Raw genomic sequence first — 144,179 nt, 5'->3', positions numbered from 1 at the left:
CATTGAAGGAAAATATTTTGAGTTAGTTTGAATATTTTGAATATTTGATTAAGCATCTTTGAAACTTTGATTGAACATTGAGACTTGATATTAACTTGTTTCAAAGATATAACTTGTTTTGAACACTCTTGAACATTTTGGTGACAATATCTTGTTGAGTGTTGTTTGCACAAATATTCACATCACTAAGCTTACATATTCTATAATGTTAATGACCTTGTGATTGATTACATTGGTACATAATCTGCTTAGTTGAGAAGCATATCTGTTGTACGCAAATTTGACTAATAAATATTGTTGTATTCCAAGCATGGCCTAAGGAGGCGGTAATCCAGCCTGGTAAGGATTTTTTGTAAAGGTTGAGGTCAGCCCTGTGTTAATTGACCTGATTGTTTATGTGCCGCTCCACCCGTTAAGTGAGTCTTATAGTGCTAATTCTTGCGCTTGTTAGCCAAGGTGGGGACATAGGTAGTTTGCCGAACCTCGATAACATTTCTGGGTATTATCTTTATTTACAGCTTTCTCGTGCATGATTGGTTAATTTAATTGTGCTATTCAATTTTCGTTATATGTTTAAATTGAATTAACTTACTTGCACTAGATTGACCTTAAAGTTGTGTAATACTGTTATTAGGGCATGGACCTAGGATATAAATTTTTGAGAATACCAATTCATCCCCTCCCTCTTGGGATTACAGTAAAGCTAAAAGGGGGCTTGTATATTGGGCTTATCTGGAAGATTTTCCTGTAGGGGATCGATATAGATGTAGTTTAGATATACTAGAACACTTATGTATGCATTGGATTCATACCTAAACAATATTGTAACCCAAAGATTGTAGCTTTGACATTGATCATAGTGGAAACCTAAGTGCTGCTCACGTGGACGTAGGCTATTGCCGAACCATGTAAATCTTGTGCGTTCTAGTTATGTTTTTTATTCTTCTTATTATTGTGTGTAACAACCAGCTTAATTTCTATATATTTTTTTCCATGATAGTAGAACCAATATAATAAACCAAGTAAATCATAATCCACCTATACCCATGGGTGCCGGGGATACATCAGACACATATAACAGAAGCCTATGCAGCAGGAAATCATAAAACCATGTACATACCTTTATATCATTTAGTACAATACCAGAGTTTACTATATCCATAATACATATCCCAAAATAAACTAAAAACCAACCCTAGGGTCGATACCCAAAAACCCACCATCGAACCCTAGTAAACGACTTACCCTTTAGAAAGAGCAGGTCAACTGTATCCACCTCAGCGGAGCTTTATCAGCTCTCCTATCCGGGGTTCCTAAAAAGTTCATGAAATTTTGGAGTAAGACACCTCTTAGTATGGGAAATAAACTAATACTAGTATATAGCAACATGAGCATTTTTGTGTTATACATATAATCATAAACATAAACATAACTAGTAAAACTATATGTATCATATCTAGGAAAACATATATACTCATTCAAAAGCAGAACATAACGGATTTCTGATGGTATAGATCATCTCATATAATAATAATAACACAAAAACAACCCTGATAGGTTAGATGGGTGTTGTCATATATTACCCTCACATGACTAGATTGTGTGGCCCAAAGGCGAGACCTAACAATGGTTGGCCGACCACTACCAAGTCAAAAGTATAGTCTGTAAGTCCGATGGGTCTTCCAGACCTGATTCGTACACCAGGGCTGCTCACACTTCTTAAAACCACATTGACCATCTAATCTCACACCACTCCGTACAATGGCGTTAACACAAATATTATGATGAATCATGAACATATAGCATCGGTACCGTACAAGTGCTAACCTAAACCAAGCTAACCAGGTTCTGATAACATATAACATATAATGAAATTGTGATACATGGATATTTCATACTATTAATTGCCAAATCAATATCATCATGTCATTTTGCATATATACATATATCATGAAAATCATCGCTCGTATGCCGACAAATCTTATCCATAGCTCAGCCTATATGCCGGTAAATTATACACATAGCTTGGCCCGTACACCGGCAAACATATCCATAGCTTTGCCCGTACGCCGGCAAATCATATCCATAGCTCGGCCCGTACATCGAAAAATAATATAAAAATCTAGGCCCATACGCCGATTTTTCATTATAAAAATCCATATATTTATCATATTCTCAGAAAACAGTATTTCATTATAAATTCTACTCATGCCACACGAAATAAGTTTTTCGTATATTTAACATACCATTATTTTCAGCAGTATTTTCAAATATAAAACATATATAAATATATTTATTTTCCTGAAACCAGATGCTGTAATAACATACATATATTTTCATAAGCTAATTAGTTTAGTTTATCACCTTACTTGATTCCTAAAAAGCCCCTAAGAGAAATACTCTTACACCCACAGGGTTTCTCGCTCAACACCCTGAAAACGACTTTCCCCATAACTGAACTTCAGTATTTTTACGCATACTACGCTTTCTACAACTGACAAGAAGTCAAATAATGAGTAGAAAGTCTTACCCTGGATCTAGGATGAATTCCGAACTCGACCCACTGACGATCCACTCTAGCAGATATGCAGAAAACTTCCCCAGGAGTGTCGTGGTGGCTTCGGATCATCGAAATGGCAAGAATTCGGCCCGAGATCTTAGAGAGAAGGAAGGAGGGACAAAAATCTAGAGAGAGGAGTTTCTCGCGTAATTTATGCTGAAAAACCCAATTTTTGCATACTTATACAATGGCCTTCGTCGACGAGCCACATCACCTCGTCGATGAGGCCTGAAGACAATTCATTGATGAACTCTTCCCTCGTCGACAAAATTCAAAGATGCTCAAATCATCCTCTCAGTATTTTTTCGTCGACGAAACGTACCCTCGTCGACGAGTACAATTGTAATTTCGTTGGTGAACGCAAGGCCTGCTGCCCCATTTCTTCTCTTTTACAATTTCTGTTTCCTTCCTTTCTATTATTATTTAAATATTATAATTATTCAGGTCACTACATTCTCCCCTCCTTATAAAATTTTGTCCTCAAAATTTACTGTTCTAGTAACTCATCATCCTTTAAAAGAGAAAATGTCTACTTATTTTATTACTTATCCTCACTTATGGCGGAGGAATACCGTGGTTATATTCCAAGTCCTGGGAGATTACATATATAAAAGAAAATTCTTCCAAAACTAAAAGACTACTTACCAACTAAACTTTACATGTACCTGCAAAAGAAATATTACATATTTACTTACATTTTACTAGTCAAATTCTTTAGAATAAATGCGGATACTTTTGCTTCATCTACTCAGATTCCCAAGAAGCTTCCTCCACTATATGATTCCTCCACAAAAAAATTTACTAAAGGAATCTTCTTATTACGTAACTCTTGTACTTTCCTATCTAGAATCTGTATTGGCACCTTCTCGTACACAAGTGAATCACTGAGCTCTAATTCACCATAACTGATAATATGAGAAGGATTTGAGACATATTTCCTCAACACGGAAATGTGAAATATGTCTGGATTCTGGACAACATAGGCGGTAAAGCTAGCCTATAGGCAATTAGCCCCACTTTATCTAGAATCTCAAATGGACCGATAAACCTATGGCTAAGTTTACCCTTCTTTCCAAATCGCATAACCCCTTTTAACGGAGCTATTTTCAAAAATACATGATCGCTAACTTCAAATTCTAAATTCCTACGGCGATTATCAGCATAACACTTCTATCGGCTCTGAGCTGCACTTATTCTCTCTCTGATGAGTCGAACTTTATCACATGGTTGTTATACCAGCTATGGTCCCACAACTCGCCGCTCACCCATTTCATCCCAAAACAAAGGAGAACGACGTTTCCTACCATATAGTGCTTCAAATGGTGTCATGCCAATACTGGTCTGATAACTGTTATTATACGCAAACTCTACTAGCAGCATAAACTGAGTCCAATTACCTCCAAAATCTAATACACACACTCAGAGCATATCCTCTAATGTCTGTATCGTTCTCTCAGTCTGCCAATCAGACTGAGGATGGAATGTCGTGCTAAATGATAACCGAGACCCTAGAACTTCTTGTAAGCTCCTTCAAAAATGTGATGTAAAACACGGGTCTCGATTTGACACAATCAACACTGGTACCCCATGAGAACGAACTATCTCCTGAATGTAGATCTCCACCAAATAGTTAAGGGAGTAGCTGATCTTGATAGGTAAAAAGTGGGCGGTCTTAGTTAAACAGTCAACAATCACCTAGATGGCATTCTGGCCATGTAACGCTGTCAGCAACCCTGACACGAAATCCATGGATATATGATCTCACTTACACTCTCGGATAAATAACGACTGCAACTGACCTACCGACCTCTGGTGCTCAGCTTTTACCTGCTGGCACGTCAAACACTGCACTACATACTCGGCGATCTCTTTCTTCATACCACTCCACCAAAACGACTCTCGCAGATCCCTATACATCTTTGTACTACCAGGATGAACTATATATAAAGATCTGTGAGCCTCCTCTAGAATAGTCTTCCTAATATCCACATTGGTAGGAACACATAATCTAGAATGGAACCGCAAAGCCCCATCATCTACAATACTGAATTCCTCCCCCTGACCACTCTATACTCTGTCCATCACTTCTGTTAATTCTGGGTCTTCTTTCTGAACAACTTTAATTCTTTCCTACAGAGTAGGTTGCACCACTAAACTGGCAATGTGAGCCTAAGAACCACTCTCCACTAATTCAATGCTCAGTCTCTCTAGATCCATCATGATTGGATACTGGATCTCCATAGTCGCCAATACTGATTCCCTAGATTTCCTGCTTAATGCATTAGCTACCACGTTTGCTTTCCCTGAATGATAACTGATGGAACAATCGAAATCCTTAATTAGCTCCAACCACCTTCTCTGCCTTATATCTAGTTTTTTTTGCATGAAAAAGTATTTCAAACTCTTGTAATCGGAAAAGATCTCACACCGCTCGTCATACAGGTAATGCCTCCAAATCTTCAATGCGTGTACAAATGCAGTCAACTCAAAATCATGGGTGGGGTAGTTCTTTTCATATTATTTTAACTGACTGGACACATACGCCACTACCCTGCCATGCTGCATCAATACACAGCCAAGTCCCTTCAAGGACGCATCACTGTAAATGACATAACCCTCACCCCCTAACGGGATGACCAATACTGGTGTTGTGACTAATCTTTGCTTCAATTCCTGGAAGCTCTACTCACAACTGTTGTCCCACTCAAATCTAACATTCTTCATAGTCAGTCATGTCAAAGGCCCTGATAACGCTGAGAATCCCTCAACGAAACGACGGTAATACCCAGCTAACCTTAAGAAACTCCTGATCTCCTGGATGTTCCTCGGTCTAGTCCAATTCACTACTGCCTCAATCTTACTAGGATCCAAAGAAATACCATCTCCAGAAATAACATGCCCCAAAAACACGACCTTCTCAAGCCAGAAGTCACATTTATCGAACTTAGCGTACAACTTCCTTTCCCATAACGTTTGTAGAACCTGCCTCAAGTATGTCTCATGCTCCTCGTAGCTATTCGAATAAACCAGTATATCATCAATAAAAAAAACAACAAACTAGTCTAAATATAGATGAAAAATCCTATTCATCAAATCCATAAATATAATAAGAGTATTCGTCAGACCAAATGGCATAACAAGGAACTCGTAGCCCGTACCTTATCCTAAAGGTCGTCTTCGAGACGTCTTCTGCTTTCACTTTCACTTGATGATAACCTGATCTGAGGTCAATCTTCAAATACACCCGTGTACCTTGGAGCTGGCCAAACAAATCATCTATACGGGGTAGAGGATACTTGTTCTTGATTGTCACTTTATTAATTTCTCTATAATCTATACACATCCTCATAGACTCATCTTTCTTCTTCACAAATAGAATTGGACCTCCCCACGGAGATACATACCGTATAAAACCTTTATCAAGCAAATCTTGCAGTTGATCCTTCAATTCTACCAATTCTACTGGCGTCATTTGGTAAGGTACTTTAGAAATCGGCACTGTACCTAGAAGTAGATCAATAAAGAAATCTACCTCACGATTAGGTGGCAAGTTCAGTAACTCATCTGGGAAAACATCTATAAACTCTTTTACCACTGACATGCTAGCAAGTTTCAATTCATTCTCTCACACCTCCTTTACAACAGTCACAAACCCCCGGCAACCACTCATCACTAATCTCCTCGCCTAAATAGCTAAAACTAGTTGAGGCGGGGATTGCACTCGCGACCCTACAAACCTGAATTCTGATTTCCCCGGAGGTTTGAATATCACTTCTCGTGTTTGGCAATCTATGCTAGAAAAATTAGCTGCTAGTCAATCCATATCGAAGATCACATCGAATCCATGTATATCTAGCACTATTAGATCAACAGACAGAATTTCCCCTTGAATATCAACTGAACAACCCCGGAGCACCTTACTACACCTCACTGCCGACCCAGTCGGTGTAGATACCAACAGTTCAGTATTCAACAACTGTATTTCTACCCCACATAGTCTAATGCACCCCAAAGACACAAACGAGTGTGTGACTCCAGAATCAAACAATGCAATAACTTTAAAAGAAAGCATACTAATCATACCTGTCACCAAGTCACCCGTCATCTCAGCATCACCCGGCGTTAGAGCGAACACTCTAACTGGAGTCGTATTCCTCTGAAGGCCCCCACGTGACGCCTGATAACCTCCCCGGTATGGTCTGGGAGCTGGAGCTACATTCGGTAATGTAGGGCAGTCTCGCACCATATGACCCAGTTTACCACAGTGATAGCAGCCAACTCTGCCTGCACGACACTCTCCCCAATGTCTCCTCCCACAAGTCTGGCAGACTGGAGGACCCTGCACTACCCAAGCCTCATGGCCTCCAATCTCTTGTCTTTGTACTCTGCTACAGTTTCTCTCCTCCACTGATTCTGTCTAGGACCCTGCTAATAGCCCAAAGATGCAGATCTCTTCTCCTTTCCCTGCTCCTCTGCATCCATACGCTCACCAACCTCTGCCAAGGCTGCCCTGTCGACTAACTCAGTAAAGTCCTAGATCCGTAGTACCACCACCTGTTTGAAGATACCTCGCCTCAAGCTTCTTTCAAACTACCTCGCCATTTTCGCCTCATCAGGGACAATGTACGAAGCGAAACGAGAAAACTCGATAAAACACGCTGCATACTACTGGACTAATAATTGTCCCTACTTCAGACTCAAGAACTCTTCTACTTTAGCATTCCTGACAGTAACTGAAAAATATCTATCAAAGAACAATTCCCTAAACCGTTCCCAAGTCATGGCTATCAACATAGTCCTCTGCTGCTCCAAAAGCCTCACAATAGTCTACCACCTCTCAGCCTCCCTTGTCAGTCTATAGGTGGCGAAGAGGACCCTCTGCTCTTTCGTGCACTACAACACGGCCAGGACCTTCTCGATCTCCTGCATCCAGTTCTCAGCGGCTACAGGATCGACTCCTCCTAAAAAGGCCAGAGGATTCATCTTCGTAAACTTCTCGATAGTGCACCCATGGCTAACCGACGGACCACTATGCTCCCTCGAGCTCCTAGCGATCTCAGTCATAACTTGCTAAGCCACGCCATGTAATACTGCATCAAAGTCAGTCCCACCTGCACCTGATGGCCCTGCTCCATCACTGCCACTCACATGGGCACTACCTCTTCCTAAATCTATCCTGAAAAATAACCAATGCAACTCAGTAATCATATCCTTATAATTTACCAGCTTAACCTAGCCTCTTATCTCGATACTCTCAACTTATTTCTAACCTCAGTCCTACATTCTAAAAACATAACCCGACAATAGTTTACTATGGTCTTCCTGAAATCGTCAACTCAGGAAAAACACAGAAACCACCACGGAAGTCCTACCTCTAGACTGTAGAACAAAACCTTAAATCATTTCCTATACTCTGGTATCGTTTCTGCTACACTCTAAAGTCTACAGAGCTTAGCAACCTAGGCTTTGATACCAAACTATAACGACCTGCTTAATTTCTATATATTTTTTTCCATGATAGTAGAACCAATATAATAAACCAAGTATATCACAATCCACCTGTACCCGTGGGTACCAGGGATACATCAGACACATATAACAGAAGACTATGCAGCAAGAAATCATAAAACCATGTACATACTTTTATATCATTTAGTACAATACCAGAGTTTACAATATCCATAATACATATCCCAAAATAAACCAAAAACCAACCCTAGGGTCGATACCGAAAAACCCACCATCGAACCATAGCAAACGACTTACCCTTTAGAAAGAGCAGGTCAACTGTATCTACCTCAGCGGAGCTTTATCCACTCTCCTATTCGGGACTCCTGAAAAGTTCATGAAATTTTGGGGTGAGACACCTCTCAATAAGGGAAATAAACTAATACTAATGTGTGGCAACATGAGCATTTCTGTGTTATACATATAATCATATACATAAACATAATCAGTAAAATTATATGTATCATATATGGGAAAACATATATACTCATTCAAAAGCAAAACATAAAGGATTTCTAATGGCATAGATCATATCATATAATAATAATAATACAAAAACCACCCTAGAAGGTTAGCTGGCTGTTGTCATGTATTACTCCCACATGACTGGATTGTGTAGCCCGAAGGCAGGACCTGACAATGGTTGGCCGATCACTGCCAAGTCAAAAGTACAGTTTGTAAGTCCGATGGGTTTTCCAGACCTAATCCATACACCAGCGGCGCTCACACTTCTTAAAACCACATCGACCATACAATCTCACACCACTCCGTACAGCGGCATTAATACAAATATCATGATGAATCATGAACACATAGCATCGGTACTGTGCAAGTGTTAACCTAAACCAAGTCAACCGGGTTCTAATAACATATAACATATAATGAAACTGTGATACATGAATATTTCATACTATTAATTGTCAAATCAATATCATCATGTTGTTTTGCATATATATGTATATCATAAAAATCATCGGCCCGTACGCCGGTATTTCATATTTTACCATAGCTCGGCTCGTACGCTGTCAAATCATATCCATAACTTGGCCCATACGCCGGCAAATCATACACATAGCTCAGCCCGTATGCCGGCAAATCATATCCATAGCTCGGCTCGTATGCCGGCAAATCATATCCATAACTTGGCTCGTATGCCGACAAATTGTATCCATAACTCGGCCCGTAAGCCGGAAAATCATATAAAAATCTTGGCCCGTACGCCAATTTTTCATTATAAAAATCCATATCTTTATCATATTCCTAAAAAATAGTATTTCATTGTAAATTCTACTTATACCACACGAAATAGGTTTTTCATTTATTTAACATACCATCATTTTCAGTAGTATTTCCCAAATATAAAACATATATAAATATATTTATTTTCCTGAAACCGGATGCTGTAATAACATACATATATTTTTATAAAATAACTAGCTTAGTTTATCCCCTTACCTGATTCCTGAAAAGCCCCTAAGAGAAATACTTCTGCACCCACAGGGTTCCTCGCTCAACGCCCTGAAAACGACATTCCTCAGAAATAAACCTCAGTATTTATGCGCGTACTACGCTTTCTACAACTGACAAGAAGTCAAATAATGAGTATAAAGTCTTACCCTGAATCTGAGATGAATTCCAAACTCGACCCACTGACGATCCAATCCAACAGATATGCAGAAAACTTCCCCAAGAGTGTCGTGGTGGCTTCGGATCGTCGAATCGGTAAGAATCTGGCCCGAGATCTTAGAGAGAAGGAAGGAGGGATGAAAATCTAGAGAGAGGAGTTTATCGCGTAATTTATGTTGAAAAATCTAATTTTTGCATACTTATACACTGGCCTTTGTCGACGAGCCACGTCACCTCGTTGACGAGGCCTGAAGACAATTCGTCAATGAACTCTTCCCTCGTCGACGAAATTCAAAGATGCTCAAATCATCCTATCGGTATTTTCTCGTCGACAAAACGTACCCTCGTTGACGAGCATAATTGTAACTTCGTCGACGAACGCGAGGCCTGCTGCCCCATTTCTTCTCCTTTCCAATTTCTATTTCCTTCCTTTTTATTATTATTTAAATATTATAATTATTCGGGCCACTACAGTTTGATTGCTTCGTAAGTATATTTTTATCATTGAGTGATTGCATTAGTGGTTTTGATTGTTTCCGTGATTGATTGTGTGCTTCCTCTACGCATGTTCAAGTTGAACGAACATCAACAAGTGGTGTCAGAGCTATTGGTTCTACAATGGCTAGGGTCTCTTCGATTAAGTTTGATGTTAAAAAGTTCGATGGAACTGGTAATTTTGGGCTTTGGCAACGAAGGGTAAAGGACTGGCTAGTGCAGCAAAGGATGGTGAAGGTGTTATACGGAAAGAAGCTGGACAACATGAACGATGCAGTTGGAAGGATCTTGAAGCAAAGGCAGTCTCCACGATCAAGTTATGTCTGGGTGATGACGTGTTGTATCACGTCATAAATGGGGAATCATCAACTGCGGTTTAGCTAAAACAAGAGCGTCGATACATGTCCAAGTCGATTTCGAACAAGCTATATCTTAAGCAAAAGCTTTATTGGCTTAAGATGGTTGATGTAAAACAGGATGGGCCAACCTAGTTGGACAATTCAACCTTAACACAAGCACATACACTTGAAACACTTTAAATTAAGAATTTGATTAACCAAAAATAAACATCATAAACTATGCAATATTTCACATATTCTTCAATTTTTGAAAGGGTGTATGATGCTATCTAGAAATAAGTCCCAATGGTTACTGATTTAAGGAATCAAACTTTACGCATATAGATGTTACGTTCAAAGTTAAGATGGCAAGTTCTAAATTAACAATCTATCATTCAAACGATTGATTTTAAGCTAGCAAGTACCAATGTTGCAATCTACGGATTCAAAAGGGTTATTCAAGTATGGAATTTCAGGCTTTTCAAGCTATGGCATACACAAGATTAATTAGGGTTTGAAACAAATATTGAGTTTACCAAAAATACGTTGGATGGCTTGACAATGTCCTTCACGAGTTAGACCATGCCTTAAGTTCCTTTCGTACAAGCTTTTAGTCACCGAAATGAACGCAACAATGCAGTGAAATGATGGTAGCTGTGTGGGTGTTTGTAAAGGAGGTCGTGAGGGTGAGGGAGGAAGGATATGGTAATGGAGTCGCTAGATAGATAGTGGTATCTCACCACTTGATCTCTAGAGAGAACGTGTAGCTTCACACAACTCAATCAAAGTGATTAGACAAAGTTAACAAGCTTTAGCAGAGAGAATTCTTCTCAATATTCAATATATCAACTTACCTGAATTTTCAGGTTTTACAATGGAGATATATAAGCTAAAATGGGGGGGGAGACAAGACATTAACTTAGCTAATAATTCCCACACAAGCATGGGAGACATAACTAATTAATACACACAACTTACTAACTAATTAAATACTAACACACCTTACTAAACTCGCACATTAAACACTCTCACATGCAAGCTAAGCTTAAGTATCTTGCAATATTACAAATTAAATACAAACATATGCTAAAGAAAGTCAAATCTATCTGGAGCCCATTAGAGCCTACATGATCGTGTGGGGCTCACATGGTTCTTGAACTTGAACTTACTTCAAAATATAAACAATCTTCTCGCACCCGAAAGTCTTTAAGATAATCCATATGTACCTACAAAATAGTTACAAACCAAAGTGGATATCTGGAGGTCGTCCACATGTCACCGTGTCAGCGAAAGAGATAGTCAAGGTCGGTTGATCCCAATCAATAATGGAGGGTTCGGACTTGACTCAGCACATCAACACATTTATTCATATCATTAGTGATCCGGGGCAAGTTGATGTGAATTTCAAGGAGGACAAAGCATTGATGTTGCTAAATTCCCTACCTATGTCGCCTAGATCTAAGAATCTGGTTACAACGCTGACTTGAGGAAAAGAAACCCTAGAGTCGAAGGACATCACGAGTGCATTGCTGAGGTTCCATCAAAGGAAGAAGAACAACGATGAGGGTTCACATAGTGAAAGGCTCGTGACGAAGGATAATGAGGATCGTGAGAAAGGCAAATCCTAGAGTGGACCGAGTGGCAATAAAACGTAGTCCATGAGGAAGAAGGATGTTTGTTATTTCACTACAAAAAATAAGGTTATTAATGAAGGATCAAAATGGTCACTAATAATCACAAAACCGTCATTAATACTATTCGTGACGGTTTTGTGATTATTAGTGACGGTTTTGAATAAGTCTCTATAACTGCGATTACTAATACTTATTATTGACGAATCCTAAAAGCGTCACTAATAACAAAGTATTAGTAACGGATTATAACAATCACTAAAATCCTAATACCATCACTATAAATTCTACGTTAGTTCAACTCAAAATCGTCACTAATAGTAGAATATTAGTGACGAATATAAAACCGTCACTAATAGTATAGTATTGTGACGAATTTCAAAACCATCACTAATAATTTAAAACTAATAATTTTTTTTAATCATTAGTTCCTATAAAATTCTGTAATTACATTTTCGCATACATAACATTAAACCATAATTACTAAAAAATTCATAAATTATTCAAAATTCTAATTCAAATTCAAATACAAATACATTATACAAATTCAATTAAAATACAAAAAAATTATCTGTTCAAATAACAAAAAAAATACAAAAAATTCAAAATTCAAATTCAAATTAAAATACAAATACATTATACAAATTAAAATACAAAAATTTCATATGTTCAGATAACAAAAAAAATATTAAAAAAAATAATTAAAAGCTACATCCCGACTGTAGTGCATGATATCGTACTAATGTTGTGACAGCTACAAACCTTACAAATTAAGAATTATAAAAAAAAAAATTAGTATACGATTTTTGAACATATATGTATACGTACCATAAGTATCAATAATTTGATAGCAAAATAATCGGATATTCGGACACTAATATGAAAGAAAAAACTAGAAAAAAAAAAAAAAACTTGAGAGAAGTATAATAATTAAGTGCAGTTATGGGAAACGTACATCGGAGGAATTACTGATGAATTCGCAAAAAGATTTAGTACTCGTTTAACTTTCACTCATCATTTCAAAAATATTTTAACACATTCATTTTATCATAATTATCTTTGTACATGATTTTATTTTGAGAAAATTTTAATGAAATTTCAACAATATATCGCCTGTAAATTGGACATTTTCCCATAAAACCTTGACCTGAAACCTAATTGTTTTCAACAAATAAATCATTTCAAGCATGCAACAATCTAAATTCACTACCAGCATGCAATTTACAATATACTGCATCAGCCATGCAATTGGCATTCAACACAAGCATATATTCCGGTAGTAGTAAACAAAGTTCCTGGTTTTTTAAATTACCGCCAAGGGTGGTGGGGTCAAGAATTTTTTTATGAAGCAATAACTGCCAAGAGTTTCAAAGATGAAAACCGATAGTTTGTAAGCTATGAGTTCCAAGAACCAACATCAGCAATGTAGAGAATTCATCTTCATAGTCCAACAACCTATGCAGGAATGATCTTAATGCCAATAACTAAAAGATCACATTTATCCTTAATTTCAACAACATAAAGGGAAAGTAAGCAAGATCAAAAATAGGAACAGTCAAACATTTAGAATAAGTTAACTGTGTGTGTTTTAAAAGCAATCAATTCTACATTTTCTTTTTATTTATTATACCCCCTTCCCCCCAAAAAAAAAAAAAAAAAAAAACAAACTACATGGAAAAGAACAATAGTGATAACATAAAAAACAACAAGATACAACAACAACATAAGTATTGATCAGAGGTCCAATTAAAATTTAATCAGTTCAGTATATTTCACAATGTATTCGAACAACAAGATGGATCAGTAGCGCAAAGAATTACAGAAAATTATTAAAACTATAACAATATTAAAATATGATCACGTTCTCAAATACTCTGCCAATACACTAATACCAGAAAAATAAATTAACCCAATTAAACAATCAAAAACACATTTTACTAATGACAAAACAACCAATTTTCGCAGGCTGATAGGCCCTACAAGCACCAAATTATTGTTTTTACCCTGTGATTATGCTTTCAAAGAGAAATTTTATAATTATTCAAATGGGTTCACTTATTCTTATTACTTTTATACCATCAAAAATTCATCTTTCTTGGGTCATCAACAATTATCCAAGTCAACCAAAATACCATATTCTAGTCAGTGCATAAAGTCCCTTAGCCTAAATTTTGTTTGCCAAAATAAACAATCTCTTCTACTATAATAGTGCAACCCAGGTCCACTCCAAAGCATGGCTGAGTGTTCACTTCAGGCTCCAACCCCAAAATCCCCATCCATCCTCTCCTTCCTCCTGCAGTAAACTAGAGACACCTCACATCCACTGCACCATTTCCAGGCCCCCACCACTTTGCACATCCGGAATGCAACACAAACAAGGTTTTAAGTTTTGATTTACACTAAAACTTCAAGCCTCCAAATATTAAGAAATTATCATTTTTAATTTTTGCTTTTTGTTTTTTTAAAAATAACAAAACCAGTAGTAAAATGTGGGCCAAAACCTTTTGAAACTTCACTGTTGATAGACATAATAGAGAATATTTTAGGATCAAAACATTGTAAAAAAAATGCATAATGTGACGAAAAAGGTGCAATAAGTGTAGAATGATATCAACGATCTTCAATCAATTTAAAAGCAATTCACAAAACCAAATACTACATTTATATTCAAATACAACCCATTAGTGTTTTGTAAAAAGCACCACGTCAGGTTTCAATATTGGATTTTTTGTAACTTTCAACTTTCTGTACTTTTGATCCAAAATCAATTTTTTTTAATGATTTGTGGAAATTTCAATGGAAATAGCTCTTTTTTTCCAATTTCGAGGTTGTGAAAAGTGGAAATGTCAACAGTGATGTGGAAATTTAAAGCAACAGACAAAATTATGTAAATGTAATAATAATAATAATAATAATAATAATAATAATAATATAAACACAAACCACATATATGAACCAAAATGAGTACTGTTCAAAATGAACTTAAAATTCAGAATCTGGTACAATCTAACATTGATTAATTAGTTTATCCAAAATTCCCAACAATCTACAGTGGTAACATGACCCCTATGTCCCCTGGAATGGTAGTAACACAGAGGAATCAATGCATGAAATAGACTCATATTTCATACAAAATTCAATCATTTCATAACCAGCATTCCTCACTTGAACATCATCACTTGCAGCACCAATGGGAGAAGCAAGAAAGACTGCAACACAAATACATTATTATAATGAAATGCAAACAAATTGTCCAACACATACATGATCAAGTGGAGACATAGCAACAGCATTCACTAGGCGTTCAGTCACATATGTCTTGATAAATGTCAACGATCTGATGTCCCAAAGCTGAAAGATTCATGTAAAGAAAATAATAAGAACTGGAGAAAATGAAAATATAAAGATTTCAAAACTACAAAAGCTATGGCAATTACCTTTGCAGATTTATCAAGGGAACCGGTGAGGAAATGTGAACCATCTGCAGATTTTGAAAGTGATGTAATTGTTTTCTTATGGCCAGTTTCTTTGTCTGCCTCTTTAAGCAGTTTTCCAGTCTGCATGTTCAGAGTGATGTTCAACACAACTTAAATTTCAGGACAGTCAATAATGTTCCAGTAATGAATAGCGAAGAGATTACCAATAAAAAAAACAATGAAAATTGGTAAACAAGCCTGTATAAACGTCTCAATAATGACACATGTGGGCAGAGATGGCATGATTATGTCTCATATGCAGTTCAGTGGTAAAAAGATTCTTTTCTAGTGGGATGATAGCAGGTCGTGAGCCAGTTTCAGGGCTTAAGATAAATTTCAGTGTGTGGGGCCATGCTGCTATAAATTTGAGGCCTGAAGTGACTTCTATATTGGTTGCACTTGTTGCATTCATAATTTTGCAGTGGCCTTTCTCATACCTAGGAGTCCCTCTAGGTGGGATCATGGAAACCCTCAGTCTTCCAGGTTTTGGGACCCGACAATCACCACAATAGCAACATCTTGACAGATGGAAGGATACGCTCTTTTACCAAAGTAGACCCATTACTTCAACCCAGGAGTGTCTTCCTCCAACCTCTTTGTTTTTTCTTTCTTTGTCTAAGATTCCCATGGGAGTAACTTCTGCACTTGAAAGGATTATGAGGGACTTTTTAGTCAGAGGTGGATGAAAAGAGGGATCATCTAGTGAGGTGGGGATTAGTTAGTAGGCCTAAGGTGGGAGGCTAGGGTCTCAGCAATTAGGTATTTAAAAACATAGCTTTGATGGGCAAATTGATCAACAGCTTCCTTTGGAAACTTATTTGGCATAGGGTTATTACAAGTAAGTTTGGTTTGCAGGAAAATGGGTGGAATCACCTAAAAGAATACAAAAGAAGGAAAACAAGATGTCCAATCCTCCAAGGGACAAAACAAAAGAAACAGAAAACAATACTGCTGCCTTCCAATCCCTCACAACATCAGGCAGTGGCACACCCCAGAAAAGACCAAAGAAATGGGCCCAGAAAGATGCCAAGAGGATCTTCCCATAGTGAATAGGGCAAAGTTGCGCAATCCTTGAAAGTTCTCACATCCCTCTTAATCCATAAGGTCTGCAAAATAGCAAAAACCACATTGCACCATAAAACTTTTCGCTTCCTACTCTTTCCGAAACCACTGAAATTCACCAACAAGAAATAGCCAACCACCCAAGGCTGCACCCAAGCTTTGCTGAAACAAGAGAAGAGACCATTGCAAAGATGGGTTGCCATCTTGCAATGGAGGAAGAGGAAAAGAAAGCTCTATTACCTATTGGACTCCCATAGTTATCATCATCTAGCTAGAAGGTGAAAAAACTCTATCACCTATTAGACTCCCATAGTAATCATCATCTAGCTAGAAGGTGAAAATTCAAGTATCCATATTAAAAAGAACTGAACCCACCCCACCCACACACACACACACACAAACAATTAAGAAAAAATCAAAAAACAAAAAACAAAACTCCTCCAACAACTAGACAACCATAGTGAAGGGGATGGAGTGGGACAAAGTTGATGTAAATAAGACCCCTTTGGCAGCCCTTGAAATTTGAAGTTGAAACGAAATATCATATAGTAAGCCAATGATGCAAAAGTTGTAACGATAATCCATATTATGAACCACCAAGAACAGAAATCCTGTGCCAATATATGTTGTTGTATAGGTTACACACAAATTTTAAACCTTGCAATTGCTATATTGTGAGACCTGTGGACTTGAAGAACCCTTTAATACCAAGTGAAATTAGAAATATGAAACCCAATGAACCAGCTTGGCAGAATCATAAACAAAATTTCTGCAGTATTGAATGAACACAGAACATACTGACACATAAACCAAGTATAAACATACACAGCACACTTTATTTATTTATTTTTTCCAACATAACCTCAACAAACTTTAGCAAAACTCATCTGCAGCTGGGATTTTAATTTAAAATTTATTCTATTACTAGAGCATAGTCTCTTACACACGAATTAAAAATCTATATAAATAAATGTTCCGAGCATAAAGGTTTCAGCAGAATTAATTTTCATCTAACAGTTTCTAAAGGAACAATTTCAATCCTAGAACCTGATCATAAAAGTTGATGGACTCTGTACAGAGCCAATAGATCCAATTCAAACCAGACGTAGATTGAGATTCAATCCTATAATCTGACCAAACACATAGACTTCAGCAGCTGATACAGATTGTGATTCAAACCAATAATTTTAATATGTACAGAGCAAGATCGATGAACAAGGGGACTTACCCTAGATTTGATTTTGGATAAAACCACTAGATACGATTCATGGCTAGCTTGATTTGGTGTTCCCCTTGTTCCTTCCTCTTGGTTTGAGAAGTCACAAGTCGAGAGAGTCAAGGAGAGAAATCACAAGCGAGAGAGAGAGAATGATACCGGACAAACAAGTTTTTGATGAGCATGGCAGAGCTCATTCAATACAGATTGAACCAATTGGTATTTTCTACAAAAAAAAAAATAAAAAAAATAAAAAAAAATAAAAAAAAAACTCTTCCAAAATTAATATCTTAATGTACAAGTCAACAGAGCTTTGCTTCACTGCCTTGGAATCCTTTCTGTTTTGGGTTCTGCAGTATTATCAAGACATTAATACATAAATAAACGAAAAAGAAACATTTAGGATATGAAGCCATCATAAAAATGATATTCAAAATGTAACTACCATTTCATTTACACAAGACATCCAATTTTCCCATTCTATATTTTTTAAATTCTATAGTGAGCAATGATTGCTTCATAGCTGTAGGGAGTGGTGGCATTTTCTGAGGGAATAACAATTGAAGGTTCTAAGTAGAATATTGGTTTATCTGAAGAAGAAGAAGAAGAAGAAGAAGAAGAAAAAGAAGAAGATATATTCCATGCAAATAAATCAGAAATTAAATACACCAGCACAGTAATGAATAACACAATACCTATAAATCCTGTTGTGATCAATTCTAGTGCTAGCTTTTACAATATGTGGGTGAATTTTGGCTGTGGAGGTAGAACATAGCAAGAATCATCAGCGTATTAACACTCATCCTTTTACCAAGAATCACCAGGATCAGTACACGCAAAAGTAAACCAGAGGCATAAAGATCAAAATATCAAACAACCAAATTATGTAGCCTAGCAAAAAAAATGGGGAAGAGAGAAAAAAAACACTGAATTTAGTTATTTTACTTATTAAATAAAATGGTCATGAGGTTCCAATAATCTAAGTTTTGGCTGTGAAGATGAGTAGGAATTCATCGCATTTTATTATTGATATGTATACAGAATTTTCTTGCCAACTCAATGATGCCATTTCATCAAAGATAATATCTCGAGAAATTATGAGATCATTAGAACCACAGTTAATATTCTACTATATTTTCATTCTTGGATCTCCGTATGAAATTAATGTGAAGTGTCTGTCTGTCATTGTTGGAAGCCTCAAGTTTTCCATGGTTAAAGTTCATTTCTTCCTAATGAAATAGCTTGAATGGTATTGTTTTTTTGGAAAATAATTTCCGAAACTCCAGCAATAATTTTTTTGGAAAATTACGTAGCCCAGCCAAAAATAAAAGGAAAAAGAAGACTCAATAGCATGTGATACTGCAAAACAAAATTGGGATTCATTTGGCATCATGTTGATCCTTCATGAGTTTAATTAATTAAAGTTTAATTTGAAGTCATCAACAAGAATGCTTACTTCTTGCTCCAGACCCTCTTCGACTTCATGCTTAAACACTGACATGTTTGAAATCTTAATGTGCATTTCACACCTCTAATAGAGTGGACGGGCAAGCCTGTCAAGAAATGCAGCTAATAAAACCCAACTGGCAATAATAAATGTTAGCATGACCAATTTTTTGTGCCATCTGAAATTCCCAAAAGTCCTGTTAAGCCATATGTTGTTTCTCGACTTAGTTCCCAAACTTCTTTCCACGGGAAAAAACATTCTTGTTTGGTATACACAATCTTTTGCAGGTTTTGCTTAAACAAAAGCCAGATTTTCTTACCCTAAAAAATTTGGGATGAATGTATATTTCTTGCTCCACATCTTCTCTTCATTCTTAAATGGTAACAAATAAAATCTTGGACTCAAATGCTTAAAATGCAAATATGTTGAAATCCTTCCATTGTAGATGGAGCCATTCTTATCATAGAATTGTCCTCCAAAAATATGCATAGCAACCAACTCTTTCATACAAACATAATGTTTTTCCTTTTTTTTCAAACAATCAGCCATGGGGATTTTATTGTACTAGCAAGAAAAGATTTACATAGGGATTTTTCTGTAATACCAAATGGTTTAATCTGACCAACTGAAGAGAGGATTGCAGTTAATTCATGGTTGTTTCTTCTTCTTCACACGTCGCAGGCAGGCTCTCTCCTCCAAGAGAGCATCCTATCTCCTGCATCAGATAGTGTGTGTCGCGGATGGAAACCCAGTTAGGAAAGTGCCTGAATTGGTCCTGTGGGTCTTTATCTAGTTAAGTCGCTAATCTCGAGACTTTTGTAGAGAAAGAGAAACAACAGAAACAAAGCGTGACCTTAGAGAAAAACGGAGAGTACGGAGAGCGAGAGAGAGAGAGAGAGAGAGAGAGAGAGAGAGAGAGAGAGCCCAGGGACGGGGAGGGTTGGTACTTGGCACTTGATTTGGGAGCAGGAAGCTACAGCGGCGGCGGAAAGAAACGGCAGCGGCGAGAAGACGTTGGCGGCAACAACGGCAGCGGCGAGAAGACGTTGGCGGCAACAACGGCCGCGGGAAAGGCTGGAGAGGACGCACACAGGCCAGAAGAAGAAATGTGGGAGGAGGAAAGAAGGGAGGAGGGAAAGGATGGATCGTCGTGGAGCGGGAAAGGAGGGAAAAAGGACGATTGGGAAAAGAGAGCAGATTGCGGAAATCGTGCGCGGACAGCTCTTCTTTTTTCTTTTTTTCTTTTTTTATCAAAATAGGTAAATATATTGATCAACTGGGCAACCCTAGATATATGCAGGACCTATGGATTACAATAAGATCACTCACTGTGTAATTCCAACAATACATCAAACCCAGGCATACCCCGGGGCCATGGATAGCCACTCCTAATAGCCTACTTACATATCATGAAATATCGAACTAAGTATATGTCAAATTTATCAAAAATTGTCTTATAAGTGTGTTTCTAGATCACTTTAACTAATTCTATAGGGGGGATTACAATACTTTCGAATTTTTTTTGTTCCTAAAATGCCAAATACAGTACGCGGTAGCAGCAAGTCCAATTCTTTTTCCTGCAAAATGCGCACCATCCCCCTTAGCCTTTTTATGTAGCCATTTCACAGCAGCCTTGATTGTGGACATGGCTCTCCTAATTCCCAACCATTTCCTTATTCTACTCCAAATTTTAGTCGAGTACTTACATTTGAAGAAGAGGTGGTCAAGTGTTTCCCTGCTTTCATCACAAAACGTACATCCCTGATCAATCCCTTCAACTTGAATTTTTTGTTAATGTTAAGAGTATTAGGGGTGAATCCCTTCTGGACTCAAAATCGAACCGATTAGGATGACAAGGGGGAAAGGAAAATTAATTAATAAAAGAATATTACCGTACCTTGATTTTCTTCTCTCAACCCTGTACGAAGTTGTATCAAGTAGTTCGTCGCTTCCCTATTATGCTTGGTGCCTTCTTGGAACCTCTGCAAGCCTACGAGCTTCTTGGGGCTTCCTTTAGGACTTCAACCCTCACACAATAGTGTTTGACAATGGAAAGAAACAACTCGAAAGAGAGAGATATTTTTGGACTAAATATGCTTCTATTAATGGTTCTTAATTTTTCCTCCCCGAACATAAGGGTCGGAGTTCCCTTATATAGGCAAGCAACTGCGAAAAGGATAAGCACAACTTGCTTTCTCAAAAGCAAATGCCCATCAAACAAGACATAAAGAAAAAGTATAAAGTAAAAGCTACTTTAAAAAAAAAAAAAAAAAAGGGGGGGACAGCACATGCTTTTGCTGACTCACCTTTTAAAACAAAAACTGACATCTTTATTTAAAGTAACTTTTGACTTAAACATATAATTACAAAATATATGACCCGTTGAATCGTCCTTTCAGCGAGGCCTAGGATATGACACGACTCTAGACAGGTGTCTAATATGACCTTCTTGAGTAACCCGCTCAGTCTGGCCTGGGATATGATGATATCTGGGTTATCATCTAAGTTGTACATCTGTCAACAAATCTTATCCTTCTTCAGAGATCTCTCAAGGTACTAATGATTTCTTCATCGTGCTCCTTTCTTGCTAGTTCTGTAAGTACTATCTGAAGATCGCTCTTCATGGCCTAGGTTGAAGGAAGATGATGCTCCCAATCTTTAATTTGATTAATAACTTTTCTAGCTTCAATAGCAAATTCTACTAAAGATGCTTCTTCAAATTTTTGGAGAAATTTTCCTTCAATAGCAATCAAATTTTCATGATCCACGAAGAAAATACAATCTAAAGCTATTCTAGCTTCGAGAAGATAAATCCTCCATAAGGGCTGAACAAAATCAAAAAACTTCCTATGTTTCTAGACATCTTCCCAACCTGGTTCCTCTTCATGAAAATCTGAGACCGCTCCATCTTTCCAATCTTTTGGAAAAAGATTCCAAAACAAAACCTTTCTTGATTTCAACTCAATGGGTTCGATGTAGCCAATCCACCATAACCGTCCTAGATAAGTGAAATTTAGCACATGTTTTACCATTGATGGAAGAAATTCAAAAGCTTGTCTTGTTTTGCTGAATCCAAAGAATTGGACTTCTCCCGTCCTTAAGGCCTTCTGTATTGCTATTAGCAACTCAGGGTTAATATTTCTAGGTATGTGTAATTTTGGAATACACAAACTATTTCTCATCCAAAACTTCTTCAACTCAGGATATTCTGAAATACCTACTATCGCTCTGGTAGTAAAATTATATTTCTTTAACTGAATATCCATTTCAACTTTGAGTTTAATATGCTGATGAATGAGTTCGGATTTATTTTCCCTGTTCATAGATATGAAGTTTTCTGAAATAATGGACTCAAATTCTTCCATTATTTCTACCACTTCTCTTAAATTAACTGAAAAAGATGTATTTGCTGGGACTGTTGGATTATTAATTATCCCTTCTAGCAAATCTCTTTTTCTCTTCGTAATTTCTAGAATCCTTCCCAGAAAATCTTTAATAGCAAAATCAACTTCAGTTGTTTCTCTATCCATCCTGGATTTTGAAACATTTCTATTGATTGTAGCTAAGTCATTTCTCTGTCTGCCTTCTCCTTTTACCTTCCTGGATCTAGGGTTTTGAACACACTAGGTGTTGTAGTGTCCATATTGGTTGCAGACGAAACACTGAATATGACTTTTGTCGTTGGGCTTGTCATCCTTTCTGGACGAGGTTCCCTTCTTCATTTGGTTTTGTTCCAGGACTGGAACTGGTCATTCTCTTTTCTAAGAAACACTTCCTCTTTCTTTACTATTTCCTCCTCCTTTTCTGGAGTTAAAAGTTATCTGCCTCTATCTGTCAACAAATCTGGCAACTAGGCAATCTGCCACAAGCCTTTCTTTACAAATTGGACATTTGAACTGGCTGCTATTGCTCGCCATTTGATCTAACCAATCTTTCTTGAATGCATCGTTTTAATTTGATTCCCATGAAATGCTTTACATAGGAATTATCTATTCTAACGATGAACAGTTTACCCAAGATAAGTACATTAGCCCTAATTCCTTTAAGGACTGCTAATAACTCTTTTTCATGAACTGGGTAATTCAATTATGCTCCATTAAAACACCTACACCAATATCTACTGAGGTGTTCTGTTTTATCAATCTTCCTGATTTTTAAAACACATCTCCATGCAATATCTGAAGCATCGGTCTCTAGAATTATATCTAATTATGTACCGTCTAGATATTCTAATTTTGGAAAATTCTTGGCTTCTTTCTTTAAGGCTTTTACTACTTCAGTATCCTTTGAAGTCCAATTCCAGGGATTCTTTACTGAAACCGTTTTCAGAATTAGCGTTGCCTTTTCTGCCAAATTTTTTATAAATTGATATAATTCAATACTCCTAGATCCCATTGACACTGCCTTCTATCTTTGAATTCATCAAGAAATTCACATAGCCTTTCTGCTATATAAGGTTGAAGTTCCTTTTCACTTCATTGAATTTTTAAACCTAAAAATTCAATGGGGTTTCATCCAAATGGTTTTTCTTTCTGAAAGAACCATTCCTTCTTTTTTGAACACTTGTGCCACCTGCTTCAAATGTTCCATGTGATCCGTAGTATTTTTACTAAATACTAGAACATCATCGATGTAAATTGCAACAAATCCAGTCATTCTTTCAAACGCTTTATCCATTCTTCTCCGGAAGATTCCTGAGGCATTTTTCAATCCAAATGGCATAACTAGCCATTCGAATAGCCCAATTGGCGTAGTGAAGGCTGTAAGAGCTACTACTCTTTCCATGACCTTCTTCTGCCAGTACCCTGATTTGATATCGAATTTAGAATAAACTGAGGGTTTCTCCCTTCTTATTCTATTTCTAAGAGATTCCTCCTTAGGTAAGTTATGCCCATCGTCTCTTGTTTCTTTATTCAGATCTCTATAATCAATAACCATTTTGGCTTTTCCTTGTACTTGCTCTGCATGATTTGTGCCATGAATGCAGCACTCCTGTGCTCACTGGTACTGTGCCTAATTAGTCCCAAATTTAATAATTTTGGAATTTATTTCTCAAATTCCTTTATCATTTCATTTGGATAACTAATCCCTTTACTCCTGATAATAGTATCTAGATTTTTTAGCACAATATCAACTTCTGGTATGTCCTTCTGCCATAATGTCTGCGGATTCTCCGACCAATTTTCTGAAAACATCTTCTTGACTTCTTCAAGATTACTTTCTTCTTCTTCTAACTGATTTATCTTTAGGATCCTTTCTGATACCAATTCCTTCCAATTATCAAGTTTCTCATCATAATCAGACCTTCTCTCCTCGACTAACATATAATTCCTTATATTAGTTCTTGAGGACTTAGGGATGAAATGGTTATCTAGGACTATTCCTTCTAAAAATATCGTAAATGGCTGATATTTTCTAAAAAACACAATTCCTAACAGGAAATCATTTGGTAATTCTGGAATTAAGCAAAGGATCTGTTCCTTATAATCTTTGTCGTTCATCCTAATCTTCATATTTTTGGCAATTTCTCCAATCCGGAGTAATGCACTGTTGCCAATTATGACTTCGAGATTCTCTGATTCCCAATTTACTTCTGGAAACTTGATTCTCGTACAAGACCACGTACATCTGGTATCAATAAGGGTTGTGCATTCTATCTTGCTGATAGAAATGTTTACCAAAATTTCCCTTTTTTTCGATTTTGGCACTCAAAATGGATGCTCTCATATATACTATATGTGATTGGTCTTCTCCCTCATCTGCATAGATAGGGATCCTTATGGTTCTTTGACCAACTACCCTTTTGCTACTTGAGGGTCTTAATTCAAACAGTCTAGATCCTTCTGACCCTGTTTCTGAATTAATATCTTCCTCTCTTGATACGCTCGCTCTACTAGGAGTGTAATCTCTTAGAGGCTCTATTATAATTAATCTATTTGTCTCTTGTTGTACTGACTCTGGCAAAATATTTTTCAATCTTTCTTTTGTTTTTGGGGTTACCCAAATCTGTGGCCAACTCAGTGCTCTCAGATTTACCACCTCTGGTTGTAATCCTCTAACTGAGTCGGTTTGATTTGTCTCGAAAAGTTGAGTGAATCTACTAACTCCCCTTCTGAGGGCTGGTTTGCCCATATTATAGAACTTTGAATACAATTTGGCAATGAGTCTAATGCACCTCCTATCTGGGCTACATTTTAACATATTCTGTCAGTCTCATGTGTTAACTCTACTCTATAAAGTTTTCTCCACACTCTTATCTTGAAGATCCACATGTAAATCTGGTATAACTTTTATCCAAGCTGCTCCTAAATGTAAGATAGCCCTTGCTCCTCCTAGTAAGGATCTACCAAAATTACCAATACTTCCGTCCATAACTGCAATAAGGATAGGAAGATCTTGCCATTTTCTTACCAATGGATCTATTCCAACCTAAATAATTCCATCGTGGACATATCTTGCCTTCTTGTCCGTTGCTTTCTAGACTTCTTGTGTGGTGACTAATGGAACAATAAACGTACCTGCATCCATACTGGATACTTCTACTATTACCTCTTTCTCGATTACTTTTACAGTCTCTTTGTAAGGTATCCATGAGGTTTGGTATGCTTCAACCCAACTGGTTCGAGGCATTCTCCATTCCTGACAATCCCTACTTTCTGAAGAAATTTCAGTTTCTGCAATCTGCACTAGATCTTCTTCTTCTCCTACTAGAGAAACTAGTTCTGGTGCTTTTTCTACTGCTCTCATCATTGTTTGTCTTAGCTAACTTAGCTTTAAATTATTAGGAGATTCTTCTTCTGAATCTTCCTCCTTTTCTCCAGATTCAGAGCATTCTGAGAAAATAGAATATATACTTTCATCATCTGAGTCTATCTCCTCTCCTCAAATTGGTTCATAAAGTAGTTCTGAAGAATTTTTCATCTAGATACTCTTGAGGCTACCCTTCCTCTTCTCTGCTTCTGGACAATTATTAGCCTTATGGCCCTTCTTGCCACAAAACCAACAATAGTCACAATTCTCCAGAGATTTTCCTTGCGAACATTTAGGATATCATCCGTATTTCTTCTTAAACAATTCCTTGACATCTTCCCTAACCCTACTGGGTCTAAGATATCTCTTCTCCGGTTTTTTCTACCCTTTTTTTGAGCTTTTCCTCTTTCCAAATTTCTTCCAAGTCTTTCCTTTGAATTTAGATATCTTCTTTTGATGGCATACTCCTCCTGCACAACTAGTTTCTACTCTTTCTGAGTATCTAGTTGGTGTCTAGTTACAACCATATCTCCCTGCTACCCCACTTATCTTGGGACAACATTCTGGATTCTATACGGCATGTTTCTTACATCTTGAAACATGTGCCGCTGCATACAGTAAAGTCTTATCATTTGTCTTACTATTTCAGCTCTAACTCCGAGAGTATTTGATACTTCTGTATCTCTCTCAAGTCTTTGCTTAACAGCCTGTTTTATCACTTCTAGCCAATTACCTGGTAATTTGTTGATAAAAATTTCTTTTGTGTATGCTTGATCTTGTGGTCCGAGCTTATAATACCAATAGTGGTATTCACAAAGAAACTCTTCAAAGTAACACATGTCACAGATTTGTATCTTTGTAAGAGTCATCCTGGCTTTCACAACAAGCTCGTCACCTTTATCAACTAGTGAATATCCTACAAACTCCCGTTTGAGGAAATCTTCTATGATAACGATTACTTCGTCTGGAGTTTTGATAGTATTTATGATAATGGTACTCACATTTGAGTTCCTTTGAAGTATCTCTCAAAAATCTCCAGTGTTTCCTCTTAGTGTGGCTACTGCAAATTTATATGCTTGCTCCACTAACCAAGATTCAATTCCTCTACTAAGGATATGATATCTAATATCCATAGCCCAATCATCGATCGCTACTGCGGGATCCTTCTCACAATGAGCCTTAGAAGTGTTCTATTTGTTCCATTTTGGGGAACTCTCTATAGAACACTTCTCTTTGGTTTGAATTCTTCCTGAATTCTTCCTGGATAATTTAAAATAGACTCTTGTTGTTTTTTCGTACGAATTGGAGCATTTCCTTGAAAGATTACTTCTTTCACTCCCATGGTCTTGGTTCCATTCTTAGGGGCTGCCATACTGGCTTTGCATCCCAAGATGAAACTTCTGGAAAACTTACTTGCACTGTTTCCCGATAACCTGATGATCCTGCTCCTTCAGATCCATCTCTTGCTGAACCTCTACTGGTTTTTGCAAGTACTTTTTCGGTGCTAGCTAATTTCTTAGCCTTGAGGTCTTCTACCTCATTTAGCCTTTTATTTATTCTCTTTTGAATCTCTAAGACTTTATTTTCTGTCCATTTTTCTCTATGAAGAAGCTTATCCAACTCATCCTGAGCATTCTGGATATCTTCAGTTATGTCTGAAAAAACTTTTGTTTCATCAATGTCTCTGAGAGCACTCTGAACCTCCTGTTCTTGTGCTTCTTCACAGTCTTTAGCAGTATATGTTCCTGATATGCTGCTCCTGATTTGAGACGATTGAGGATCTTCTCCCCTACTGAGAGATTGTATTTTGTCCTCACAAGTTTTCATTATTTCTCTAATTTTGTTCGTGATGGACTAACTCTCCTCCATTTTTGAAGATTAATGAGATTTTGACCGTCTGATTCTAATCCTAGAGTTTTGTGGAGTTGTTCCCTCACATACAGGACTATTAGCAACGAATCGTTGAATTGTCACTAATACCCTATTATTAGTAACGAATTGGTTAAACCGTCATTAATATTCTTAACTAAATTATTTTTATATTTTTTAAATAAAAATACTTTTAGTGAAAAATCCTTGAACTGTCACTAATACCCTATTATTAGTGACGAATTTGCCAAATCGTCACTAATATTCTTAACTAAATTATTTTTATATTTTTTAAATGAAAACACTTTTAGTGAATCGTTAAATCATCACTAATACCCTATTATTAGTGACGAATTTGTCAAACCGTCACTAATATTTTTAACTAAATAATTTTTATATTTTTTAAATAAAAACACTTTTAGTGATGAATCGTTGAACCCTCACTAATGCCCTATTATTAGTGACAAATTTTCCAAACTATCACTAATATTCTTAACTAAATTATTTTCATATCTTTTTTAACACTTTTAGTGACGAATCGTTGAACCGTCACTAATACCCTATTATTAGTGACAAATTTTCCAAATCGTCACTAATATTCTTAACTAAATTATTTTTATATTTTTAAAATAAAAACAATATTAGTGATAGTTTCATAAACTGTCACTAATAATATACTAATAGCAACGAATTTTGGGAACCGTCACTAATACTAGCTATTTCTACTATACAAGACTATTAGTGACAGTTTAACCGTCACTAATAAGAGACTTTTAGTGACACATTGAAATCGTCACTAATATCCCATGAATCGTTGCTAATATTTTCCTAAAATAATTTACGCGCGAAAAGTGGTTTCCCACGAAGGTTTGTGTGGGGAAATCTAGTTTTTAGTAACGGAAGCATTAGTAACGAAATTCAATTTGTCACTAATACTTCCATAACTAAAAAACATATTTCTTGTAGTGTTTTAAGTGCAGGAAATTAAGGCACATAAAACTAGAATTTTCAGAGTGGGAGAAGGGAGAGGATAAAGCTCAAAAGGGTTTGTCAAAATCCTTGAATGTAGTTGAAGAAAGAGACTCAAGGAGCGGTGATTGTGAGATTCTTTCTGTTTCTTCAGGTTCAAAGTGCCTCACAGGTTCTTGGATTCTAGACATGAGATGTTCTTTTTACATGACGTCCAATAAAGCCTTGTTCACCACTTACAGATTAGTGAGTCCTAAATCCGTTCTGATGGAAAATGGTGGGTTTTGCAAAGTTATTAGAATGGGGGATATCAGGATCAAGATCTATGACGATGTGGTAAGGAAGTTATGTAGGGTAAGGCATGCACCTTGTCATACCCCGAACCTAGTAATGGGACCCAGGGGTGAATTAGTAACCTAACATGTCCCTGTTCCATACAAAACATCCATACACAGGACAATGAATGAGGGTCCGACCCCGTGGGGGTTCTCAGGCACCCTATACACATCCATATACAACAGAATATATGCAACAGAAAATGGTCTTTCTATACACATCTAGTACCATACCAGAGTCTATACAAAAAGGAAATTCAGGTCCATAATACAAAACCCAACCCGGGTGTCAGCCAAAACCACAAAAGACCACCCGATATAGTCCTAGTGCCCAAGTACCTCTCACAATACACCGACCACTACACTCCCAACTCAAAGGACGCTAGTTTCGATTACTCGAAAGACCTGAAAAATATATACGTACAGCAAGGGTAAAACACCTCTCAATAAGGGCATATATAGGTTATACCGGTGTATGACATAGGAGTGTTATCATGATACACAAAACATACACAGTTAAATGCAATTTCAGTATTTTCACAAAACGGTTCTAGTACAGTGCAAATACGCACACACACAATCAAGCAACCTGGTGTCGTCACACCCTTTGGCCTGAAGCCAACCTGTATTATACGGCGTCCCCGACATATGGCTAGTCTCAGACTCCCATGGCATCATACCGGTACAACTGATGGATCCACACCATTCAGTGATCAGCTGGTAAGGCTCATGCCCTCAGATATAGAGCCAGACACTCTTTCAGTACCTAGAACAATTCGAAACCCAGTTCCTATTGCATTTTAACAAAACACAAACCATGCATGCTCATATAACCAAACAAACCACACCCATTTGGTAATATAAAATCATGATTTTTCAAACACATACAAACAAGTCAAGGCACGACCATCCCTATAACACAATATATATCACAATATATTTATGGATTTCCAACAAAACCAAGGATGCAGCCTGTCGCCCCCTTTTCCCAAAATTGTAATCATGAAAAACTCATAGTTTTACCCATTAGATCCCCCCAAATGAGTAACCAAAACGTACACAGGACTGTGTACCACAATTCCACCGAGTTGGATTTCAAAAATAATCAACATAAATTGAATCCCCTTACCTTTCCCCAAACGACAAATCCCGAACTCTACGGCCCCTAAACAGCGAACCAAGTTCCCAAAACCTATAAAGCACAGTACAGAAGATGCTCACAACCCTATTCCCTACATAACTACTAGATCATAATTGAAAACTGAGCCTTACATCAATTTCGAGCCCAAAACCCAAAAGTGCCCAGAACGAAGATCCAATCCGTAGAACTTGTAAAGAATCCTTCACTGATCCTCGTGATGATGTCAGATCATTGATTTTAGCAACGATCGCGTGAAGAAATCTAGAGAGAGGGAGTATCCATTCGAGTTCTAGAGAGATAGAGAGAGATTTTAAGTTTTCTTAGCTGAGAAGTAATGAAAATATCTATTTATAGCCCTTTGACTTGGCCGTCCTTGTCGAAGAATGGCGTCCTCGTCGATGAGCCCATGTAGACAGCTTATTGACGAAACGGTGACCTCATCGACAAGCTTGAGATTCCCGATTTCTCGAAACCTCTCGACTTCTCCTCGTTGACGAGACCCTACATTTCATCGCCGAGAACCACAAAGCCTTCGTCGACGAACTCTGGCTTCGTTGACGAAGCCTACTTAATTTACCACTTTATCCTTCTTTTAATTAATTAAATTCATATATCACAGTTTGGGTTCTTACAACCTCCCCTCCTTACAAAAATTTTGCCCTCAAAATTTGCAATCTCTCATTCATACTATCAAATACATACTCAACTCAAGAAAGAACCGGCGACTAATAAAACGCAGCCCCATCACAATACATACATACCCTCACTTATAGTGGAGGAATACCATGGTTACATACATAAACCGTCACAGGAGTTCTTACATACACACACTCCCTAAGACTAACCACCTATTCCAATACGAAGTAGGGTAATGTACACATACTTAAAACAACTGTGGATACTTCCGTCGTATCTTCGTTTCTAGCTCCCAAGAAGCTTCCTCAACCTTATGATTCTACCACAATACCTTCACCAATGGTATTTCCTTGGTACGTAACTTTTGAACTTTATGGTCCAGAATCTAAATAGGTACCTCCTCGTATGTTAAAATATCCCCAATCTCCAAGTCCTCATAACTAACAACATGTGATGGATCCAATATGTTCCTCCTCAACATGGATACGTGAAACATATCATGGATCCTCGAGAGTGCTAGAGGTAATGCAATCCTATAGGCTACCGAACCCACTTGCTCAAGAACCTCAAATGGTCTGATATACCTCGGGCTCAGCTTGCCTTTCTTCCCAAATCTCATCACTCCTTTCATCAGAGCAATCCTCAAAAATACCTTACGCCCCATCTTGAACTCTAACTCACGGCGGCGAACATTTGCATAACTCTTCTACCCACTCTAAGCCGATTTAATCCTATCTCGGATCAAACCCACTTTCTCATATGCCTGCTGCATGAGTTCAGGTCCTAACACCCGACGTTCACCAACCTCATCCCAATATAAAGGAGATCAACACCTCCAACCATATAGAGCCTCAAACGGTGCCATCCCAATACTAGTTTGGAATCTATTTTTATAGGCGAACTCTACTAGTAGCATAAATTGTATCCAACTACCACCGAAGTCTAACACGCAAGCCCGTAACATATCCTCCAAGATCTATATTGTCCTCTCCAACTATACATCAGTCTGGGGATGGAACGTTGTACTAAAAATAAACTTCATCCCCAGTGCTTTCTGCAAGCTCGTCCAGAATCGAGAAGTAAACCTCAAGTCTCGATCTGACACAATGGACACTAGTACCCCGTGCATCCTAACTATCTCATGCACGTACATGTCTACTAACCTACTCAAAGGATAGCTAACCTTCATTGGTAAGAAGTGAGCAGATTTCGTCAACTTGTCCACGATCACCCAGCTAGCATACTACCTGTGAAGTGCTGGCGACAATCCAGTCACAAAGTCCATAGAAATATGCTCTTATTTCCACTCTAAAATAACTAAGGGCTGTAATGGCCCTTCCGGCCTCTGATGTTCAGCTTTCACCTGCTGACATGTCAGACACTGCTCCACGAACTAAACAATCTACCTTTACATACCACCCCACCAGAAGGTCTCGCGCAAGTCCCGATACATCTTCATGCTACCAGGATGTATCGTATATAAGGAACGATGCGCTTCCTCTAGAATTATCCTTCTGATCTTGTCGTCATTCAAAACACATAGCCTAGTTCCAAACCTCAACACACCTCCCTCAAAGATGTTAGATTCCATAGCTAACCCCTGCTGTACTTTCTCCACAACCTCAGCTAACTCAGCATCACCAGCCTACACGACTTTAATGCGCTCAAACAAAGTCAGCTGGATCATCAAACTAGTAATAATAGTCTGATGATCGCAAAACACTAACTCTATACCCAAGCTCTCCAAATCCCCATCTGATGTGATGCTGAGATACCATTGCTGATACTATAGCATGTTCCGACTTCCGACTCAACACATCGACTACCACATTAGCTTTCCCCGGGTGATAACTGATGGTGCAATCATAGTCCTTGATCAACTCAAGCCATCATCTCTGCCTCATGTTCAACTCCTTCTACGTGAAAAAGTACCTGAGGCTTTTGTGGTCAGTAAAAATCTCGTAATGCACACCATACAAGTAGTGTCACCAGATCTTTAGTGCATATACAACAGCAGCTAACTCCAGATCATGCGTAGGGTAATTCTTCTCGTATTCCTTTAGTTGCAGAGAAGCATACGCTACTACTTTACCCTGCTACATAAGCACACATCCCAGATCCTTTAGAGATGCGTCGCTATAAATCAGAAAGCTGCCATCCCCAAAAGGAATGGTCAAAACTGGAGTAGTAACTAGTCAGTGCTTTAACTCCTGAAAGCATTGCTCGCAATCACTAGTCCACTCAAACTTCACCATCTTCCTGGTCAATTGAGTCAGAGGCCCAAATAACTTAGAGAACCCTTCCATGAACCGATGATAATAACCCGCCAGTCCTAGAAAACTCCGAACCTCCTACACATTCTTCGGCCTTACCCAGTCGACCACAACTTCGATCTTGCTAGGATCCACTGAGATACCATCCTTAGACACCACATGGCCTTAGAATGCCACCTGATTCAACCATAATTTACACTTCCTCAGTTTTGCATACAAGTTCCGCTCCCGCAGAATCTATAATACTAACCTTAGATGATTTTCATGCTCTTCCGGGCTCCTCGAGTATACCAGAATGTCATCAATAAACACCACTACAAACTGGTCTAGGTACTCATGGAAAACCCTATTCATAAGATCCATGAACAATGTCAAAGCATTCGTTAACCCAAAAACTTGTAGTGGATATATTTGGTCCAGAAAGCAATCTTCGCCACATCCTCAGATCTAACCCTCACCTAATGATACCCTAATAATAGGTCGATCTTCGAAAAGACCCATGTCCCTTGTAGTTGGTCAAAGAGATCATCTATACGAGGCAAAGGGTAACGATTCTTCACAATCACCTTGTTGATCTCATGGTAGTCAATGCATATATGCATCGACCCATCTTTCTTCTTCACAAACAAAATTAGAGCTCCCCAGGGTGAAACACTAGGTCGAATGAATCCCCTATCTAATAATTCCTGTAGCTGCTCCTTCAACTCTTGAAGTTCTACTGAAGCCATCTGGTATGGAGCTTTAGAGATTGGTGCCTTGCCAAGCAGCAACTCTATTGTGAATTCCACCTCACAATCCGGAGGTAAACCGGGTAATCTTCTAGAAACACACCCGGGAACTCGTTGACTACCTGAATATCCTCGAGCCTCAACTCATCCCGTGGCAGTTCCCTCACGCAAGCTAGGTACCCCTAACATCCGTCCAAGAGTAATCTCCTCACCTGTACTACCGATAGAACCTATGGCGTCAAATGCACACACGATCCTACAAACTCATACTCCTGCTCCCCATGAGGTTTGAACACCACCACCTTCCTATGATAGTCAATCACAGCATACTAGAGAATAACCAATTCATCCCCAGTATGACATCAAATCCCGACATATCGTATACCATAAGATTCGCCAGTAGCAACTTCCCCTGGATTACCACTGGGCAATCTTCTAACATCCTCCTACAGAATGATACACTTCTAGATGGTGTAGCTACAGACAATCCTTCTTCCATGACTTGGGTCTCTATCCCACACAGTTTCACAAAACTAATAGATATAAAGCAGTGGGTTGCACCTGAACCAAATAAAACCACAGCTGTATTAAAAAATAACATCATAGTACCTGCCACCATATTCCCCACATGCTCAGCATCCGCTGGAGTAAGCGAGTACACCCTCTTCACAGTTGTGTTTGCCTGATATGTCCTCTGGGATACCTGATTACTTCCCTGATTCTGACTCGAAGAAAGCTTACCCCTCTTTGGCACGTGACAATCCCAAGCCATGTAACCTGATTGGCCACAGTTGTAGCAGTTACCCCCAAACAGCTGGCATTCACTGCTATGCCATTTGTGGCACCTGGTACAACGATCACCTGACTGATTCGCTTGAGAACTCTCACACTCAGTATTCTGATGGTAACCCGAGCCCCTGTTCCTCTTCTTCCATGATCCATGGAGAGATTCAAATTGAGAACCAAAAGGTACTGGTCTCTTCTTCGACTCCTGATCCACCTCATCCTCTTAGATACCGATCTCGATCACGATGGCCTTATCCACCAAAATTGAGAATTCACCGATCTGAAGCATACCCACTAATCTGCGGATGTCTTTCCTCAGGCCCTTCTCAAACCTTCGAGTCTTCTCGTACTCATTCGAGATCAAACACGACGCAAGCCAGGATAGCTCTATATACCGAGCAGCATACCCCTGCACCGTTATGCTTCTCTAAGTTAGAGCAGAAAACTTATCCGCCTTAGCATCACGTGTGGAAGCTGGGAAGTATTTTTCGAAGAAAACCTCTTGAAACGGCTCCATGTCATCTCCACTAGACTAGCTCTCTGTTTCTCCAACAGGCTCACTGCAGTCCACTATCGCCCTGCCTCCCCAGATAGCTGGAAGGTAGCATAGAGGGCTCTTTGCCTATTTGTGCAATGTAAAACCTCCAGAATCCTCTCGATCTTCTCCACCCAATCCTCAGCTATCATTGGGTCAGGTCCCCCCTAAGAACGTCAGAGGGTGCATGCATATGAACCTCTCGATGGTGCACCCCGCAGTCATAGAAGAACGTTCGCGTCTCCTAACACTCCGCTCGATCTCCCGCAGGATCTGCCTCGTCAACCCTCGAGGCACAGAAGGAGACTCATCTCTCGTAGCATCCTCGGAGCCACTTTCCAAGTTATTATCCTTGGGTTCCATTCTAAAACGCGATAGGAACCTATTAGTATCCCTACAACATGTATAGTTAACACAATTTTCTACAACTAATCATGTTAACTACCACCTGACGGGTCCAAGTCTATCCTATCACACCGACATGAATGTCATCAATGGTTTACCGTGATTTTACTGAAATCATCATTTTAAGAAAAACACAGAACACCACCGACGAGTCCCTGTCTAGCAACAAAACAACCCTCGACCTAATTTACCTATTTCCAACATCCTATACTCTAGTATGTACACACAGCTACGCCTAAACCAAGACTACAAGACCTAACAACCTGATTAGCTCTGATACCAAACTGTGACTCCCCGAACCCAGTAATGGGACCGAGGGGTGAATTAGTAACCTAACTTGTCCCTGTTCCATACAAAACATCCATACACAGGCCAATGAATGAGGGTCCGACCCCGTGGGGTTCCCAAGCATCCTATACACATCCATGTACAACAGAATATACGCAGTGGAAAATGGCCTTTCTATACACATGTAGTACCATACCATAGTCTATACAAAAAGGAAATCCAAGTCCATAAGACAAAACACAACTCGGGTGTCAGCCAAAACCACAAAAGACCACCTAATACAGTCCTAGTACTTACCCAAGTACCTCTCGCAGTGCACCGACCACTATGCTCCCAACTCAAAGGATGCTAGTTCTAGTAACTCGAAGGACCTGAAAAATATATACGTACAGCAGAGGTAAAACACCTCTCAGAAAGGGAAGATACATGTTATATCGGTGTGTGGCATATGAGTGTTATCATGATACACAAAACATGCATAGTTAAATGCAATTTCAGTATTTTCACAAAATAGTTTTAGTACAGTGCATACATGTACACACACATGATCAAGCAACCCAGTATCGTCACACCCTTCGGCCTGAAGCCGACCGCATTACACGGAGTTCCTGGCACATGGCTAGTCCCAGACTCCCATAGCATTGTACCAGTACAACTGGTGGATCCACACCCTTTGGTGATCAGTCGGTAAGGCTCACGCCCTCAGATATAAAGCCGAACACTCTTGCCAAACATGGCCAGCGATTTCATATGCCCTCGGATATAGAGCCAGACACTCTTTTAGTACCTAGAATAATTCGAAACTCGGTTCCTATTGCATTTCAACTAGGAAATCCAAGTCCATAAGACAAAACACAACTCGGGTGTTAGCCAAAACCACAAAAGACCACCTAATACAGTCCTAGTACTTACCTAAGTACCTCTCGCAGTGCACCGACCGCTACGCTCCCAACTCAAAGGATGCTAGTTCTGGTAACTCGAAGGACCTGAAAAATATATACGTACAGTAGGGGTGAAACATCTCTCAAAAAGGGAAGATACATGTTATATCGGTGTGTGGCATGTGAGTGTTATCATGATACACAAAACATGCACAGTTAAATGCAATTTCAGTATTTTCACAAAACAGTTCCAGTACAGTGCATACACGCACACACACATGATCAAGCAACCCGGTGTTGTCACACCCTTCGTCCTGAAGCCAGCTGCATTACATGGCGTTCCTGGTACATGGCTAGTCCCAGACTCCCATAGCATTGTACCAGTACAACTGGTGGATCCACACCCTTCGGTGATCAGACGGTAAGGCTCACGCCCTCGGATATAGGGCCGAACACTCTTGCCAAACATGGCCTGCAATTTCATACGCCCTCGGATATAGAGCCAGACACTCTTTCAGTGCTTGGAATAATTCAGAACCCGGTTCCTATTGCATTTCAACAAAACACAAACATGCATGCTTATATAACCAAACAAACCACACCCAGTAATCTAAAATCATGGTTTTCCAAACACATAATTTAAACAAGTCAAGACAGGACCATCCCTATAACACAATATATATCACAATATATTTACGAATTTCAAACAAAACCAGGGATGCAACCCGTCGCCCCTTTTTCGCAAAACTGTAATCATGAAAAACTCATAGTTTTACCCGTTAGATCCCCCCAAATGAGTAACCAAAACGTATACAGGACCGTGGACCACAGTTCCACTGAGTCCAATTTCAAAGATAACCGACATAAACTGAGTCCCCTTACCTTTCCCCAAACGACAAATTTCAAACTTTACGGCCCTTAAACAGTGAATTGAGTTTCCAAAACCTATAAAGCACAGTACAAAATATGCTCACAACCCTATTCCCAACATAACTATTAGATTAGAATTGAAAACCGAGTCTTACCTCAATTTTGAGCCCAAAACCCGAAAGTGCTCGAAACGAAGATCCGATCCATAGTACTTGTAAAGAAACCTTCATTGATCCTCGTGATGACGTCGGATCATTGATTCTAGTAACGATCGACAAAGAAATCTAAAGAGAGGGAGTATCCATTCGAGTTCTAGAGAGATAGAGAGAGATTTTAAGTTTTCTTAACTGAAAAGTAATGAAAATATCTATTTATAACCCTTTGACTCGGTCGTCCTTGTCGACGAATGGCGTCCTTGTCGACGAGCCCATGTAGACAGCTCATCAACAAAATGGTGACCTCGTCAACAAGCCTAAGATTCTTGATTTCCTAAAACCTCTCGGCTTCTCTTCATTGACGAGACCCTGCATTTCATCACCGAGAACCACAAAGCCTTCGTCAACAAAGCTTGCTCAATTTACCACTTTATCCTTCTCTTAATTAATTAAATTCATATATCACGGTTCGGGTTCTTGCATACCTAATCCACAAAAGAACGTGATATCATTGGGTCCTTTGGATTGTGACGGATATAGTTACAAGTCCAAAGGTAGGACGATGATGGTGCATGATAGCGTATTGATGGTGATGAAGGGACAGAGGATAGTAGGGAATATTTATGCACTATAGGGTAACACAGTTGTAGGTGGAGCTACAACTGAGAGTTTTAAGTCAGGAAATACTGTTTTGTGTAATGTAACCACATACAAAACGGTGGGTATTCTTAACTATATTGGTGTGGATGTTTGGGGACTGGTGAGGGCAACATCACGGGTGGACATGAGTATTTCATGAGGTTATCACAAAATGTCTAGGGGTATCTCATGTGGCACAAGTTGTAGTTATTTGTCAAGTGTAACTTGTGGTTGAGGTAGAGTACCAGACCAGGAAAGAGTTCCTCGGGTTAGATTTTGTTGCTGAGTAAGCTGATATTCAAGGAGTTTTGTGAGTAGGGCATGGTGTATGCAGGACCTTGCAAGGGACTTCTTGGTGAAGTCATCAATCATAGCATGTTTCTCGGGTAATCGTTTGCAAAAGGAATCACTAGATGGGAGAGTTGCAAGAGAGGCTTGGACTGGTTATATGGTAGACTTTGGAAGTCCGACTATGCATGTTTCTAGTGAGGTGGGATCTAGGCTTAGTGTTTTATCTAAACAATACATCTTTCTAGTATATAAGAAATATGGGTTCAAGTTGGGTGGTCCAATAGCAAACAGGGTGGCGATTGGTGGGGACATGACTTTAGGTGTTAAAGTCATGGGACAACGTACTTAGGTGGATGAAGAGAAACGGATGCCAAAAAACTGCAATAGCATCAATGAGCATGTTATGTAGGAGGAATTGGAGACTCAGGGCAGGAGTGCAGGGAATTCTAACTCAGGAGACTTGTAGTATCACAGGATAAACTAGAGTAGGATGGAGATTGTGATGCAGGTGGAGTTTCATACTCAAAGGAGAGAGGACGCTAGTTATGAAGTACAGAGTTTGAGCTCGGGATACCAGTAAGATCACAATGGGTTCAAAGGCAATATCAAGCCACCGCTCAATGTGATATGATGTCTTATGCAACCATTACTATTGGGAAGGATGCTACTACCTTTCATGAGTCAGTGCACATCTAGGAGAATGGAGGTGGAGCTTTTGTATAATAATCAAACAAGAGGGTTGGTGGAGCTCTTAGAGAGAGAGAGGGAGAGAGGCTACAAGTGGGCAAGTATTCTATGGTTTTATGTGAGTTGCATGCCGATTGCTGGAAAGGTTCCTATTGGCCTAACAAGGCTTAGAATCTAGTTTTGATGATAACAAATCAAGGGTACGTAACATGTTTGGTTAAGTAAATTTTCAGGGCTCAAATACTTTCATGTGATCAAGATCAAGTGCTTGAAGAGTTCTTGAATAAAGCTTGTACTTAAAGCTAGAAGATTTGATGAAGCTAAAGATTATTGAAGAAAGGAGCTCAGAATGGAAGCAAATGCATGAAGACTTAGTGCTTAGAAAGTTATAGTTTATAAGAAGTCTCATGTAAGTACTTCATATAATTTCAATATAGATGATTAAAGCTCTTAAAAAAGTTCAAGTGCTTAGAGATCTTATTTCAAAATCATGAAAATTGTTTTTAAAGTCTTACTTATGTTTTTCCAAGATCCAAGTAAAGTTTTGAAATCAAAATTTGAAAAACACATAAGTTGAAAGAAGGACAGGCGACTGATGAAACACCATCAAGCGATTGACATTTTCTATGTGTTTTTTAAGACAGCAAACAGAACTGAGACAAGCAACTGACCTTTCAAGACCAATCGACTGACCCAACACTGTGTTTTAAAATTACGCTGAACTTACAAAGCTTAGGTGACTGACCTCGTGTATAGTCGAATGATATTCCTATTTTAACTTTCTAAACAGTGTTTTAAAAGTTTACAAATTTGATTTTTTGGGCTCCAAACTTTGTCAAAACTTGGAAAACAGTGCAAGTAACTTAGGGAAAATGTAAATATGCTTTATTACTCTATAAATACTTATTATTTTAAAAAAATTATGTACAACAATTAACATCAATCAAGTATACACGAATTACAAGTATTAAACTTTCTTGCTGAAATCTTCTCTCAAAGTATTGTTGTATTCTTGATGATATAACTCATAGTTTCTAATCGTTTTCTACTGATATTTTCAAAACAAATCAGAATCCCAGTGATATTCGTTTGAGATTCACTCTTTTATATTGATTATTGTTGAAGTATATTGATTTTCACTTGTACAAATCTGCTATAACTGAGAGTTCTTATTGTATGACCAAAAGTTGTTCCTTTGTGTTTGATTATTGACAATTCAGGATTGTTGGATCGTTGCCTAACGAGAAGGGGCATTCTTGTTAGAGAGGAATCTCCACCTTTAACGGAGAGGCTATAAATTTGCCTAGTAAAGAAGTTTGAAAGGAAAATCCTCATAGCGGTTGCTTGAGGCAAGGACGTAGGCTGCTGGCCGAACCTTGTAAAAATATGGTCTCTAGCTCTTCTTCCCTTAATCTCTTTAATTTATTACAAGTATATTAACTGCGTGCATGTTTAATTAATTACTGAGAACTGATTGGTTATTAGGAATCACTGGAACACTTATCAAAGGAATTATATTGATTGATTGATTGAAAAATCAGATTATACTTGAATATCGAAGCTCACTGAAATACTGATATTAATCAATATATAATCAAGAAACTAATTGATTGTGTCCTGAATACTGAGTTTTTGGAAACACATCTGAGATCAATATAGTCAAGTTTTATCTTTGATATATTCTAAAAAGAAAATCTAATCTGAATTATTATTTGCTAAAGTAAGTTGAATACATCTTTATATTATTGGTTGGCATGGTGTTTGGTAAAACTTATTTTGATTGGTTGTATTGGGTAATCATAATCAATTTAATTTGAAAAGGGATTGTGTGACTGAAATCAAAATAAAAAAGGGTTATACTTAACTAAAGAGTTTACAAAGAAAATTTAAAACCCAATTCACCCCCCTCTTGGGATACACCTTACTTCTCAATTGGTATCAAAGACAAGTCGTAGTAAATCTTAAACTAGAAGCTACATAAAGATCCCTATAGCACACCTAGGTGTATCTCCTTTTGATCTAATCCTCTTCTAGACCACCCATCTTCTGCGGTGTAAACTACACCTTCTGGAAACAGTGAATGATGATCTTTTTGCTAACCATGGATTGGAAGGTCTGGAAAGAAGTCACACATGGTGACGTTATCCCCACTAAAAGTGTAGATAACAAAGAAATACCTAAGGAAGAAAAAGAGATGACTGACAATGATTTAAAGATGCTACAAATAAATTTGAGTGCAATGAATACACTATATTGCGCTCTAGATGTAAATGACTTAAATAGGATCATGGGATGTAAAACAGCTAAAGAAATTTGGGATATGCTTGAAGTAACCTACGAAGGAACGGTTGACGTAAGAGATAGTAGAATCGACATGCTCACTGACGAGTATGAGGCATTTAGGATGAACCCTAAAGAGACCATTACTAGTATGTATACTGGGTTTACTCACATAATAAATTCCCTCAGTGCATTAAGGAAAAACTACTCTACCTATAAGATGATTCGAAAAATTATTAGAGGATTTCCACTGATTTGGGAACCTAAGGCCACTGCAATTACGGAAGGAAGAAATTTGAAAAATACCTCTCTAGATGAATCAATAGGATCGCTCCTCACATATGAGATGACTATAAATGAAAGAAATTTTGAAAGTAACAAACACAAGAAAATAATAGCCCTTAAGGTTGCAAAAGAAAGTTCTAGTGAAGAAGAAGACAACGAACTAGATGACGATGATATAGCCTGAATTACTAGAAGACTTGGCGTTGGCCTTACAAGGCTTAACATCTTGTTTTGATGCTAACAAACAAGTAGAACTTAACATGCTTTATTTAAGTGATGTATTTTTGGGACTCAATGATGAATGCAAGGTTAAAGAATTCATGAAAGCTTATATTTCAAAGAATGATGATTTATATCAAGCTTAAAGCATGAATTCAAAAATGGATTTAAAGATAAAGCTTGAAGATCATGAGAGGATGAGGATTAAAGAGAACTTTATGAAAGCTCAAAGAAAGATGAAGCAAGCATAAAGACCTCAAGGAATTCAAGAATTGGAAATTTGAAGGAATTTATAGGAAATTTCATGTAAGTACTTCAAATAATTTCAATATGGATACATGAAGCTCTTAGGTTAATTTATTGAACCTAGATACCTTTTAACATACTTGGAAAAGATTTTTATAAGGTCAAAAATTATTTCAACAAGGGGGAGATCAAAAAGGTTAGAATCATTTTTGGAATGAAAAACATCAAAAAGAGGATTTTCAAAATGCTGTTAATTTTTCTACATCTGCATTGAGGTGTACTTTTCTCTATAAAAAACTCTTTATTTTAAAAAGTGTTCAACATGAAAGTTGTAGGATTTTTTCTTAGATTTCATTTGACACCAGGATAATCAAATTTGGAGTCATACAGAAAAAGTTATGACCGAAAAATTTGGTTAAAAGAAATAAAAGAAGTTTAAGAATTCTAAAAAGGAATTAAAAGAAAATTTTAAAGCCCAATTCACCCCCCCCCTCTTGAGAAGCTATTCCTAATTTCAATTGGTATCAGAGCCTAGTTATAGCAAATTCCTAACAAGAAGCTATAAAAAGATCTAAATGGCAAACATAGGAGTAGCTCCTTTTGGAGAGGGTCAATCCTCAACCCATCCACCAATCTTTTGTGAACACAATTACACCTTTTGGAAAAAGAGAATGCAAATCTATCTCCAAATGATGAATTGGAAAGTATGGGAAGTTGTTATAGATGGAGATCAAATTCCCACTAAGATAGTAGATGGAAAACAAATCCCAAAAGAGAAGAAAGATATGACCGATCAAAATTATAAAATGCTCCAAACAAATTCAAGTGCTATAAATGTTTTATGTTGTGCCTTGAATGCTAATGAATTTAATCGAGTAATGGCTTGTAAATCAGCTAAGGAAATATGGGATAAGTTAGAAGTTACTTATGAAGGAACAATAGATGTTATGGATAATAGGGTTGATATGCTTACAAGTGAATATGAAGCATTTAGGATGAACCCGGATGAATCCATAACTAATATGTTTACTAGGTTCACTCACATAATCAATTCCCTAAATGCACTAGGAAAATCCTACACTACTTATGAGATGATAAGGAAAATTCTTAGAGGGCTGCCACCTAAATGGGAACCAAAAGCCACTGCTATAACGGAAGGAAGAAATCTGAAAACCATTTCCTTAGATGAGCTTATAGGTTCTCTCCTCACATATGAAATGACAATGAATGAAAAGAGTGGGAAAAAAAAATTTCAAGAAACAATAGCCTTCAAAGCCTCAAAAGAAAACTTTAGTAGTGAAGAGATGGATGAAGATGAAGCAACCTTTATATCTAAAAAGCTAGCAAAAATTTTTAGAAGGAGAAACAAATTCAAAAGAAGGAAACAAGACTCCGAAACAGAGGAAGAAGAAATCAGCAAAAAGAAATCAAAAGATAAAACTCCTAAATGCTACAATTGCAATAAAGCTGGACATTTAAAACCAGAATGTCCACTATTAAAGAAAGAGTCTAAAAAGAAAAACAAGAAGACCATGAAAGCCACTACTTGGGATAGTACAAGTAGTTCAAAGAATGAAATAAGTGACCAAGAGGTTGCTTACACGTGCTTTATGGCATGGAATAATGAAGAAAGCTCCTCAACTAAATCTTCAAATAAATCTTGTAGTGATGAATCAAGTGATGAGGGTATGTCATCTTATGAAGAATTACAAAATGATCTATTGAAAGTACATAAGATGCTGATCAAAGTAAATAAACAAAATGCTTCATTGAAGAATAAGAATGAAGGTATAATGAAAGAATTAGAATCCCTTAAGAATGCTGAAAGGGAAAAGGATTCAAGGATCAAGAAAATTGAAAATAAGTATGATGCTGCAATGAAAGAATTAGAAGCTAAAACTCTTGCTGCAAAAGAAAACGACTTGAAAATTAAAGAATTAGAATGCAAGAATGAAAAAATGATAGAAAACCTTAGATCCATATCCTCTACGGTATATAAGAAAGATATATATATTTTTGAATTAGAAATTAAAATAAGAAAATCATCTCTAGAGTTAGAGAAATCTCAAAAGAAGGTTGATAACAAGAAAGAGATAGAGTTAAATGATCTTAAAAATCATATTAAAGATAAAGAAAAAATCATCTATAGCTTTACAAAAGGAAAAATAAAATTTGACAAAATGATAGACTCACAAAGGATGACTTTAAATAAAGAAGGCATTGGGTTTAACGGGGTTGAGAATACAAAGAAAAAGAGTCTTTACATGGGATATTTTTCAAAAGCATCCAAAGATAATACAAGCACATCCTTTAATGCTTACCCCAACACCATATGTTATCAATGTAAGAAAAAGGCATATAAAGTTTGAATGTCCATTTAAAAGAAAGGGTGTGAAAATTAAACAAGTATGGAGAATTAAGGAATCATCCCTTGTTAAACCAACTGGACCCAAGAAAGTATGGGTACCAAGATGAAAGACTGGTTCATAAGTGAAAAACTCCATGGATTAAGTCATTCCCTTTAAAAATTGAGAAAGTAACTTAATTCATGATTAACAAACAAACTAGTTAAAATAGAAAAACTTAAAGATGAGTTTAAGATAAGTTTGAGAATGAATGACTATATGAGATGCTATATGCTTACATGCCTATATGATATGCTACATGATATGCTTGACTTATATTGAAAATTTATGGCTCATTATGTTGAAAATTTGAGCATGAGATTATTGAGTATAAGCATGAATTTTGACATGAGATTAATTCTTAATCATGCATGTTATTGATGAATTACATGGATAGACTTACTGCTTTTTATATTGGTATCCATGAGCTGTGTATAATATGATAATGACTTTGGTATCTATAAAGTCTTTGGTATCTATGAATATTTTTGGTATCACATTTTAAAAATTTTTAATTGGTATCACAATTAAAAAAAAAAAAGCTCATTTGGTATCACAATCTAAAATTTCAATTGGTTTTTTAAGCATGACAAGAATAATTATATTTATAAACATGGTATGACATTGATGATATGAGCATAATATTGATATTTGATACATAATGTGAATCAATGTTTTGAAATATAGGATGATGAAAGCAAAATTGATAACAAAACTGAATGTATTGAATTCAGGGGGAGTGTTATGTCATATTACTTATATTATGATTGTTTCCCTATTAATCAATTTAGAGAATTTTCAATTGGTATCATGAATTAAATTTTCAATTGGTATCATGAATTTTAAATATATATCATGAATTCAATTTTAAATCGGTATAATAAAATCAACAATTGAAATCTTGAATATTGTCTAAAGGAAAAAGCTGTTAGTAATGAAGTTACAACTCATATACTTACATACTACACATGCTATATTGAAAAATAATAAATTGAGTGTGTTCATATACTTGATACGCATATTTGATGATATGCTCAACATGTGATTTTACTTGAACTTAATCATTTTATTTTCCTTTTTGATGGATGTCAAAAGGGGAAGAAGTTTTAAAGCAAAAATTGAGCATAGTATTGCAAATTGAAAAACTGAGCATGAACATAATATATATCAAAAGGAGAAGTATTTGATAGTGATGACCATGATTGTAAAAGGGGTTTTGAAATTGATATTGATCTTGCAAATATTGTTAAGATGATGCTTATTGAAAGGGGAAGTCTTTTTAAGACTCACTCCAATTTTTACTTCTTGTTTGTCATCATAAAAAAGGGGGAGATTGTTGGCCTTACAAGGCTTAACATCTTGTTTTGATGCTAACAAACAAGTAGAACTTAACATGCTTTGTTTAAGCGATGTATTTTCAGGACTCAATGATGAATGCAAGGTTAAAAAATTCATGAAAGCTTATATTTCAAAGAATGATGATTTATATCAAGCTTGAAGCATGGATTCAAAAATGAATTTAAAGATAAAGCTTGAAGATCATGAGAGTATGAGGATTAAAGAGAACTTTATGAAAGCACAAAGAAAGATGAAGCAAGCATAAAGACCTCAAGGAATTCAAGAATTGGAAATTTGAAGGAGTTTATAGGAAATTTCATGTAAGTACTTCAAATAATTTCAATATGGATACATGAAGCTCTTAGGTTAATTATTGAACCTAGATTCCTTTTAACATACTTGGAAAATATTTTAAAAGGTCAAAAATTATTTCAAAAGGGGGGAGATCAAAAAGGTTAGAATCATTTTTGGAATGAAAAACATCAAAAAGAGGATTTTCAAAATGCTATTAATTTTTCTACATCTGCATTGAGGTATACTTTTCTCTATTAAAACTCTTTATTTTAAAACATGTTCAACATAAAAGTTGTAGTATTTTATCTTAGATTTCATTTGAAACCAAGATCATCAAATTTGGAGTTATACAGAAAAAGTTATGACCGAAAAACATAAGAGTACTTGAAGCTAATAGCAACCAGTAGACTGCCTGAACCAGGACAGGCGCCTGGGTGGTCATGGTAGGTGACTAGATGTGTCCTGGCAAGCAACTGCTAGGATACTGCCCCTGCTGCTCCTTTAAAAATAACACGGTAGGCGAGTGGTGGATTGGGGCAGGCGACTGCCACACGGCTGTTTTGATTTTTCTCATAACGGTCAAATTTTTAAATGGGGTTGTTTGTGGCTCAAAATTTATGGAAACTTGGGAGATATTTCAACACACTTGGGGACCAAGTTACTTACCTTTTAAAGTCTATAAATAAGTCTCAAAGATCATTGAATCAATACACCAAGAATTCAAATTCAGAAAAAATTCAAAATCTCTCTCAATTGCTCTCAAATTCTCAAGGCTCTCTCTTGCTATTAAGCTGACATATTGTGCACAAATTCAACTGAGTTTTAGTTGATCTTCTTCCACCGGAATTGTGCTACAAATTCTAAATATTTCAATCATTGAAAGAATTAATCAGTGATATACTTCATTGAGCTTCAAGTTAAATTCCATATTGTTATTTACTTTGAAGTATATTAGTTTCTAAATTATTGTACTAATCAGCTCTTTGTGTGAGCAAGTTCTTGTACACAAATATTTGATTTCTATTTTGTAGATTTACGATTCCAAGGGTTTTTTGGATCGTTGGCTAAGCATGGGGATATTGCTTGGAGAGGCGAGCTCTAGCCTATGTAAGGAGTGACCGAACGAGGGGATATCGTTTGGAGAAGGCGAGCTCTAGCCTTAACCAAGGAGTGTTGTAAAGGTTTGTTCCACCCGTCAACGAAACAGGTTTAGTGAATCCTTTGGTGGTTTTTCCAAAGGCGATGACGTAGGCTATGTTGAAGCCGAACCTCGTGAAAATCCCCGTCTCACTTTCTCTTTCCCTTACTCTTTATTTTCAGCACATTTAAATTGTGTGGATGGTTTAATTGATAATCATATATACTACATAATATAGAAATCAAGTAAACTTGAATTCTAATTTTGATTTGGGTTGCGGAAACCGAAAGGGAGTACATTGGTTAAACCATATCTTGCGGAAATCATACGGGAGTACTTTACTTGGTTAAACATCCCAAAGATAAATTAACTGAGAGTTTATCTGAATTCTAAATATTTGGAAAGAATGATTGGATTTTATATTGCACATCATATTGAAGAAGCAAATTCATTTATACAAGGCTTGGTTCAAATTTGGCTAATATAAACAAACAACCATCATGAGTTTTTATATTACATAAGTGTTGTTTATTGGCTTGGTTGTTTGCTTTCTAATTATAGTTGATTGGTTCGGTTGAATGATTGGATGTTTGTATGGTTAAGGATTAAATAAAGAAACTAAGTTCTTGAGTGCTTAACAAATTAAACAAACAAGTCACAAATTGGTTAAAAGAAATAAAAGAAGTTTAAGAATTCTAAAAAGGAATTAAAAGAAAATTTTAAAGTCCAATTCACCCCCCCCCCCCTCTTGGGAAGCTATTCCTAATTTCACTTGGAAATTTCTTCAAAAAAAACAAGAAGTTTACTTGAAAATTTAGAGGCTCAAAATATGATAAAGGAGAAACTAGCAAAAAGGAAACTAAGAATGAACCTCCTACATGCTATAATTGCAAGAAAGTTGGACACATAAAACCTGATTGTCCACAGCTTAAGAAGGATGCCAAGAAAAAGAAAAAGAAGGCAATGAAAGCTACAACGTGGGACAACTCAAGTTGTGAATCAGAGAATAAGTCAAGTGATCAAGATGTGGCATGCCCTCATATAGAGAAATGTAAGATGAATTATTTTCTTTGCATAATAAATTCATAAAAGTAACCAAAAGAAAAATAGCATTGAAAGAACAAAATGAAAAGTTAAAGAACCAACTGGAAACTTCAATAGAAAAGGACCTAGTCATTGATAAACTTGAAAGCAAAATTAATCAGATGGCTAAAGAACTAGTAAGGCTGCAAGCTAACTACAAAGGAATAAAAGATTCAGAAATACTTTGCCTTGAAAGTAAAATTGAGGATCAAAATAAAATTATCTACAACTTTACTAGAGGAAAATAAAATTTTGTTAAATTAGTTGGATCACAAAGAATGTCCTCAGAAATAGAAGGAATTGGATTTAATGGAATTGAAAAGAAAAAGAAAAAAAGACCTCTACATGGGGTATTTCGTAAAAGCATCAAAAAACTTTGCTAGCACATCTTCCACAAAAGCATATGAACATACTACTTGCTTCTTGTGTAAGAAAAAAGGACATATAAAATTTGAATGTACATTCAAAAGAAAAAAATGTTAAAATTAAGAAAGTTTGGAATTTCAAAACTAAAGCTAAAATTGAATCAAAAAGTCCTAAGAAGGTTTGGGTACCAAAAGTTAGGGGTGAGCAAACGGTTGATTCGGTGAAATTTGGTTAATTAACCAAATTAGCTAAAAATTTCGGTTAGTCATTTCTATTAACCGAACCGACTGAATAAGGGGTATTAACCAAACCTCGCCCGACCGAATTACCTGTTCAGGTAATTCGGTTAACCAAATTTAACCGAAATTATTTAAAACTAATTATTAAAAACAAAATTTTGGTGAAGCTTAATTATTTAACATATATTAATTTATATTTTAATTTTAATTAATCATTAAATTGGTTAATCGGTTAACCAAATTTATATTTCCTATTCATCGAACCGAAAATCGATTCACTGAATTTTGGTGAAGCTTAACCGAACCTACCGAACCAATTTTTTTACCTGAACCGAACCGACCAATTTCGGTCGGTTGAATTAGTTAATTCGGGTTTCCCTGAATTATGCTCACCCCTACCAACAGTGACACCATTAAACCCTTCTTGTAGGTATGCCTTAGGTCCACTCCATCAAAAGACAAATGGTACTTGGATAGTGGATGTTCAAGACATATGACCGGAGACAAATCCAAGTTTACATCATTAATGCTAAAAGATGGTAGACATGTCACCTTTGGAGACAATGCTAAAGGTAGAATAATCGGTATCGAAAAAATAGGTAAAGAACCCTCCTTAACTATCAATGATGTTCTATTAGTAGATGGGTTGAAACATAATTTGTTTAGTATTAGTCAATTAAGTGATAAAGGCTTTGATATATATTTAAACAAGACAAGTGCGTAGTTGAAAACAGAGAAAAATATGATATCTTGTTCATTGCCAATAGGGTTGATAATGTGTATTGCATAAATCTTGAAAATCTAATATCTCAGAAAGTTACATGTCTAATAGCTATGAATGAAGCCAACTGGCTGTGGCATAGAAGGTCAAAGGTCTACCCAGCACTAAATTTGTAAAGGACAAAATTTGTGATGCTTGCCAACTTGGGAAACAAACTAAACCAAGTTTTAAAAAGAAGAAGCACATTACCACAAGTAGGCCCTTGAACTTATTCACTTAGATTTATTTGGCCCTACTAAAACACAAAGTCTAGGAATAAAGCAATATGCTTTCGTCATTGTTGATGATTACTCCAGGTTTACCTGAGTACTCTTCTTAGCCTCCAAAGACTAAGTATGCAAGATGCGAATAAATTTGTGCAAAAAACTTCAAAACGAAAAAGGATACGGAGTTCTAAATATCAAAAGTGATCGTGGAAAAGAATTTAAAAATAAAGAAAATGAAAAATTCTATGATGAAAATGGTATATCTCATAATTTTTAAGCACCTCGTACTCCTCAACAAAACGGTGTTGTTGAAAGGAAGAATAGGCCTCTTAAAAAAATGGCTAGGACTATGTTAAATGAACATAGTTTACCTAAGTATTTTTGGGCTGAAGCGGTAAATACAACATGTTATGTGATAAATAGAGTTTCTCTTAGATCATGCATAAAGAAGACCCCCTATGAACTTTGAAAAGGAAGAAGACCAAACATATCTTACTTAAATGATAAAGAGGACTTAGAAAAATTTGATGGGAAATCCAATGAAGGAATCTTCTTAGGATACGCATTGGATAGTAAAGCTTTTAGAATCTATAACAAAAGGACCCTCACAATCATAGAATCAATACATGCAGCCTTTGATGAAGCAAACTCATTCTCTAAACTATCTGATATTGAAGAAGCTGAAATAAAGAAAATATTAGAAAACTTAGAAATACAATAATAAAATATGAGAATAAGGAATCGAGCTCAACTTCAGATGAGAAACTTCCAGATCAAACCGAAATACCTAAAGAATGGAAGTTTGTAAGAAATCACCCAAAAGATCAAATTATTGGTGAACCTTCACGAGAAATATCCACAAGATCTTCATTGAAGAATGTATGCAATCATGGTGCATTCTTATCTCAGGAGGAACCCAAGAATATAGATGAAGCATTGAATGATGACTCATGGATAATAGCCATGCAAGAAGAATTAAATAAGTTTGAAAGAAATAAAGTCTGGAAATTAGTTCCTAGACCTGATGATCATTCAGTAATTGGAACAAAATGGGTATTTAGGAATAAGAAGGATGAAAACGGCATTGTAGTGCGTAACAAGGCTAGACTTGTAGCTCAAGCATATAATCAATAAGAAGGAATAGACTACAATGAGACCTTTGCTCCCGTAGTTAGAATGGAAGCCATAAGAATGCTATTAGCCTATGCATCTCACAAAGATTTTAAACTTTATCACATGGGTGGGAAGAGTGCATTCTTAAATGGATTTATAAATGAAGAAGTATATGTAGAACAACCTCCAGGATTTAAGGATTTCCATTATATGGACTAAAACAAGCTCCTAGAGCTTGGTATGAGCGTTTAAGGGGGTTTCTATTGGAAAATGGTTTTTCTAGAGGAAATGTCGACAAAACTTTGTTTATTCAATCCAAAAAATGAAGATATGCTTATTATTCAAATATATGTGAATGATATCATATTTGGTGCTACAAACAAAGAACTATGCAAGGACTTTGCAAAATGTATGCAGGATGAATTTAAGATGAGTATGATGGGAGAGTTTTGACTTATTTTCTTGGACTTCAAATTAAGCAAGCTAAAATTGGAACATTCATAAATCAGCCAAAATACATAAGAGGCTTGCTTAAGAAATTTGATATGGAAGATGGCAAACCTTTAGGGACCCCTACGAGTACGTCTATAAATCTTGATAAAGATAAAAAAGGAAAATCGGTAGATATAAAATACTACCGAGGTATGATAGGAAATTTACTTTATTTGACAACCAGTAGACCGAACATTATGTTTAGTGTGTGTATGTGTGCCCGATTTCAAGCAGCCCCTAAGGAATATCACCATATAGCCGTTAAAATAATCTTAAGATATCTAATCGGTACTATTGACTTAGGTATATGGTATCTTAAAGATACAGGCTTTGAGATGATAAGCTATTTAGATGCGGACTATGCTGGATGTAAAATTAATCGAAAAAGCACAAGTGGTACTTGCCACCTCCTAGGTAGATCTCTTGTGTCTTGGTTCTCCAAGAAACAAAATTCAATAGCTTTATCTACTGCGGAAGCCGAGTATATGGCAGCAAGTAGTTGTTGTACACAAACTCTCTATATGAAGCAATAATTAAAATATTTTAATTTGGAGTATTCGGCTATACCTATAAAATGTGATAAAACAAGTGCCATCAACATCTCGAAAAATTTCATATCTCATTCAAGAACCAAGCATATAGATATAATGCATCATTTTTTGAGAGATCATGTGCAAAAAGAAGACATCTCACTTGAATTTATGAATACAAGTGATCAATGGGCTAATATATTTACAAAACCTCTTCCAGAGGATAGATTTATCTCTATAAGATGTGAACTAGGACTATTGCATAGTAGAGAAGTTGTTTGAAAAAGAAAACTGAATAAGTGGATGTCAGGCGACTGACTCTATGTGGCACAGTCGACTGACTTGCTACTGTTTGGAGAAATTTTGAAGAAACACATATGTCAGGTGACTAACATATCATGATCAGTTGACTGACTGATGACAGTTTAAATACCTAACAGTGCAAAAGCCCTAATTTTTAAATCCTCAATCTCCTAACTCTGTTTCTCCATTCTCCTAAACCTGTTATTCCTCATTCAAAATCTTCTAATTAAACCTCAAAGATCATCATCCTACTTCTTTCTCATTCGATTTTCTAGGGTTTCACTGTTCGTTTTTTCTCGAAATCATCATGCCATGAACGAAAACTACTAGAATCAAAGGTTCTTTTTCTAGGAACGATGAAAGCAATGACATAGAAAAATGGCTTGTGACTCCTCGCGCGAAGAAGCTGTAACGGGATCATATTCAATCCACAGAAACTATTTTTGGTAAAGTCTTAGATACAACATTCTTTGAAGAAGATTTTCCCGCTATTTTAAACATGTTCAAAACTCTAGGATGGAAAAAGTTCATTACTTATCAAGAAAAAGGACTATATACGAAGTTGGTTAAAATATTTTATGCAAATTTAATTGAAGGAGACACAGTAACATCTATTGAAGTTATGGGGAGTTCAATTGCTTTTACTCCTCTGACCTTAGCAACCATTTTGCATATCAAGCAAGGAGATTTTAAGTGTCCACCTCTTGGACAATTTTGGATTTTGGCTCAAGATTTCTCTCCTAAAGAGTTTCTTCCACTGGTTATGACTAAACCCCCTTGTACTATTTAGTCATCCTCCTCTCTACAAACAATTGAATCTACAAGCTCAAATCCTCCAGAAGCTCATTACCTATAATATTTTACCACGGGTGGGAACACACGATCATGTTTCTTATCTTGATTGTTTCATCATATGGTGTCTACTCAAAGATAAAAAGCTTGACTTACCAAACTTGAATTTGAAGTGGATGATCTCTAGAGAAGAAGCTCGTAGAGTAATTCTTCCATACGGCGGTGTTCTAAATCTTATTTTTGCACATCTTAGTGTCGTCGCTCTATCCACAATGCTTATCAAGAGAACCCATTATGATATTTTCTCTGCTACAACACTTAAACAAATGGGATATGAGAAACACGAGCAAGGATAGTTTCCTAAATATCGACGACAACGTCAAGCTCTTGCACCTCAACCACCTGTTCAACAACCAACTTCGCAACTTGCTCCTCAGGCAGGTGAAGCACTTTCATGGTTTCTTGCCTACCATCAACAATTCATAGATTTTCATGGTGAAATGAGATATGGTTTCAGCTCACTTTAGGAAAATTATGCATCTCTTCAGGCTAATTACTCTTCTCTTGATCAAAGGATTGGTCACATTGAACAACATATGGCTAGTTCTTCACGCAGAAAGGATCCAATGGAGATAAGTCCAGGTGATGGTTGCGTAGAAGAAGAAGAAGATGAAGAAGAAGAAGAAGAATATGAAGATGATAATAGAGCTGATGCTTAGATAATTTACTTCATTTAAACAAACTTTGGGTTGTAATTTGTGCATCAGATACAATTTTTTTCTGCTCTTTTGGTTTCTTGCTTATTTTATTCTGCATGATGAATAGTAATTATATGTTTTGTGCTTAAACTGCCCCCATACATTTGACTTTGTATGTGTTTATTAATAACCTTCTCTTTTTGATTGATGTCAAAAGGGGGAGATACTTTGGGCAAAACTGAGCATGATTAAATAATTGACGTTGCTGATATTATATTGATGAGGATGAAAATTGGAATTGATGATATATGAATTGAAAAATTAGCATGACATTGATGATCTTGAAATATGAGCTTGAATTGAAATTGATGAACTGAAACTGAGTTACATACAAGCTAATGATAGTTAATATGCAATCATGATATGATATGATATGATATTAATAATGTTCTACTTTATAAATTTTTTTAAGACTGTGCTTATTGTAAGGGAAAGCATTTGTAAGTCTTACTCACTTTTGCTCCTTATTTGTCATCATAAAAAAGGAGGAGATTGTTGGCCTAACAAGGTTTAGAATCTCGTTTTGATGATAAAAAATCAACGGTACTTAACATGTTTGGTTAAGTAAAGTTTCAGGGTTCAAACAACAACAATGCAATGAGAGTTTCTAGCAATGTATAATCACTCAAATAACTCCCACAAGGTTTGGTTTAGCAAAGGAATGAGTGTTTGAGAGAGTATAGGCTTTATATTTTTCAAAAGGGTTCTCAAAAAATAGAGAGAATATTTTGCTAATCGGATTGCTAATTACTTTCTAATGAACCCATATATATAGAGATGAACTAAATTATAACCGTTGGGAATACATAGGGAATAATTAAATTTGTTTTAAATGAGTTTAAGAAAATTAATCTAGTTTTAACCCCAGTTAACTACGGTAAAATTTAAGCCAACCTAAGAGTTTTAGTCGACTGAGCCATAGGTTTGGTCACCCGAACAGACACAACAGAAAACGTAAAACTTGAACTTCGAGTGCCTAAATAAGGGTTCGATTTGCTGACCAAGGCAATTTTCCATTCTGTCCGAGGTTCGTTCGCTTGCTCTCAAGTTTGGTATGCTGAATTTGAACATTCAATCACTCGGGGGTATTTTGAACTTGAAGTTCGAGCGCCCGAGTTGTTGAAAAAAATTAGGGCTTGAGTTCGGTCGACCGTGGACACTCAATTCATTTGAGTTCGGTCGCCCAAAGACTGGTAAACTTTTTGACCATTCAACAGTTCGATCGACCGAGGTGTTTTGAACACCAAGGTTCGGTCGCCCAAAACCCTAATAACTTAACACCATAAGTTCTTTTTTAATTCAATAAGTTCCCTTGATAGTATATGTGATAATGAGGGCTATCCTAAGTGTAAGTGCAAGGACCTAGGGTCTTTCTAAGGTCTTTGAGTTTATTAGTTCCTACATGCATGATATGCATTAATTATTACAAACCTTTCCTACTTTACTATTAGAAACCCAAATCAAACTAAATATAAAATTACAACAAATGAATCTTCTGGGTCTTCTTTTGCTTAACATATGCCATCATACGATCTTGCTAATATGAACCTGCACACAAACTTGATCGACATTAAATACCAGAGTATTTGCCTTAATCAAAACAAGGTATGACTTATAAGATCAACATTTATCTCAGGGTGGTTTTGGGAATTAGGTGTTGGTGAGGTTTAGCATGGTTGTTATTAAATCAGTCACTGGTGCACCATTGGAAAATCTAAGTAAACAGTCTACTGCTCAATACTTGAGGACAAACGGTGATGTTTGGGTCATGTCAAAGGTTTCCTATGCTAGTACAGTTGGGTACATCGGTGGGAAACAAAGGGTTCCGTCAATTGTTAGGTTCACAGATGGAGGCTATATAGGGAGCTTAGATGACAAGAGGCTTATAACAGGGTAGGTTGTGGGAAGACCCAATTGTTGGAAGTCTGGGGTACAGACTCAGGGTGCGCTGGCTACAACTAAAGCGGAGTTCATGGCAGAGGCTGAGGCTCCTAAGGTAGTATTGTGGTTCGAAAAAATCGTTCAAGGTCCTAGGTGTTTAGCTAGGTAAATTTCCTATTACCATGGTGAAGTTCAAGTGTGACTTGGACTTGGTTTACGTCTCCAGGTGTTAGAGGGGAGACAGGTCCCGATTTATAGGCCCGGGTGGAGCAGTGGTTATGCTTTTAGATTTCCAAGGTGGTGAATATTCACCAAGGTAGAGATTGTTGAGAATGTAGCTCATATTCAAAGCAAATCACATGTATCGAAGAAAGCTACGTGACGCTAGGGACAAAGGGACAAAATCAAGGTGCAGCTAAGGAGGGCAAACCATCGACAGTTTCAGGCAGTAGCTACAAAGAGTTTTCTTCTGCTCCAAATAGTTAACGGTTTCCATCGGCTTAGATTACGTATTTTCAAATCAGGGGCTTGTAGGTTGGGCTTATCTAGAGGATTTTCCTCCTAGGGATCGATACAAATGTAGTTTATAAATACTAGAACACTTTTGTACGCATTGGGTTCATACTTAAACAATATTATAACCCAAAAATTATAGCTTTGACATTGATCATAGTGGAAACCTAAGTGCTGCTCCCGTGGATGTAGGCTATTACTGAACCATGTAAATCTTGAGCGTTTTAGTTGTGTTTTTTATTCTTCTTATTATTGTTTGATTGCTTCTTGAGTATATTTTATCATTAAGTGATTGTATTAGTGGTTGTTGATTGTTTTATGATTGATTGTGTGCTTCCGCTGCATGTGTTCAAGTTGAACAACCATCAACAAGTACTTATGCCAAGAGTTCACCAACTAGCACAAAATTTAGATCACTGCCATGAGTACAGATCTTGAGCCAACGAATGAAAACCCAAGGAGATCATATCTACCTTTGTTACAAATTGGGGAAGCCTAGTCGCAACCATGCTTGACTGAGCATCAGAAAAAATAAATAAATAAAAAATCTTGATGTTGTTATGAAAATGCGTATTTATTGATAGTATATAAGGAATATATTTTGGTACAATAGTTCTTAAATTTTTTAGTTGTTATTAGAGCCAATGGAGAAGTTCAAGAGGTGATAAGTACAAAGCTTATCAAGGTAGATAGTAAATCGAAGTTCCCACCCCAAAAATAGCAAAACTCCCAAAGTAAATAACATTTGATAACAAAAAACCACTACAATAAATCGTCCCCTCCATCACTTTGGTGATCTTTACACCCCACCATCTAAGGTACATGGCCTCATTACCCCATGCTAACATGTACCTTCACTATTGTTGTAATGAATATTGTGCCTTTTGTTAAGGCCCTAGATACGCCACAAATGGTTGCATTTGCTTTTCACTATGCCAAAAAAAATTTATCAACAGTGATAAGATTATCGAGCCCAATTCCTACCAGCTGAACATAATATTGAATCCATTACCCAACTATAGCCTTCCCACTAGATCAAATCAAAAACCACATCAACCTCCCCACTCTCTAATCCTTTTTCCTATAACCTAATGATTCAGTTAAGTCCAACTGCAATATACTAATGCTAGAAGACTAAATGGGCAAAGACAACCAAACATCACTAACAATCCACTACCCAACCCTAGTTAATCCATCAAGTCAAAACAAAACCACAACAAAGGCTAAGGTAGATGGTGGATGCCACGGCAAAGAGGAACGTCTCTACTTCTTCTTCTTCTTCTTCTTCTTCTCTAATTTGAAATGCGTTTTTCTTTAGCAGGAATATGAATCCCTAACCTTTTTAAAATTTCAAGATCAGTTTCATTTGCATTGAGGAATTTTGTTTTTATATTCCATTCTAATGGATCAGCATCTCTGTTTCTGTCATACCAGGACATCCCTCTTTAGCTGTTTCTATTAGAAACGTGCACAACTTCTCCACGACTTCCATTTTGGACCCATTTTTGTTTGTCTTTTTTAATTCATAAATTTTTTTCATTCTCAGTAGATCGGGGTAAAAACCTTAATTCATTATACATTTATTAGACATTTAATATTAGTGCTAATGCATTCTACTTATTATTAACAAACTAATGGCTAGTAAGTTCTTCATTCCTCATATTACCTGCCCATTTGTATGTAGATGTTTATAATTTATAGCATCGCATTTGATAGCAACATACATCTTGGCCTGTGTGTATGTAGATTTTATAATTTATAATATCACATTTGATGGCAAAAAAAATTTATATTATTATGATGTGTATTCGTGGTATAATATCTTTGATTTTTTTTTTTTTTAACCTTCATAATCCATTAGCATAGAGTTATTGTTCCACTTTCTTAAATATCATTTTTGCATAATATGATGTTTGTTGTGATGTCCAAGTTGTAATTAGTCTTTAAAATTTAGCATTGTTATGGCTCTTTGTTCCTTGCGTTTTAGTGTCTTTATGGTATTTCTTCAGTTTTTTAATGTAATGATTTCATAAACTTGCAAGCAAATGACAATTCTCTTAATTTAAGGTACAAACTAGAGTCTCTCAAGGTGTAAAATCTTGGGTTATTTATTTTCAAAATTTTTTATTTTTTTATATAAAAATATTTAATAAAGGTTCAGTAGGAACTGTATTTCCTACTTTAATGCGAAGTAAAAATTGCTGGATGGTCCAGTGAATTTTAAACAAAAGACCTTAGACCATCCATCGATTTTTAAACAAGGAGGGCTGCCCGTTGGTTGACGCATGGCAGCCAAAACTCGCTGGATGGTCCAACGTCTTTTCATTAAAAATCGCAGGACCATCCAGTGAGTTTTGCCTAGGAGAGTCAGGCACCGTTTTACGAGGAAAACTCGCTGGATCATCCAACAAGTTTTGCTCTAATTTTTTAACTTCTTCTTCCTCCATTTTTCATGCAATTTGTAGAGTCTACAGCTTAGGGAGGGAGAACTGATGCACGAAAGGACGACTGACTACCGGACGAACAAGCTGCAGGTGACCGTTGCTAGGATTGAAGAGGCGGCCATTGTGAGACAAGGGAGAACCCAAACATTAGTGAAGGTATTATATAAAGGGAAGATGAGGTAGGCTTCCTCCATTTAAACTCTGATCTTATTTGTTTAAGATTCGTAATTTTGATTCAAAATTTGTGTCAGTTTGTGGTATAAATTAGTATTTGATACATTCAATTTGATTGTATTGAACCAAATTTTGTGATTGGAAGTATCATTTGAAAATCCCCTAATTTGAGGTTAGGGTTTATTCTGATTTGATTTGTTCCTATTTAATTTATTTGAATTTGTTATTATTTTCATATGAAATTGTTCTTGTCTTGAATTTCACCCCACAATTCTTTCATAATAAGAAATTTTAGGAAGATTGTTGTGGCAACAAAATAAATCCATTCTTGTAAAAATTAGAATTAAATAATGAGATAGACCTGTGTTGTGTATTTGCAATTAAAATAGAAAATCACTAATAAAGACAATAACTTCATGTTATGACATGTGCTTATATACACATCCTACATATGCATAATATGTTTTTGCACTACATAGTGAAAAGTCAAATAAGTAAAATAAACTCTTTTCAAGTTTGCTTCATAATAAATATTCTCACACAATAGAGACTATTTATTAATTTTTATATTTAAAAAACTGATAGTCATTGGCTAAAGTATACGATTTTTTATTTTTCGTAGGTCTTTAGTATTTCCTAAGGGTCGGTTAAAATGGTAGGAAGCTCAAGCAATGTTCCAGTGACTGTGTTGTTGTATATGGGGGAGGGGAAATTATCACGGGAGTAAAAGGTGTTAGTTATAGGGCTAAATTAAACAAATTATATATGAAGATATACAAATATTTGCATATTGATCTAAACCAATAAGCATTACAAGTGACCACAAGATACCCTATACGGGAATTAAATGATGCGTACTATATGAGATTGTTCCTATAAAAGATGACTATGGTCTGCACATTTTGTTGGATGTACACAGCTTCGACGTGACACATATAACTATGTAGTTATATGTGAAGATCATTCCTCAAATTGGTGTCGCTGAGGATAGGAAAACGGAGACGCTTGCCAAACATGTGGCTGAAGTGGAAGAAGACACTTAACAAACACGTCATTATGAAATGACTTCATGTGGTATGGATAACCAGTACAGGAGTGCGGAGTTTGGTGGGACGACTGCTGTGGATTTGAATAAAGGTCCAGGATCGTTGTTCGAGTCGCCGACGTATAAGGTTTAACACACGGATGAATAGCGAGGGCGCGCTAAAGTCCCTACTGATTTGTTCGCCATAGAGAACATTGCATTAGATGAGGGGATGAACATTACGAATGATGTTAATTTAGAAGACGAAGATACCTACGAACAGGAAACCACTAAAGGGTTAAATGAGTTCACCGATGATGTGAGTCCACCCCTCCCCCCCGGGTGAAATGAATGATACCATCTACAACGAATAGTTTATGGACGAACCTCCAATGTACGCATAAATTGATGTAGATGTCGTAGATTTTTCACGCCAAAAGGAGCTTCCTATACAAGTGACTCGTTGGGATGAGTCATCGGAGTTATGTAACGGGGTGCTTTTCGGGTCTAGGGATCAGTTGATTGCTGTGGTGCAGATTTATCACGCTCGAACTCACCATGACCTCTACGTGGTGGAGTCTAACCCAGTGTTATGGGTTGCTAAGTGTGAGTTTGATTGCAAATGGAGATTGCATGTAATGTTCCGGAAGAAACACAATTTATTCGAAATCACTAAATATGGTGGTCCGCACACGTGTTTGAATAAACTGCTATCTCATGACCATAACCAAATCGCATTGTCTCTAATTGATGGGGAGATAGTGAACATGATTAAGGGAGATGTATCTATATCAATCGCCACGTTGAAAGAATTCATAGATCGTCACTTTGGCTATTCAATCTCGTATAAGGTGTGGTTGGGCAAACAGAAGGTCATTACTCAAGTCTTCGGTGACTGGGAGATGTCATATCAAACATTACTGAAGTGGATTGAAGTGATGTGCGTGTACAGTCCTGGTACTATAGTTAAGTGGAGGTGGACTTTTGTTCCAGAATGCGAAAAAACTATGACATTGGTATTTGCATTTTAGTCGTTTGCAGCATCCATTGAGGGTTTAACAAGTGGATGGAGAGGATAATTGTTGAAAGTGGAGAACCATTAAAGTCAATTTTTTACCAGATTCCTCCTCATATATGGACTCAATGCCACGATGGTGGACGAAGGTATGGGAACATGACTACTAACCTTATGGAGTGTTTCAACGTTGTGCTAAAAGGAGCTCGTAGCCTCCTAATAATGGCCCTTGTGCAACTTAAACTTTATCGCGTTGCATATTATTTCAATAGCTGATGGGAGGTTGCTCGTAATACAATTGCTAAAGGATATGCATTTACTCAACATATACTTCTAGCCATGGAAATAGGGAAGCTTAAGGCGACTGGACATCGTGTCACGACGTTCAACAGGTCCACTGGTACATTTAGCATAACAACGGTGCAACAAGGGCCACATAAAGGAAACAATGTTCAAACTTTGAGCATCAATAGACCAGAAGATGGTGATGTAGACCGGCAGGGATGAGTGGCACTGTGCTGTATGTGCCATCATTTGTTAGGGTTTGTGCCACCTGACACCGAGATGCACAATTGTTGCATCTACATGGGCTATATACAGGAGAAGTTTAGTCATTTACCGGCAGATGCGGACGCTAAGACTATAATATGCTTTGCATGAACCCACATTTTGTGATTGATATGTGGGATGCTATTTTGCAATCTATCGAACAGTTTTGCCCATATGATGTTCGTGCTATTATTAGAGGACCTTACGCAGACTCGCTCGTATAGTTAGGGATCTGTGACTTTGGCGTGGCTGTAAAGAGAGATGTGTCGTGCCACACACTCGTCAAGGCGGGAGATTTGTGGTCCTGTACGTTTACTATAGGTCCAGGCATGGGAGAGATGCCCCTCCCTAGCTCCTTTGCGCCTCGGTATGCTACATATTGCAAGGTACATAGATGGTTATCCAGTTGACCCAGTACCACTAGCATACCGATTGGTAACAACATATGTTATAATGGAGTTGTACTCTAAGTACTACGAATACTACTTCGTAGTACTTACTGCTCATTTTAATATTTAAATTTTCATTTTGTATAGGTGGAGGGACGACATGAGGGCACCGTTAGTTGTGCAACATATATTGCCCTGATATAGGTTCGAGTTAGACATGCATCAGAAGTATGAGGTATTCAACTTTTAACAAATTGCAATTTTTCTGTAGGAGATATATATAGTCCGCTTAAATTTTATTTCTATTTATATGCAATTCATATAGAGATCGTACACCGATGAGGTTATAGTTGACTTGCCTGCCGATTAGCACGTCAGGAGTGACTTGTGGGTCGCTTGAGTTCCACTCATATATTTTCATATTGACTAGTGATATCTCCTGGACCGACTTATATGGTAGTTTGGCTATTGCTAGGGCATTCCCGACCCCTTCTCTATATCGGGGGTACATCTACATCCGCACGACCTCCATATAGTTGATGGATGCGGTCGAGGGGTGACCGACTAGACGACTTTCCATAGGATGTATATGGATACATGGCAGTATCAGAGAGAGCATATCATCCAGTGGAGCTGGAGGATGGTCCTTTGCGTCCGAATGACCCATACTTGAGGTGGTATAGGTCCATCGCACGACGCTTCATGGACAGAACCGCCGCTGTATATATAAGTCTTGTAAGTAGACATTAACCCACACATTGTACTTTTGTTATGTGGATTTTATGATGTGAATGTACTAACTAAATTTTGTTCTATACTGCAAGCTGACATATTGCAAATGGTAGATCGGATCTCTCAAGATCCTATAGTACAGGGATTGGTGAGAGCTGGATTGACGATTATCCACAAGGATGGACGACGGACCCATATACCTCGACCTAACCTACTTACACGAGGAGGTTAAGAAGGTCAAGTATGAGGAGGACATGTTCCGCATGCATCCAGTGGTTCATGGAGCCGCTTCGATGAGCTGCCTGTTGTACATACTAAGTACGTGTTTGGCTTGTCAGCACCCTATGCATGCTCGACGGGAGCTGATATTGCGGGGCTGTTTAGTAGCAGGTCCTATGCTGCAAATGTTCCTTCATCCTGCAAGCCTTCAGGTTTGAATACCTTGTTCGACTCTGCTACCACCCCATCCATGTCATTCCTATTGATGATAGTCTAGATGTGGAGGACGTGGATGCACCAATCATGCCACCTCATCCCCATCCAACATCATTATATAAGTAATCTCCCCATCCACTTCATATGGGTGATGATGATACAGTACCTTGGGACGAAGATGATAAACATAAAGATGATAATAGGGCAGGAGACTGGATGGAGATGACTAGCAAGGAGAGTGTAGATGCAGACGGCAGCCACCCCGACACCGAAGATGACCTGCTTGTGGCACTTGAGTAGGCATTTGTTGTATATGTACTTTACCCCTATATTGTGTTGTATAGCCTCATTGCATTATGTATGTATAATTGGGGATGTTTATTTGTTGTTCCCAAATATGTTTATGTAATTGAAAACTACTGCTTACATAGTCTCAATGTATGCAGTTGTATATGAAAGTTGTGAAATATTGTTATCGATTGCCTGAATTTTTACATTAATTCAATTTAGTATGAATGTCAACATTGGTGTATAAAAGTTATGAAAATACTGGTATCGATTGTCAATGAAAATTGTTTTTTTTTTTTTTAACAAGTGCAAGCATGGATGGATATACTTGATTTTAAGAGAAGACTGCCGAAATTTGTATAGTAATTCGATAAACTATGAATGTGTACTCTACCAAAATTTTTATATCTCTTTCCTTTTTATCTTTGTTGCTATTATTCTAGATCATATAAATCGCTTTGTATTTGTATAAATTATACCTAAGTATATTATCTTGAACTACGCATACATCGCGTTCGGCTAAACTAAAAAAAAAAAAGACTAATTCAAAAACAAAAACGAGTCAATGATGACCCTCCATAGATGCATATATAAGCCACAGCTAAAGTTACAAAAATAAGAGATTGAATACCACTTATAAATAATCAAACATAACGGGTATAGGAACTACTAAAGGTATTAAAGAAACAAGAACAACAACTAATTTATCAGCTCATATGTAACGACCTTTTTTTTTTTTCATGCCATTTTTTTTATAATAATAATAAACATAATACTGTCTGGTAAATTTATCCTATTCTCTGATACCCAAAAAAAAAAAAACATAATACCTAGGCAGCGGAAAACATAAAGTGTGCAATCAGAAACACAATACCATAATTTTTCACCACTTATGTACATCACTCTAGTTTAAAAGTCTAGATCCCCTAGGATTTATACATAAATACGTCTCACCTGTAACGACCTGCTTAATTTACTACATAATCAATCATATTAAATACTATGATACCATTAACTTATAACATAACAAAGTCAACCCGAGCCCATGGGTAACGGGCACACACTTGTCATACACAGCGGACACCTAAGTAGCAGCAAATATAAATTTCATTCACTCAACCATAGAATACAATCAAAACACCAAAAGATAAAACTAGGATCTTACATCAAAAACCTACTGACCCTAGTTCAAAAACTCACCCTCCTAGCGGGGTAGTGAAATCCACCTCTAATAGCGCAGAGCTCGGTTCGCCTGTTTGTGTGGGTTCCCTGAAATGGTTTAAGCTGGGGTGAAACACCTCTTAGTAAGAGAAATAAACCAAATACAGTTGTGTGGAAACATGAATATTTGCTTGTTATACTAAATATACAGTACATATTACATACTTGAAAACACTGATAATATCATAACTGAATAAACATTCAATCTCATAGTTATACTGAATCATACTATATCTCAATGTTCATAAAATCATTTGATATGACTAGTAGTACTGAAATATACCCAAGATGAATAGCTAGTTGTTGTCATGTATTACCCCCTATGACGGGTTGTGCAGCCCGAAGGTGGGACCCAACAATGGCTGACCGACCACTACTGAGTCAAAAATGTATGTAAGTACGGTGGACCCGCCACATCCTGGTACGGACTTCCAGGTAGACGTCTATAACTCTACACTAAAGGCCACATCAACTATCCATCTCCCACCCCCTCTACTAGCAGGGATAGTTAGCACAAGTCTAAACTGAACTGAACTGTACAGCTACGATACCGTGCTCCCGATAACTAATCTGAACTATCATCCAAGTTTTGATAACATATAGTACATGATAATATATTGTTTTAACATAAATAGATTGATAGCATTTTTTGAATTTTGACATAACAAAAATAATCACGGTCTTATGCCAGATACATACATAAATGCGGCCTTGCGCTAGCTATCAATCACGGCCTTGCGTCGAACATATCATAAACACTGAACTGAGCATATATACTGTTTATCATATATTATAAAACCATAATTTCCTATTTTATCATGTTATTCCTAAAAATAACTGTAAACATGTTTTTTTTGTAAAACTAACTTAACATAATACAATATGCATAAAATAATATTCTTGTCACACAAACTGAATAAAAACATGAAATCTGTTCTAGAATTACATTTTCTGATATTTTACACTAAAAACATATTCCTGTGTAACAGCAGTATTTTCCCAAATATATATATATATATATATATATATATATATATATATATACTCAAATATACTTATACATAATACGTGCTTTCTGAAAATTAATTTGCTATTAAATAATAATAATTTTCATGGAAAATTTTTACTTTAGTTTACTCTCTTACCTGACTACTGGAAAGCCCCTAAAATAACTAATCCTGCTCCCGTAGGGCTCCCAGCTCAACACCCTAAAAACAATATTTTCATGAACAAAATTTCAGTATTTCTTCAAATGCTACCTTTTCTACAATTGTAGGAAGGTCAAATACTCAACTTAAAGCCTTACCCTGAACTTGGGATGGAGTCCAAGTTAGCCCCACCAATGATCTACTCCAGCAAACTTGAAGAGAACTTCCCCAGGAGTAGCGTAGAGGCTTCGGATCATCGATCCGGTGAAGAACGGACCCAAAATCTTAGAGAGAAGGCAAAGGGGACGAACAGGAGACAGTGAGAATCTGATTTGGTTGAAAAATCTGTGTTGAATCCGAGTTTAAGGCTAGTTATACACTTTCCCTCGTCGACGAGACATGTCACTTCGTTGACGAGAACATGAAGGGAGTTTGTCGACGAACACTTATTCCTCATCGATGAAATTCAGAGTTGAAAATAACCCCTCGATAACTTCTCATCGACAAAACACGTGTTCCTGTCGATGATCTCATCAAGCGTGTTTGTTAACGAACGTGCTGCGTTCGTCGACGAGACCCTATGGAATTCCAAATTACAATTTCCTTTTCCTTTCCTCCCCCTATTATTTAGTTATTATAATTCACCGGGTCTCTACATCACCTAAAAACGACTTACCCTATAAATAGGGTAGAAATGATATCTCCTCTATCTACGAGTCTGGTCTGCCCGTTTAGTTAGATCACCTGAAAAATATTAAATGATTGGATGAGACAACGCTTAGTAAGACGAAATATGTTATTACCAGTGTGTGGCACATGAGTTTCTTTAAGCTATATACATATACTATAATTAACTCAATCTAATTAACATGCAATAGTAAAATAACATGTAACTTACTCTTGTGTTTCTTAAAATATATATGTTACTGAACTTTCTATTTGAATATACTTCTAATAACTATAAGTCATTCTGCTGTTTCCTATACATATATAATAACTGTGAAAGCTTCCCTTGATGGATAACTAGATGTCATGATTCAAATCCCCTCATGACAGGGTTGTGAGACCCGAAGGTGGGACTTGATTGTGGTCGGCCCTCTAGGATAAGTCAATTGAAACTCCACTGAGGTACGATTGGCCCCTCAACCTAGGTCTGTCTAGGGAGCACTGCAATCTCTCCCCTCCACCTAGATCAGATTACCAAGGAGTCTGCAATCTCTCCAACGGCACAATCGACCATAAAATGCCACACTCTATCTGAGATGTGTGGTTGCACTCTCTCCACTATATAGCTACGGTACCATGCTCTATATCTGATCTATAATGGTCCATCAGGGTCTGATACTATATATTTATATGATCCTCTGGTATATACTTGTATTGTACTATTTACCATGATTCTGTTTCTACTGTAATAGCCATAACACTAGAATAATTATTTTGTATAAGTTGTACTGTCTGTTCTGAATATAAACTCTAATAACTTATCTGTATAACTGTATATCTGTTAGTTATGGCTCTGAGATCTGTATAACTAATTTCTGTAAACTGTGTATATCATGCTCACTATAAAACTATAAACTATACTTTTTATTTAACTGTGTTAAATACATAATTTTGTAAAATACTGGATAGTCATAGCTTTGAAATAAATATTGTGTAATCTACTCTGTAAATAACTGTATATCATGTATATCTTAATTTTATAAAACTGTATAACCATTCATGATTCTATAATATTTGTATAAATTCAGTACTGTACTCATATTACTTATGCCGCACAACAATTAATAACTCATTAAATATAACTTGCATAACTGTATAATATCTATTCTAAAAATACCCATAATCTCATACTATCTTTACTGGTAGAAATTATAACTTATCTGGCGTAGCATATTTCCCTTACCTCGTAATTAAGTTCGCTTACTAACATTCTAAATTACACCTCTAGCATTTATAATTCCATAACCCTGAAAATATTATATTTATATATATATATATATATATATATATATATATATATATATATCCTGTCAATCAACCAATACCCAGAATTTTCTTCATTTTTCCATCTTCAGAATTATAAACTATTCATTATTTACCTAGGTTTCTGAAAAGATATCCACTTGGGGTCCTCAACCCACTCCTGCGGGATCTCCAATATATAATATAATACCTTAACTTTATTTCGCAAAACTCCAATATATTCTCGTATAATACAAAATTTAGGCTCAATTGAACTTGGTTATACTGACAAAACCCAAATAATCTACTTACCTTGGTTTTGGGATGGTTCCCAAACTTCTCAAATCAACATTTCGCTCCGGTTATGTTGTAGAGAATCTCTCCAGGATCACCATGGTAGCTTCTGATCATCGAACTGGGGAGAAATGCAGTCGAAAACTTAGAGAGAAGTGAGAGAAACCTGTTTTTAGAAAGAGAAAATGAGAGAGAGAGAGAGAGAGAGAGAAATTCCTTCGCTGAAAACCCGTTTCGTGCGTATTTATAAATGTCTTGACATGTGAACTTGTCGACGAGTCACGTCACCTCGTCGATGAGTTCAAAAGGAGTTTCGTCGTCGCACCCTTACTCCTCGAAGAAATTCAGGTCTTGAAAACCGTCCTCTCGGTAACTTCTCATCGACAAGACATGCGTCCACGTTGACGATCCCAATAAGCCTGTTCGTCGACGAACGCTCCACGTTCGTCGACAAGACTCTGCTAACCTTCTTAAAATTTTCTTTTTCTTCCTCATTTCTTTTATTATTTAATTACCATAATTCTACTAATCTCTACATCATATTTTCCCGAAAAGTTAAAAACTAAGTGATAAAGATTTTTATTCAAATTTGCTTTTGATCATTTGTTGAATTCAATGAAATCAATTGAAATTGATATCTATATATCCAAATAATTCTAATGAAAAAAATTACATTTTTCAAGCAATACAAAACTTACTTGATGTTCCAGCAATTTTTAAGAAAAACTCATTGGACCATTCAACGAGTTTTGGCTGCCACGCGTCAACCAACGAGCAGCCCTCCTTGTTTAAAACTCGTTGGATGTTCCAGCATCTTTTGCTTAAAAATCGATAGACCATCCAGCGAGTTTTACTCCGCATTAAAGTGAGAAATAAAGTTCCCACCAAACCTTTATTAAATATTTTTATATAAAAATAAAACCAAAAAAAGAAAAATCTCTATTTTTTTACCCTCTTCAAGTGAACAATTAATGTAGCATATTGTTGCCCAAATTTTACTATTTATATGGTTGTATGTATGATGCAACAAGCATTGCTTTATTTTCTTATTTCATTTGATAAAAAATTGTAGAATTTTTTTTCCATTAAACTTCTAATTATTGTTTTCAAGAAAAAAAATTTTGAGTGATTGATTATTTGGGTCCACTGAAAAATGATCCATTTAGTAATATGACAAGGGAACTCTCTTTCATTTGTTGCAAAAATTCCATTGTGAAAGTTTCATTATTTTAGAATTTTTTTTATTTTCTAATATTGATCTATTTTAATGTCTAAAATTGGTGTGCTTGACAATTAATGACTAGATATCTATCTTTCAGTATTTTGATGATAATGAAGCATTACTTTTAAATATTATTTATTTTAAATTCAAGTAATCTATCAATTAAAAACTATTATATTCAATTAATATTAATTTTATTTATCAAATAAATATATATTAATTTTAATCATTCAGGTAAGGTAACAAGCTAGTAAACCAACCAGGGCTTGCCTTCTAAACGTGTGCTGAGAATCGCCAAACATTTTAAAACAGAAGGTAGAATGTATATTGTTAATTTGGTTCGTTACAGTGTAGAATAATGTCATGCTCACAAAGTTAACTCTACTAAGAATCAATAGAAGCATCCATGCCTTCATCTCCAGTTAGCAGGCAAGGCAAACCAACGGTACCATGCTATCTAATAAGCAAACCCAGCCGGCTGCATTTTCAAATGGATGTAAAACATTAATTCTTTGGGGTTGAAATTCAACATGGAGTGGAGAAGTAGGCCCGCCCTACAGCAAGTAAGAAAAACAAATGAAACGAGCAGGCAGGCTAATTTGCTGTATTCTCAAGCGGAGGCAAACCCCAATCACTTGGTGTGAAGTCCAAAAGGGATTTCAGAACTTGGTCTGCAGCTCCATGATAGGAGCTATCCAGCCTGGGATCTGGAACCATAACAACCGACCTGCATGGAAAGATAATCAGAAATTAGCAGCCAAGTACCCAGAGCAAAATTATTTTCTCAATTGGATCAGTGTTCACGTATTTGACATCAATGCTATATTTGGGAGTGTAAAATTCGAGAAATGTATTTGAGATTATATAAACTTCAATCGATACGAAATACAAAAATATATTCATTTTATCAAATTCCATCTATTGCCAAATCTAAGACCTATAACTTTAGGCTTCCAAACAAAGCATTATAAATTATTTTTTTTTTTTTTTTTTTTGGAGCAAAAGACACTAATCTCCCCAATGATTTGGCAAGAAGACATTCACTTTCCCTAAGATTTCAAAAATTCTAGAGACCTCCCTTAAAGTTTCAAGAATTCTAAGAATATTTTTAAAGATTTCTCAAAAAGACATAAATCACCTCTTGTATTTTGCGAAAAAACAAGTCTTTTAAGAGGAGATTTGTATTTTTTTGACAAATCTTAAGAAAGGTCTCTCATTTTGAAACCTCACTCCTTTTTTTTTTCTTTTAACCCATTGCCAGACTCAACATCACACAATGGTGGGTTAGCTGCATCCCTTACCCCTTCCCCACCCCTCTTCCATCTCATGCTCTAACTGTTCGGTGTCCTCTAGGGGGCTGTAGTATGTAAAGAACTCAAAAAATTGCTATACAGTTGGACAGTTCTTGTAATGAAAATGCTGCTTGTCACAATTTTTTTTTAAATCCAGTTTTATCATTGCAGCTTTTGTATCAAGCGGTCTAACACCCATCAAAAGAAGCAGATGGGAAAGTCAAACTAAGCCTTCCTCACCTCACCCACTCTTCCTCCAATTTGTTTGTTGATATGATATCCATTCCTTATTTCGTATTTAGTTATGCTCTCGAGGCTCTTAATTCTTACTAAATTAAAAGGACTCGACTAATTAGATCATTACGAAAGGGGGAGGAAAAACTAAATTAATAAAAAATCAATACCTGTTCTTCTTTCCTACTATTCTTCTCTTCTCTGGACCTTCACGAAGTTGTGTAGAAGGTAATTTTCCGATCCCACTACTACGCTAGTGCCTATGTGGTGCCTCTACGCCTCTCCGTCAGGCTTTTTCAGGCAAGATAGGACTTCAACCCACACAACAATGTTTACTTGAAAAGGAAAATATTTTGATTGAGAGAGAGAGAGAGAGAGATGTCTTTGAACAAACTAAAACTTCTATTAATTTTTCCTCCCCAAACAATAGGGTCGGAGTTCCCTAAAATAGGCGAGCAAACTACTAATGGATAAGCACATCTTGCTTTCTCAAAAGTAGATACCTGACCAATGTCGAATTGAGAAAGTAAAGATTCCTACTTTAATAAAGGAGGGGACAGCACATGCTTTGCTGACTCACCTTTTACAAAAAGGCAAAACAAATGGAATCTTCCTTAATAAAGTAAAGCTGATATGACCCTTTGAATCACCCATTTGACGAGGTCTGGATATGACACGATTCTGGATGAATGCCTGATATGATCCTACTGACTAGTCCTATCAGTTTGGCCTAGGATATGATGACTTTTCTGGAGTAGCATCTAACAAAATCTTGTCCTTTTTTAGAGATCTTCAAGTGCTTCGATGACTCATTCATCGTTATCCTTTCTAGCAAGTTCCGCTAGAACCCACTAGAGCTCATTCTGCATTGCCTGAGTTGATGGGAGGCGACATTCCCAATTTCTGATCTAGCGTACCACTTTCTTTGCTTCGATAGCATAATCTGATAAGCTTGCTTCTTCAGAAGGTTGGAGATATTTTCCCTTTATCGCAATTAAGGTTTCATAATCTGCAAAAAGGCACCCAATCTAAAGCAAATCTTGCTTCAAGAAGATAGATTCCCCATAGATTATGAACTAACTCATAGAATTTTCTATGCATCTGGAAATCATCCCAATCGGATGCTTCTACGTTAAAATCTGAAACCGGTCCATTTTTCCAGTCCTTTGAAAATAGGTTCCAAAATAGAACTTTACCTGTCCTTAATTCAATTGGTTCAATGTACCTTGTCCACCATATCTTTTTTGGATTAGTGAAGTTTAGCACATGTTTTACCAAGGCTGGCAAGAAATTAAAGACTTGTCCTGTTTTTCTGAACCTGAAAAATTGGACATCTCCCATTCTGAGGGCTCTCTGAACTGCTATTAACTTCTCAGGGCTGATATTGCTAGGAATATGCAATTTTGGGGTGCATAATCCACTTCTCATCCAATACTGTTTTAATTCTGGACAATCCTCAATTTCAATTATCGCTCTGGTTGTAAACATTCTTTTCTTAAGTTTAATTTCCATTTCAACCTTTAAAACAATTTGCTAATGAATGAGGGCAGCCATATTTTCCCTGTTAATTACTTTGTAATTATCTAAAATAATTGTTTCGAATTCTTCAATTATTTCAATTACTTCTTTTAAACAATTAGAAAAAGTTGTATCTGTTGGAATTGCTGGATTAATTAATAATCCTTCTGACAGATTTCTTTTTCATTTGGAGATCTCTGGAGTCCTTCCCAGAAAATCTTCAAGGCAAAGATCTACTCCCTTATCCTTACTGGATTCTAAGTAGTCTTCTTCTGATAAATCACATTCTTGTTTTTCTTTTGAAACCAATACTTCTTCCCCTTTGGATTTATCCTTCCTAGTTTTAGGGTTCTGGGCACATTGAGTGCTATAATGCTCGTACTGGTTACAAATAAAACGTTGAATATGACTCTTGTCTCTGGATTTCTCATTTTTCTAGATGATGCATTTCCTGTTGATTTCTAGCTTCTTTCGGAAACCTGGACTAGGACTAGCCTTTTTATTTTCTGAGAAATTATGCCTCTTCCTCCTTCCTTACTGAAATTAGAAGTTAAATGCCTCTTTTCGTCAACGAATTTTGCAATTGGGCATTCTACTAGTTTGTGTCCTTGAAAAATAGGGCATTTGGTCTAATTGCTACTTTTGGCCATTAGTTCTGCAAGCTATCTTGTTAGACAGTCTGCAATAATATTTTCTTTGCCTTTTATATATTCTACTAAAAAAGAGTAATATTGCAATTCGTTCCTCCATCTAACTAATCTAGCCTGCTTGAATTGTCTTAATTTAATTCGCATGAAGTTCTTAACATAGGAACTATCCGTTCTGACGATAAAATGTTTTCCTAGAAAAAGCTCATTACTACGAATGCCTTTTACTACAGCGAGAAGCTCTTTCTCATGTATGGGATAATTTAGTTCTAAACTACTAAAATATCCACTCAAATATCTACTAAGATATTCTGTTTTATCAATCTTTCTGATTTTATAACACACACCCCATGTTGTATTGGATGCACCTATTTCAAGAATTATTTCTTATTCAGACTCATCTGGGTCATCTAACTTAGGTAGATTCTGAATCTCTTTTTTGAGGGTTCTGATTACTTCAATGTCCTTCTCCCATTTCCATGGTTTCTTACTAGAAACTTTTTCTTGTATGGGATATGATTTTCCTGCAAGATTCCAATAAACCTTCTTGCATAATTTAGAACTCCTAGAAAGCTCTGGCACTGCTTTCTATCTATAAGTTCATCTGGGAATTGTAATAGCTTTTCTGCTATGTGTAGTTGGAGCTCCTCTCCACTTCCTTGAATTCTAAATCCAAGAAAATCAATTTGGGATTTAGCCCATATGGTCTTTCTTTCTGAAAGAACCATTTCTTCTCTTATGAACACCTCAGCCACCTGCTTAAGGTGTTTATAATGCTCCTCTAAATTTCAACTGAAGACAAGGATATCATTGATATAGATTGCCACAAACTGTGACATCCCCTCGAATGCTCTATCCATTCTTATCTGAAAAATTCCTGGAGTGGTCTTTAATCCGAATGGCATAACTATCCATTCATACAATCCTACTGGGGTTGTAAAGGCTATAAGACCAATGGCTCCTTCTTTGACCTTAATCTGCCAATATCCTGACTTAAGATCGAACTTAGAATAAACCGTTGGTTGCTCTCTTTGAATCTTGTTCCTAAAGGATTCTTGATTTGGGAGATTATAACCATCATCCTTGGTGGCTTTGTTTAATTCCCTATAATCAATAACCATCCTGACCTTGCCTCTAACCTTTTCAGCATGATTCATAACCATAAATGTTGCACTCCTGTGCTTACTTTGGCTATGTCGGATAAGTCCCAATTTTAATAATTCTAGAATTTGCTTCTCAAATTCCTCTATCATTAACTTAGGATAAGCGATCCCTCTACTACGAATAATCGTGTCTGGATCTTTAAGAGTGATGTCAGCCTCAGGCATAGCCTTCTGTCATAATGCTTGAGGATTATTTGACCAATTTTTTGAAAGTGAAGCCTTGACTTCTTCAATCTGGCTATTACCTTCTACTGTTCTACTAACACTCAAGATTTCTCCTTCAACCAAATTTCTCCATTCATCAAGCTTCTCTTCATAAACTTGTATTTCCCTTTTTCTCCCTTTTTCTATCACTATTTGGCTTCTTCCACTCCTGATAGAAGACAAAGTAGGAATAAAATGATTGTCTAATATAATCCCTCTTGAAAATACCATAAATGGCTAGTATCTTTTAAGGATTAAATTTCCTAAGAGAAAATCATCTGGTAACTCTGGAATTAAGCAAAGTATTTGTTCCTCAAATACCCTACCATTTAGAGTTATCTAGACATTTTTTGATATCTCTTCAATCTGGAGTAATGCATTGTTACCTACCGTAACTTGAAGATTTGCAGATTCCCTGTTTAATTCTGGAAATCTAATACGTGTACATGACAATGTACATCCAGTATCTATAAGGGTTGTACATTCTATCTTACTGATAGAGATGCTTACCGGTGTTGCTCATTCTTCAATTTTAGCACTTAAAATGGATGTTCCCATATATGTTACATGGGATTGGTCTTCTTTCTTCATTTACGTAGATAAGAATTCATATGGTTCTCTGACCAACTATCCTCCTACTTCTTGATGGTCTTAATTCAGATGATCCAGATCCTTCTGATCGTATTTCTGAATTAATGTCCTCTTCTTTGGATATACTCGCTCTACTAGGGGTATAATCACTTAAGGGTTTAGTTATTATAAATCTATCTGCTTCCTGTCGTACTAACTCCGGCAATAGATTTTTTAATCTTTCTTCTGTTCTTGGGGTTACCCATATCTATGGCCAACTTAGTGCTCTTGGATTTACAACTTATGGTTGCAATCCCCTGACTGAGTCAGACTAATTTGTTTTGAAGAATTGAGTGAATCTACTAACTCCCCTTCTAAGAGCTAGCTTCCACATGTTATAAAACTTCAAATATAATCTGGCAATAAGTCTAATGCACCTCCTATCGGCTGCATTTTAACATATTCTGCCATTCCCTCGTATTTACTCTGACCTACAGAGTTTTCTCCACACTTTTATCCTGAAAATCAATATGTAAATCCGGTATTACTTTTATCCATGTTACTCATGAATGTAAGTTAGCCCTTGCTCCTCCTAATAAGGACCTACCAAAATTACCGATGCTTCCATCCATAACTGCTACAAGGATAGGAAGATCTTGCCCTTTTCTAACTAATGGATCTATCCCAACCTGGATAATTCCATAATGGACATATCTTGCCTTCTTATCCATAGCTCTCTGGACTTCTTGTGTAGTGAGTAAAGGAACTATGAATGTTCCTACATCTGTGCTAGATACCTCTACAGTTACCTCTTTTTCGATAACCTTTACAGTCTCTTTGTAAGGTATCCACAAGGTTTGATATGCTTCAGCCCAACTGGCTTGAGGCATTCTCCATTCTTGGCAATCCCTACTTTCTGAAAGAATTTCAGTTTCTACAACTTGCACTAAATCCTCTTCTTCTCCTGCTAGAGAAACTAGTTTTAGTGCTTTATCTACTGCTCTCATCATGGCTAATCTTAATTCACTTAACTTAAGATGAAATGGAGATTGATCTAAGACTTCTTCTGATTCATCTCCTTCAGATTCTAAGTACTCTGAAAAAATAAAGTAAACACTATCGTCATCTGAATCACTTTCTTCTCCCCAAATTGGTTCATAGAGAAGCTCTGAAGAGTTCTCCATCAAAATAGTCTTGAGGCTACCCTTTCTTTTCTCTGCTTCGGGGCAAACATTAGTCTTGTGACCCTTCTTACCACAAAACCAACAACAGTTAGATTTTCCCTGTGGGCATTTAGAATATCTTCCATATTTCTTCTTGAAAGATTCCTTAACATCCTTTCAGACTCTACTGGGTCTCAGGTATCTCTTTCCTGGAGCTTTAGGTTCTTTCCTAGAAAAAAGTAAGGAAAAGAGAGAAAATAATTATTAAAAAAAAAAACAGCTAAAATGGGGGAGGGTAATATATCCCCCAAGAGAAAAGAAGAAAAACAATACAAAAGGCAAAAAGAAAAAGAAAAAGAAAAAGAAAAAAAACAAACAAACAAACAAATAGTGACAAAAAAACATATCTATTGGATTAAAGCAGCCAAATCCCAATGTAAAATCTACCAATAAATTCTAGAAGAACTCATTTGCAGAAACCCACAACACCACAAGGAACCCATTTGCAGAATTTTCACATTCTTAAAAATTCCTCCCTCTCCATCCACATGCGCCAAAAGATACCCATAAACGAACTTTGCCATAAAACCTTTTCATCTCTATTGCTGCTTCCCAAACCCTCTAATAGCACAAAAAGCCTCCAAAGAGGAAGGGCACAATCGAAACTCTCCAAAAAATAACAACTTACTTTAGAAGATTCAAGAGAAGTGACCACATAAAAACAAGTCTGAACAAGTCTTCTCACACTTAAAACAAAGGGCACATACATCAAGCAGCAAAAACTTATTAGGTCTTCGTTTTTGAAGCAAGTCATTGATATTATTTTTTTTCCAAAATCACTGTCCACATAAAGGCATTAAACTTAGAAGCAACTTTTAGCTTTCTAGATCAAAGAGAAAGGGGCAGTAGAAGTAGCATAAGGAATATGAGCCAACAAACACACACACACACACACATTAGAAGCAGCATAAGGAATATGAGTCAAGCAAGAAAATAAAGATTTACAAGATAACTCCCCAGAGGAGTCCAAACCCCAAACTCTCAAAAGAAGTAGCATAAGGAATATGAGCCAAGAAAAGAAAGAATTGAGAATTCCTCGGAGTCCAAACCCCAAACTCTTTTCTCACTCCCAAACCCTAAACTCTTGAGAAGCCTCCCCCATCCAATGATCCCCCCGAAAATGGATTTTCCCTTACCTCTACTCAACCAAATGCGAGGGAAAAAAGAATTGGAACAAATTCCCAAGATTCAAATAAGTAATATTAGCCCCAACTATGGCATCTGCCTCATTTTGAAGAAGTCCATATTACCTCCTGCCAAAGAGAGTTCGGTTCTACAAAAAGGGCCACAACCAATTCCCCACCAAGGAAGTGTTTTTGAACACCCCATTACCAAGACCCACCGCCTCCCTCCCTTTTAGACCTACTCACAGTCGCCCAGCTAACACAACGACCTCTATCATGCTCACCTACTCCCGACCACAAGAAATCCCTCATTAATATCTCTAGTCTATGGGCTACTCACAGGAATTTTGAAAAGGGATAGGTAAGGCTAGCGAATAGAAGATAAACAAGCATGAACAAGGATAATTCGACCCCCAAGAGTGAAAAAAGCTCTTTTCCACCCATCTAGCCTTCTAGACACTACCAAAAATTGTGTCCCAAAAAGAATCCGCAGTAGGATAGAACTTAAGAGGGAACCTAAATAGGTAATAGGCCAACTCAGAACATCATAACCAGCTAACGCAGCAAAAGGACTCAGGTTAACCCCAATAACCACACAGTCATTCTTAGAGAAGTTGCTGCTAAGACTAGACACTTCTTCGAACACCAGAAAAATTATTAACATATTTGAGAAGCTACCCATATCCTCCAAAAGAAAAAGAAATGGTGTCATCTCCAAATTGCTAAGTCATATGGAACAGTTCTCATGGCTTACCTTTGTTCCTTTCATTGTATAATTGTTAGGGTTTTCTAGAGTAGTATTTGAGACATGAAGATGAAAATGGTTTTTGACATAGTAGTCTCAAACAAGACAAAGAAATCAGCTGTAGTCCCTCACTCACATATAACTAATTGGTGCAAGACAAACCATTGTGAGTTTCACAGCTGCAGAAGAGAAATATGTGCATTTTTATGAGAAGTTTGGCATAAATACAGGTAATGGATGGGTTTCGTTCTCATGGTGGAAGCATTCATATAATATATCATTTCTTGAAAATTTGTTGAAATCTTCTCATAAACAAGACAAATGAACAGAGTCCTCAGGATTTAAATCAGTTCAGTGTTAAAAAACGATTAAGAGAAAATTGATGAAAAAGAGAAGCATAAAGCCTATAGCAGCAAACACCCAAAACAGTCTGATTTGGAGGTGTGAAGAGAAAGTAGAAGATGCATGCAACACACAAAATAAAGGATGAGCAAAGTGATTTTTTTCTTCTACATTTGTGCATGCCCTCAATGTTTTCTCTTTTCCCCTAGTAGCATATGGCACGTCTATAAACCAACCACCTAGTACCAACACTTGGGATTACTTAAAAAACAGATTCGGCCGCATATTAGGATGGTCACAAGGTCAATTGCACTTGATTTTCAAACGTGGTTGGGAGAAGATGGAGAATTGAACGTGCATGAGCTAACAATAATTAGTTATGGTGAAGCTAATATGTAGCACATCTTTCTCTCCTTCATAAGTTAACAATGAAGAATTAAAAGCTCCTGATACATAAAGCAGGATTGGCTAATTCATTTCAGTTCTCAAAATTATGCTCATTCGTTGCTTTGCAGATTGGTGTGGTCTACTGCAGTTTATCACATCTGAAGCATTAAAAAATCTTGCTTTGCATGAGAAATCTCTTATAGCTGTTGTTCTTAGCTCATGACATTATTTTTATGTAAAGGGCAAGTCAGTAGAGGCATAAATCGACTTTGCTCTGGCTCTACATTTTGGTTTTCTTATTTTTCCTTACAGGTTGGAACAAATTCTGATCTAATTTCGTTCTTGAACTGTTTCCCTATTGAGCTTAATATATCTCTTCTAACCTTCTTCAGAGAGAGAGAAGGGAAGTTTTTGACATAAAATAATTAATTTTCTGTAATGTACTCGGGCAGTGATAGAGCAGGCTTAGGTAAAGAAAGGGAGTGATAATTGGCATAAAACATTGCCAATGAGAAGTCAATTGGGGGCAACTGTCACAATCAACATCGCTAATCATGGAATGCGACCAAGCCTCGTGGATTGATTAACAAGGGGAACTACTCTCCTTATCACTTTGTTTAAAACTACAAATCCAAGAGGACCAAAACCTTTTCTTCATTCATTAATGGAATATATATAGAAAGAACAGATACATTGCACTTAGAAGTGTGCTAGCCAAGTAAAGGATCATGCTTTGATCGAGCAAAATATCACAAAAATTCCATAATTAAAATATTATAAAAGATACCACAGTTAATACTGTCATTGCCCTAAAACTTAGTTCACGCTAAACTAAATTATATTGGATGCCTTGAGTGGTTATCAATGTTTTCCTCATCTAATTTTTTGATTAATTTACGCACGTGTTTACTAGTTTTCAGAAGAGATTAGTGTGTTATTGTAAATTTAATAAGCATAAAAATGCAATTAAAATTTCACTTGTAGTAAGCCTGTAGGAGAGGCTGGGACCAGACCAAAGTAAGGAAGAGGTAAAAAAAAAAATAGAGTAATACATTGCTTTGGGATCAAATATAAAAAGAAAACAAGTGGAACACTTGGAAATTCAGGAGAGACACCAGGCAGCACACTTACGACTGCTATAACTTTTCCAGCCACACTCATGTGTTCCTTTTATTTCCAGCGTAGTGACAGTGATCGCTAAATGCTAACATCTAGAGAACGCTTGGAGAGATTGATTCTGCTATTAGAACCAGGCTTTTAGATTTGGATGTAACACTTACCATTGAGAAGCAAACATCAAGGTAGGAAGCTCTAATCTTCATCTTATTCCTTTAATTTACGGAATATCAATTCCTAGGAATAGGATGGAATACAATGAGAATGTAATAAAATTGTATAGGGATCTATTAATTTTAAAAGAAGTCACAATGCAAAAAAAATTTGTATTATTCCACATGACATGGTATTTGGATGAGAATAGACATTCCCAAGGTGAAAATTGAGAATATTCATTCCTTGCCTATTCTGTTTTATGGACTCAAAAAAAAAAAAATTGCAATGTTATTTGCGTGATGGTGATAACACTTTTTTGGAATCTAACCACTCCATTCCTAGGAATAGACACTTTTCAAGCCAAACATAACCTTAGAGACTTTAGTAAGAATACAATTAAACAGGATAAAGAATTAAAACTTTCATGCATTTTATTCCTTGCTATTTTTGTTGCCAACTTCAAACAAGTGGTTTCCTCATGTTATCACAGTGATGGATCTTTAAATGATTGGAATGAATTGGCTACTTAGTTTATTGGTCATACCATTAGAAATAATTATGCCAGATGATGTCTGCCAGATTTAAAATTGGTTATGCAGCCATACTGAGTTAATAAAGATTCAATTATGGTAAATTGAAGTGAAATCTAGCTTCACAAGCAATAAATCAATACTTAATAAGAAGCCTGCAAATATTGATTATTGTTGTAGAAAGTCTAAAAATATGAAAGCAGCACAGACATGAACCATGAGCTGGTTGTACTTTGAAATATCGATACTTGGAAGCAAGTAGGGATTGTGGCTCCCTTGGGTGAAAACCCAAAAACCATCAAAAGCTAATGCTGCCTTAAGCAAGAACCAAGCTGAAAACTGGCACTTGACTGGAATTTTTAATACTGTGTTCAATTGGAGGCTAGTTGAAAAGCTTGTGATGATCATGAAGGTAAAGAAGATTACTCAGAATGATGATTGCGTTAATGTTGTAATACTTGTGGTTGCAATCTCATTTTAACATTCTGGGTTTAGAGTAGATAAGAGTAATACTTGCTGAATGGCTTGAATATGAGCTATGAGCTCTTCCTATATAAATGTACAATAGGTTGCTTTGATGATGGCTTTGTTTTGTGCTCCAAGTACACAAAAGGATCAGTCATCAATTTCATGCAAGTAAAATTATGCTAAGGATGTTTATATACATCTTGGGGGCAAAGCCCATGTAAATAAGCTAGATGAATGTAAACACCATTTAGGATATATTTCAGAGTATTCCTAAACTATCCTAATGTCTTCTTCTGTCATGGCTTAATCACTCTCTGCTTAGATTTTCATTTAACTAGTGAAGAAGAAAAATTTTAGTTTTTTCTTTTCCTCTACAAAGAAATTTCTAGTAGTGAAGCAAAAGAAATGCCTTTAAAACTATTTTCAATACATCTTCATTCTAGGATGTGTTCTTTACTGGATTTAATTAAGAAAATTATAAAAACTAAATTATGTTTTCAGAAAGGGAAAAATGACACATAATCAGTTTTCCCTTTCCGGTTGGGCAGTATAAATGAAAATTTGTGTTCAAACAAGATTAATCAAAGATAAACCATCATAATGATGAAGCAGTGACACTTTAGCAACCAATTAGGAGGAAGCAAATCATCCAATTGAATTTTAGCTTTAGAATATGCTGACCATTAACAATTAGTTCTTCAATAACAGCAAACTCCTCTGCAACATGTAGCCATTCTTGCTCTGGTCTACAGAGCCCCCAATGAATAGGTTTTCAAAACCAAGTTGAGTTGAAAACAATCCTCAAATTGTTGAGAGATGCTCACACTCTTTCAAGAATAATCTTTTCAAAATAGGAGGTTCACTCCAATTTATGAGTGGTAGAACATTGTTTCCAATGTCGATGGCCAAGTAAACTTGACAAAATCTTCCCTAAAAAAAACATCTCACTCTGATGCCAATCATGAAATAACTCAATATGACCAAGTTTGTGCATGACTAGAAGGGGCTCAATTAAGCCCAGAAGGAATCAAGATCAACATAGTCAATCTGTGTCACTAATCATGAAATAACTCAACAGACCAAGCACAAGTTTAAAAACCACAAATACAGGACACTTTTTTTCCCCCATCCACTAGGGAACATACAGAAATCATACATGCATTGCACCTATACTTTCTTCCTGAAAAGATCAACAAGCAAAATATCACAAGCTCCATAACTAAAATATGGGTAAAGTACACAAGTCCCTAAAGTTTCACCGAATTACATTCATAAAGTTTTAACTGCAACAATTTGATCCTTGAAGTTTCATATTTAGATTTGTTCAAGTCCTTGTTCAGGGATCTTCTTGAAGGAAAGAATTCTTCAGAGTAAAGTGCAATCCAGAGGAACTTAAGAATTTGTGGTATAATTTACACAAAATATTCTAAAATATAGCATTATTAATACTTTAATGAGAAAATTGAACAAACTAATTTAAGTTTTGAGAAAGAGATAGATGATAGATTCAATTACCACTTTCCATTTGTCTGCATCAAATTTTATCAAATATGCAGCCATAGGAAGAAGCCTTTGAAAGTAGTTTTATCCAATTTTCACGTCTCTATCTCCCTCTATTATAAAAAGGTGAAAAGGAGGAATGAACAGTAGTGATGGTTGATTTGACTCTGTGTACAAAACTACCCTTGCTTGGAACTACTTTAAAAGGTGCTTTAGGTACATGCGGACTTGTTTAGATTACTCAACATTTTTTAAACCTTTAGCCTCATTTGACATCTTCAATCTTCACTCTTCACTTGGAAGATAGAAGCCAATCTTCACTTGGACTTTGGAAGACTGGAGTCCATGCCACTATATTGAGCTTGGTCAAGTGCTGGAAGAGCAAAGAGGTATTGGAGAGACTCACTTGGGTGTCCAGTGTGGGACAAATTTTAGGCTAATGAAAAATCCACGCAGCATTTGGGGGATTAGGGAAGCCATCCCTTTCCCACATTGGAAAAAACATATTTAGGGACCACTCTTCTATAAATATATAAAACTCATCTCTCCTACTTAATCTAGGTATTATGATGCTAAAAAAATTACTGTACAACTATAAAAATAACCAAAAAAAATTTGCGACTTTAAAGTAGCAAAATTATTATTATTCAATAAATATACAAATAAAAATGCTAATTAATATTAATATTTTGAAACCAAACCAAAAACAAATTTCCATAAAAATAAAAAACTGAAATTGATAACTGAAAGTAAAAAATTGAATCAAAATATACAACTGCTTGGTTTTAGTAATTTTTTTCCACCGTTAGTTGGAGGGTGGTTTGAAGAGTATTTTTGTAAATTATGTTGGAGGAGAAGGGATGACTAAGAGTTTAACAGAGTAAGGGGTTAGTATTGCAAAGGCTGCTCGAGGGTGATTTCATCAATCAACAAAAATTTGATTTTACATATCCCTAACATTTGATTATTATTAATTTTTAATCATATTAGAGTAAATTTTCATTTTTAACAGTATTTGATGTAAAAAGCAAAAACAATGACAAATGAATTTCCTTCTTCTTTTCCTTTCCTTTCCCTAAAATAAATATTTGATCAAAATAGACCTGTAATCTTCATTTTCGATATTTTTTTAAGAATAGAATTGTTGTTAAAAAAATGTTCTTGATTTATATTAAAAAGGACTTGACACTTGGGAAATGCAACACTATTTTTTTTTAGAAAAAAATCATATCAGGAATTTATTTTTTATTTTTAAATATTGTAAAAATTTAAAAAGAAATTTTCTATTTAAGAAAAAAATAATATAAGCTAAAAAATAAAAAAAAAGATTCAAAATTTGAAAATATGAATTTGACAAGTCAGATTTTGGTTTTCAAAATCCAAATCTCAATTTTTATTCTATTTTTAAAAACTGTAAATAAAAAATATATTTTTATTCTTTCATTTATCACGTTTTGTTTTTTTATTTTTAAATAATTTAAAAACAGGAAATATTGATTTCAGGTTCTAAAAAAATTTAAATAATTTTAAAAAGATTTCAAAAATAAAAAACATTAGATTAAAATTTCAAAACTTTGGTCCATAATTTATTTTAAATTATTTAAAATTTAAAATAAAAACATATATATTTCTTGATTTTTTAAGAATAAACATAATTATAATCATAGAAATGTTAAGAGAAAAAAAAAATCACACTTCATTTTTTTGAACATATTTTTTGATTTTTTATTTTCAAAAGTATAAATTTTAGATTTTTAGAGTAGTTTTTCAAATAATTTTTCAAATATTTTTAATATAATAAATCATTAAAATTTTTATATTGAAGATTCAAAACTAATATAGATTATCAGTAAAGAGAAATTTATATTGGCAGGGCATTAAGGGGATGCCATCCTGAGGTACAACACATCAACTACTCTGTAAAGTGTCGCAAACATCAAGGATTACATTAAGATCATTAACAATTTGCCCATTAAGCCAGCTAGAAACAACAAAAATCCACTTCTATTTGCAAATCTGAAGCAGAATAGTTGTATCTTTGAAGCCTCTCTTATTTCTTTCTGTCCAAGCACATCAAAAGATGGTGAGAGGGACGAGATTCAAATCCTTTCGCTTCTCCTTGGTGGCTTTGATGCCTTTCCAAACCCAAATCTCCCATCCAACGGAATTTACAGCAACCAACTGATATCCAGTCAAGGATAGAACCATATTCCACAAGTTCCTTGTCTAGGGGCAGTAGAGAATGTGGTTGACTGGTTCTGCATCAGTCATACAAAGAAAACATCTTTATGACCGTAAACCCCCTTTTCTGCAGAATGTCGGGGGATAAATTATTTCCATGCGTGGACTACCAAACAAAAATGGCAACCTTGGAAGGGGTTGCTGTCCTCCAAAATATGAATCCAAAGGGAGTTGTTGCAATTTGTTCTCAACAAGGAGCGCTTCTTGTAGAAACATTTGACAGTGAAAACACCATTATTGTCCAAAGCCCATTTCGGTTCGTTGGAGATGTTTTGGTGACAAAAATTATAGAGATTTCTGTAAAAGTCAGAAAGCACATGAATTTCCCAATCTGCCACATTCCTACTAAAAGGAATATTCCCGAAAATTCCCTAATCAGTGATTTGGAGACGATAACTGATAAGGGCATTTTTGTCACAAGCCAAGTTGTAGATGGAAGGAAAGGCAGCTCTAAGATTAATGTTCTCACAACACACATCATGCCAGAAGTAAACATTGGCTCTATTTTCCACTTGAAATCTCACAAATTGGAAAAAGTCATCCCATCCTTCCCTGATGAATTTCCAAACTCCCACTCCATAGGGTCCCCTACTGTTGTGTGTTATCCAACCATTATGCTCAAGCCCAAATTTAGAAACAATAATATCCCACCAAAATTGTTCTTTCTCATTTATGAACCTCCATAACCACTTCTCGAGGAGGGCTTCATTGAAAGTGTGAAGGGATTTCAGCTCCAAACCTCCTGAACATATGGGTTTGTTTAACCACTCCCCATCTAACAAGGAGATATTTGAACTCATCCCCCAGGCTTCCACAAATAAATCTTCTTTGTATTCCCTCCAATCTCCTAGCAAATGAGGCCGGTAAGGGAAGGAAGGACATGAAATAGACTAGAAGATTCGTTGAAGTGCTCCTGATATGGGTCAGTCTACCTCCTTTTGATAACAAATTTCTTTCCCATCCTGCCAATCTCCTTTCAAACTTCTCTATAATGGGGTCCCAAATTCCCTTCCCTTGGACTTTGGCTCCAAAGGGGGAGATGGAGGTAATAAATGGGAACGGATTCCATCTTGCAACCAAAAATACCAGTGAGTTCCCGGTTCTCTCCAACTGGATTAAGCTCATTTTTACAAAGGTTCACTTTCAAGCCTAAGACAACCTCACACCCTAACAAAATGCATTGGAGGTTGAGGTATGAAGGGGATAGTCTTCACAAAAAATGAGAGTATAATCTGGGAAAAGGAGATGAGAAACTGCTGTAAGCCTCCCATCTTTGCCCACCTTGAGATATCTAAATATCCTTCATTCAGTAGCTTTCATCAGCACGAGCTTAGCACCTCCATAACCAAAATAAATAAAAAAGGGGACAAGGGATCCCCTTGTCTCAAGCCTCTTGAGAAGCGAAAGAAATCAAAAGGCAGCCATTTATGAGCACTGAGAAGCTTGGAGTTTTGATGCATTGAGCAATCCTTCTAAACCAAAGCTCCCCAAAGCCCATTCTCTTGAGGAGATAAAGAAGGAAGTTCCAGTTGACATGATCAAATGTGTTCTCCATATCCAGTTTGCACACTACTCCCTTTTTCCCTCCTTCATATAGGCATCCACCACCTCATTAGCAATGAGGACAGCATCCAGAATCTGTCTTCCAACAACAAAAGCATGCTGATACTGACCAATGACTTCTGGTATTACATATTTTGTCCTCTCAGATAGGACTTTGGCAATAATTTTATAAATGCTCCCACCAAGCTTATATAGGGTGGAAATTCTTGATGTTAACATCCCCGACTTTCTTCGGAACAAAAGTGACAAAGATGGTATTGATGCAAATTACAATATTTCTTGATCTATGAAACTCCTCAAACACATTTAAAATGTTTTGCTTGTGAAGGCTCTAGTTAACCTATAAGAAAGCCAAGGAAAAACCATCCAGTCCAAGCAGTTTATCCCCCTTGCAACTTTTAATAGGTTGGAGGACTTCTGCTTCATCAAGCCATCTCGCAATGTAGGAACTGCGAGATCTGAAACTGATACCATCCCTTTTCAAAAATCCTTTTCCATGGTCAAGGAGATTCCCCTAATTTCAGTGTTGGATAAAGTGTTACATCTGCGATGAACTATTGTTGTTCGGTGAAAGAATTTTGTGTTATAGTTCCCCTCCTTGGCTATAAAGCTTTGGATTTCTGCCTCGATATTTCTTCAATATTAATAACCTCATTCAAAATTTCAAATCCTTCTTAAGCAGAGCTCTTTTGGCCCTCTGTTCATCATAAAGACCCTAGATTATCTCCTGCTCATCAAGCTTTTTGATGTCATTAAGGATAACAGTCTTCTTCACTTGGACATTTCCAAAGGTGTTTCTATTCCATATCTATAGCTTTTCTTTTAATCCTTTCAGTTTTTAGGTAAGCACAAACCTAGCCTTCCTTGTGACATGAATAGAGGACCACCAAGTTTTCCCTAACTCTCCGAAACCATCATGCTTTAATGACATATTCTTAAAGCGAAAGGGGATTGGCCCTCATTTAACTCCCCTGGTGTCAAGGGTGATGGGTAACTGATCTCAGATGGGCATAGGAATTAGACTTTGAATCATGTGGGGTAAGTGAAGTTCCAAGCCAATGGAAATTAGGAACCTATTGATCCTTGAAAAAAAAGGCGACTCCCTGGAGTTGGACCAAATGAAATTGCCACCAATGAGAGGGAGATCAATGAGGGCATTCACACTGATAAAACAATCATGGCTGCCCCCACTTCTTTCATGAGGATAAACAATCATGTTAAAATCACATCCAATTATCCAAGGAGCATACTATCTACTCCTAATCTCAAAAAGCTCATTCCAAAAAAGAGATTTGGAGGGTCATTCGCCTAGACCATAAACCCTTGTGAAAATCCACTAGAAGTTATCATTCATATTTTTGAACAAACAGGAGACTACTAAGGAATTAATGGTGTGGGCCAACAAATTCCACAACACTAGGCTTCCACAAGACAGGAGTACCTCCAGAGCTGCCTACTATTCCAAGAGATATCCAATCACAAGTGTCATGGCCCTGAAGGTCTTGGATGAAAAGCCGCTCCACTATCTCCACCTTAGTTTCTTGCAAGCACACCACATTACCCCTCTAGTTTTTAAGAAATGACTTAATTACACTCCTCTTGGATTTGTCGTTAAGACACTCACATTCCAAGAAATTATTTTTCTTAGCATAATTTAACACAAGGGCCACAACTACTGTATGTCCCTGACATTTGTGAGCATCCTCCTGTTTTTTCATAGTTCATTGTGCATTCCAAGCATTTTAATTCCCCATTGGTATCCAACTTTCTGATATTGCCCCACTGGTTTTTTGAGATTACTTCCCATCTCCACTCTTCTCTTTCTTCCAATATCTTCAAACAATTGCAACAGTCTATCTTCAAATGCTTCAAAGGACACAACTATGATTTTGTGTACCGATTTCAACTTCCGAAGGACACAAACAAATACCTGAATCTTGAAGTAAGTGTTGCCTGAGTCCAAGTCATTCAAAGCATCAAAAGTGGGCATATCTATCAAATTCTCAAAGTTGGAATTGACACACAAAGTGTCATAGCCAGTGCTAGGGGCTAGAACAAGGGCTAATCTTTCAGCATTCGTTTGAGTTTAGGGGGTTCCTGCTCCAAAACAGCCTCCTCCTAAGTTGCAGCTGCCTACAAGATCCTAAAGAGGGGCAACCTTCCCAAAGTAGACTATATTTTTAGCAACTTCAAAAAGGACCTTCTTGAATCTTAAAGGTAGGAAAATAGATGGGTTAGGGCTTTGAGTTGTCAAGTGAGATTTCTGGGCTGGGAAAAAATCCCCGTATTTGTAGCTCCAAGGCATAAGTCTCACTTTGACATCCTCAAACGAATAAAGCTTAGGGCCTACCTTTATCCTGCTTAAGGAAATCAAATAAACCATTTGCAGCGCTGCACTTCTTCCCCACAACACTTGTGAAGGAATGCGTGGGACCACTCGTCTTACCCACCCCTGTGAGTTGGGATGTCAAGCCGCCACTCAGCAATAGACTCAAAGGCCTGCCACAATTAGAGCAAGGGCACATGGTAGTTGATCGGTTGAGGAATGGGTTCATTTCCACCGGGGACACCGTAGGTTTCTTCTCCAACTGCTGAATGGCTAAAGATGTTATACCTTTCTTGGTGGGAGGAAAATGTTTGCGACCTAGCTCAGCTGCCCAAGGACGAGATCCTCATCCAGCCCTTGGATTCATACCCCTCTAGAAATGGAAGGGTTCTCCACCCACTGCTGTTGGTCTCCATAAGGGCAAGGTAGTTCCCTAATTCGTTTGAGTTCAGCTGCAACTTAAGGCTTTTTTCCTTGTTTCCTGTTCGACGAAACCATGAAGTTGCCAGCAGTATGGATTTTTTCAATGCCCAGAAGTCCTCCTAAGACTCAAGGAACCATCTGCAAACTCCTCCATTCTCCAAGAAGATGGAGATCCTTCTTCCCCTGCAGTATTTAGTGATTCTAAGGAAGTTGGAACTTCCCTCTTCAATGACCAAGCCAAAGAACTTTCTTTTGACCACCACAATTTCACATCCGTCGACATCTCATCAGAGGCAGTCAGCAATCAGTGGAGAGTTCACAAGAGAAGAAAACCAAAGCTAATCCTCTGAGAGAGTGGATTTGGCCTTATAGTGAACAAACAAAGGGTAGCTTCGAACTGGAGGAAGACTGCAAAAACCAAAAACCAGAGAGAAAAGTTGAGGAAATTGCCAGAGAAGATGGCCTCGAATGTGATGAACGACAACAAAGGTAGAGAAGGAGAAGAGGGTCGAGGAAGAGAGAAGAAGAAGGATTGAGCAGGAGAAAGAAGTAGAGGGGATGTGAACTAGGGCCCACGACAAGAAGACAAGGAGAGGACAGCTCGAGCAGGAGAAAATAAGAGGTTGAGTGGAATCTCTTGCTTAGGTCGAATTGAGAAGGGTATCTCCATTGACGTGAATGAAGGGAAGCATCGATGGGAAGCAGCAAGGGTAGTTGGTGAAGGAAGGCGTCGTCGAACAGCATCGCGTTTCTAGTTGCAGCCTAGCGATTCATATTAAAAAAACAAAATTTGGAAGTTAAAGATCCAAAATTGTGTTGGCATTGCACAATACTCTACAGCAATGATCTTAATAACTGAGTCAAGAAATCTTTTTGTCCTTTTTTTTTATTTTATTTTTTATGGTTAGAATAAATAAAGTACATAATTAGCAAGTAGTTTCATAAAAAACTTTCATTTTTGGTACAATTGCTTTAAAATCTTTTGAAGGGATGATTCAAGTAATGAGTAATTTATGCTTTTATTGATGACTGAATAACAAGTTTAGGTTCCTTTTACAATTACTATCAAAATGGAGAAGTCAATAATGGAAATTTTTGACAAAGATATTGTGCAAAATGATACTGGTTTAGAACTAGGAAATATACATGAATCACGTGGCACAACCATTACTAGACATTTTTTTCTTCTTTTAATGATATCGCCAGTGATCAAGGCAATGTTTATTATGTGTCAGCAAGTTCTCATAAATTTTGCATGCATGGCTGACTTATGTTATAATCAATTAATAAATTCAATTAAAATGGTAATAGGGGTACTTAAGATTTCAATCAAAGCTTGTATCATGTGAAACAAATGGCAAAAAAAAATTTAAATAATAGAAAAGAATGTATGTTCTTTTATATGTTAGTTTCATTTTGGCAATTTTCATTATCTCAATTTTTTGCACGCACACACACACACATACACAAACATATAATTGATGTATATTTTTATGGATTTTTTTATAGAAAATTATTATAGTGTTTTCCCTTACCAAATTATAGCACCTATGCACAAACCTATACCAAATATTAAGTTTATTAACAACAAATATAATTTGGTATAATCGCACTTTCAGTTCTCAAAATCAACTATAGGCATGAAGAATCAAGGGTCATGTGGACTCAATTGATACTAATTCATAATAGTTATGTTTGTAAAGCAAATGAAAATAGATCACAGTATCACACCCAATGCACACCCTGCATGTGTGCCCTATTTTAGCTGTGGGTAAACCCTATATGTATAGGTTGTGCCACTTCTTTACTCAATGACAACTCAGAAAAAAAAAAAAAAAATTTCACTATATATATAGTGTATGCATTGCGCACCTTACATGTGTGCCAACAGCCCCAAAATTGATATTTTTTAGGAGATAATGAGAGAACTCTTAATAGATTTTATTAAAGTAAAATTAAAATTATTTATCTGCACATGGTTTGTGAATATTGAAATTAAAATATAACTTGTACATTGAAAGGTTTTTATGGAAGGACGATTGTAAAAAAAAAAAATTGAAAACAACTACCCTATATGAATATATATAAATAAATAATATATTATATAAGAATTGAGCTAGGCACAAGCTCCTACTAGTTTAAATATAAAGCAGCTACTCTATCTCACATAGCTTTCTTTCAAGATTGTATACAACAAAAGCCACCATGCAAAATCTCATAAAAGAGTGAAAGTATGAAAAGATGATTGTAAAAAAAAAAAAATGAAAACAACTACCCTATATAAATATATATATATATATAAATAAATAATGTATTATATAAGTATTGAGCTAGGCACAAGCTCTTACTAGTTTAAATATAAAATAGCTACTCTATCTCACAGAACTTTCTTTGAAGATTGTATACAACAAAAGCCACCATGCAAAATCTCATAAAAGAGTGAAAGTATGAAAGGTCATATAGAACCATCTTCACGGTGCAACCTACTTTGAAGGCCAAAATAAATCAGCTTTAATGTTCAAAGGAACAATACTCATAGGGTATACTTATAGCATCTTCAATAACTATAAAACAACCAATCCAAAAATAATAAATCTATAGCAAGAAGATAACAACAAATAAAAGAGGAACGATATTTTGGTTGACTATGAGATACTTGAGCCTATAACTTCTTGCCCTTTGTTGAACTCTTTTAAACATGATCAGTTCTTCAAAAAAATCCCAATTGAAAATTAAAAAAAAAAAAAACCCTACTATTCAGTAGAAGAAGAGAAAAGTCCCTTCCATGATGTTGGACCCATAAATTTAGAGCTATGAGGTGGATTATGAGAAAGGTTAAATATACTTTTGACTTTAATGGGGAGAAAAGTCATACTTTAATTTGGATTTTTATAGTAAAAATAGTAAGGAGAATTATTTAGACTGGGTAACGGTTTGGAAACAAAAAGCGCTGTTTGTAAAGCTTAAGCAAAACTGCACAAGCAATTCTTGCCCAATGATTATGCAATGGAATATTGAGAGGAAGAAGTGGTGGAAGAGGAAATCAAACCAGCAAATGGAGATGACTGAGATGAGGCTGATGAACTGTTGCAGGCTCTGCAAGCACTTGAGCGATGAGAATGTGCAGAAACTCATACAGAGAATCCAAAAGATGACTGCAAACTCTTGAACATGCCGAAAAGAAGTAAAGGGATAACTATTCAGTGTATTTATGATGGATCCAGCATCATGGAAGGCTCCGCTAATATTAACTCTGGCATAGTTATGTAGAACTACGCTTGGCACTCAAGTCTTTTCCATGCATTTACGTTCTAGTGTTGAATACTTTGGTATTTTAAAACTCAAATACTAGAGGTAGTGTGTTTATAAATCAATCCATAAAGGCATTTTACAGAGAATTTTTAATAAATGTGCACATGACCTCACCTTTGTGAGGCACATGCCTTCGCCTCATGCCATGTGCCTAGGCATCAGGTTTCCTTTGCTCCTCAATGCATCTTGTGGAATAACAAGGATAGTACCAGTAGTAGTTGTTCTTTCTTTTTCACTATCATCGATTGATTGTATTTGAAATCATAGCTTCTTTATGTGGTAGATTCAAATGGTTTCTCATGAAGTAAAAGATCATCCTACTTCCTACTCCACTGTGGATCAGTAAGGATGATTGTCTTTATCCGACATTGTTGTAGTAGTATATCAGTCCCTCCTAGAGACGAGTTTCTTCTACATGGGGTGTTTGGGAGGAGGGAGGGTGAATAACGAAGGTGTTATTTAGGATTTTATTTTTCAATTTTATTTGTTTAGAGCTTGCTAAATTACCACTTTACCTAAAATCTTAAGCTATCAAGTTGTGGGCCAACAATGTATATCAAGCTTTAACACTCACCCACACATGCAGCCCAACAGCATGTGGAGAGATAAACGCACGATTAATAACACCCATGATTGGGAAGATAATAATTTTTTAAACCCCATACAATAAAGGCGAGCAAAAAAACTAGAACCTAGAACCTCCTGTTAACTAGCTTTGATACCATGTGCCATACGGTGCCCTTTTTTCTCTTAGTGATAGAATAACGCTTATCTAGGTCTTTCTAGTATCTCTTTATATTTTCTTTCAATGTCCAAGATTTCAGTGGGGGTTTGAGAAGATTATGTGGGATTTCTTTTAGTCATGGGTAGGGGTTTTAGGAATCATTTGTTAAGTTGGGGAGCGGAAGGTAGGTCTAAACAAGAGGGTGGTTTAGGTATTGGAAATTTGGTGTCTGATACAGCTCTTTTGGCTAAATGGCTTTGGCAGTTTCCACTAGAGAATTCTTCCCTATGGTATTTAGTTGCTAAAAGTATGGATTAGTTGAAAATGGTTGGGATACTAATTTGAGATTTAGATGTTCTTCGGAGAGTGTGTGGAAAGCTATCCCTTAGAGTTATCCCCTCTTCATTCCCCATATTAAACTCCTGGTGGGATGATCTAGTAATATCCGCTTTTTGGAAAGACCATTGGTTGGGAATGTTGTTTTGTCCACCTATTTTCCACGCCTTTTGGCCTAAGCTCAAGGCAGGATGATTCCATTTCTTCTTTTGTTGTTGATCCAAGTGGTCCTTTGCCTTTTTGGGATTTCCACTTTCATATATCATTAAATGATAGGGAGATAGTAGAGCTATCCTATTTGCTATTCTTGTTGAATAGCTTCACTTTTCTTTGGAGGATAGGCAGTGTTGGTCTTTGGATCCTTCGGTGGTATACTCTTGCAAATCTTTTTGTGATTTTTTGAATAGGTCTAATTTACTTTTCCTCTCTATGGTTCCATTTGGAAGGGCAATGTTCCCTTTCAAATCAAGGCTTTTACCTGGTTGGATGTGCTTGATAGAATTAAATACCAATAACTTGCTACAATAGGAGACCTTTGAAGGCTACTTCTCCAGATATCTATATGTTCTTTGTTTTAATTGTTCAGAACCTTCTTCGCATTTGTTCATTCATTGTGACCATGCTTGGAGGGTTTTGAACAAGTTATTTGGAATTTTTGGCGAATGTCAGGTGAGTTTTGAGACAGTGGAGGACTTTTTGGCAGTGTCTTTTGCTGGTTTTGCAAGGAAAAAGGAAAGGGCGGCGCTCTGGAAATGTGCCTTTTTGCAATCTTTTGGGGGCTGTGGTTGGAGCATGATGCGCATATTTTTCTAGGGAAGTTGTTGTCTTTTTTCCTGGTTTGGGAAAAGATACACTATTTGGCTTCTCTTTAGTGTGTGGGGAAGGGGAATTTTAAGGGGGTGAGGTTTTCTGATTTTCAGAGCAATTGGCGTTATGTGTTGGAGTGTTAGTTCGTGTTGGGTTTTCTCTCTTTTGTTTTGTACTTTTCAGGTTGTTTCTTCGTGTTTTCTATATGGATTTTGCAGACTATGTTAGGGAGATGTCTTATTCTCCTAGATGTATATTCTTATTCTATTAATGAAATTTTTTTTTTACTATTTAAAAAAAAACTAGCTTTGATACCATGTTAGATTACCACTTTATCTAAAAGCTTAAGCTGTTAGGTTGTGGGCCAACAATGTATATCAAGCTTTAAAATAGCTTTGATGCTATTTCCTATGTATTTGTTTCTAGATTAGATTTGGTGGAAAAGTTTATTTATAGGCCTGATTATGTATGTTTTGAGCAGTTTACTTGATTTGGACTAGAACATTAATTGATTTTTCAATTTCCTTCGTTTGCTTTCCCTTCAATTATTTTTCTTTAGCTTCTCTTCTTCTTTCCTTTCTTTCTTACCAATTGATACTGCATCACCACTTCACGTTTATAAATGAAGGCTGCCTGAAGCTGAGCCAAATTCTGAAGCTTCTACACAATCACCTCTCCTAACTACAAAGTCTGCGCCCCTTGGCCACAGTGGCTCAGATTTTTCATTGGATTTCATAGATGGAATATGGCTCGTAGACAATAAAATCTCAAGTCCCAAGTTTCTTATTGCTCAACAATGTTGTTTATCTTGATAATCTTCTTCTTAATGGTCCTTTGTCTGGTCTTTCTCTTCTATATTTCTCCCCGAGTCTTATTAGGGGCATTGACATGCACGGGAAATAAGCCATGGACGTAGAGATGGATGTAGTCCCTAGTCATGGCACTTACGTATATGAAAAGAACTTGTGAGCTGCTGCCTTTGGGTGTTGATCATTAAATTCTCTTTGGAAGATAGAGTGGAAAGGTTAAAGGCTTGGTTGGTAGTCAAAAGGTAAACACACAGACATAGGGGTTGACTGGTTCAAAACATCTTCTCCATGACCTAGTTGGATTCAGTACAAACATTGAATGTTGTTGCTGCTAATTATAACTGACCACTCCCCACCACACCAACAATAAGAAAGCTTTTTGGGCTGGTAACTTTTAGGGGGATGATTACATTTAGCGACCTCCAGGATATAGTGCTCAGGGGCAAGGATAGTAGCAAGCTGTGTATTGCAGACAGAGTTGCCAATGAAGAAGGTCATCAACAACAACAATTGTACCTGGTTAAGTAGACAGAATTGGTCGTAGACAGAAAACCTCCAGCATGCCACACAAAAGATTCAAGATTTCCAGAACTCTAAGGCAGCGACACCAGAATCCGAGGACTAAAGACTTCCTACAGCAAATTGACGAGGACGTCCATAAAACAAGTGGGGGAGGATGTTAGGGGGTGACAATGTAAAGGGTAAATTGGGTGGGGGGGGGGGGGGGGGTATGGGGGGAGTGCTTTACATGTATTCTCTAGGGATTTATAATGGATATTGAATTACTTGTGTTATTGCTTGTATGGTTGTCCTCTTAATTGAATAAAACAAATAGTCCTTTTCATAATTGTGTTTCATTGTCTTGGACAGGAATGTACCTTATTGATCTATGAATATTTTTCGTATGAATGTATCTTGCCTTTATGATCTATTGTTGTCTGTATTAATGCATTCTTGGTCACGAGTGATTATCGAGACTTATCTGGTGCTCTTATCTGCATGCTTGATCGTGTAATTATCATGTGACTCGGTTGGGGAAGAGCCCTCGAGTGCCACGCAGCCCTTAATTGAGTCTTATTTGAGGGTCCATGACACTCTGCAGATTAAGGAAGACAATTTAATGGATAGAAACAATCACCATGAACAGGTTTGACAATTTCAGCATTTGATCAATCATCAATATTAACCATGGTTCTTGTAAGTAATCTTTCAAAAATTATACTTGCAAAAAATACTTTTCAATTGTGGTTCAGAAAATCCCACCTAGGCATAATCAATTGGCGGCTCAATTAATCAATCCCTTATTTTTTTAAATATGTATAACAAAGATAAATATTAAGAAAGAAGATCATGAAATTACAAGCTAAGGAGCACTAGCCTTTTTAGGAACTCATGACCATCCTAATCAAGTAATTAGACCAACAGAAAGCTTGGTAAAAGGCCTAAGTGGACATCTTTCATTCTAGTCATGCACTAGATCTTGCCACTCGCTCATGCTGTCTTTCGTGCATCATGCATAAAGAGGTGAAATACCCCTATACTGCAGTTTCTGAGTGCTTCCACATCACTCCAAGTCCTGCTTACTATCCGCTGGTCATTAACTTCAATATCGACCATTCCCCAATAAGAAGTTTAATTGCAGTTCAGTCTATTTACTTAGAGTAAAACCCATTTATATAATGTCGCAACACCCATCCACCACATTCTCTAACATACAAAATCACTTGAGGAAAGCCATGGAGAAATAAGAAGAAGAAGAGAATGTAGTAGAAGTTCCCCAGCCAATGCAGAAATCTATTAGGTCCCAATACCAGATACATACTTACGTAAACACTGAAGCATGTCAAACAGCTAACTTGATGTAATAATGTACCTAGGCTAGATGACCATGATGTCCTCTATCAATTGTTGAACAATTATTTTAACTGTAATTCTAATCTGATGTTGCCCCAAAAATTAACACAGATGGTTTTACTAAACTTCAGAAAATACAACAACAAGCCTTAAGTCCGACAGGGTTGGGTTGATTACATGAATCCTTTTCCGCCACTCCACCCGATTGAGAGTGCTTTCCTATATTAGATCAAAGGCTATTAAATCCTTCCTCACTAACCCATTCCAAGTTATTTTAGGCCTACCCCTACCCCTTCTCAAGTCAAAAACAATAACTCACTACTCCTCACAGGTGCTCTACTAGGTCTGTGTTTCAAATGTCCAAACCATCTAATACGCCCCTCCTTTATCTTGTCTTCAACCAGTGTTATGCCTCAATTATTGTGTATATGCTCAATTCTTACTTTATCTTTTAATGTTATACTGCTCATCCACCTTAACATTAGCATTTCAAAAACTTCTACTTTTTGTACATGTTGTTTGTTAGTTGCCCAACATTCTGAACCATAAACTATAGCCAACCTTATAGCCATTTTATAAAACTTCCTTTTTAATTTTAAGGGTATTCTACGATCACACAACACACCTGACGCACTCCTCCATTTTACCCAACCTGTTTTAATTCTATGTACTACATCTTCTTCAATTCCCCTTTCCGCTTGTATAATAGACCCAAGATATGTAAATATATTAGTACTATCAATCTCTTAATTATCAAGTTTAATCTTCTCTCCACTACTACTACTTATATTACTAAAATTACATTTCATATATTCTACCCTATTCCTACTTATCCTAAACCCTTTAGACTCTAATATGGCGCTCCAAACATGGTTTTAAATAAAGGCCGCGACCGTTACGTAACGCCGTTACGTAAAGGTTTTTTGGGTTACCGATACCGTTACACACCGCGAAATCGGTGGGAAGAAAAATCACGGCCGTAGCGGCCGTTACGGACCACAACCGTTGCGTAAAGGCCGCTACGGCCGTTACGTAACCGCTACAAGACTGTTACACCAAAAAAATATTTTATTTTTTACTTTTTCTCTCTCTTTCATATATCATTCTCAATATACCAAATGGCAAGAGGGGGAAAAGATTATAATGAAGATGACAATGATACAAAATTTACTTTTTCTTTAAATACTCACAATAGATGCATTAATTAACAATTTCAAAATACTAACTTGTTAGGAATTTTTTTTTAATAATATTAGTAATGTGATATTTATGTTCTTTATTTTTCAACTTCAACCTTCTTTCTTTTCTAGCTATTTTATATTTATATTATTTGTATGTCTTATGTGTCTAATAGACTAATGGAGTGTATAATGTATTTTATTTTATTAATTCATTTAGCACACATAAGAATTTATCACAGATAAGAACAATGAGAAGTATAAATACGCGCGCACACGTAATTTTCTATCAATGATGGTTTAAAACAAATGTAAACTTGTTGCCCTTACCAAATAACTTAGTTACTCGAACTAAAGGGTCCAAAATACACTAAAACCCTTTCTAAGAATGGCCAAAAGCTTAAAACATGCAAGTACGCTAATATGCACAAGGTTGTGCGTGCTTCAAAAAAATTCACGGTCGTTACACCCGCTTCCCGTTATGTAACATCCGCTACTCCTGCTTCCCGTTACGCCTGTTACCGTTACGTTATGCTACCCGCTACCGCGATTGAAAACCATGGCTCCAAAGTTCTAACTTAGATTCAACTCTGCTTCTACCATCATCAATCAACACGATATCATCTGCAAATAACATACACCAAGGGATCTCATTTTGGGATTCCTAGTAAGTTCATCAATCACTAAAGTAAAGATAAGGACTCAAAGTAGAACCTTGATGTACACCTATTGTGATTGGAAAATCTCTAGATTCCCCTCCTATAGTCATTAACGCTAGTCACTACCCTATCATACATATTCTTAATGACCTCAGTATATCTACTACAAACCCCCTTCTTTCCTAAGACCCACTAAGGAACTTCCCTAGGTACTCTATCATAAACTTTCTCTAGGTCAATAAAAACAAGTCCCTTTTCTTTTTCTTAGACTTTTTCACTAAGCTTCTTATAAGATAAATAGCTTATGTTGTTGATCTCCCAAGCATAAAACTAAATTGATTTTTTGAAATTCTCGTTTCTAGTCTTATTCTATGTTCAATTACCCTTTCCAATAATTTCATTGTATCACTCATAATCTTAGTTACACGATAGTTAATACAATTTCGAATATTGCCCTTGTTTCTGTATAAACATACTAACATACTTTTCCTTCATTCTTCTGGCATTTTCTTGGTTTTTATAATAATCAAATAAATTAGTTAATCAAATATTTCCTTTATCCCCTAAACATTTCCAAACTTTAATTGGTATTTTGTTTTGTCCTATAGATTTCCCACTTTTCATCTTTTTTAATGTCATCTTAACTTCAAGAACTCTAATTTTGCGAATAAATCTCCTATTTTTAGTCTTCTCCTCATTTGTCACTTCCAAGTTCAATCTTTCATTCTCGTCCTTTATATATTTTGCATCACCAAAATCTTTGCATTTTCTTTATCTAACTCTAGCAAGTTTATAAATGCCTTTTTCTCCTCTTGTATCTAGTCTAGTATATAAAGTATCTAAGTTCTATGTTTAGCTTTACTAATAGTTTTTTTTTTTAGCATTTTCTATATATGTACAATTTCTTTTTGTCTTAACAGCTTTTTGGACTTCTTGATCCCACCACCTTCTTTGCTACCCGAGTATCTTCCTTTGGACTTACCTAAAACCTCTTTTGCTATCCTTATGATAGAAATAGCCATTTTATTCCAAACAATGTTTACATCTACCTTATCCCCTACAATCCAATCACACTCTTTAATCATTTTATCTATGAATTTTAATATATTATTTCCCTTCAAGCTCCACCATCTAGTTTTTTTGTGTTGATTTATGTTACTCTTTTTCTTCCATTTTTTAATATGTATATCTAATACTAAGACTATTTTGTGTAGCAAAACTTTCACCTAGGATAACTATACAATCCTTAAAAGATAGACAATCCCCGTTTCAAGTTAAGAAAATGCCCACTCTTGAAAGTTATTAAGTGTTTTTCTCTTTTTTTACAAAACAAGCATTCAATATAACCAAATCATAAGACATGGCAAAATCTAAGATTGTATACTGACCACATTTTAATCTTTAGATCCATGGCCTCCATGTATCATCTCATAGCCTATATTATCCTTTCCGATGTGTCCATTCAAATCAACTCTTATGAATGTCTTTTCATACGTTGGTATCCCTTGTAAAATACTATCCATATATTCTAAAAATTTTCTTTCAAGATTTTCTGCTAAGCCTATTTAGGGAGCATATGCACTAATGACGTTCACTATTTTCACGCCTAGAGCTATCTTGATTTTAATGATCCTATCTCCTATTCTTTTAACATTTATTACATTATATTTTAGGTCTTATTCTACAATAATTCCCATCCCGTTTTTATGTTTCTCTTTTCCAGTGTACATCTTAATTTCTCAATTCTCTAGCTTTCTCTCCTACCCATTTCTTTTCTTGAAGGCAAATTTAGTCAATTTTCCTTTTAAACACTATTTCCATACTTTTACCCATAAGTGTCCCTATATTCCAAGTTGCTAATCTAATCCTACTTTTTTGTGCTAACTTATTAGCCCTCTCCCTTCTACATTGAGCTGATCTATTCTCTTGACCTAGGTGAATTTGGTAAGAATTCATGATAATAAGATTTGACAAAGTTTTACATTAGCTAACAACTACTTAACACAACCATGCTCCTTTATCCGGGCTTGGGATCAATTGTGTATACAAAGATAATTTGTGTTATACAAGCGAAGTACACGTTTAGGTTTTTTTTTTTTTTTAATGCAAACTTGTTTCACATAGACAATTTTCTAAATCACACCCACAACCAATATAAACCATACAGACAACATAATGCACTTAAAAAATCTAACGCATACAATTTTGGGTGTGAATCCAACCTAGACTAAAAAAAAAAGTGCAAATAGTAGTTTTTGAAAAAGTTTTGTACACCCCAAGATTTGCAAATGGAAAACACAAAATCTCCACTACTAACCAACTACTGGAAAAATAAAAATAATAATAATAATAATAATAATAATAAAATAAAATAAAATAAATAAATAATAATAATAATAATAATAATATAATGACAACCAATTGAAAATACCGTAATAAGTACCCTTGGCACCGGAAATTTGATGATGCCAACAAAAAATCAATCAAAGAATATTGAAGCAACGAAGAATTACAAGAATTCTTCCATCTAAATTCAAGATTTAAATTCAAGATTGGCGATGGAATTGGGTAGGTATATGGTGCTGACATAACCGTTGGACTCGTGGCCCCTCACACATAACCTTAATCAAATTTGGATGTTCTTTTTTGACATGATTTGATCTAAAATGTGCAATCTTGCATAACCTTTAGAAGAACTGTAAATTTGGTGTTTCAAGAGACATAAAAATACATAAGTGCAAATAAATAAATAAATAACAAAAAACAAAAACAAAAAAAAATTTGAGGATTTGATTTCTTCACTTCCAAGAAAATAAAATTCAAAAAGTGAGAGTGTGTATGTAACTCAAGATTTCAAATTAGACAAGTTGGATGACGAAGAAAAGAAAAAAAGAAGAGAGAAGCTCTACAAGATGACAAAGAAACTTGTAAAAGGGACCACCTTGAAGAACACTAAAACAATGGAGAGAGAGGGACGAGAACAGAGGGCGGTGGGCAGAGTCCAAGATGTCAAATTTCTTTGCTACTATGACGAGCGATGACCGAACCCAAACATAAATTCATACAAAAACTTCGATGAAATATCAATAGAATTCAAGAAACTAGAATTGATGTGGAGGATGACAGCGGGAAACTCGGCAAAGGAACCAAGAACTCGTTGCAATGGGCTAAGTGAATAAATTAGTAAAGTGTATTTATAGTGTGATTGATCAACAATTTAAACATGTTCTAATAGAAACTCTTACATGCCAGCAGTCTTAGCAGCAAGAACTCCAGAGGGTGCATCTTCAAACACAAGAATCTTATGTGGATCTACTGGACTGCCCTGTAAAGCCATAAATTGTATAAGCCGTTATATTAATCTTTCTTGATGTCAAAGATGAGCAGCTACATGGAACCGATGAATGGAACCAACAACAAATGGCACTGTCTAACCCAGAAAAAGTAGAGATGATAAAAAACATTCATCTACCTCAAATCTTTTGGCAGCCACGAGGAATATATCTGGTGATGGCTTGCCTTGTTTAACTTCTCCATCATCACCAAGAACGACATGATGCATCAAAGAGAAAAGCTCAACATGTCTTTGTGTCTTCAATTCAAAATGTCGCCTATGAGAACTGTAAGATTTCAAATAAATAATGCCTCTGAATTTTTTTGAATTTCATATTTTCGCTGATTTCATGATAACATATGAAAATACTACACATAGGTTTTCTCATAAATCATTATCCCCTTCTGAGACTAGGCAATTGTTACAATAGAACAAGGAAGCCAAATGAAGAATCATACCCTGTTGCTACACAAATCGGTATCCCATTTTTGTGGAGATGATTGACTAAGTGGCTAGCCCCTTCAACAAGAAAATAAAAAATAACAAAACTTCGTTAATGAAATTAACTTTCCACTAAATGAAAATGAAGTAAAAATTTAAATAACAAAAAATAGTTATAGATGTTCTTCCAAAATAATATCTTGAAACAACAGTAGCTTGGTTTTATTTCAAATAATACCTGAAGATACTTCGGTAAAACAGTAAAAATAGTCAATGATATCCCTGGCTTTTTACTAACTTTGAAACAACAGCACAGTGGTCCTCTTTCAAATCATAGGTGAAGATAACTAATGATAATTACAAGTTACTCTCTCTCTCTCTCTCTCTCTAATCAGCAAGAAAATAGAACACAAAAAAGATGGATCGACAATCAGTGTATCCAAGAAATCAAAAATTAAATGTATCCAGCATGTACTGCCCATCAAACCTTGAAAGAGACAAAGAGTATAAAGCTGTCTATCCTTGAGGATTGTGGGAGAAGTAGATATTCCTTCAAAAGCTCTAGCATTTCTTTCTCTCCACATAATCCAGAAAAGGTGAGAAGGATCAAGGAATAAGACTTTCTTCCTTTCTCCATAAATAGAAATACACTATCAAGCCCATATTACCCATGGATTCAGCAGTAACCCAGTGCTGTCCCTAAAGAGCAGTGGCCAAATTCCAAAAAATTCTGGTCCAGGGCAGTGGAGCAGTAAGTGGTCAATAGTCTCAACATCTTCTTTGCAAAGAAAGCATCTATTAACCAAGGGGAAACCCCTTCTATGAAGTACTGAGAGTAAGAATCTTCCCCAAAGTTGCCTCCAAAGCAAAACAAAAAACGAAAAAGAAACTTTCATTAGTGTGACAGTTTTCCAAATGACTTGCCCAGGGAAACCAAGTCTGATTTCATAGGGGCTGTCAAGCTGCTTGTAGAAGGAACTGACAATGAAGTAGCCATTTTTGTAAGGCACATCCAGGTTGATCCAATTTGAGGCATTTCTATAAAGACATCTGTACAAATCAGCAAAAGATTCAAGCTCCTGATCTTGAGTGTTTCTGACAAAAGGGATGTTCCAAGAAAGGTCTTAAATTTTGATTTTGACTAAAATTTCAAAGCTTAAAAAATACAGAAGTTTCGATGGAGACTTTAATTTTGATGTTAACTTCAATTTCGATTTTAAATCATGATGGAAATTAGTAGTAAAGCTTGGAATTCTTTTATGAAACTTTAGAAATGGTTAATAGACATAATAAAGCAAGTTTTAAAAATGAAAGTTGCTGAGATGCGTATATTAAGGTGAATGAGTGGTTTAACATTAAAAAATAAAGTAAGAAATGAGCATATACGCAATAAATTAGGTATAGCACCTGGTGGAAACAAGATAAGAGAGGGGTGGCTAACATGGTTTGGGCATTTGAAAAGCAAACCTAGTAAAGCACCTATGAGGAGGAGTGAGTTAGTTATTATTTATGGCATGAAAAGGGGTATGGATAGGCCTAAAATAACTTAGAATGAGGTAGTGAGGAAGGATTTAATAGCCCTAAATCTAATAGAGGAAAATTCTATGGATCGGGTGAATTGGTGGGAAAAAATTCATGTAGCCGACCCCATCTAGTGGGACTTAAGGCTTGTTGTTGTTGTTGTTGTATCAGTGATAGTTATGTTATACATGAGGTGCAGTAGCCGTAATGTAATATTCATATTAAACATATTCAGTCATATAAATGAACTAATTTGAAGTATTGTGTGAACTAGGATGGGAAGGGCTTAAAGAGGGGTTTTCTTGGCTGATTTTAGTTTTTTATAGTATTTTATCTTTCATTTTTTATGTTTTTTGCTTTCGTCTTTCCATTTTCTTTTTGAGGATTTAGCATCCTTGCTCTGACTGTATATTCTCTCTTTTTTTTTGTCTTTGCTTTTTTATCCAAACAAAAAAAAAGTTGATTGCTAATTTTTGTCCTTGGATCAAATAGCAATTAAAAATTATGAAATATATTTTTTTAATGACTTACTACTATTTTCCCAAATTTTTTGATAAAATATTTTATTTTAATTATATTGTAAAATTTGCATTGTCATTTCATTTTAATTTTAAATAAAAATTGGGTATAAAATGAATTGTTTAATTCACAAAAGTCGATTATGCTTATTAAAATATTTTGGTAGCACGAGAATTGAAAACCATAAAATTTTGTTTTCCGTTTTTCTGAAAACAACATAAAACCGACAAACAGAAAACTGACAACGTAACAAAACGTGTTGTATTAGTCTATCTCTTTGCTGTACAAAAACAAAAACATAAAGCAGAAAACAGAAATGATACCAAAAACACCCAATAATTTTCAAGGATAATTATCAGCTTGTACATTTAATTTGAGATTAGTTGTTCCATTATGTCCTAGGTGCAATGGGTTTGAGTAACCAAAAAAAAAAATCATCAAAGTCATGCCAGATTTAAGATCCTGATGCACCGGGCTGCCCTTTTCATATTTAATCAGGGATAGAGTGGTCTTTTGGCTTCCTTGTTTCTTTGGCACTTGGAGGTTTTAGAGGAGTTCTTTGGCTGAAACTAGGCAAAATCAAAAGCATTAAAATTTAATTTTTTTTTTTTTTTTTTTTTTTTTTTTTTATCTCTTTTTCTTGAGTACCTTATCGTTCATGTCTTCTCTTTTTCCTTTCTTGTAATATTCTTTATTAAAAAATAAAAAGAGTTAGTCATAGGTGATATTGTACATGATTGTAGTCTTGCAGTTAAAAGCAATGCTAGCTTTCCAGAAAAACAACCAGTTGTAGTTTGATTCTAAAATGAGCTTCAATTGGTGGGAGCTTAAATAGGTGTCAATATAAATGAAGAAGAAATTAAATGATTTTCTCTTAACTGTTCTGTTTCATAAAATTTGCATCATTAATGAAGGTACCTACTTGTCTAGGTAAACGAGTAAGGCACCTACTCCAATGCTTTTCATGACTGTTATTTTTGTCTCCCCAAATCAGAATTATTGACCAAAAAATGGCAAATTCGTTGCCACTGTATTAAAACATTATATCATTAAAACTATACACTGATATTTTATAAGGAGAAAGAAATAGATAATCAAATGAAGGATGTGATGATCCAATAAACAATACCTGGCATAAGCTCACTAGTTGGAAACATGTTCTGCAGCATTTCCTCTCTTTCAACTAGAAAGTTCTCCGCAGTAAGAGAATCACTTATTCCAGTCTCTTCAACAAAAACCCTAGCAGCTTCTATTGCTTTCATCCCCATCATTTTTGCTTTGAGGGACCAATCAAAAGTTTTGTTGTATCTACCGAGTATAATTTCTTGGACTTGAGTATAGAATTTTTCGGTGTCTGTAGCAGTGACAAAAAATAAAAGGAGAAATAAATGAGATCTTCAATTTTTTTTTTTTAAATCAAGCATTATTACCTTTCAACATAAAGATTTAACACATCTGAATTTTCATTTTTTTATAAATATGGAACTAATATTACATCATGTGCGAGAAATGCATGGTGAGAACTGAGAAGAATTCAAACAGATTAAGCAGTAACTGTGAGGAATTACGCAAAGGGAAAAGAAATTCAGTTCAGGAAGTTAAGATTCCTGATAACTGAATAAAGCAACAGGTCGTATGAATGGAAGTGTTAAAAGTTAAGACTCCACCATGTAAAAATGAAAATTAAAATGCATGGTGGTCATTATAAGACCTTTTTCACTTCCAGTACATGTTAGCCTTAGTATCTGTGAAGACTAAATTCTGGAGAGAAAAGGAACAGGAGCAAGAAAAGTATGAGAAAAATTCAGAAAAATCAGGAAAGAATCAGAAAAACAAAGAAAAAACTACTATGAAGTAGGACTTAGGAGAACCTAATAATGTATCGCTGGCATTATAGTAAAAGCAAAATAAATCAGGAAAGAAAGTACTAAGTTTTCATTATTAAAATTCTTGTATTGAAAAAATAATAAAAGCATGAGCAGGATAGACTAGTTAATGGACTTCAATTAAACCAAAGCTCCCAATTTTGACTACATAAAACTCATATATAAAGACCAAAATTGTGGAATGACGGCCACCAGTGTGAACGGTGGCCACAGTTAGTGAATGACGGTCAGCAGGGCAAACAACGGTCACGGTTGGTGAATGACGGTCAGCAGTGTGAACGACAGCCACCGTTGGTGAATGACGGCCACCTACCATGAGATCTTGCCACAAGCCAGAGGCTATAAATTGAGACCCCTCGCCGAAGCTAAATACACATCTCAACTGCAAGTTGTGTCCTCTTCTGTTTTTCCATATTCTATTCTGTGTACATGTTAAATAGGGACCGGAGTATGCAAAGAATACCCAATTGAATATACAATTGATTCATTCTCATTCTCTACAGCTTACAAAAATGCTTGGGAAACAAAAGTAAAAGGCAATATCATAATATCAGGAATCCACACATATAGCTTCCTTTACTTTTCACAGGAAAGGACAGCAGATAGTAGCCGAAGAGCTGTTCAATCAGATTTAATTGCAAGACTAAACTATTGTCACATTGAGACTAGATACTTGTTTATGCCCATCAGCATTTATGCACAGCAAAAACAGAACCAAATGAGCATGAAATTTTAAGAGGCAGTAGAGAGAAGATCCTAGGAGAAATAAGCCACTGATTGATTGTTTAACATGACTAGTCAAGCCCACTCATATCAGTGAAATAGGTGAAAAATTGTTTACCTGTTGGAACCTCATTTTGCAAAATCATATGATCATCTTTTAAATCACATTAACAAAGCGCAAAATTGATCTAAAAAATAGAACGAGAGAGGAAGAAAGTAAAAAAAAAAAAACTGTTGTAGGCCTCGTGGCCCAGTGGCTCATCTCCTAAGGAGGAGATGTTTAACTTCTCTTAGAAAGGTTATACATGAAGGGGTCTTGGGATGCATAGATAGTTACCTATCTACCTATCTAGAGATAGAGAGATAGAGCTCCACTACACAAGTGATTACCTTAATACCTTAAACTATTTTAATATTTGTTCAACAGAATATTGAGGAAGAATATACTCAGTGACGCGAACAGAGCTCATATGATCCTATTTGGCATGCCATATAGGACCAATACATAATTCCTTATCCATTGTTGTGAATATTTACTTCAAGGAAACATAGTAGATTTCCCACACTTTTTGTGCTAACTATATTGTATAATAATATTCTACATCACGTCTAAATGCATAGCATGTGCCACTACTCTTAGTTACTCATATTACACATTTGCTGATTTGCACACTATGATGATTTCAAGTTGCCTACTTGGGCAAAACAAACATTTCTTATAATAGTATATTATTTTATTAAGAAGGACAAAGGAGACCACAAAAAGAATAAAGGGTTACAAAAAGTACAAGATGTCCTCCAAAGTCACTCCAGTCCTTTGCATATCCACCAAAGACAATCCTTGAAACCCGCAAAAAGAACACAAAGTGAAGCAAGAGCAAGAAAATTAGGGGCCCACTTGGTCAAGGATTCAAAAAAGAATTTCCGTTTTGTTGTTTTTGAAAATGAAAACAAGAGATTTTATCATGTATTTTTTTTATACTCAAAATTGTGTTTAATTAATTGTTTTCGACATTGTCTGCGAAAATGAAAACAGCGGAAGTAAGTTTGCTTAAGGTTGATTCAAGTGACAATTTATTAATAAAAGAATAATTATTTTTATCATTATTAGTATTATTATTAATAAATGGGTTATGCCCCACACCCGTGTCTTCATTGCCCCACAACGTAGGCCAATGTAGGCCATTGGAAAATTGTATCTAAAAACACGGGAAACATGAAAATCTTTTAGGAGTGTTTTTGGTTACTTTTTCAAAAAATGGTTTTTTTAAACATTTAACCAACAACAAAATCAATCCTTAAGTCTCAATAGGTGGGGTCGGCTATATGAATCCTTTTTTGCCAATTTATGCGATAATGAACCATTTCTTTTGACAGATTTAGGGCTATTAAATCCTTACTCACTATCTCCTTCAAAGTTATTTTAGGTCTACCCCTACCCCTTCTACTGACCGCCATAGTAACTAACTCACTCTTCCTCACTAGCGCACTATGTGGCCTACGTTGCTAGTGTCCATACCATCTGAGTTGTCCCTCCCTTATCTTATCTTTTATAGGAGCTACACCTAACTTACCATGAATATGTTCATTCCTTGATTTATCTTTCAATGTTATACCACTTATCCATCTAAGCATTCTCATCTCGGCAACTTTACTTTTACTTTTTGGATATTCTGTTTCTTCGTCGCCCAACATTCTGATCCATATAGCATAGCTGATCTTATAACCGTCCTATAAAACTTCCTTTTAATTTTGAGGGTATCCTACGATCACAAAGCACACTTGAAACAAAATTTTGTGTATTCATTGTATCCGGGGTTTTTGAATACAGAAAATTGTATCCAAAAAACCTTAACCAAACATAACCCAATTATACACCAGACCGAATCAAAGGAATTCTTTTGTCCTTTGAAAATCCAAGCATTCCACTCCAACCAAATACACCAAAGTCACCAACAAAGCAAACTTCCCGAGAAGCTTCCTCTCCATACATCTAGCAAAAGCCGTAAATTTCTACGAAAAAGTCCCTCCAAGGAAGAACGGCACCCGACTCTCATCAAGAATATCAAAAAACCTATTCCACATATTCCAAGAGAAATAAAATAAAAGCAGGGCTCAGGGACTATTTTCTGAAGCATCCAATCAGGGAAGAAGAATACAAGTACCTCGTCTATGCAGACTAGAGCCGGTGACAGGTTTATTGCTGAGTGTGGGAGGCTGGCACTCTACAGAAGAGGGATGCTGCCATGATGAGAGCCATTAGCAAATGATGCTGGTTGTTGTGTGTGTGTTGGGGAGGGGGTACACTGGGTGCATTGTTGTTAAAATTGCAACTTAAATAGTAGAATTGTACGATTCTATGATTCAAATTCACCCACACGATCCAACTCCCAAGGAAAATCGCATTGCAGTAGAATCGTGGCAGAATCGTAGCTGAATCGGTGGAATCGTAGGATCGAAATCGTAAGTAGAATCTTTACCATCCTACAGTGCTGCCTGGATTGGGTCTTTTCCCTCTTTGAGATTGCAATGCAAGGCCCAATAAGTGTTTTTACTGTACCAGAGGGCCCAAAGTTTTAATATTAAGCCCAAAATCTTGAAATCAAGGGAAAAATAGCTCCCAGCTGCTCTGTTCGAGTCATTTGGCAGCTTTGGTGTTCAATTGATCAGCTGCAACTAGCAAAGCAACAACCAGCGATTCAGCGAAGCCTACGAACACTCTCATCTCTCTATGACTGTCCTCTAGTCGAGTCGACTACTCCTGTAACAGTCCTGTTCGTGTTTGATTTGCAGTTCAGCACTCTCCACAGTTGACTCTTCTGTCAGCACTCAGCTCTGATTTTTCTTTGGTTTTGACTCCTTTCTTTAGTCCTCTTCTCTCAATCAAACACCTCAGCAGACAGCAGTGTCAGCACTCTTCAGTTCTAGGTATGCTTGAGCCTTGAAAAGAAATTCATTCAGCAGAACCAACACTCAGCAGTGAGCTACAGCCAGCTACGACTACTGAGCTCTGTTTTTCTCCTTCTTCCTCTTCTTTTGCTGAGTTGCTGTTCATTTGTTTCTTCAAGAAAGAATCATCAATCTCTTTTAGTTATTTAAGTATTTAACTTCATTGAAATCTTTCTTTTTGATTGATGATTAATTTGGTTATTTTTTTGTGAACTTGATAACTTGGGTTGTTCAAACTTCTAAATTCTAACTTCTAAGAGACTAACACTGTGTTGCAGACTTGCAGGTTGCAGCTGTACTTACCGCTTAGTGCTTACAGAATACAGACTTACAATTTTGTGTGCTCTGCTGCTTGCTGCTTAGTGCTTACTAATACTACCTAAGCTGTGTAAGCACCTATCACTATCATGTCTAGTGGTGCTGGTGGATCAGGGTAGTGTCAAAAGAAATATAGTGCTGGTAATAGGTCTGATGTTGGATGGGAGCACGGTGAAATGTCGGTAATGGGGAATTATTTGATCTGGTGATATATATATATAGGCTAAAACACCATCTTTCTGGAACTACACAAAATGTTGAACCTTGCAGCAAAGTTCCAAAGGATGTGAGGTGAAAATTCCTTGACATTTGGCAAGCCCAATCCCAAAAATCTCAAAGGAGAAAAAAATCCATTCATAGTTTAGATGATGACTCTTGTAAAAAGGTGCAACCAGTAAAAAAAAGAGGTAAAAGTAAAATGGATGGTTTTTTTCTCCAAATCCAGCAATCAAGCAACAGTAAATCAAATTTTCAAGAAAGGAGATCCGGATAAAGTTTGTCAGCAAATTGCTAGATTTTTCTACACTAGTGCCCTTTCATTCAATTGTGTAAACAATCCAGAATTTTTGGTAATGCTTGATATGGTTGGGAAATATGGTCCTAGACTTGAACCACCTTCCTATAATGAAATTAGGGTGAAATTTCTCAAAAATGAAGTAATGAGGGTTATGAATTTGATTGAAGAGTATAAGTTAGAGTGGAGGAGAACGGGTTGCACTATTATGTCTGAAAGATTGACTGATAAGAAAAGACATTCCATTGGTAACTTTTCGATGAATAGCCCTTTTTGAAATGCTAGATGAGGTTGTAGAAAAGGTTGGAGAAGAGAATGTTGTCCAAATAGTGACAGATTATGCTTCAAACTACAAATTAGCTGGTGAGATGCTAATGGAGAAAAGGAAAAAATTGTTTTGGACACCTTGTACAGCATATTGCATTGACTTGATCTTGGAAGACTTTGAGAAGAAGCTTCAAGTACATCATGTGACTATTGCAAAGGGTAGAAGCATTACAACATAAATACTCTACGGCCATGCTCATTACTTGGTTGAAGGAGTTTATTAAAGGGAGGGATCTCATTAGACCAGCTGTGACACGCTTTGCCACTGCATACTTGACTTTATCTTGCATTGTTGAGCATAAAGGATCCTTGATTTCTATGTTTTCCTCAAACAAGTAGACCTCTAGTTGGTTTGCAACCTCACAAAAAGGGAAGAAAATTCAAAGGATTTTGTTGGACACTCGAGGTTTTTGGCTATATGTCACTACTTGCCTACGAGCTGCATTACCATTAATCAAGGTATTGAGGATGGTAGATTCAGATGCAACACTGGCAATGGGATTTATTTATGAGCAAATGGATTGTGCAAAAAAAAATACAATTGAACTTCAATAATGTTCAAAAGAGGTAACTCAAGTGTCTCTTGGCTTGTTTAAAATTGGTTTAATAAATAATATGCAACTAGAGTACTTTTAAAATGTTAACTCTCTCATTTTAGTTGTTCTTGTTTTAACTTTTGTTGTAGTTATCAACCAATTTGGGACATCATTGATGAGAGATGGGAGCTTCAACTCCATAGGCCATTACATGCTGCAGCCTACTTTTTGAGTCCCCACTATCATTAGAGCCCAAATTTTAAGGTAGATTCAGAGGTTAAGATTGGCCTATACAATTGCATGCAAAGAATGGTGCATGATCCTGAAGAAAGAATCAAAATAGATATGCAACTTGATAAATTTAGGAATGCTGCTGGACTATTTGTCATTGAACAGGCAAAATGACAAGAAATATAAAATCTACAACTGATTGGTGGGAATCTTATGGTGATGAGTGTCCTGAGTTGAAAAGGTTTGCAATCCGATTATAAAGCTTAACATGTAGTTCAACTGGATGTGAGAGAAATTGGAGTGCATTTGAGATGGTACTAACTTCCTAAGTCTCTTTGCATTAAAATTTACATAATATTTAAAAATATGAAACTTTTGAATTACAAACTTGTTACTTATAAATTATAATAGACTAATAGTATTGTGTATTTGACCATTTGTATAGGTGCATACAAAGAGAAGAAATCGTTTGCACAAGCAGAGGATGAATGATTTGGTTTTTGTTATGTATAATTTGAAGCTAAAAGAAAGGCAAGCTAGGAGGGAGGCTGATCCTAAAGCTACCAATTTGTGTTTTGATGATATCCCATCTGATGTTGAATGGATAACAGAAAGTCCTACTCTTCCACCCAATGGAAGATGGTTAAATGTTCTTGATAGGGCGGCTCATAAAAGAGCCTCCAATGGTGATGAAAGTGATGAATCTTGGAATGATGGAGAATTCATTACAAGGACTCTACAAGAAGCATGTGAGTTTAGAAAACTTTGTGTAAATATATATATATTTTTAAAAGCAAGACCTCATTTGACATAAAAAAAAAATTATAAACTCATAAATTTGTCTTCATTTGTTCATGGTTTGGAATAGGTGGTTCAAAAATTGATGTTGGGATCCAAAACGAAGATGAAATACAAATTCACGAAGTTGATGATAATGACAACGAATTTGATGAACCCACGACTGATTCAAGAAATGAAGCATCCAATACATTTGATGATGATGAGAACCATGACGTCGATGATGTTATTGACGATGAACTAGATGAAGACATTGATGATGATCTTGATGCATATGACTTAGATTGTCCCGACATTGACGACCTAGCTTGATAGTTGTAGGTTTTTAGCTTTGTTTGTTGGTTGGTTGTTATTAAAACTTGTTTTTAAGTTTGAATGGTTAATTGGTTGTCTTATGAATTGGATATTTGGATGGTTTGAATATTGAGTTTTAATTGTGTTATGTGGGTAGCTGGGAACTGAGAATTTTGTTGTATGGCAATTGGCACTGAATAGGATGGTTTGGAATTTTGTTGATGATGATCTCTTTATTTTTTATGATTTTATCATAAATTGGTTTAATTGAGCTACATTCACAAATATAATAGGAATGCAAGGATTTGAACCTTGATTTCCTTGTTGTGCGAGGGCTCTACCACTTGAGCTACATCCTAAATTATGTTTCTAACTTGATTGACTTATTAATTAAGCTTATAGTCTTAAGAATTGTTATAAAATTCCATTTACATTTATTTTAAATATTTGTTTTACATTGAAAGTAGAATCTTACGATTCTCGATCTGATTCTACAATCCGATCCTGCAGACACCTCCAACAATCCAACGTAGAATCCTAATTCTGACAACATTGACTAGGTGTACATCCTAACTCCCCCAATGTCCCGATGGGTACTAAGTGAGCAACCTAGGTAGGGGCAGGCTCTTAACATCTTCCACTGGGCCTTCTGAGTGGGATTGGGAGCGCCACGAACAATCCATTTGGGAATGGATTGCACAAGACTCTCTGGCCCAAAGGTTTGGGTGTACGTCCTTCTTGGTTGTTGGCTATACAATTGTGCTGATGGGATGAGAGTTACCCTTAGTACTGGTAGAATGTGAGTTATTTCCCTTACCGTTTGAGTTCGAGTTCCTTAGTAATGACCTTAGTTGGTTCAAGGATTCTTGAGCCATGAGACTTGACCACTGGGTTAGACACTTGATCGTTTCCTTGGATGAGTACAACTTGGCTGGACTTGGTGTAGTGTTGTCGCCGCACGGGCATGACGCCTCGACACTTTAGGAAGATTTTGGCAAGGGTGATTCCTAATGGATATTAAGGACTCCATGTTCGTAACACTAAGTCTAAAGATGAGGCACCTGAGTAGTATCCTCTATAGCTTCCATAGGCTAAATTAAATGGTCCTAAGGATGGCCTAGCGCCTAAAATTTCAATCCATACAAATTTTGCTTTCTTCCTAATAAGGAATGTGCCATACATCTCCTCTAATCTTCTAGACTCTAGCCTACCTGAGTTAGGATATCTCTTCAGCTAATTTTGGTCAACAAAAGATTGCCCCAAACGATTTCCCGATGGTTCCAGCCTAGAGAACAAAGATTTTCTGGTGTCTAGACTTGAGTAGTTGTCGATGTTAGCAAATCCACAATCTAGGCATCTCAATCATAGGTCCCCTAGTTTGTTCTCCTCTACTTCAAACTTGCCCTTCGTTGTTTCCCGAAAAGCTCTCCAACTAGATGCCTCCTTGCCGTCTCAAATACAAAAGGAGCTCAAAGCCCCTTTGTGTGGTATTTTCTCCAACGAAATGAATCTCCCAAAGGTGTTCCTCCTCAGACGAAGCAAAACGATGTAGATTTCTAATATCAGTAATGTTCTCTTAGAACATCACTAGTTGCTCAATATGAGGATTAAGCATAATGCATATGGTAATTCCTATACCTTCTACATTGTTGAAAACTTCCTCTCTTGATACAATAGGGTAGAAATTATGCAAAATCGGTGCTTGGCTTATTGAAACATTTCCCCCCATCACCAAGAAACAGTTAATGCCTACTTCCTCCAAAAATCAAATCAACAAGCAAAACAATTTTTCAAAAAGAAATATACCACTTCAAACAAAAAATCCATCCAAGATCCAGCAGAATCCAATAGATGACAAAACGGGGCCGCACTTTATCAGTGGCACAGTGATGTATAAGCGCAGCCCATGAGAACCGGATTGTCCATTTGAAACCATCCTCTCCAAAGCTGGTCCCAATCCCAAACAAACCCTTAATCAACAATTGGATTTCACAACACTTGTAACATCGAAACAAAACCACATTTGCAACTTGCAAAAAAGATCAAGGAGTAAAGTCACCATCACAGAGAGGAAAGAGAACGTAACACACACGACGCAAGAAAACGCAAAGAGCAACATTTAAAAAAAAAAAATTAATGATAACTATTTTAAATGGAGGTGGGAAGAGCATGACAGAATTACCCAGTAAGAGTCCGTCCATGTCGAAGATGACGTGAGTGATGGGTCCTCTGCTTGGAACACAACCGGCTTCGGTTCCCATTTCTGGCCGTGTTGGCCGTTGGGGCTCTGCGGGCAATCGGTTTGGTTAAATGCCCAATTCTGCAGACCGATGGTTTGCCGTTTGTCAAGCGACTCGAGCAATGGCGGATCTTCAGCCAATATAGAAGAGTAGGAGACTATGTGACGTTTTTACTTCCAATAGACTATGTATGTTTATATTATCAGGTTTCACCTATTTGCAAGAAGACTGAAAATCAAATTTTATGATTTTCAATTTTTTTGATAAGTGGTTTAATCTATAAATATTTTTTGAATTAAATTATTCATTTTATATATTTTAAAATTGAAATTAAAATTAAATAATTATATAAATTTAAATACAATTAAAATAAAAAATATACGTAAATTTTAAAATGACAATGATAAATTTAATTATAAAATAATTTTACTATTTTTTAATTATCATGTCCAATAAAATTTGTTATTGTAAAGTAAATTCTAAAAGTAAAATAATTAAGAAAAATTATTATAATAATTTTTATTTTTTTATTATAGTATTTTTCTAATGTGTATTATTCAATAATTTTATTATTTTAATCATATTTTTGTAGTAGTATTTGATTTAAAGACAAAAATGAATATTTTTTAATCAAATCTTTAATTTATTTTAGTTTTGTAAATATTAACCAAAAAAGTTATTGATTTTGGTTTTAGTTTTAGTTTTTTATTTTTATTCTCATTTTTTATTTTCATTTCTATAATTTTTTGATAGTGATATCAAATCGCCCTTTAATAGTTTATGTTTAATAACCATTAGTTGTTTGCAACCGCTAATTTGTATTTTTTCACCTAGGTGGTATTTGGTTATTGAGAATCAACTCTAATAATTGAAATTGAAATGGAAGACTCTCATTTTTAGCATTTGTTTTATAGTAATCTCATTCCGATTCTTATTCTATGTAAGAATGATATTCCCCTTATTTGAATTGGTGTATTCCCAATAGAGGGGGTGAGTTGGGTATTTAAAACTTTCTACCTGAGTTAAATTCTCAACTAGTATTATGCAACATAGGGTCTTTCTAAACAAATGTCAATTACCTACTAATATAAAACTGAGCAAATGATCAAGACAAATATAGCAAGCTCAGTATTCCTCAAATAAGTATGTATGCAAATATTTATAGCAATTAAAACATTTACAGCAGTTCAAGTACTAGCATACATGTGCGAAATTGAAAGTGCAGAAGTTAAACAGAGAGTCAACACAAAATATGTTATCGAGGTTCGGCCAATACTACCTATTACCCCACCTTAGCTCGTAGGCCCGAGGATTCTACTAATACTCACTTAACGGATGGAGTGACACTAAATACAACCAGGTCAAATTACAAAGGCTGACCTCAACCTTTACACACTCTCCTTATGGAGCGGAGAGGGCCCTAACAATTGATAATCAAACACAAATTTTGTGTATAATGAAATGCTTCTGATACAAGTAGATGTGTACAACAATTACAATCCAAAATATGCACTCACAAATGATAAAGATTTATGCTCAGGTGAGATCTTGATAATATAGAATATCAACTCACAATAGAATGTGTATCTATATGTTTATGCGTGAGTAAGTGAGATTTTTGAATCAAGATAATATATTTATAGTAGGAACAATCAGAGAATCTTAATAACCCTAATCAAATACCTCAACAATATATGTCAAATGTAAAGCACAACAGATATTTAGGGTTTTGCTTACCAAAAATATTTTTTCAAATAATACACAATACAAGCCTTGAATCTTGCAATTGAGTGTGCAAGATTCACAAGCTAAGAAGAGTTTCCCAACAAATATATATTAAGAAAATAACTTGGGAAGGACTCAAGAATCACTCTCAAAATAATTTATAAAAATGAACAAAGGAGAGAGTAAGTGATTTTTTATTTTGAAGATAAATGCCCAAAATGTATGCTCTTTTAAAAAGAATTTTCAAAATAATAAAGATAAGAGAATAAGATAATGAATAAAATACAAAATTTATTTGGGAGGATTTTTCTTCTTAATCTCTTGTTTAAAAATGAGTAATGGAAGGGTATATATAAGGCTAGACCAAAAATACCGTCGGAGGACAAATTATGGATTTTTAAAAATGTTTAATTGAGTTTTTAACCCTAATTATCGCAGTTAAATTAAGTTACCCGAGAGGTTCGGTTGCCCGGTCCTTTGTGTCGGTCGCCCGAACCAACGCAGGTCTGTTCTTGAGTTCGGGTGGCTGAGGTGAGTTTGAGCGGTTGAGTTTTAAGGCATTCCCAATCTTCGTGGTTTCGAGCGCCTGATCCAACATTCGGGATGTCGAATCCCAACATTTGGTCGCTCGAGCCCAATTTGAATTAAGAGTTCGGTCGCCCAAGGACTGTGAGAAAAGTTACTTTGAATGTTCGGTCGACCGTCGAAAGTTAGTTCAAAATGGGTTCAGTCGCTCGAGCCAAGTCAACTTGTTGACTTTTTGCTCATTCAGTCGCCCGAACCATTTTAACCATACAAGTTCGGTCGCCCGAAGCCCTTTCAAATTCAGATTAAGACCTGATTAGCCTCTTAATTGTTGTCCCTATTATTATAAGTGTGATATAAAATCTTTTAGGGAATTTTCATTATGTGCATGGGAACCTATGGTTAGTCTACAACCTAGACTTTTTAATTTAGCCTAAAAAACGTGGCGTCGGTCGACCTATAGTCTTTTGATTTCTCTATGGTCAAACTATGGCCTTTGAGCATTACAATCCTATCATGCATTTGATGCAATTATTACAGATCATATAATATTATTACAGACCCAAGAATAATAAATGCATTTACAAATAGAGAGAACACGTCTTCTTCTTTGCTCTTCATATTCCCATGGAATATGTCAGGAGTATGTGCTCATTTAAGGTCTTTCTGACTTTCACTTCACTTTCATGTGTGTGATCTGAATTATTAACATGTTCAAGCACTTAGGCACACACATTAGTAACATGTGATTTGTCATTATCAAAACCAGGGATCGGACCAAAAAGTCAACACCCCCTTTTACTTACTTGTTTTTTTCATCTCTCATACGCTCCAATCAAATCCTAATTTGTAAAAACACAATATTTACTACTCTACTCGTTGTAATCCATATACATGCATACACGGCAACATATTATAATATAATATTTGATATAATATATTATAATATATATATTACATAGATTTAGAAAATAATATTGATAGTATTACTACATTAAATATAAATATTTAACAATATATTTTAATATAAATAAGAGCCATCATTATCAATATTTTTATCATATATATAATATTTGTATACATAAAATTAATAGAATAGTATTAAATATGACATCATTATGATATAATTGTGATATGTTTATTAATTTATTATATTATTATTTATAATTTTAGTAATAAAATAAAATACAATATTTATTATTATCATAAAATATAAATATATAATACTAAAATAATATACAAAAGAATATAATGAAAGAGAAAAACTTCTCTTAATATGAATATTTGATTTAAAGTGTACTCCTTTAAGTATCAAGTTTTCTTCTTAGCAAACACCGCTCCTAGCCAGACAAGAGCACCAACGGGACGATCCAAACCCCAACAACAGGCTAACCAATGTATTAGATGGGTTGCAAAGTTATTTTGTTGTTGAAGGTTCTTATTGTCTCAAAATGAAAATTTTAATAGCAATCTTAACAATAAAATTAAAATAAAATATTTATTATTATCATCAATTATAAATATATAAAAATAAATTTAACAATGATATAGTATAAAAAAGAATGTAATATTATTATATAATAAATAAATGTGAGCGTGTATATATATTGTAATATAATATAATGTATATTGCAAAATTTTAAAAAAATAATATTAATATAGTATATAATACAATATAATATAATATATATTACATAAATTTAAAAACAATATTGCTATTATGATATCATTAAATATCAATATATAATAATTTTTTTAATATGAAATATTGTAACCATTATTATTGATATTTTATTATATGCAATAATATTATAACACATAAAAATGAAAGAATAATATTAAATTATAAAATACGGTATGATTATATTTTATTTATTTTATTTTTATATATAATCTTAAAATAAAATAAAATATTAATTATTAATACCATCAATAAAAATATATAATTGTAAATTTTAATAATGATATAAATACAAAAGAATATAATAGTATTGTGTAATAAAATATAATATAATGTTATTGTGGTTGTTTTATTATATTACTTTTATATTCAATAAAAAATTATGTTATAATATTATAATATATGAGATTTTTATTCACATCTAATAAATTGCATATTAAAATGTAATAATTATAAAATATAAGATAAAATATAATATTAATATAACAAAATACTAATAACAAGGAATACGATAAGATATAATATACAAAGTATAATCAAACACATGATTATAAAATTATTTTATTGTAAACAATTATTTATTATCTAACAAAATAAAAATATTTTATAACATTTATATTAAATTAGTTGAATGAATTTTTTATATTATAATGTCATAATTGATAAATTATACTCATTTCTAATTGCTATGTGTATATATAACATTGTAACGAAATTTCGATTCCAATTCTATGACGAATTGAACATGAGGGAGGAATCAAACATCTCGTTTTTTACTCTAGTGGATTTCAATTTTGATTCCAATTTTGATTTTGTTGGTCTTTCAAGACTTAAAATCTTGTTTTGATGATAATAAATCAGAAGAACTTAACATATTTTGTTAAGTGATGATGTGACAGGACTCAAGAAAGAGAATATAAGGTCAATTGCTCACAAAAATCAATAAAAGCTAATACTCCAAAGAAAGATGATTAAATGAAGTTCAAAAGGATGAGTTCAAAGATGATATAATAAAACTTAAAGATCATGAGAGCATGAATGTTAAAGAGGGCTTGCTAAAAGCTTAAAGTATATTGAAGCTTAAAGACAAGATGGAGCTAAAGAAAGACAAACATGAAGAATTAAGTGCCTAAAATGTCAAAAGTCCTAAGAAGTCTTTATGTAAGTATTTCGTATTTAAATATCTTGGGAAATATGTTGAAAGCTCTTCTAGGGGTAATTCATTGACTTAGAGACCTCATTGAAAACCCTGGAAAATGTTTTATAAAAAATCAAAGTAAGAGAGCAAAAGAATTTTTGAAAACTAAAATGAAATTTTTGGATTTGGTCTACCCAGATGACTAAGGAGTACCCTCAGAAAACTGAAGAATAAGTTCAGTCTACTGAAGAATTTTCTGGAGAAATCCTAAAAAGGCAGTACCCCCTTAGAAGACTGAACCCTCAGTTTAGTTGTCTAAGCTGGGACTTCAAAAGTTTAAACCTAGAGTTCAGTCATTTGACACTATGTCCAATTCAAAATTTTCAGTGTATTAAGGAACATCAGAAGACTGAACCCGATACTTCAGTTGTCTGAACACTGTTAATGGCTAAATTTTTTAAATATTTTTAAATTCAAATATTAGTTTCTTGTGCTCCAATTTTTCTAAAAACTTGGAAGACACTCCAAGTAATCTTGGACAACACGAAATCACTTTTAGAAGCCTATAAATACATGGTTTTGTAAATAAAATCATACAATGAATTGAAAAATCTGCTGAAAGCCAGAGTTATCAAAGCTTTCTTTTGCTCAAATCTTTGTTAAACAAGTGGTTTAAGAATTTGTTAAAAGACATAAAATAAAATTTTAAAACCCAATTCACCCCCACTTTTGGGACTACACCTCAACTTTCAATTGGTATCAAAGCAAGCTTGTATCAAATCCTAACTAGTAGCTACATAAAGATCTATATGACACACCTAGGAGTAGCTCCTTTTGGAGAGGGTCAATCCTCAATTAGGCCTCCTATCTTTTGTGGTTTAAACTACACATTTTGAAAACAAAGAATGAGGATTTATATTCAAACCATGGATTGGAAAGCATGGAGGGTTGTCACATATGGTGATTACATTCCTACTAAAACTGTAGATGGCAGAAGTCTCTAAAGAAGAAAAAGACTTGACCGACATTGATTACAAAATGATGCAAGTAAACTCTAGTGTCATGAATGCACTATACTGTGCCTTAGATGTTAATGAGTTTAATAGGGTCATGACATGTAAGTCAGCCAAAGAAATTTGGGACAAGCTAGAAGTAACCTATGAAGGAACTATAACGGAAGGAAGAAATCTTAAAAATACATCCCTAGATGAACTCATAGGATCCCTTCTCACATATGAGATGTCTATGAATGAAAGAAGTGGAAAAACTAAAGCTCAACAATCAATTGCTTTTAAAACATAAAAAAAAAAAACTCTAGTGATGAAGATGAAGAAAAGATGGATGAAGATAAAATAGCCTTCATATCTAAGAAACTTGCCAAAATCCTTAGAAGGAAGAACAAATTTACAAGAAAAATTTGGAATTCAAAATCAGATGACGAAGAAGAAAAAGAAATCAGTAAAAAGAAAACAAAAGCTAAACCTCCAACATGCTATAATTGTAATAAAATTGGACATATAAAATCAGACTGTCCAAAACTTATGAAAGATTCCAAAAAGAAAAAGAAAAAGACAACGAAAGCAACTACTTGGGATAATTTGAGTACAAGTAGTTCAGATAATGAATCAAGTGACCAAGAGGTTGCTTGCTATATGACATGGGACGATAAGGAAAGCTCCTCATCTGAATCAATTAATGATTCTTGCAATGACTTATCTGAAGAATCCAATTATGAAAGTATACCATCTTATGAAGAACTTCAAAATGATCTATTCAAGGTGCATAAAATTCTAGTTAATATGACTAAATGATACACAAGAATGAAGGAGTAGTGAAAGAGTTGGAATCCCTAAAACTTGCTGAAAGAGAAAAAGATTTAAAAATCAATAGACTAGAAAGCAAGAATGAGAAGGTAATAAAAGAACTAGAGGATTTAAAATCCAAAACTTCTATGGATAAAGAAAAAGACTTATATATTTCTAAACTAGAAAATATAATTATTAAGATGTCTCAAAATCAAGAAAAGGGTAAAAATATACAAAATTCATAAATCTATGATCTTAAGAGAAAATTTGAGGATCAAAACAAAATCATCTACAACTTCACTAAAGGAAAAGAAAATTTTGATAGAATGATTGGTGCACAAAGAATGTCTTTGAATAAAGAAGGCATAAGGTTCAATGGTGTTGAAAATACAAAGAAAAAGAACCTCTATATGGGTACTTTACATAGGCCTCTAAAAACTATGCTAGCACCTCATCTAATGCTTATACTCACACTATATGCTTCATATGTATGAAGGGACATATAAAGTTGTTAGCCTTGGTGTATTCCCAAGAGGGGGAGGGGGGGTGAATTGGGTATTTAAAAATTAATCCCCTAGGTTCAACTAATCTAGCAAGCAGTATTTCACAAACCTAGGGTCTTTCTATGTATTCACAATCCTAATCAAATATTTAAACGATAAACATAAACACATAGGTGTAGAAAGTAAATTACGGAAAATAAAATCAACACCAAATATGTTATCGGGGTTTGGCCAACTGTGCCTACATCCCCTCCTTGGCTACACCAGCACAAGGATTCCACTATGCCTCACTTAAATGGGTGGAGTGGCACCGGTTACAACCAAGTCAATTCAAGGGGCTGACCTCAACCAACACGCCTTAACAATATGGTGCACCTAACTTTCCTAACCGGGTCTAAGCCAGTCCGGGACTATTCAATAGGGTTAGTCTCTCTCTTCAGGCCCGTGCCTGGAATACAATCAATATGAAATTTTTATACAAATAAACGCTTCTTACACAAGCAGATATGTACCGCTACACACAATATAATAAATGCACCTCAATGATGTATGAACTATAAGCTCGGTGCTCTACATGTGCTATCAACACTCAATGATGTATACTTTCAAATATGCACAGAGTGTTCTAACAAGCTAATCTTTGAACGCAAAGTATATTAAATCTCAATATCATATTAGTGCTTCAAAGATACTAGCAATGATATTCAAACGAACTTAAAAGTATTTTCTCAAATGTATCTAGCACAAAAGTTGTTTGAAATCTAGTTTTGTAAAATATTTTGCAAACAACAATAAAGCTATAGGAATCTTGCAATGACAATGTAAAGATCCTTAAGCTTATGAGTTATCCCAACACAAGATTTTATCAATAAAAAATATGTGGGATAAACTATGCTAAACTCCCCAAAATCAATATCAAATATTCAAGCAAGACAATGGGAGTATTTTGCAATACCTAATAAGCACTAGCACAATTTGTAAACTCTCACAATGCTAAGATGTATCAAGGGAATGAATATATGAGAGTATTTGAAGTGGAATAGGCAAAAATAGGCTTTTTGAGTTTGAGAGGATTTTTCACTAATTATATTGCTAATCTCTCCTTAATTTTGCAAATGAGCCCCTATATATAGAGAATGACAAAATTATAACCATTGGGGACATGTAGGGTATTTTTAAAATTGTTTTAAAATGGTTTAGGAAAATTAACCCTGTTTAGTTAAATTTAACCTCGGTAAAAAATAATTTAATCACGTGATTCAGGTGCCCGGTCTGAGATTCGGGTGCCCGAGTAGACTCAGTCAGAAATTTAATTTTTAAAGGTTCGGGTGCCCGAAGTCAGGGTCGGTTGGCTAAACCAAAGACAGAAACTTTTTGTCCATGGTTTGGGTGCCCGAAGCCGAGTTCGGTTAACCAAACCAGCAAGTTTGGTCGCCTGAGGCCTTTTTGAACGCGAAAGTTCGGGTGCCCGGGTTGGTGAAAAGCACTCTGACATGGGTTCGGTTGCCCGACGACAATACGTTCATTATAGGTTCGGTCGCCCGAAACCTGGTCAACCCGCTGACTTCTTAGTGGTTCGGGTGCCGAGGTGTTTTGAACACCTGAGGTTCGGTCGCCTGACCTCTCACAAATTTTTCCTTTTTAGTCCATTTTTAAACCAATTGATTCCCCTGATTATGTAAGTGATATAGGGACTTTCTTAGGTGTACGTGCTGGGACCTAAGGTCTTTCTAAGGCCTTTTTTAGTACGCCAAAAAACCTTGCGTCTATCGACCTGATCCCTAAGGTTTCTCTAAGGTCTTGAACTTATAGATCCTACATACATGATATGCAGATTATTACAAACCTTTTCTTAAATAAAATTATTACAAACTCAATGATAAAAAATACAACAATAAATATATTGGGTCTTCACTTCTCTTTAGATTGCCACATGTCATTATATGAGTATTTGCCAATAAGAACCTGCACACAAACTTGGCAACCATTAAATACCTGAGTATTTGTCATAATCAAAACAGGGTATGACAAAAGTTTGAATGTCCATTAAATAGGAAAGATGTGAAAATTAAACAAGTTTGGAAAGTAAAAGAAACATCTTTTGTTAAACTATCAAGACCCAAGAAAGTATGGGTACCAAGGTGAAAGACTAGTTCATAAACCATAGATTTTAGGTATTCTCTTATTAGGAGTTAAGAAAGCTAAAATTATGTTGAAATGAAATGGATTTGAAATGACTCAAAAAGCCTATATGAAATAAAGTGATAATTATAAATGTGCTCTGATAATTGATTTGATTAACTCATAAAATATAAATAGATTGTCTACCTTAAAGATTTGATGTATAATCTGAAAGTCTATATTAACTATGCATATCATGGTGAATATTTCAGCTATAACTAAAGGAATTAAAAAAAAAAACATAACCGTAGATGAACAGTCATAAGTACTTAAGGTTAAAAAAATTTTAGAGCATAACATACTTGAGATTTATAAAATCAATCACTAACGAAGCCTATAAGTAAAAAATATGAAATACAACTGATTAAGGTATTGTAGGTGCAATGAACTTATGCTCATAGCATATGGCTAACTCAAGAAGAAAACTCTCCTTCATCAAATTTATGGAAAATTATTTCATAATACAATGATATTAGACATGTTGAAATAGGGGATAAGGATAAGTTTCCGAGCTTATTGATACTTATCATATTGAAATAAAAGAAGATAATATTGTTGGCCACAATCAATGGATGAATTGTCCAAGGCTTATTTGTCCTATGTTGTACCTTGCATTAGAATGCATATGCTTATTGATAACCTTCTCTATTAATGTCAAAAAGGGAGAAAGAGTTGAATTGAAAAATTGGTATCTATGAACATAGAATAATATCCATAAGCAGCTCATGATATAATATTGCTATTGGTATCTATGAAATATATTGGTATCCATGAGTATGTTAATTGATATATGAGCATGACAACATATTTGTATTCATAAGCATGTTATGATATTTATGATAATGATATAATATTGATATGAATCTTGATATTTGTATCCATGAGCACTTACATGAAATAATTAATATTTGAAGCATGGCATGATAAAATTTAAAAGCATAATTAGGTATCTTCATAATACATAGTTTTTTACTTCCAATGATAGTCTGAATTTATAGAATATAAGACACATTTCATTCAGGGGGAGTAAGTGTAACGACCTGAAATTTCATACCATTTTTTTTTTATAAATATACTGCAAAATTAAATACTCTGATACCCTTGATTATATCTGTTACAACATCTCAGGCCCCAAGTGGGCACTGAGGAATTTCCTGTTTATAGAGTAACATACCTATGCAGCAGAAAAACATAAAGTCATACATCCATATCTACAATACTAGAATCTAGTATTATTTACAAAACATACATACATAATTATACATCATCCCAGCATCTTCTACCCAAACACTCCCGAATACTACTCTAAAAATACAAATCCCCTGATAACACTTACCCTAAAGACTGGGTAGTGTAAATGACCTCTCTACCTGCGAGCCTGCTCTGCTCGTCTAGCTAGATCACCTGAAAAATATTAATTTATTGGGTTGAGACGACGCTCAGTAAGAAGAAATATGCTATTACTAGTGTGTGACAACTAAGTTTACATAAATAACTTACTGATAAATAATTGAATTGAGATATCATGTAAATACTGTGTAACTCACACCTACATGGCTTAAAATACAACTGTGTTATCTGAGTTTTCTATTTATTCATACTGCTGAGAATATAATATATATCTGTTGTTATTCTGTAAATCTATTTATAAATAACTGAGTAATATCCTTTGGAAATTTGTATGTCATGATTTAACCCATCATGACAGGGTTGTATGGCCTCGTAGGCTGGACTTAACTCTGGTTGGCTAACTAGAATAAGTTACCTAAATACTCTACCAATGCTCAGTCCGACCTATACTTCAATCCCTCCAAAGGCATGATACTGGTATCTACCTCGTCAAACCAACCTCCTCAACCTAGGAATCTAGGGAGACTACAATCCCTTCATAGGCACGGTAGATGGAATCCACACACTATCTAAGATATGTGGTTGCACTCTAATCTGAATTAGCAACGGTACCGTGCTCTACTGACTAAATCTGTCTGAAATAATTAATCTGACTAAAATAATTCATTAGGGATCTGCTACCGTATAATACTAATATATATATAATTATCTTGCTGTTTCATCATGATTCCAAAATAACCATAACACTATAAATCTGATATGAAATACTGTAATATCTAACTGAAATAACGGTAATATCTGACTGAATAATCTGTAATATCTTAGTGTTATGATTTTGGAAAATCATGGAATTCTGTAAATACTGTAAAATATCTTTCTATAAAATATCTTTTTATAAAATATATTTGTCTGTATAATATATTTCTGTAAAATATATCTATTTGCATAATATGTGATAAAGCATATTTCTGTGCAAATATACTGTAAATCATGATATTCTAAAAACTACATAAACACTGTAGTGAGCAAATACCTACTAATGCCACACAAATAATAAAACTCATATTCTGAAATCTGTAAAACTGTATAGTTTAAACCATGTATCTTAATAAAAAAAATACTATACTTTATTTATAAAATTTTTTGAATTTACTAGCATAGCATATTTCCCTTACCTTGGCTAACTGAACTCATCTACTAGTTTTAACTCACGCCGACGACGTTCATAATTCCATATTCCTGAAATTACACACACACACACACACACACACACACACACACACACACACACACACACATATATATATATATATATATATATAATATTGTCAAATAATTGAATTCCCCAAAATAAATTTTCATACTCATATTTCCTGAATTATAAATCATTCATTATCTTACTTAGTTTCCTGGGAACACCCTCTAAGTTCCCTAACCTACCTGCAGTAAAAGCCCCAACGCCCTGAATTCACAATACCCACACAAATCATCCTAATCACCAATATGACAACATCTACTACTAAATTTGGGTTCGGAAAAACGTACAAACCAAATAACTCTTAAATAATCTACTCACTCTGATTTTGGGATGGTTCCCAAACTTCTCAAATTGAAGTTTTGCTCCGGTTAGGTTGTGGAGAATCTCCCCAGGATCATCGTGATAGCTTTTGATCATCGAACCGGGGAGAATCGGAGCTGAAAATTTAGAGAAATGGTGGAGGATTCGTTTTCTAGAAAAAGAGAGAGAGAGAGAGAGAGAGAGAGAGAGAGAGCGAAATGGGAAGAATTTTTTCGGGGAAAAATGAATTTTCGGCTATATATAGATGGCTAGCCATGTGGCCTCATCGACGAGACACGTCGACGAGGTGAAGAAGGCAGATCGTCGACGAAAGTAAAGAACTCGTCGATGAATCAATGGGTCTGAAATACACCCTCTCGGGTATCTCGTCATCGACGAGATACTGAGATTCGTTGATGACCCGTACAAGGGAGGTCATCGATGAAGCCAGGGCATTCGTCGACAAGCCCTGCTTCACCTCCTCTGAATTTTCCTTTCCCTCTTCTATTTAATTACTATTATTTTTCGGGTCTTTACATTCTCCCCTCCTTATAAAATTTCATCCTTGAAATTTTCTATTTGTGTTATACACTGTCCTTTGAGAAAAATTGGCTACTTATTTTATTACTTACCCTCACTTATGGCGAAGGAATACCGTGGTTACATTCAAGGTTCTAGGAGATTACAAATATATACATAAAAGAAAATTCTCCCAAAACCCAAATACTAACTATCCTAATTCTACTATAGAACTTATACATCAACTATTCTGTTCAATATCAAAATAAAACTTACTCTATCTGAACTGTTGCTGTTTCCTCCCTGACTATTGTTGATCCCCACTAAAAAAATGTGGGTATTTCTGTCGTATCTCCTCTTCTAACTCTCACGAGGCCTCTTCCACTGCATGATTTCTCCACAGGATCTTTACTAATGGAATGTTCTTGGTACACAATTCCTATTCTTTTTTATGTAAGATCTGCACTGGCGTTTCCTTATATGCTAGTGTATTTCTGAGCTCTAACTCCTCATAGCTAATTACATGGGAGGGGTCTGGGACATATTTTTTCAACATGAAAACAAGAAAATACGTCGTGTATCCTGGATAGAGTTCGTGGTAAAGCTAGCCTGTAGGCTACTGGACCCACTCTCTCTAATATCTCGAATGAGTTAATGAACCTAGGGCTCAACTTACCTTTCCTCCCAAATCTCATAGCTCCCTTTAATGGTGTTACTTTAAAAAATACCTGATCTTCAACATCAAATTCCAATTTCCGATGGCGCATATCGGTGTAACTTTTCTGCCGACTCTGAGCTGCATTGATTCTATCTTTTATTAGTTGGACTTTATCGTACACCTGCTCCACCAACTTTGGTCCCAAAACTCACCTCTCGCCCATTTCATCCCAGCACAAAGGTGAACGACACCTCCTACCATACAATGCCTCGTAAGGTTCCATGCCGATCTTGACCTGATAGCTGTTATTATAGGCAAACTCAACCAGGGATCCAACTACCCCCAAAATCCAGCATGCATGCTCGCAGTATATCCTCCAATATCTGGATCATTCTCTCTGTCTGACCATCATTCTAAGGATGATATGCAGTGCTGAATGATAACTAAGACCCCAAAGCCTCCTACAAGCTCCTCCAAAATCGTGATGTAAAACGTGGGTCACGGTCTGAAACGATGGATACTGGCACTCCATGGGGTCGAACTATCTCCTGAATGTAGATCTCTACCAGTCTGTTCATTGGATAGCTAACTTTAATAGGTATAAATTGGGTTGTTTTTGTCAATCGGTCAACAATCACCCATATAGCATTTTGACCATGCAGCGCCGACGGCAACCCAGTGACGAAATCCATGGATATGTGATCTCACTTCCACTTAGGGATGTGGAGTGGCTACAACTATCTTGCCGGCCTCTGGTGCTTAGCCTTTATCTACTGGCATGTCAAACACTGTTGCACGAATTCAGCTATCTCCCTCTTCATTCCACTCCACCAAAAAGTCTCTCAAAGATCCTGATACATTTAGTGCTACTAGGATGAACTGTGTACAAGGATCTTTGAGTCTCCTCTAAAATAGCCCTTCTAATCTCAGCATCCACAGGAACTCATAGTCTGGTACGGAACCTCAGGGCTCTATCATCAGAAATACTGAACTCTTCTCCCTGTCCGTCTTGTACTTTCTCTATCAACTTTGCCAATTCTACGTCATTCTTTTGGGTAGCTTTAATTTTATCCTACAAGGTAGGTTGTACCACTAGGTTGGAAATGAATGCTTGGTGATCACCCTTTACCAATTCTAGGCATAGTCTCTCCAAATCCATCTGTATGGGGTGCTGAATACCCATTGCTGACATCGCTACTCATGTTGCTTTCCTTCTCAGTGCATCAGCCACCACGTTTGCTTTCCTTGGATGGTAGCTACTAGTACAATCATAATCCTTGATGAGCTCTAGCCATCTTCTCTGCCACATGTTCAAATCTTTGGGTGAAGAAATACTTTAAGCTTTTATGATTAGTGAAGATTCGCATTTCCCACCATAAAGATAGTGCCTCCAAATTTTCAAAGCATACACCACTGCAGTTAACTCTAAATCATGCACAGGGTAGTTCTTTTCATACTCCTTAAACTGTCGTGATGCATAAGTAATAACTCTTCCATGTTGCATTAACACACATCCGAGTAGCTTCAAAGATGCATCACTATATATAATAAATCTTTCCTCCCCTGATGGAATGGACAATATTGGTGTAGTGAACAACCGCCACTTTAACTCCTGGAAACTCTGCTCATAATCATCAGTCCATTCAAACCTCACATTTTCCTCGCGAGTCATGTCAATGGACTAGATAATTTAGAGAAACCATCTACAAAATGTCGGTAATAACCTGCCAGACCCAGAAAACTTCTGACCTACTAGACATTTCCCAGTCTCACCCAATTCACCACTACCTCTATTTTACTCGGATCAATTGATATTCCATCCTTGGAGATCACATACTCGAGGAAAGTAACATGTTTCAACTATAATTCACATTTCTTGAATTTAGCATGCAATTTCTTTTCCCTCAGCATCTACAAAACCAGTCTCAAATGACCCTCGTGCTTCTCAAGACTCTTCGAGTAGACCAGTATATCATTAATGAACATCACAAAAAACTGGTCTAAGTATTGATAGAACACTCGATTCATTAAATTCATGAACACTACTGGTGCATTTGTTAATCCGAACAATATTACCAGGAACTCGTAGTGCCCGTACCTTGTTTGGAATGTTGTCTTTGATACATCCTCTGCCTTGACTTTCACCTGGTGATAACCTGACCGAAGGTCAATTTTAGAGTTGACCTGGGTCCCTTGGATCTAATCAAATAGATCATAAATTCTAGGAAGAAGATATTTATTCTTGACTGTCAGTTTATTTATTTCCCTATAATCTATGCACATCCTCATGGTCCTATCTTTCTTTTTCACAAATAGAATTGGGGCTCCCCAAGGCAACACGCTAGGTCTAATAAATCCTTTATCTAGCAACTCTTGCAACTAATATTTCAATTCTTTAAATTTAGCTGGAGCCATACAGTATAATGCTTTAGATATTGGTGTTGACCCTGGTAGAAGATCCACAGTAAATTCAATCTCCTAGTCTGGTGGTAAACTAGGTAACTCCTCTGGAAACACATTTGGAAATTCTCTGACCACTAGAATATAAGATTGTTTCAATTCTTCTCTCGACAACTCTTTTATATAAGCTACATATCCCTGGCATTTACCCTGTATCAGTCTCCTCACCTGAATAGCTGACACTAGCTGTGGTGAGGCACATACGCGTGAAGCCATAAATTTGTATTCTTGCTCACCCGAGGGTCTGAAAATCACTTCTTTCTGATAGTAATCTATGCTAGCATGATTGGCTGCCAACCAATCCATACCTAATATTACATCAAACCCCTACATATCTAATATCACAATATTAGCTGGTAGTACTTTCCTCTGGATACCCACTGGAAAATTTTTAAGTATCATCTTACATTTCATTACTGATCCAGTCGGCGTGGCAACTAACAATTCAACATCTAACTACCGTGCCTCAACCCTAGATAACTTAGCATATCCCGAAGATACGAAAGAATGGGTAGCCCCCGTGTCAAACAAAACAACAACTTTATATGGTAAAGCAGTAATAATATTTGTCACGACGTCTCCCGTAGCCTCAACATCTCCCGGCATCAATGCATTGACTTTTTCCGGTATTGTGTTCCTCTACTGGCCTCCACGGGGTGCCTGATAGCCACCTCGGAACCGTCTATGAATTGGTGCCTAGGCTGGCGGTCCATGACATGACGAAGACCTATGATCGGGTCTCCCACAACGGTAACAGACATTCTCTCCCATCCTACACTCTCCTAGATGCCTCCGGCCACATCTGGGACAAATGGTGTAAGCCTGCTCACCTTGAAACCCCTGGTGTCCTGTCATCTGTCTCTGGCTTCCTCTGAATCGATCTCCTCTCCATGAGCCCCAAATGGAACCCACCTAAAAACCCGAAGGTGTGGGCCTCTTCCTCTGGCTCGGTACTCCCACATCTGTTTGCTCGCTCTCCTCTACTACGATGGCTCTGTCAATAGTTTAGTAAAGTCTTGCATCTTTAAAACCACCACCTGCTTGTATTTGTTTCGCCTCAAGCCCCTCTCGAACATTCTGGCTTTCTTAACTTCATCTGGTACTATATATGGAGTGAATCATGATAGCTCGATTAATTTCACCGCATACTGCTAAACTATCAACGATCCCTGGGTCAAACTTAGAAACTCCCGTACTTTAGCCTCTCTGACCGTGGTAGGATAATATATGTCAAATAATATGTCTCTAAATCGGGCTCAGGTCATCGACATTGGAATGAGTCTCTGCTTCTCTGGCAATTTTGTGGTCATCCACCATCTCTCGACTTCTCCTGCCAACTTATACGTGGCGTAAAGGACCCTCTGCTCGTCGGTGCAGTGAAGCACCATTAGTATCTTTTCTATCTCCTGCATCCAGTTCTTTGCAACTGAAAGATCAGCTGTTCCAGAAAATGCTGGAGGGTTCATCATTATGAATTTTTCTATCATGCACCCTTGCATAGTAGATGAACCTCCCTTCTTCCTGGAGCTCCATGCAATCTCAGCCATGACCGACTGAGCTATGCTGCGTAATACAACATTTGAGTCCCCGTCTCCCATGCCAGATGACCCTGCTTCATCATCACCATTAGTGTGTGCGCTACTTCCTCTAGGGTCCATCCTGCAACACACCAAATTATTCTGAGATTTCGAACCTAATAATTATATTCTAACTAAAATATTCCCCATACATCCTATCACTAATTTAAGGTCTAGTCCTACCATATAGAAAAAGAAACTAACGATAGTTTACTATGGTTTTCCTGAAATCATCACCCCAGGAAAAACATAGAAACTACCCCGAAGTTTCCACTTACAGACTATAGAACAAAACCCTAAATTCTCATCCTAGTTTCCCAACATTAACTTACTGATATTTTGTTCTATCCTTCTTAAAATTCCATTCTTATATTCTGGTATTGTTTTCCGCTGTACTCAAGAGTCCGCAGAACCTAACAACCTAGGCTCTGATACCAAAATGTAATGACCTGAAATTTCATACCATTTTTTTTTTATAAATACACTGCAAAAAAAAAAATACTCTGGTACCCCTGATTATATCTGCTATAACATCTCAGGCCCTAGGTGGGCACTGAGGAAATATCCCGTTTACAGAGTAACATACCTATGCAGCGGAAAAACATAAAGTTATACATCCATATATACAATACTTGAATCCAGTATTATCCCAAAACATACATACATAATTATACATCATCCCAACATCTTCTACCCAAACACTCCTGAACACTACTTCAAAAATACAATCCCCTGATAACACTTACCCTACAAACAAGGTAGTGTAAACGACCTCTCTACCTATGAGCCTACTCTGCTCGTCTAGCTGGATCATCTGAAAAATGTTAATTTATTGGGTTGAGACAACGCCCAGGAAGAAGAAATATGCTATTACTAGTGTGTGACAACTGAGTTTACATAAATAACTTACTGATAAATAACTGAACTGAGATATCATGTAAATATTGTGTAACACCTACATGGCTTAAAATACAACTGTGTTATCTGAGTTTTCTATTTATTCATACTGCTAAGAATATAATATATATCTGCTGTTATTCTGTAAATCTATATATAAATAACTGAGTAATATCCCTAAAAATCTGTATGTCATGATTTAACCCCTCATAACAGGGTTGTGCGGCCTCGTAGGCTGGACTTAACTCTGGTTGGCCTACTAGGATAAGTCACCTGAATACTCTACCAATCCTCAACCCGGCCTATACTTCACTCCCTCCAAAGGCACGATACTAGTGTCTACCTCGTCAAGCCAGCCTCCTCAACCCAAGAATCTAGGGAGACTGCAATCCCTTCATAGGAATGGTAGACAAATCCACACACTATCTGAGATATGTGGTTGCACTCTGATTTGAATTAGCAACGGTACCGTACTCTGTTGACTGAATATGTCTGAAATAATTAATCTAACTAAAATAATTCATCAGGGATCTGCTATCGTATAATACTAATATATATAATTATCTTGTTGTTTCATCATGATTCCAAAATAACCACAACACTATAAATCTGATATGAAATACTGTAATATCTAATTGAAATAACTGTAACATCTGACTGAATAATCTGTAATATTTGAGTGTTATGCTTTTGGGAAATCATGGAATTCTATAAATATTGTAAAATATCTGTCTGTAAAATATATCTGTCTACATAATATCTGATAGAGCATATTTCTATGCAAAAATATTGTAAATCATGATATTCTAAAAACTACATAAACATTGTACTGAGCAAATACCTACTCATGCCACACAAATAATAAAACTCATATTCTAAAATCTGTAAAACTGTATAGTTTATACACTATATGTTAATAAACAAATACTATACTTTACTAAAAAAATTTTCTGAATTTACTAGCACAGCATATTTCCCTTACCTTGGCTAACTGAACTCGACTACTGGTTTTAACTCACGCCCATGATGTTCATAATTCCATATTCCTGAAATTACACACACACACACACACACAAATATATATATTCCTATCAAATAATTGAATTCCCCAAAATAATTTTCGTACTCATATTTCCTGAATTATAAATCATTCATTGTCTTACCTGGTTTCTTAAGAACACCCTCTAGGTTCCCTAACCTACCTATAGTAAAAACCCCAACACCCTGAATTGACAATACCTACACAAATCATCCCAATCACCAGTATGACAACATCTACTACTAAATTTGGGTTTAGAAAAACCTACAAATCAAATAACCCTTAAATAATCTACTTACCCTGATTTTAAGATGGTTCCCAAACTTCTCATATCGAAGTTTTGCTCTGGCTAGGTTGTAGAGAATCTCCCCAGGATCATTGTGGTAGCCTCTGATTGTCGAATCGAGGAGAATCGAAATTGGAAATCTAGAGAGAAGGTGGATGGTTTGTTTTCTAGAGAGAGAGAGAGAGAGAGTGAAATGGGATGAATTTTTCGTTGAAAAATGAATTTTCAATTATATATAGATGGCTGGCCATATAGCCTTGTCGATGAGACACGTCGATTCGTCGATGAGGTGAAGAAGGTAGTTCATCGACGAAAGTAAATAACTCATCAATGAATCAATAGGTCTGAAATACACCTTCTCGGTATCTCTTCGTCGATGAGATACTGAGACTCGTCAATAACCCGTATAAGGGAGTTCGTCGACGAAGTCGGGGCATTCATCGATGAGCCCTGCTTTACCTCCTCTAAATTTTCCTTTCCCTTTTCTATTTAATTACTATTATTTTCTGAGTCTTTACAGTAAGACTTGTAAAATAATATTATTATGATTTATGAAACTCATTGAAAACTATGAAATCCAATCCTTTATATTTTCTCATGCTACTTTGGAAACTTGTTGTTTATCATTTTATGCATGATAAATGCAAAGCTTCTGTTTTGAGCCTTCACTAGATCTATAATTTTGCTTATAATTGCTCATTGACTTAGTTTTTATATGTTTTTGTTGATATCTTACTCTTTTTGATTGATGTCGAAAGGGGGAGAAATTTTGGGCAAAAATTGAGTATGATACTGCATACTTAAGTTAATATATTGGTATTTGATCTTGAATGATGAGATATGAGCATGATATTGAAATTAATATTAATCTTGATCTTGATATTGCAAATATTGTTAAGTTGATTCTTATTGTAAGGGGGAGTCTTTTTAAGACTTACTCAATTTTTTACTCCTTGTTTGTCATTATAAAAAAGGGGGAGGTTGTTGGCCTTACAAAGCTTAAAATCTTATTTTAATGATAACAAATCAGAGGAACTTAACATATTTTGTTAAGTGATGATGTGACAGGACTCAAGAAAGAGAATACAAGGTCAAGTGCTCACAAAGATTAATAAAAGCTAATACTCCCAAGAAAGATGATTAAATGAAGCTCAAAAGGCATGGATTCAAAGATGATATAATAAAGCTTGAAGATCATGAGAACATGGATGTTAAAGAGGACTTCCTAAAAGCTTAAAGTATGTTGAAGCTTGAAGACAAAATGGAGCTAAAGAGAGACAAGCATGAAGACTTAAGTGCCTAGAATGTCAAAAGTTGTAAGAAGTCTTTATGTAAGTACTTCATATTTAAATATCTTGGGAAATATATTGAAAGCTTTTCTAGGGGTAATTCATTGACTTAGGGACCTTATTTAAAACCCTCGAAAATGTTTTATAAGAAATCAAAGTAAGAGAGCAAAAAGGATTTTTGAAAACTTAAATGAAAATTCTGGATTTGGTCTACCCAGACAACTGAAGAGCACCCTCCAAGACTGAAGAATAAGTTTAGTCTATTGAAGAATTTTCTGGAGAAATCCTGAAGAGGCAGTACACCCTCAAAAGACTAAACCCTCAGTTTAGTCGTCTGAGTTGAGACTTCAGAAGTCTGAACCTACAGTTCAGTCATCTGACCTTGTGTCTAGTTCAAATTTTTCAGTGTATTAAGGAACATCAAAAGACTAAACCCGATACTTCAGTCGTTTCAACACTGTTAATGACTAAATTTTTAAAATATTTTTAAATTCAAATATTGGTTTCTTGTACCCCAAATTTTCTAAAAACTTGGAAGACACTCCAAGTAATCTTGGGCAACATGAAATCACTTTTAGGAGCCTATAAATACATGGTTTTGCAAATAAAATCATACAATGAATTGAAAAATCCGCTGAAAGCCATCTTGCTAGCAAAGCTCTCTCTTGCTCAAATCTTTGCTCAATTGATGTGCTGAATTTCTGAAGTACTGATCATCATACTAGTGAGTTTTGAGTTGCTAATTCTCATTTAGAAAGAACTTGGTGATAAATTCTCTTAGCTTCAATCTTATTTCAGTTTGATATTTAAATTTTGAAGTATCTAGTGTTTGAAATTGTACTAATCTGCTCTATGTAAGAGTGCTATTGTACGAAGAGATTGTATCTTGTTTTCTTGTAGTGATTGAAGATTCCGGGTTGTTGGATCGTTAGACTGGGCATGGGGTATCGCTTGGAGAGGTGTTGCTCTAGCCTATTGAAGGAGTGACTGAGTGTGGGGTATCACTTGGAGAGCCGCTACTCTAGCCTATTGAAGGAGTGTTTGAGCATGGGGTATCGCTTGTAATGGTTCGTTCTGCCTAGAAAGGAACGGTATAGTGGAATCCTTTGGTGGTATTGGACAAAGGTGAGGATGCAGGCTGGGGATAGGCCAAAGCTCGTAAAAACGTGATGTCACTCTCCTTCCTTATTCTCTTTACTTTTTAGCATATATACTTTGTTGTTTGTGAATGCAAAGTGCAGGTAGTTGAAGTTAAGAACTGAGAATAACAAGAAGACTCTTAATAAAAGAAAATACGTTTTGATAAAACGTTTGCGGAAACCTAAAAAGGGAGTACGCTGTTTAATTATTTGCAGAAATCTTTATTAAGAGAGAAGTGCAAAAAATTTCATACAGGGCTTGAAATATACTCATACATTCACAGGGTTGCAAAAGCTGAAAGTGCTGAAGAGCTGCATACTTAATCTTAATTTAGTATCTTTGGTTGTTTACTTTAAAGTTGTTGTTTGGTTGTTGGTTGATTGTTTGAGTTTTGGTTTGCTTGTGTTGAGTATTGGATTGTGGATTGATTGAGTGATCAAAAAGCTTTGTTGTATGTTTGTTAAACAAGGGGTTTAAGAATTTGTTAAAAGACTTAAAAGAAAATTTCAAAACCCAATTCACCCCCCCTCTTTGGACTACACCTCAACTTTCAGATTCAATATGTTGTACTGGATTACTCAATAAGAATCACTCAAACCTCTTTTTTACCCCTACTAGAAAGTTATGGCAACCAAAACAATATTTACATAAGTATGTTGAGGTATAACTGACTTTTGAAAAGTCAATTTATGTATATTATTTAATTTTGTCATGTCGAGTTAGCTATTGAAAAGACAACGAGTGCCACCAACTTGACTTTTTAATAGTTGGTTTATGTTCAAAATATGCTCAACCAACACTCAAAATATATTCCTTTCAAACTGCTATGTGTCCCTTCGCTTGCTAGTAAGTAATCTGACTTTTCAAAAGTATGTGACCAATAATTAAATTGGCTAATGAAATGTCAATAATGATTTATTACACACCAATGCACTCCTTTCTCCTCTAGGCGAAAGCACACCCCTGAGCTACTTATGTTGCTACTGTTGTATTGAGAACCCCCCCTCCTTCTCCCAAACTCCCAAATCAAGTATCCTAACTTATTCTTTCTTATGGCTCAAATTCCCTGTATTTTTTCATTAAAATCTATTCTTGAAGCAAGCATTTGGAGATTTTAGTCCATTGCACACCTTGATTTGTTTATCAATGAGGTATTTCATGAAATTTTTAATTCAGGGTTTTGTGTGTTTTTATTGTGTTTGAAATATTAAGTGGATAATTTCATAATCCATTTTAGGAGAAGTTAGAAATTTGGGGAATTTTTTGTGAAACAATAGTTATTTAATCATAATTTTTATTATAGTGTTATAAATTAGGATTATTTTAGTTAAGTAACAAACTATTTACCTTGCGTTTATTATATATTAGTATTTTTGGAAATATTGTTATTTTCCAAAATTTCCTTTAAAATATTTTTTTAAAAATTGCTTACTTGAACTTATTTTAGTTGAAAATCTTGGTAGAAACAAACTTGAAGCTATTTTTTAATCTATGAAAAAATACTAGTTAATAAAAAATTATTAATTGTTTGCGAAATTAAAATATTATCTAAGTTACATTAGTTTAGTTAAAATTTTTATTTTTTTGAAATTATTGATAAAAATTTTATTTTGCTATCAATATTATTGTTATCGTATTGTCATTATTATCTTGTTCTGTTAAAATAAATATATATTTAACTTGGGGTTTTGCTCAAACCACTTTGTACTTTGTAGTGTAGGATTATTTGTTGAAAAATTTACATTATTCTAAATTATTGGTAGACTTTGTGAAAATTATTTGCTTAGGATATATAGCCTTAGATAAAAAAAAATTTCTTCATGTTACAAAATTATATTACAATTACTAGTGCTATAAATTCATAGACCTTGTGAAACAATTATTAGTGTTATAAATTCATAAACTTAGTGAAATTATTAGTATCATCAATTTTTAAAACAAGGATTATTTGAAATTGGTTTTTTAAAAAAAATTTTAGGGTTTATAACTTAAAGTTTATTTAAAATCTAAAATTGTAATAGGAATATATTTATCATTAGGTTAGTCTTCAATAAATCAAACTTTCTAATACAAAAATCTATTACCTAGAATTGGGAAGTCACTTAGGTTGGGGTACTACAAATTGAAAATGAACTCAAGTTTGAGTGCTAACAGAATTACTATTTTTTTATACATGAATGGAGAAATTATACACAGGTCAACTGGTATTGAATAAAATATGGGGGAACCAAATGCTATATGAGTTAGAAGGAGAATAAAGTTAAACAAACTAAAAAGAGAAAATATGCAAACAATTATGCATTGACTAGAACAAATACAACCTAACATTGATTTCAAGATATCAACACAGGGATGACAATGAAAGTCTAGTGTATGTGGAAGTACCAATAAATGATGATTTAAACATTCTACTTACATTGGACCCCCAAAGTTCTTGTCCCAATATATATATTTATGTATAGCTGAAATTTTTAGAAAACGCATCCCTCGATATAGGAGTATGGGAGGAGGTTCAATTGTGTACAAAAAGGCTTTTCTTCAACCTCAATCATATGCCAATGGAGTGGTGAAACCGATACATTGCACGGTCACCTAAATAAGTGATGATGGCTCTCGATTTGAATGATGAGTCTTGTACATCATTTCAGCCAGATCTTTGTCAGCTAAGTTTGCAGATGCAAAGACAATTTTGTAGAAATACAAGGTGGGTGTGAATTTTGATGAGGAACCATGGACATCATTTGATATGCATTTTGTAGGTGCATATATGTTGATACTTAATTACGCGCTTAAATTGCGTAATTAGGTGGTTTAATTCATGCATTGAGGCTTACATTTTTAATTAACTACCTAATTATTCTCAATATTTCAACATTGTGTCTTATTTATAATAATTGGATTTCATTTAGCAAAGTATGAATTTTTGGTATTTTTTTAATCGCAGGGCGATTAATGGAAGTTAAAATCGACGTTACTTCGTAATCAGTGCATAATTTTCTCGTTCGTGCTTCGATCGAGACGATTCAAAATTATGTGGAAATCCTAAAAACTTATCTACAACTTTTGTATTTTAAGATTTGAGAGATACGGGCTTTAAGAGGGTAAAAAATGGTCTCATTTGCTGAGAAAAAAAAAAGAAAAGAAAAAAAGAGAAGCAAAAAAAAAAATAAAAAATAATACCTGATTTGACCCGCCCATGCAGACGGGTCCTCTCCTTTTGGCGCTTGGTAGGGTTGGCTTCCCCCTCCCCCTTTATATTTTTTTTGTTTCTCCTCTCTTGACCCCCGCACCCTCTTCTCTCCCTTCTCCTTTCTCTCCCAACTCTTTTCCCTTTCCTTTCTCTCTCTTCTCTCTCAACTCTCAACTCTCTCTCCTTTTTTTTTTTCCCTTTCTCTCGACCACATAGTAGCCTAGCCTCCCTCTTTTCCCTTCCTTTTCTCCTAGCTCCCTTTCTGCCATCACCCGAAGCTCCCCCTCTCCTCTTCTCCTTCTCCTCTTCCCTTCTTTTTGGTTCCTCTCCTTTCCTTTTCTCTTCTTCTCTTCTCTCCCTCTCAAAATTCTCTCCTTGCTACTGTGTACCCTTGCTACAACCTTCAACTTGCTCCAGCTGAAGCCCCCTTAAGCTCATGTTGTGCCTTGCTGCTGCCTTTGAAGATCAGCTGCTGCCATCTTGCAACCAGGGAACCCGAGAAGGTGCTTTGCTGCTTCTCCTTCAACTCCAGCTGCTGCTAGCCCCACAAAAAAAGAAGCTCTTCCTGCTGCTGCCATGGATCACCCCAGCCAAGAAACTCCATTACTGCAGCTGTTGCCCCTACTGCTCCTCTCCAAACACAGCCAGCAGCAGCTTCCTCCAAACAGCCGTCTCTCTCTCTCTCTCTCTCTCTCTCTCTCTCTCTCTCTCTCTCTTTTTCTTTTTCTTTCTCTTTTCTTTCTTTTCTTGTCCTTAATTTTATTTTGTTATTGCCTTAAAAAAATTTTGTTATTTGTTTGGTAGACTTTTAATTAGAGTATTAATTTTTAATCTTGTTTGGATGTTATTATTAAAGTTATTTAATTTCTTTCCCTCTTAATTAATATTAGTAGTAGATTTAATTATTGCTTGAGTTATTATTTTGATTGATTAAAGTTTGATTTGGTGCCTTGAAAAAAAAGAATAAAATACAAAAAGAAAATTTTTTTTTTTAGAAGTTAAATTAGTTGTTTTCTTTAAAATTTAAATTTTGTTTGTTGAAGTTTGATTTAGTGTTTAGTAGTTAAAGTTTTGAATTTTGTTTAAGTTCTTAATCGCATTAAAATTGGTTTTTGTTTAAATTTGTGATTGGTTGAGTTTTTAGGATTGCGTGTTTTAATTACGTAGGAAAGTTATCGTCTTTAGTTTTTATTTCAAAATTCAATGTGTGTTTTAATTCTTATTCGGTTGTTAACGTAGGATCTTTGTTTCTTGTTGTTAAATTCAGTTCGTGTTAGGAATTAGAATTTAAATTGCATGTTTGTTTAATTATCAAAAGAAATCTCAAACATCCTGAAAAACCAGAATTTGAACTATGTTCAGTGCCCTTTGTTTCCTATTCTCGAGATAGCTTTCGAGCTGCTCATTTTTAGAGTGAGTCAAGTTTTTGACGCTATTGCCGGAGAATGTCAGTCTTAGTTTTAAATTAGTGTTTTTCCCATCATTTTAATTTATCTCATGAAAAGGAAAAATAAAAAAAGAAAAAGAAAAAAAAAGGAATTGAGCTTTGAAGAAAATATGGCTGCACTGCACCACGCATGTAACGACCCAAAAATTACACCATTTTTTTCCATATAAAATATAAATTACTCGGATACCCCTGTAATACCTGCTATACCATCTCAGGCCCTAGATGGGCACTGAGGTATCCTTGTACACAAATTGACACACCTATGTAGCGGGAAACATAAAGTCATATACCCATATTTACAATACCAGAACTCAGTGTTTCCAAACCATATATAAACATATTTACACATCATCCCAATATCATTTGCTCAAAAATATAATCCTCTGAATACACTTACCCTATATACAGGGCAAAATAAAAGATCTCTCTATCTGTGAGCCTGATCTGCTCGCCTAGCTAGATCACCTGAAAAATGTTAAACCACTAGGATGAGACAACACTCAGTAAGAGGAAATATGCTATTACTAGTGTGTGGAGAATGAGTTTTATAAATAATATATTGACAATATCTGAAACTGTAAAAGTTGGAAAATCAATATACCGTATAACTTGCATTTATCATAGTTTAAAGTATAACTGTAATGTCTGAGTTTTCTACTTTTCATACTTCTAGTATCATACTATGTTGCTGATATTCTGTAAATCTGTATACATAACTGAAATGTTTACCCTAGAAAATTGTATGTCATGATTTAACCCCTCATGATAGGGTTGTGCGGCCCCGTAGGTGGTACTTAGTCCTGGTTGGCCTACTAGGTAAGTCAACTGTAACTCTACCAATCCTCAGCCCGGCCAAACTGCGTCCTCTCCTAGGCACGGAACTGGTAACTACCTCGTCAAACCAGCCTCCTCAACCTAGAGTACTGGGGAGACTACAAACTCTCCATAAGCACGGTTGACGAAATCCATATACTATCTGAGATATGTAGTTGCACTCTGATATGAAAATAGGAATGGTACCATATTCTGCTAACTAAACATAACTTGATTCATCAGGGTCTGATAGTGTATATACTATTTCTATAGATATCCTACTATTTTCATCATGATTCCAAAATAACCATAACACTATAATTTTGATATGAAAATACTATAATATCTAACTGTAATATCTAACGGTTATATCTGACTGAATAATCTATAATGTCTAGGTGTTATGGTTTTGGAAAACATGACATTCTATAATTACTATAAAATACTGGTTTGTATAATATTTGTAAAATATCTGTCTAGTAAATATATCTGTCTATATATATATACATTGTAAATCATGATGTTTTGAAAAAAAACTATACAAATTCTGT

At 35.8% G+C, this 144,179-nt stretch overlaps 2 protein-coding genes across 22 annotated transcripts; both read right to left on the bottom strand.

The window, feature by feature from the left end:
• Window positions 1–15,105: 15,105 nt before the first annotated feature.
• On the bottom strand, window positions 15,106–20,678 carry LOC131166974 (eukaryotic translation initiation factor 3 subunit I-like). 21 transcript variants are annotated; one of them, XR_009139933.1, is made up of 6 exons: window positions 20,213–20,587; window positions 19,964–20,074; window positions 19,369–19,465; window positions 17,925–18,138; window positions 15,596–15,715; window positions 15,106–15,509 (listed from the first exon to the last, which is right to left on the bottom strand). XR_009139933.1 is itself a non-coding variant. In XM_058125673.1 (5 exons), exons 3-5 carry the CDS (start codon window positions 19,432–19,434, stop codon window positions 15,387–15,389), a joined length of 309 nt encoding a protein of 102 aa, XP_057981656.1. In that variant the 5' UTR covers window positions 19,435–19,465; window positions 19,964–20,134; window positions 20,213–20,587; the 3' UTR covers window positions 15,106–15,386. The 21 variants fall into 21 exon arrangements, 5 of the variants coding, with proteins under 5 accessions (XP_057981656.1, XP_057981657.1, XP_057981659.1 ...); XR_009139929.1 differs by having other exon boundaries at window positions 17,925–18,262; window positions 19,964–20,172; window positions 20,307–20,587; XR_009139928.1 differs by having other exon boundaries at window positions 17,925–18,262; window positions 20,307–20,587.
• Window positions 20,679–70,063: 49,385 nt separating this feature from the next.
• LOC131166973 ((DL)-glycerol-3-phosphatase 2-like) lies at window positions 70,064–116,100 on the bottom strand. Its single transcript, XM_058125671.1, has 6 exons — window positions 115,787–116,100; window positions 106,158–106,382; window positions 103,006–103,066; window positions 102,686–102,833; window positions 102,459–102,538; window positions 70,064–70,489 (listed from the first exon to the last, which is right to left on the bottom strand). The coding sequence occupies exons 1-6, from the start codon at window positions 115,863–115,865 to the stop codon at window positions 70,357–70,359; spliced, it is 726 nt and encodes a 241-aa protein (XP_057981654.1). The 5' UTR covers window positions 115,866–116,100; the 3' UTR covers window positions 70,064–70,356.
• Between the last annotated feature and the right edge of the window lie 28,079 nt (window positions 116,101–144,179).

This window comes from Malania oleifera, chromosome 10 (assembly GCF_029873635.1).
Source record: "Malania oleifera isolate guangnan ecotype guangnan chromosome 10, ASM2987363v1, whole genome shotgun sequence".
Taxonomy (NCBI): Eukaryota; Viridiplantae; Streptophyta; class Magnoliopsida; order Santalales; family Ximeniaceae; genus Malania; species Malania oleifera.
This window is presented reverse-complemented; position numbering and strand designations above follow the sequence as displayed.

Bases quoted from the DNA above. Each gene is read 5' to 3' on its own strand.
- LOC131166974 (XM_058125673.1), bottom strand. From the start codon at position 19,434: ATGCACATTAAGATTTCAAACATGTCAGTGTTTAAGCATGAAGTCGAA. The intron at 15,716-19,368 runs GTAAGCATTCTT...CTGAACATGCAG, and splicing joins AAGAGGGTCTGGAGCAAGAA to ACTGGAAAACTGCTTAAAGA. The intron at 15,510-15,595 runs GTAATTGCCATA...TGAATCTTTCAG, and splicing joins CCCTTGATAAATCTGCAAAG to CTTTGGGACATCAGATCGTT.
- LOC131166973 (XM_058125671.1), bottom strand. From the start codon at position 115,865: ATGGGAACCGAAGCCGGTTGTGTTCCAAGCAGAGGACCCATCACTCAC. The intron at 102,539-102,685 runs GTAGATGAATGT...ATGGCTTTACAG, and splicing joins TGGCTGCCAAAAGATTTGAG to GGCAGTCCAGTAGATCCACA. The intron at 70,490-102,458 runs GTAAGAGTTTCT...CTTTCCATGCAG, and splicing joins GCTGCTAAGACTGCTGGCAT to GTCGGTTGTTATGGTTCCAG.